Here is a 144,179-nt window from a genome sequence, read left to right on the forward strand (position 1 = left end):
GATTTAGCAATTAGGAGTGACAGATTGTTTGGTAAACGTATAGCATGTTCTAACCTACTCAGTTCTAACCTACTCAGTGGCCTAGTGGTTAGAGTGTCCGCCCTGAGATCGGTAGGTTGTGAGTTCAAACCCCGGCCGAGTCATACCAAAGACTATAAAAATGGGACCCATTACCTCCCTGCTTGGCACTCAGCATCAAGGGTTGGAATTGGGGGTTAAATCACCAAAAATGATTCCCGGGCGCGGCACCGCTGCCCACTGCTCCCCTCACCTCCCAGGGGGTGATCAAGGGGATGGGTCAAATGCAGAGGACACATTTCACCACACCTAGTGTGTGTGTGACAATCATTGGGACTTTAACTTAACTTTAACTATATGTTATAGTTATTTGAATGACTCTTACTGTAAGGAAGGGATAGTAGTTATTTTAGAGTTGGGACACGAGTTTGTGCACCATAGACAGGAATGGGAATCGTTGTCAATGGCTGTGTAATCGGGATAGTGGCAGCGGATTTCATTGGAGTTATTGATGGGAGCTGAAGCATGTCGGCAGAGGGCAGAGCTGACGTTGTTGACATTGCATCATCTTTAGACTCCAACAGGAAAAACTTGACAATACGGGCAATGTGTAAGTCTTTTTCCAGCTTCTTTAAACGTCTGCGCCGTTCCATTTCCCTTGCCATATTCTCCTTGGCAAGGTGAGCATCCTCTTGTAGTCTTTGTCCTTCTTTAGCTTGTGCATCCAATCTCTTCGCCTCCAAGTCAGCTTTCCTTTCCTCCTCTATTTCTTGCTGTAGGTCAGCAAGCTCCAAACCTTTAATTCGCTCCTCTAGGGCAGCTGTTTGAACATCCGGAATATTTTGGAGCAGTTGAAGCCCATGCGATCGCCGAGAGGATCGACGTAATGAAGCAGATGACTGGTACCCGGACGCACTCCTAGCTCTGGTTGGCCTTGCTTCACTGTGTTGTCCTACTGGTAGTGAGGAGATTTGGGCAGCAGGCAGTTGAGAGGGAAGGAGGGTGAGATCGTAAGGGGCCAAATGCTGTGGTAGTCCAATGTCTCTCTTTGGTCTGACAGAGGGCTGGTGATCAGCAGGTGATGACTCCATAGTGTCTGATGGTGGAACTCTATCCGGCTCGAAGGACCAATGTAAGGAAGGGATAGTAGTTCTTTTAGAGTTGGGACACGATGGACAGATTCCGGCCAGAGAATCCTTTAATCATCTTTATTGCTGAAAGGTAGATGTGAATGTGTGTGGTTTTGTGTGTGTGTGTGTGCGTGTGTCAGAAAGTGGAAGGCAGCCGCTACTTACCATAATATGTTACGTAAACATACCAGGCACGTTCTCAGTTGGTTATTTATGCCTCATATAACGTACACTTATTCAGCCTGTTGTTCACTATTCTTTATTTATTTTAAATTGCCTTTCAAATGCCTATTCTTGGTGTTGGGTTTTATCAAATAAATTTCCCCAAAAAATGCGACTTATACTCCAGTGCGACTTATATATGTTTTTTTCCTTCTTTATTATGCATTTTCGGCCGGTGCGACTTATACTCCGGAGCGACTTATACTCCGAAAATATGGTAGTCCCACGTGTGTTGTGTGCAGATTAGCAAATAAACAGACAGTTTGAATATACCAGTGCTGGCGGGCACCCCTGCTTATTTTCACTCTCCTATTTACATTTACCCAACCAGGTGCCGGTGCTGCAACCGATGGATCTGATGGTCGAAGCCACAGCCAGACGGGTGTTCAGCAACGCCCACACCTACCACATCAACTCCATCTCTGTGAACTCTGACCTCCAGACTTTCATCTCCACTGATGACCTCAGGGTGAACCTATGGAATCTGGAGATCACCGACCGCAGCTTCAGTATCCTCTTCGCTCGCTACGTTTACAATTAGGGCTTCCCCCTCAAAAGCTCCGACTCCGGTTTGTCCTTAATTGCCGCCTCTCAGACATCGTGGACATAAAACCATCCAACATGGAGGAGCTGACAGAAGTGATCACCTCGGCAGAGTTTCATCCGGAGCAGTGTCACACTTTTGCATACAGCAGCAGCAAGGGCTCAATCAGACTGTGTGACATGAGGCAGGCGGCTCTCTGCGACAAGCACTGCAAATGTGAGTACCAGCAGAGAGCATCATGGGTAAAATGTCTTCATTTCCATCGGTTAATCAATTAAAACCATATACATGGTCCAAGGTTAAAAAAATATGTAGTAATTGAAATACAGTTAGAACATTGGGTGTAATAATAGATGATAAAAAATATACAACATTAAGTACACTGCAAAAAGTCAGTGTACTTTAAACAAGAAAAAAAAAAAAAAAATTAGGGGTATTTTACTTGAACTAAGGAAAATAGAACAAGAAAATTTGGCTTGTCAAGACTTTCCAAAACAAGTAAAATTAGCTAACCTCAATGAACCCAAAAATACCTTAAAATAAGTATATTCTCGCTAATAACAAGTGCACTTTTCTTGAGAGAAAAAAAAATATGAGACCTTTTTGCTCAATATGTTGAAAAATATTCTTAAATCAAGTAAATGCTAGTGCTATGTATAGTACTATGCCACACACAATGATTAACGTTTTTAAATGAAATCACATTTTTTGTGTAATATTAATGGTTAAGTGTATTGTGTAATGGGATTTTTGCCAAAAAATAAGTGCAATTACTTTGGCAAAAAAAAACATGCAAGCAAAAAAACTACATCCTATGCACGTTAAGTCATTGAAAGGTTTTGTTTCCTTTGAACACAAAGTCACTAAACACGACATAACCACAGAATATCCAACAAAACAAAAGATCAAAGAGTGACTAATTCAGAATAATTTGAATTAATCGAACTGATTGGCTGAGATTCAGGAAGTGCAGGGAGAACAATGTTGCACATAAAACAAGCATCATTTGCAGCATCATAGAGAGAATAGTACAAATTATTTCTAAAAAATTTCGAAATATATGGAGTAAACATGAGATCAGGTTGTTATTGTTTTTTTAAATACAATTCTACACATTTAAAACACAATATACATGAAGATTGAGCGGGTTTCAGTGAGCGTCTCTTAAACAATGAACGCCATCTCCAAAGCCTAATATCACATGCAAACACCTTAGTTGAATGTATAATGAACACATTGACATTTTTAAACAGGCAAATCGATCACATTAGTCCTTCGTGGACACACCTGGTTGTCCAATACTGTCCGTCATTTCCTTCCGGTGTATTGACGTGTTCACTGGAGTGTGTGCTAACTAACACGGCTTGTCGGGATGCACGGTGCATTTGGGTTTAATGAGGAAACGTGGGAATTGTTTGGATTGGGGAGAGAATGCGAGGCGCACGCACACGCACACGCACACGCACACACACACACACACACACACACACACACACACACACACACACACACACACACACACACGCACACACACACATACACATGCACACTGCAGGTGGTTGTTCTTGTTAACCTCAAGACAGGCCCATTAAAGCTCCTGTATGTTACGAGGTCAAAATCAAAACATTTTAACCCTGTAAGACCCCTTGTTGTGAAAATACAACGTTACCTTTAACCATCCTAAAAAACAACCTGTTATATATATATATATATTTTTTTATTTTTTTTTTTATTTTTTTTTAACCACATTTACATAGTCATTGGGTCCTATTGTTCAGTCTCACAAGGCTATTGGATTGTACATTTGTTTATAAGTCACGCCTTCTGGCCATGAACTCACACAACCTCTCAAGGTTTCCTTCGAACAACATCTATTAGTTTCATTGAACTGGATTCATCAGATTCAAGTAAGTAAAATGTCTTTTGTATTTTTTTTGGTTGTTATTACAATGTCTAGAGCATGTACATATGTAGTTATTGTGGAACAGATGCATCAAATTTCATTTAGAGCTTGTTATATAATTGTTGCAATTGTACAACACTGGGTGAATGTGGTAGTCAAAATAGAAATGTCTGCATCAAATGCCTCCTACAACAACATCTGAAAGGGGGGTGTATCTTGTGTTTTTTACTTGTGTTTTTTATGATAATTTAATAAAAAACTTTTTTTAAATTTTTTTTTATTTCTTGTGCGGCCCGGTACCAATCGATTCACGGACCGGTACCGGGCAGCGGCCCGGTGGTTGGGGACCACTGCGTTATATGTCTCATAAATAACCAACTGAGAACGTGCCTGGTATGTTAACGTAACATATTATGGTAAGAGTCATTCAAATAACTATAACATATAGAACATGCTATACGTTTACCAAACAATCTGTCACTCCTAATCGCTAAATCCCATGAAATCTTATACGTCCAGTCTCTTACGTGAATGAGCTAAATAATATTATTTGATATTTTACGGTAATGTGTTAATAATTTCACACATAAGTCGCTCCTGAGTATAAGTCGCACCCTCGGCCAAGCTATGAAAAAAACTGCGACTTATAGACTGAAAAATACGGTACAAATGCGGCCCCCAAATCAAAAAGTTTGGGGACCCCTGAACTACATCATCATATGTATTTATTTCTGAATAAAGACACTAATACTGAAAGTTCCCGCTGCCTCTGCTGTCCCCTGCCCTACTATTTAGAAGCACTGCTATGATTAAATATGTAGCCTACAATAACTTTCTGAGTAGCGCACATAAATAAGACATATTAATCTCAGTGCTCCCCCCACCAAGCATACACACCTATAAATCAGTGAGCTGAAATTAATCGGCGTTACCAAAGAGATGAATGGCATGATGAGCAGAGGGAAAGGCGAGTGCCAAAGATACTGAGCCCCAGGACAGAAAGAAAAAGAACCGGCCAATTCCCCGGGTGGCCTATTATGTGCCCCTAGAGGGGTGCGGGGGCAGGAGGGAGGGCAAGGACGCACACACATGAATATAAACATGCATCACTGACACATGCGTAAATCCAGCTGGGCTCAAATGGGCCCAACACTTAGACATTGATTTGTTTTTTCTTATTTTTATCCCCGTCCTATAACCTCCCGTCACCCGCTCATTTCTCCATCTCCGACTCCGCATCCCTCATTAGACTCCCCCCTGGCGCATCTCAGTGGAGGGTGGTGGAAAGAGACAGTGAGGAATGGTGGGGAGGAACAATACGTTGACAGCTCACAACGGAATGTCTGGCTCTCATCGCCTGCGTGCAGATGAACAGCTGCCAGAATCAATAGGAATCATAACCAATATTTAGCCATCACCCTGACCCGTGGTTGTCTCCTTAGGGCGGGGGTCGGCGCCGCCATAGTGGCTCCCTGGAGCATTTTCAAAAATGTATGAAAATGGAAAAAGATGAGGAAAAAATATGTAGTTTTTGTTTTAATATGGTTTCTGTAGGAGGACAAACATGAAACAAACTTTCCTAATTGTTAGAAATCCCACTGTTTACATTAAAGGCCTACTGAAACCCACTACTACCGACCACGCAGTCTGATAGTTTATATATCAATGATGAAATCTTAACATTGCAACACATGCCAATATGGATTTGTTAGCTTACTAAAGTGCAATTTTAAATTTTGTGCGAAATATCCTGCTGAAAACGTCTCGGTATGATGACGTCAGCGCGTGACGTCACGGATTGTGGAGGACATTTTGGGACAGCATGGTGGCCAGCTATTAAGTCGTCTGTTTTCATGGCAAAATTCCACAGTATTCTGGACATCTGTGTTGGTGAATCTTTTGCAATTTGTTCAATGAACAATGGAGACAGCAAAGAAGAAAGCTGTAGGTGGGAAGCGGTGTATTGCGGCAGGTGTTGTGCTGGATAACGCACCCCCGCCGTAGAATGCACCCCTTGACTGGTGTGCCGGATAACACAGCCGGTGTTTCATTGTTTACATTCCCGGAAGATGACTGTCAAGCTTTACCATTGGCCTGTGGAGAACTGGGACAACAGAGACTCTTACCAGGAGGACTTTGAGTTGGATACGCAGACACGGTACCGTGAGTACGCATGCAGCTGCGGCTTCCAAACATTTGATCGCTTGCCCATACGTGCGTGCCGCTATGTGCATGTCACGTACGTAACTTTGGGGACTTTGGAGAAATATATGTGCTGTATGAACATTGGGGAGGTGAACGGTACTTTGGGCTGTGGGATTGAGTGTGTTGTGCAGGTGTTTGAGTTGTATTGGCGGGTTATATGGACGGGAGGGGGGAGGTGTTTGTTATGCAGGATTAATTTGTGGCATATTAAATATAAGCCTGGTTGTGTTGTGGCTAATAGAGTATATATATGTCTTGTGTTTATTTACTGTTTTAGTCATTCCCAGCTGAATATCAGGTCCCACCCGCCTCTCACAGCATCTTCCCTATCTGAATCGCTCCCACTGCCCTCTAGTCCTTCACTCTCACTTTCCTCATCCACAAATATTTCATCCTCGCTCAAATTAATGGGGAAATCGTCGCTTTCTAGGTCCGAATCGCTCTCGCTGCTGGTGGCCATGATTGTAAACAATGTGCAGATGTGAGGAGCTCCACAACCTGTGACGTCACGCTACTCGTCTGCTACTTCCGGTACAGGCAAGGCTTTTTTATCAGCGACCAAAAGTAGCGAACCTTATCGTCGATGTTCTCTACTAAATCCTTTCAGCAAAAATATGGCAATATCGCGAAATGATCAAGTATGACACATAGAATGGACCTGCTATACCCGTTTAAATAAGAAAATCGCATTTCAGTAGGCCTTTAACCTCTTAAGGCCCAAGCTGTTTGTTTACATGCTTTTTTTTATTTCTCTTTGCTATTTGGGCTTATTGGACCCTAATTAGAATAAAAGCCAAAAATCATCTTTTATATGATGTACTGAGTCCATAAGTACACAAACGTGTACTTCATGTGTAATGACATGCAAATGTTTATTTTTACACTTTTTTTTTTCCAAATGCCATTGTTTGTTATAGTCTTCTGACACCACCAGATAGCAGTATAAGTGTCCATATCTCGGCATAAGACCCCAATTCAGTAGTGTACACAATTTTGTAAATAAGAGCTAAAAGGTGCTGTCCACGCATGTGGCCACTAAGGCCTTTAGAGCAGTGGTTCTTAACCTTGTTGGAGGTACCGAACCCCACCAGTTTCATATGCACATTCACCGAACCCTTCTTTAGAGAAAAATAAAATGTTTTTTTTACTGGTGCACAAAATGAACCATGCATGAACATCACCTTGTTCAAAGAACAAAACCAACACAGTGCATGAACTCACAACAAATTACACAACTGCAAATCAGTGTGACTTCTGCTGTTGCCGTATCCATAATATGCCGATAGGGAGAAGTTTGTATTTACACGATGAGTCGGGTGTGTCTCGCCCTCCGCGGCGGAGGGTCCGCTGAACCCCTGAGGCCGACTCGCCGACTCACCGAACCCCTAGGGTTCGATCGAACCCAGGTTAAGAACCACTGCTTTAGAGGTTAAACATGCTTGAGTATTTGGCGGGCGCCATTTTGTCCTAATTTCGGAAGTCCTTGAACGCACCGCAACTTTCCCTGATGCTGCCACAGAATGACGTGTTTTATGCCACTCGTTCTTTGTCTCTGATTGTCCATCAAACGTTTTATGCTGTGCGCGAATCCACAAAAGTGAGCTTTGTTGATGTTATTGACTTGTGTGGAGTGTTGGCGCCGATCTACATTTCTGCCAGTGGGTGCTCGGTGTGTGTGTATTTAAAAAAAAATAGACATTCAGCGAATTTAATATCCCATTTGATTTATGGCTTTATTATTTTGTGAAACGGACCAAACTCGCCACAAAATTAACTACAACAAGACTGATTTTTCAAAAATTATTTTAAAGATTGAAAGTTGCCATCAATCCCTCGTGGGTGCTCAGGCCCCGAAGCACCCACGAGATAGGCGCCTATGGTGTGGAGTGCTAATCAGACATATTTGGTCACTGCATGACTGTAAGCTAATCGATGCTAACATGCTATTTATGCTATCTGTATGTACATAATGCATCATTATGCCTCATTTGTAGGTATATTTGAGGTCATTTTATTTGTAGTTTCCGTTTCCTTCAACTTGAACGCACACATCTTTACCTTTGGCCATTCTAAGCCAGTAATTTCCAGGAGTTATCACACCCTCTAAAAAGGTTTTCGTTTTAGTAATGTTTTCCAATGTTGTAACAAATGTGTAGAATAAATATTACATTTCAACATTTCTGTCAAGGAAGATTTGCATCAGCCTGCGACACATAGTCATTTTGATAGTAGGCTAATATAGCTAATACAAACACTTATCGTATTTTTCGGACTATAAGTCTCAGTTTTTTTCATAGTTTTGCCGGGCTCCAGTGTGATTTATATATGTTTTTTTTCTTCTTTATAATGCATTTTCGGTAGGTGCGACTTATACTCCGAAAAATACGGTACATCATGTGTTTCCTTCATTATAACACTTATATTAGGCTTTACATTTTTGGCGGCTCCAGACAGATGTATTTTTGTATTTTTGGTCCAATATGGCTCTTTCAACATTCTGGATTGCCTCGTATTTTAGGTATATTTGAAGTCATTTTATTTGTAGTTTCCGTTTCCTTCAACTTGAACACACACATCTTTACCTTTGGCCATTCTAAGCCAATAATTTCCAGGAGTTATCACACCCTCGCCCTGCGATGAGGTGGCGACTTGTCCAGGGTGTACACCGCCTTCCGCCCGATTGTAGCTGAGATAGGCTCCAGCGCCCCCCGCGACCCCAAAGGGAATAAGCGGTAGGAAATGGATGGATGGATGGATATCACACCCTCTAAAAAGGTTTTCGTTTTAGTAATGTTTTCCAATGTTGTAACAAATGTGTAGAATAAATATCACATTTCAACATTTCTGTCAACGAAGATTTGCATCAGCCTGCGACACGTAGTCATTTTGATAGTAGGCTAATATAGCTAATACAAACACTTATCGTATTTTTCGGACTTTAAGTCGCAGTTTTTTTCATAGTTTGGCCGGGCTCCAGTTTGACTTATATATGTTTTTTTCCTTCTTTATAATGCATTTTCGGCAGGTGGGACTTATACTCCGGTGCGACTTATACTCCGAAAAATACGGTACATCATGTGTTTCCTTCATTATAACACTTATATTAGGCTTTACATTTTTTGCGGCTCCAGACAGATGTATTTTTGTATTTTTGGTCCAATATGGCTCTTTCAACATTCTGGATTGCCTCGTATTTTTGAAGTCATTTTATTTGTAGTTTCCGTTTCCTTCAACTTGAACACACACATCTTTACTTTTGGCCATTCTAAGCCAGTAATTTCCAGGAGTTATCACACCCTCTAAAAAGGTTTCCGTTTCAGTAATGTAACCCCAATTCTTGAGAGTTTGCACTGACTCCCTGTTCATCTTAGAATTGATTTTAAAACCTTGCTGTTTGTTTTTCAAGCTTTACATGGACTGGCACCTCAGTATATCTCGTACCTCATCCAAATTTACACTCCTGGGCGCGCTCTGAGGTCCGAGAGCCAGCTCCAGCTCGTGGTGCCCAAGACCAGACTTAAATCCAGGGGAGACAGGGCCTTCTCTGTGGTCTGCCCTAAGCTCTGGAACACTCCGCCCCTCCATGTTCGAACTGCTCCCACAGTGGAGTGTTTTAAGTCTCGTCTTAAAACCCACTTTTATTCTTTGGCTTAAACACTACGTGAGTTGTGTGGTCCTCTGTTGTCCTCTGTGTTTTTTTTTCAAATTTTGATTTCTATTTATTTCAGTCCGCTCCCTGTATGATCAGTGCCAGAGCTTGGTCCGCATTGCCGGTAGTAAGTCGGACAGGGTTGGACTCCGCCAAGGCTACCCTTTGTCACCGATTCTGTTCATAACTTTTATGGACAGAATTTCTAGGCGCAGTCAAGGCGTTGAGGGGATCTGGTTTGGTGGCTGCAGGATTAGGTCTCTGCTTTTTGCAGATGATGTGGTCCTGATGTTTTCATCTGGCCAGGATCTTCAGCTCTCACTGGATCGGTTCGCAGCTGAGTGTGAAGCGACTGGGATGAGAATCAGCACCTCCAAGTCCGAGTCCATGGTTCTCGCCCGGAAAAGGGTGGAGTGCCATCTCCGGGTTGGGGAGGAGATCTTGCCCCAAGTGGAGGAGTTCAAGTACCTCGGTGTCTTGTTCACGAGTGAGGGAAGAGTGGATCGTGAGATCGACAGATGGATCGGTGCGGCGTCTTCAGTAATGCGGACGCTGTATCGATCCGTTGTGGTGAAGAAGGAGCTGAGCCGGAAGGCGAAGCTCTCAATTTACCGGTCGATCTACGTTCCCATCCTCACCTATGGTCATGAGCTTTGGGTTATGACCGAAAGGACAAGATCACGGGTACAAGCGGCCGAAATGAGTTTCCTCCGCCGGGTGGCGGGGCTCTCCCTTAGAGATAGGGTGAGAAGCTCTGCCATCCGGGAGGAACTCAAAGTAAAGCCGCTGCTCCTCCACATCGAGAGGAGCCAGATGAGGTGGTTCGGGCATCTGGTCAGGATGCCACCCGAACGCCTCCCTAGGGAGGTGTTTAGGGCACGTCCGACCGGTAGGAGGCCGCGGGGAAGACCCAGGACACGTTGGGAAGACTATGTCTCCCGGCTGGCCTGGGAACGCCTCGGGGTCCCACAGGAAGAGCTGGACGAAGTGGCTGGGGAGAGGGAAGTCTGGGCTTCCCTGCTTAGGCTGCTGCCCCCGCGACCCGACCTCGGATAAGCGGAAGAAGATGGATGGATGGATGGATGGATTTCTATTTACTGTTTTAATTGGTTTTACCCTTTAAAATCATTTTTATTTTATATTGGTTTTATATGTATTTATTTTTTGTTTTTATTCAGTCATTGGTGGAGCCAAGGATAATATTTGAATATTGTTTTTAATATTGTTGTGCAGCACTTTGGAAACATTTTTGTTGTTTAAATGTGCTATATAAATAAAGTGGATTTGATTGGATTGGATAATGTTTTCCAATGTTGTAAAAATGTGTAGAATAAATATTACATTTCAACATTTCTGTCAACGAAGATATGCGACACATAGTCATTTTGATAGTAGTCTAATATAGACACTTACATCATGTGTTGCCTTCATTATAACACTTATATAAGGCTTTACAGTTTTTGCGGTTCCGGACAGGTTTTTTGGGGGGATTTTTGGTCCAATATGGCTCTTTCAACATTTTGGGTTGCCGACCCCTGCCTTAGGGGCACGCATACACACGCACACACACACTCATCGTCCCGTGAAAGGATGCAGCTGCTGCATTGATGCATTCTGTGTCTCTTCCCAACATTATTAGATGTCACATATTTGCTTTGATTCTTGTCTTATAGACTTTGAGGAGCCGGAGGACCCCGCCACGCGCTCCTTTTTCTCCGAAATCATCTCATCCATCTCCGACGTGAAGTTCAGCCACAACGGCCGCTACTTGATGACAAGGGACTACCTCACTGTGAAGGTGTGGGACTTACAGATGGAGAACAAACCACTGGAGACTTACCAGGTACCGTGAATGAAAGCCGCCAGGTTTTAAACAATGTTCCGATGCAATCACAACATATTGATTTTGGACTAATCGCTCACCATAATCCTGTTCCACTGTCACGCCGCACCAAACGCCATCTTTAACAATCAGGCCGAGACTGCTTATTGAGCTCCCCCCGTCCTGTGAGAAGATAGATCGTGGTGCTACTGATTCGACCTGAAGGGCTGAACCTCCCACTGTGGGTCAGGGGGGGTCAGAGCCACACGGTCTGATCATTGGGAAGCTATAAGGGCAGGTCATGATTGATAAGGAGGGCGTCAGCAGGGCTCAAAGGATTTGTGCAATTCCCTCCCCACCTGCTGCCTGTTTCACGCTCATCACAGGACTGCAGGGATTAATCCGAGTAAAGTATGGACGCTCAGAGCACGGCTGTTACAAAGTCTGATCATAATTCAAAGCATTTTCATTCTGCTTTGACTGTGTTTTTTATAGATTTGCCAATTGCTTCTCACAAATTAACTCATAAACAATCGACATTACAGCTTCATAGCTGCTCGGGTGCTGGCGTTTGACCTAAAGTCTCAAGTAGGGTTGTGTGATATAGACCAGTGGTTCTCAAATGGGGGTACTTGAAGGTATGCCAAGGGGTATGTGAGATTTTTTTTTAAATATTCTAAAAATAGCAACAATTCAAAACTCCTTTATAAATATGTTTATTGAATAATACTTCAACAAAATATGAATGTAAGTTCATAAACTGAACATCAAATCAAGTAGGCTATTCCATTCATTACCATAAACCCAGAGTTTCCCCCATGCCATGATGGTTTGCCTCTCACTAAAATGTCTGTCAAAAAGAACTGTGAAAAGAAATGCAACAATGCAATATTCAGTGTTGACAGCTGGATTTTTTGTGGACATGTTCCATAAATATTGATGTTAAAGATGTATTTTTTTTGTGAAAAAATGTTCATGAATCCAGATGGATCTCTATTACAATCCCCAAAGAGGGCACTTTAAGTTGATGATTACTTCTATGTGTAGAAATATTTATTTATAATTGAATCACTTGTTTATTTTTCAACAAGTTTTTAGTTATTTTTATATCTTTTTTTCCAAATAGTTCAAGAAAGACCACTACAAATGAGCAATATTTTTGCACTGTTATACAATTTAATAAGTCAGAAACTGATGACATAGTGCTGTATTTTACTTCTTTATCTCTTTTTTTCAACCAAAAATGCTTTGCTCTGATTAGGGGGTACTTGAATTAAAAAAATGTTCACTGAAAAAAGGTTGAGAACCACTGATATAGACGATATAAATGATTTTAATTTAGCAGACTATGGAGCTTTTAAAGGGAAACTGCACTTTTTTTTTTTAATTTTGCCTATCGTTCACAATCTCTATGCAAGACATGACAAGGGATGTCTTTTTTTAAATGCCTTCTAAATATTAAATAAACGTAAATAAAGGTCTGCTTACAGCGGAGCCAATAGAATTCAAGTTAAAGTTAAAGTACACTAGGTGTGGTGAAATTATCCTCTGCATTTGACCCATCCCTTTGTTCCACCCCCTGGGAGTTGAGGGGAGCAGTGAGCAGCAGCGGTGGCCGCGCTCAGGAATCATTTTGGTGATTTAACCCCCAATTCCACCCCTTGATGCTGAGTGCCAAGCAGGCAGGCAATGGGTACCATTTTCATAGTCTTTGGTATGACTCGGCCGGGGTTTGAACTCACGACCTTCCGATCTCAGGGCGGACACTCTAACCAGAAGGCCACTGAGCAGGTTGTCCTCTATTCTGGCCATGAAACCCAATAAATAACCATCCAAAATTGCCAACAATACTCCATTTACATTTTGTGACTTGAATATTAGCCAAGTATTAGTGATATTGTTATTATAAGCACTAACGCAGATACACTATTGATAGCGGCGCTGTGATCACAAGCTTGTGTGCCTATGTTTACATCATCGACTGTTCAGCTGCTTCCTCGATTCCTTGCTCGCCAAACTTCATTCTAGATATAAATAATGCCTCTCACATGAATAGTAGAAGGACAAAGACGTATTCCGACAAGTTGGTACACTTTGACAGCCAATTTAGAAGACGCTTGGTTCTCCATTGTAAGTGAAGTTTTGACGGTATTTATGTACTATTTAGAATGCATTAAAACAGTACAAACCCCGTTTCCATATGAGTTGGGAAATTGTGTTAGATGTAAATATAAACGGAATACAATGATTTGCAAATCATTTTCAACCCATATTCAGTTGAATATGCTACAAAGACAACATATTTGATGTTCAAACTGATAAACTTTTTTTTTTTTTTGCAAATAATCATTAACTTTAGAATTTGATGCCAGCAACACGTGACAAAGAAGTTGGGAAAGGTGGCAATAAATACTGATAAAGTTGAGGAATGCTCATCAAACACTTATTTGGAACATCCCAAAGGTGAACAGGCAAATTGGGAACAGGTGGGTGCCATGATTGGGTATAAAAGTAGATTCCATGAAATGCTCAGTCATTCACAAACAAGGATGGGGCGAGGGTCACCACTTTGTCAACAAATGCGTGAGCAAATTGTTGAACAGTTTAAGAAAAACCTTTCTCAACCAGCTATTGCAAGGAATTTAGGGATTTCACCATCTACGGTCCGTAATATCATCAAAGGGTTCAGAGAATCTGGAGAAATCACTGCACGTAAGCAGCTAAGCCCGTGACCTTCGATCCCTCAGGCTGTACTGCATCAACAAGCGACATCAGTGTGTAAAGGATATCACCACATGGGCTCAGTAACACTTCAGAAACCCACTGTCAGTAACTACAGTTGGTCGCTACATCTGTAAGTGCAAGTTAAAACTCTCCTATGCAAGGCGAAAACCGTTTATCAACAACACCCAGAAACGCCGTCGGCTTCGCTGGGCCTGAGCTCATCTAAGATGGACTGATACAAAGTGGAAAAGTGTTCTGTGGTCTGACGAATCCACATTTCAAATTGTTTTTGGAAACGGTGGACGTTGTGTCCTCCGGACCAAAGAGGTAAAGAACCATCCGGATTGTTACAGGCGCAAAGTTGAAAAGCCAGCATCTGTGATGGTATGGGGGTGTATTAGTGCCCAAAACATGGGTAACTTACACATCTGTGAAGGCGCCATTAATGCTGAAAGGTACATACAGGTTTTGGAGCAACATATGTTGCCATCCAAGCAACGTTACCATGGACGCCCCTGCTTATTTCAGCAAGACAATGCCAAGACACGTGTTACATTAACGTGGCTTCATAGTAAAAGAGTGATGGTACTAGACTGGCCTGCCTGTAGTCTAGACCTGCCTCCCTTTGAAAATGTGTGGCGCATTATGAAGCCTAAAATACCACAACGGAGACCCCCGGACTGTTGAACAACTTAAGCTGTACATCAAGCAAGAATGGGAAAGAATTCCACCTGAGAAGCTTAAAAAATGTGTCTCCTCAGTTCCCAAACGTTGTTAAAAGGAAAGGCCATGTAACACAGTGGTGAACATCCCCTTTCCCAACTACTTTGGCACGTGTTGCAGCCATAAAATTCTAAGTTAATTATTATTTGCAAAAAAAAAAGTTTATGAGTTTGAACGTCAAATATCTTGTCTATTTAGTGCATTCAATTGAATATGGGTTGAAAAGGATTTGCAAATCATTGTATTCCGTTTACATCTAACACATTTTCAAAACTCATATGGAAACGGGGTTTGTACATCGGTCGTCATGTCTTTCATAATGATTGTGAATGATAGGCAAAATACCAAAAATGTGCAGTTCACCTTTAATATTATCATCATGTTGTGATAATGCATGTTGATGACACATTCTAGCTGTGTCCCACAAATTTGACAAAGCTACTTCTAAGTCAACAATCTTCGTCTCTTTGGCGGAAAATGAACTTTTTTTTTGCAATGTAATATTATCAGAATCAGAATCAGCTTTATTGTCATTACGCAAGGTAACGAGATTGAGGCCATTCCATACAGTGCGATGTGTGCATGCTAGAAAAACAATGTGCAAATATATAAAAAATTTAAAAATGTAGAAGTGCAATGAATATGGTGTGAAATGAATATATACATGAAAAAACAACATTGGAGGACAAGGAATAGCTAAACATGCTACACTACACACCGTAGGAGGATTTGCTAACTGCTATCCGCTAAGCTAGAGCTCTTGAATGTAAACAGAGGTGAGAGGATTGATGCAAATATTGACAATAACGATATGTAAGTATAGAATCAGTATGTGGTTGATACTACAGTGATTCGATTGATATTTTTTACTATAATGAAGTCTCATGTCATTTTTGTCATTGTTTTCAAACTGAGGAAAAAATACCCTGCACACACCAGGACTGAAAGTTTAAAATCCAAAGGATATAAACCAGAGCCACTAGTTGAAAAAAATTGAAATATCAATTGATATTCTTACACCGCCATCCTGTGTTTTTGTGATCAATAATACATTCATTCAGTGAACTTGGAATTTTTAAGTATCAGTATTGATAAGAACAATACTGATACCTCTTGGTATTGCATCAATACCTGAATTTGCAGTATCGCCCAAAACTAATAGAAAGTATCCAAAAATCGGGAAAAATAAGTGTTTATTACATTTTAACAGACGTGTAGATAGAAACATGTTACAACAGAAAGTAAGCATGTGTTAACAGTGAATCAGCATCATAAAAGTTGTGAGAAAATGATACAACTTGAAATGACGCAGTATGTTACAGCATACGCCAGCAGCTAAATTAGGAGCATTTTTAAGCCATTTTAAAATGATCATTTATATGCCAAATAATACATTGTAAAATATATCGTAATCATATATATATATATATATATAGTATATATGTATATATATATATATATATATATATATATATATATATATATATATATATATATATATATATATATATCTCAGGCCATATCACCCATCACCCAGTGCAAACCATACTTACAAGTTCCATTGACTAATAATCTAAAAAATAATAATAATAATAATAATAATACAAATTTTAATTTTTTTTTTATATATATATATATATATATATATATATATATATGTATGTATGTATGTGTGTATATATATATATACACATACATACATACATATATATATATATATATATATATATATATATATATATATATATATATATATATATATATATATATATATATATATATATATATATATATATATATATATATATATATATGGTGTATATATAGGTGTAACTTGTCAGTTGCTATGGTGAAACGCTAAGTAGTTGCTTGGTGTATGATGTATGATTCAGTAATACAAAACATGGTGACATAAACACACCCATTTCTTAAAATGCCCCTTTTGGATCTTAAATGTTGTGTAGAGATGTATGATGTCCTTATTGGCTGTCAACGTAAGTTTAAGTGAACGGGGACTTGTTGAGTTGGTCCGACATGCCAGGTTCCACTATTATTCACCATTATCTGCAGGCATAAACAACGTTTAGTTAATTTGAATGTTCAGGGATTCTCATACTATGGCATGTGTACTACTAGGGGTACGTGGGCTCCATCTAGTGGTATGCCAAAGAATCACTTGATTAAAGTACAGTGTTTTATTTTCCTATGTACAAACACAGTGTTGCTCTTCACACTGTATGTAGTGTTACAGTACCAAACAAGTTAAATACACTTGTTAAATAAAACTTCTACCTGTTTTTTAATGAATTCTTAGGCCTACTATGCTACTGTATTTTAATATTGGTCAATATGATAGTACTTGGACAGCCAAGTGTTTTCTGAGGTAGCACTTGGTGAAAAAAAGTTGGAGAACCACTGTTCTAGATTAAACTATAAGTTTCCAGGATGGTTCCGAATGTACTAAAACAAGTTTTGTATATATGTAAATTCAGTCATTTACTAATTATGTTGAACCTCGTTTTTCTTTGCTGTTATTGGCAGACGTGTAATTATTTTGTCAACATGTCAAATTGTCAACAAGACATTGTTGTGGTTCTAGGTTCACGACTACTTACGGGGAAAACTTTGCTCACTGTATGAGAACGACTGCATCTTTGACAAGTTTGAGTGTGTCTGGAATGGATCGGACAGGTAAGAGTCGAGCCTCCATCTTGACACCTCCATCATGTGTTACATCTCTTTTATCCGCCTTCCTCAGTGTCATCATGACCGGCTCCTACAACAACTTCTTCCGAATGTTTGACCGCAACACCAAACGAGACGTGACGTTAGAAGCATCGAGGGAGAACAGCAAGCCTCGAGCCATTCTGAAGCCTCGCAAGGTAGCAACAGATTGAACCGCTGTAAAAAATTACAGTGTGTGGTCTTTGTGTATCTAATGCACTGGTTCTTAACCTGGGTTCGATCGAACCCTAGGGGTTCGGTGAGTCGGCCTCAGGGGTTCGACCGAGCCTCCGCCGCGGAGGTCAAGACACACCCGACTCATCGTGTAAATAAAAACTTCTCTCAATCGGCGTATTAATGATACCCCCAAACAATGTTCCCTCTAATTTTCCATATGCTTGAGCAAACGCAAAAACTCCTTGAGCATTCAGTGGAGCACATGTCAGACGTGCACATGCACTGTGGCCACACCAGCAGCACACCAGTCCCAAACCTGACTAAATAACAAGTTACATGTTTTATTATTATAATCAAATGACAGGAGTCATTCCCATGAGATTATTTTCTAATATACGGAAAGTGTTTTGGCCCACTTACAATGACAATAACAAAAAATGTTGTTTTTCATGAGCTGTGTACTAGTGGTGTATGTCTGGGTGGGGGTCCTGCTTTGGAAATAATTTGTACCCCTTTCAGATATCGCATTTAGGTCCCACTAAAACATTCACATGTTGCACAATGAGATGTAAACATGGGATCATGTGTACATTCCTGTAACTTTCTGTTTGTAAAATATATCTTTATTAGTATTTCTTTGAAATAGTAACATCCTTAAATTAAGAAAAAACATTTTATTTTCACTAAAGAAGGTTTCGGTGAATGCCCATATAACTGGTGGGGGTCGGTACCTCCAACAAGGTTAAGAACCACTGATCTAATGTGTGCATGTAAAGCGGGCAACGCTGCAACCTTTGTTAAACTGCTGGGATATTAATGTATAATATCAAACTGCAGTATATATTAGTCACTAGAAGATCAGAAAGGTGGAATGAAGTGCAAGCAAGGAAACTCGAAAAAAAAAAGCCAAAAACAGCAAAAACTCTAAAAGGCTCGGTTTGAACAAAACAAGAAAAATACATTTAATACGGTGCAATAAACCGCTGTGCTAGACACAGAGGAAGCTGATTGAACAAAACCCAAAGAAGGCGTAACAAGATAAGAAAAGATTTTAGGCAGGGGTGTCCAATGTGTCGCACGGGGGCCATTTAAAGCCTGCAGCTCTTTTTTTTTTACTGGCCCACAACGCATTTTAAAATTAAAATTAAAGACAGCCCACATCATAACATTGCACAAACATAGGAAAAAAACATAGCATAGCACAGTGCTTCTAAATTATTTCCTGTTATGCCCCCCTAGGAAGAAAATATTTTGCACACCTCCTCTCCACCGGGACTTTAAATAGTATAATTTGTCTATAAAATTGTTATAAGCACGCTTCTGCATTACATTGTATCCTTATTAACATTAAAGAAAACATTGTTTTTTAGTCTGTAACAGGAAAGATTTAAAGTGCTTCAATTTTCCTGCAATGTAATAATAAAATGAGATTCTTATTTAACCGACTGGAACCATTTGATACTGAAAAAATAAAAATAAATAAAATCAATCAATAATAATACATTCAAATTGATTATGTTTTAACTCAGGAGCACAATTTAGGAAACACTTTAACCTACTAAACTATCCATCCATCCATTTTGTACCGATTGTCCCTCTCCGGGCCGCGGGGGTGCTGGAGCCTGTCCCAGCTGAAATGAATAAAACAATTGTGATATTTAGTTGTTTTTAAATCAAAATAAGGGAGTCAAGATTAATGGCTACAATGAGCAAGTTTTGTATTCCACAGCTTTTCGAAGCATGATTTGAAGCATGATACAGATAAAGTTCCCCTGGGGGCCCCACTATTTGAGAAGAACTGGCATAGCATAACATGCAATTATTAAATTATTAGGTTTAGTTTTAGTTTTGGCTTCAGCGTTTTACCTGAAATGTTTTTATTACTAAAATATATCTATTAATATTTTATATATATATATATATATATATATATATATATATATATATATATATATATATATATATATATATATTAGTTTTTTGTTTTATTGTTTATTGGGTTGTATTTTTGACTGTAAAAAATGTTTTTTTTGCAAGTGGTTATTAGAGAAGGCCGTATGTGTAGAGAAACAATAACTATTTAGTTGTTTTTTATTTACCAAATAAATAACAATAACGTTCGTATCTTTGGTAAGTATTTATCCCTTGTGCAACACTGTAGTCCAAAACGGTCATTTGAAGTGTTCCTTCCTTATCTGATAGATTGTTCAGTATAGATTTAGCCAGGGAGTTTTGAAAGTTTTTCTCTGATATAGCCCTGTGTTTTAAATATGAGATACATATATAGCATACTCACTTACTTTAAAGACCTCTTTTGGCCCCATTTACTTACAGTACAACTGCTATCTTTAACAGACTGTAATCCTGGTATATTACAATGCTTATTCCATGAAGAGCATCCATCCATTTTCGACTGCTTGTCCGCGTATTGATCTAATTATTGCCGATTGAAAAGCAGGAAAATAATTTTTGGGTGTAATTGAGCCCCTAAACCACCAGATGTTGCCAGAGATGATGCATAATTCTCATTGAGCTTTGATGAGCGTGAATAAGTTAACATGTCATTAAACTGTGGTAATTCAAAGAAAGGGATATTGGGCAGTTACGATATGTGTAAAAGACTTGTGGGAACGTGTCTCCCAGAGAATTTGTGTCCGTGAAATTGTGCATTTGACACAACTACACTGCACTAAATGATGCAATTCAAACATTTGTAAATTGCCAATTTACATGAAGCCTGCACGTTATTCAAGTTCAAACTCAAGTTTTGTTTCACCTATTGGTGTTGTTTTTATGTGTGCAGATATTACTAAATTGCATAAAAGAGAAATAAACATTAAAAATACTTAAAAAAATGTTATATCAAGAGTTAGGGCAGCATGGTGGAACAGGGGTTAGTGCATGTGCCTCACAATACAAAGGTCCTGAGTTCAATCTCGGGCTCAGGATCTGTCTGTGTGGAGTTCCCTCCGGGTACTCCGGCTTCCTCCCATTTCCAAAAACATGCACCTGGGGATAGGTTGATTGGCGACACTAAATTGGCCCGAGTGTGTGAATGTGAGTGTGAATGTTGTCTGTCTATCTGTGTTGGCCCCGCGATGAGGTGGCAACTTGTCCAGGGTGTACCCCGCCTTCCGCCCGAATGCAGCTGAGATAGGCTCCGGCACCCCCCGCGACCCTGAAAGGGACAAGCGGTAGAAAATGGATGGATGGATGGATATCAAGAGTTAGATCTGAAATTGTTAAAAGATTTCAAGCGTTGAAAGTAAAAAAAAATAAAAAATGGGGATAGTCGTTTTAAGCTTGCACAAATGACTTAGATCAGTGGTCCCCAACCACCGGTCTGTGGATCGATTGGTACCGGGCCGCACAATAATTAAAAAAATAAAAATAAAATATAAAATATATATATATATATATATATATATATATATATACATTTTCTTTTTTTTTTCTTTTTTCATTAAATCAACATAAAAAGCACAAGATACACTTACAATTAATGCACCAACCCAAAAAAACTCCCTCCCCCATTTACACTCATTCGCACAAAGGGGTTGTTTCTTTCTGTTATTAATATTTCTGGTTCCTACATTATATATCAATATAGATCAATACAGTCTGCAGGGATACAGTCTGTAAACACACATGATTGTATTTTTTTATGACAACCCCCCCGGTCCGTGGGACAGATTTTCAAGCGGTGTTACAAAAAGGTTGGGGACCACTGACTTAAATAACTGATATCAGTAGTGCACCATTTAGTTCCCAAATTGATATAAAAGCACTGGTATTGTTGGTATTACAAAACAAGCTGTTTGATAAGTAAATTATTTTAACGTGTAACAATATGGCGACTTGTCCAGGGTGTACCCCGCCTTCCGCCCGATTGTAGCTGAGATAGGCTCCAGCGCCCCCCGCGACCCCGAAGGGAATAAGCGGTAGGAAATGGATGGATGGAATATTTCAATATTTATTACTCTCCCTTTTCATGTTTAATTCTTATTTTCTAGGAATCGTTTTAGGATCATTTAGTCATTGAAAAGATTGCACCAAGGAATAAAATGACAAAAAAATAATAATAATACATATTTTGATAAATATTTGTATCCCTCTTGCATTTCCATGAATTGCTGCTATAAAATCTGTGGGGGAAAAAAAAATCCTTCTACTGATCGACCACGTTGTCTTCCAGGTGTGCGTGGGCGGGAAACGCCGAAAGGATGAGATCAGCGTGGACAGCTTAGACTTCAGCAAGAAGATCCTTCACACCACGTGGCATCCGCACGAGAACATCATCGCTGTCGCAGCCACCAACAACCTTTACATCTTCCAGGACAAAGTCAACTAAAGTACGCTGTCCCCGCTTCAACCCTGACCCCTACAAGTGCGGGGGCATCGGTGTGTGTGCGTGTGTGTGCGTGTGTGTGTGTGTGTGTGTGTGTGTGTGTGTGTGTGTGTGTGTGTGTGTGTGTGTGTGTGTGGACTGGGGGGTTATCAAGCAAAGAAACGACATCCTCCACCTCCTTCGGGCCTTGCTGCTGCTCACATGATTTGCACTGAGGATGTGCAGAGTTTCCTGCAAGTGGACGTCCAGTTTTAAAATCAATGGTGAACTGTTTAATTTATTAATCCATGCACACACACGGACAGAAGGGAATGACAGCTGCATGAGCAACAAGATGTAGCAGCTCTCTGGACCCTGGGGATGAAAAAAAAAAAAAAAAAAAAACGGAGGCCAGAAACTAAACTCTTCTTCAGTCTGCTGCAAGAAAAGGCATCCTTTTTTTGGACAGCGCCACCTGCTGTCCGTGTCTTTTTCTGCCTGCGGTCAGTCTGTCTTGTACCAATTGTCTCGTCCCATGAGGACGACTGTAGTCTGTTATGTGAATGAGGCTATTTTTATTTGTTTGTTTGTTTAGCTGCTGTGGTGCCTTCTTTTGGTATGTGGGGGTTCAATGTCAGAAAGGTCCGGGGTGGGCGGGATCGAGGCGGAAGTGTGAATGTTTTCTTGTTTACCTTTTTTGTCTATTATAAACAAAAACTGGTTTCCTGGTGAAACAATGCTTGAGACAACCCTGATGTGCAGTGCAGGCAATAAGAAGTCAGCACATACAGTATTACAGCCATGCCCTGCTATACTTTGTTCTAAAAAAAAAAACATTGAAAAAGTCCATTATAATTCTAACATGTTGCATGAAAAGGACGTCATCCTGAAGAAATGTTGATATTTTTCCTTCTACACACCAAATGAGGCACAAGTATGGTTGTGTTTTACCTCACATTGTCTGCATCTTGTTGCAGGAGTGTGGTAACATTTTCAAAAGCACCTGTTAAGAGGTAAGCACTAAAAAATAAAAAATAAATAAAAAATTCATGAAATCAGGGAATTAATACTGTACATGTCAAGCGTTGTCTTCTAAACAGCTTTCATTTGTGACTCTTCTAATTGAAACAAAAAAAAAACATTTTATAGCTCAGAATGTAATAAGAATGCAGTCTTTATGCTTACTGGATTTTTTGATTTGATTAAAAAAACTAATAAAAATGTGCAAGTTGGAAAAAAAAAAGCTCCTTTGTGATGCTGCTTGTGTGTCAGTCTGGCAGTATGTAGTGTGAGGGCGCCACCAAGTGGACACAAACCAGAATGGGTACAACTATACACTACTTCTGTATTGTAATTACAGAGATATTAATATTGGTCAATTGTACCTCATAGTTTTATGTCAATCTGCTGTTTGATACTTCAACACAAAACAAAATAATCCAGTATCATATTTTTACTAAATGTCCTGTTCAGCATATTTATTTACATATTTACTTCATTCAGTCAGATTTCAAAATATAATACTGGTTTATGACAGTGGTATAGTACTTTAGACTCAAATGCTGTAATAATACAAATAATTTGGATAAATCGGGTATTTTTAAGTAAGCAGCTCACACAAAAACAACAAATGGGATATTTTTTTTATATATATTTTTTTGGATTTAATTTGACTTGTTCATCTCTTAACATTGATTATCAAATTTTCGATTTTTAAGTAGGTTTTTGCTGCACGTCACTGGCTGAAACTTTTATTAGTAGGTTGCACAGTGAAGTACATATTCCGTACAATTGACCACTAAATGGTAACACCCGGTTAGTCGGGGTCCACGTTAATCAATCCATCATATTGCAGTCTACACGTATCTCTTATGTATGACTGCCATCTACTGTTCGCACTTATCATTTACACTTATCATTACACCATGTACTAAATGAAATTGCTTCGAGGTCAGTAAGCACAACCAGAATTATGCCGTACATTAGGCGCACCAAGTTATTAGGCGCACTGTCGATTTTTTAAAGGGGAACATTATCACCAGACCTATGTAAGCGTCAATATATACCTTGATGTTGCAGAAAAAAGACCATATTTTTTTTTAACCGATTTCCGAACTCTAAATGGGTGAATTTTGGCGAATTAAACGCCTTTCTATTATTCGCTCTCGGAGCGATGACGTCACAACGTGACGTCACATCGGGAAGCAATCCGCCATTTTCTCAAACACCGAGTCAAATCAGCTCTGTTATTTTCTGTTTTTTCGACTGTTTTCCGTACCTTGGAGACATCATGCCTCGTCGGTGTGTTGTCGGAGGGTGTAACAACACGAACAGGGACGGATTCAAGTTGCACCAGTGGCCCAAAGATGCGAAAGTGGCAAGAAATTGGACTTTGTTCCGCACACTTTACCGACGAAAGCTATGCTACGACAGAGATGGCAAGAATGTGTGGATATCCTGCGACACTCAAAGCAGATGCATTTCCAACGATAAAGTCAAAGAAATCTGCCGCCAGACCCCCATTGAATCTGCCGGAGTGTGTGAGCAATTCAGGGACAAAGGACCTCGGTAGCACGGCAAGCAATGGCGGCAGTTTGTTCCCGCAGACGAGCGAGCTAAACCCCCTGGATGTCTTGGCTCACACCGTCCCTTATGCCACCGAAGATGATCAAGAGAAGAATATCGACCCTAGCTTCCCTGGCCTGCTGACATCAACTCCAAAACTGGACAGATCAGCTTTCAGGAAAAGAGCGCGGATGAGGTTATGTCTACAGAATATATTAATTGATGAAAATTGGGCTGTCTGCACTCTCAAAGTGCATGTTGTTGCCAAATGTATTTCATATGCTGTAAACCTAGTTCATAGTTGTTAGTTTCCTTTAATGCCAAACAAACACATACCAATCGTTGGTTAGAAGGCGATCGCCGAATTCGTCCTCGCTTTCTCCCGTGTCGCTGGCTGTCGTGTCGTTTTCGTCGGTTTCGCTTGCATACGGTTCAAACCGATATGGCTCAATAGCTTCAGTTTCTTCTTCAATTTCGTTTTCGCTACCTGCCTCCACACTACAACCATCCGTTTCAATACATTCGTAATCTGTTGAATCGCTTAAGCCGCTGAAATCCGAGTCTGAATCCGAGCTAATGTCGCTATAGCTTGCTGTTCTTTCCGCCATGTTTGTTTGTGTTGGCTTCACTATGTGACGTCACAGGAAAATGGACGGGTGTATATAACGATGGTTAAAATCAGGCACTTTGAAGCTTTTTTTAGGGATATTGCGTGATGGGTAAAATTTTTAAAACAACTTCGAAAAATAAAATAAGCCACTGAGAACTGATTTTTAATGGTTTTAAACCCTTCTGAAATTGTGAAAATGTTCCCCTTTAAGAAAACGGAAGGATTTTGAGTGCGCCTTATAGTCCGAAAAAATACGATACTTCAAAAAAACACTCAAAATAGCAGAGGATAGTTTTGATTACACTCAAGATTACACTTTTGAAACAGAAAATATGACACCCCCCCCAACCAATGACTATAGCATATGTTACTAATATAGGTCTAAAAGGACTGATTTAATAAATAAATGTCTTTATTTCTCCACAATTAAAATTAAAAGTTTGTAAATGTTGCTTTGCTTGGCTTGGCTGTCCGTTTGCGCATGCGTCTACTTGTTTTTCACTTGGCACTTGTGATTAAAGGCTGTATAAATAATTTGTCATTGTCAAGTTATGTTTGCGCATGCGTGTTGCAAATGAGGCTCAGGAGCCACTCAGTGACAAGATCTTCGCGAACGAAAATATATTTAAAAAAACGGATGTAATGGCTGCTATTAACCAGGTGAGTGAGAGCATAAATGAGTCCGAAGAGCGTCCTTGCGCCGTGGCATTGTCCCTTTTCTCCATGAGTGTGTACCGTGAAGGTTTGAACCAGGAAGAGGGTGTGTCTCAATGATCAAACACCAGCCCTTTAAACATCTACTGTATTTTTCGGACTATAAGTCGCAGTTTTTTTCATAGTTTGGCCGGGGGTGCGACTTATACACTCAGGAGCGACTTATGTGTGAAATTATTAACACATTACCGTAAAATATCAAATAATATTATTTAGCTCATTCACGTAAGAGACTAGACGTATAAGATTTCATGGGATTTAGCGATTAGGAGTGACAGATTGTTTGGTAAACGTATAGCATGTTCTATATGTTATAGTTATTTGAATGACTCTTACCATAATATGTTACGTTAACATACCAGGCACGTTCTCAGTTGGTTATTTATGCCTCATATAACGTACACTTATTCAGCCTGTTGTTCACTATTCTTTATTTATTTCAAATTGCCTTTCAAATGTCTATTCTTGGTTTTGGGTTTTATCAAATAAATTTCCCCAAAAAATGCGACTTATATATGTTTTTTTTCTTCTTTATTATGCATTTTCGACCGGTGCGACTTATACTCCAAAGCGACTTATAGTCCGAAAAATATGGTAACTGTGACATACAGCAACTTTATAAACAAAATAATAATAATAATAAAATAATTAAAATAACGTAATTCGAATAACATATTTGATCTGTAGCCAAAAAGTTACTGCACTTCTGTCGGTCATTTTGTTGTTTTCAGGTTGTTTTTTTTGCACTTACCATAGCTGACCAATGAGTGGCACTATATATTAAGACACACTAAGGATCGACATATGGCCTCAAATGTATTTCGCAATTAATATAGCAGCCTCCATGAATTGATTAACGTGGAATAAACAAGTTGAAAAACTTATTCGGGTGTTACCATTTAGTGGTCAATTGTACGGAATATGTAGTGTACTGTGCAATCTACTAATAAAAGTTTCAATATACTAATAAAAGTTTCAATCAATCAATCAATCCTGCCATCCACACAATATATCCGTGGCGGGCCGTGCATTTCCCACCTAGGCCTTCAGTGATGTCCGACTTCAATGATTACCTCTCAAAATACCATCATTGATGCCACCACATGACCATTGCTGGAGAAATACTATACAAGAACACATTCACGCACTACTGCGCATTGAATCACCACCAACAGTGTACAAAACTGGTTATTTTCTGACGCATTTAAAAATCAATAAACCCGCATCAGCAATTAAAAAATATCTTATGTGAAACTGTCAAAATTAAAATTGAAAAAAAACATACTAAACGTGAAAAAATTAAGAAATAAAATATCTGAACTCACATTTTATCGCCGGGACAGCTGAGCTAGCTTCCGGGATTGGCCGACATCGTCTGATTTCTCTTTAAATATCCTTCTTGAAAATGGCCTTGCAAATATATGTGTTGTCTTGTCTAATCATAAAAGATGCAGACGAGACGTGTTGGCTGAGTTCTTAAAGTTTACTCCACAGTGTGCTCATCAAAAACATCCCGCTGGAACCTAAACGGGGCTACTGCTATGCTCTTCACTACTGTGGCATGCTGGGTAATGGAGTTCTTATGTTACCTAGCTCAGTGGTCCCCAACCACCAAGCCGCGGCCTGGTACCGGTCCGTGGATCGATTGGTAGAAATTAAAAAAATGAATAAAAATAAAAATATTTTTTAATTTTTTATTAAATCAACTTAAAAAACACAACATACACTTACAATTAGTGCACCAACCCAAACAAACTCCCTCCCCCATTTACACTCATTCACACAAAAGGGTTGTTTCTTTCTGTTATTAATATTTCTGGTTCCTACATTATATGTCAATATAGATCAATACAGTCTGCAGGGACACAGTCCGTAAGCACGCATGTTTGTATTTTTTTATGACAAAGAAAAAAAATCTAAAAATAAATAAAAAATACCTAATTTACTGGCTATGTCGTGCCCCTTAAAGGCCTCTCTTGTGTTTCTTAAATATTTCTGAGATTGAAGATCATTAGCACCGACAAACAGCAGCTAAAGGATTAATATGTGTTTATTTAATGAGGTAGTATAGTGGTAGTGATATTGTAGTGGTATGAAAAGAATGCTATGTTTAGCTACCCTCTCCTTAATTGGCCCCGTGAGACTGGAGTCCCCCCTCCTTTTGTCAGCTGGGAACACGGCTGTCAATCAAACAGCATCTTTATAAGAAGCCACCCAGGCTGCAGCCTCATGTCTCAGAATATATCCGCACGGAGACAGACGTGATCACAGACTGACGATCGATACTATTAACTATATCAACCGCGTAGTTTTACAAGTCTTTTACACCTTCTTTACATTAATATTGCTGCGGAAGAGATGGACAAACTCACCGGGAAAAATTTGACGGTGGTGAACAGCTCCTTAAACAAGTGGTCCTTCAATGACGGCGGCTCCTTCCAGCATCTGGACCCCGACGAGCTGAGGGTGCTTGTGCCGTCCATCTTGGGCGTCATTTGCGTGCTGGGCGTCACTTGTAACCTCACCGCCGTGGCCATCTTGTTCGCCAACGCTCACAAGGGCAAACTGTCCCTCATCAACTCGCTCATCTTCAACCTGATATTCGCAGACGGCCTGGTGCTGCTCTTCATCATCCCCTTCCGTGCCGCCTCCTTCTCCAAAGCCGGCTGGACTCTGGGCTGGGCGGTGTGCAAGACGTCCGACTGGTTCCTCCACTCCTGCATGGCAGCCAAGAGTTTTACGGTGGCTGTGATGGCCAGAGCCTGCCACCGCTATGTGTCCAACCCCACCAAGCAGGTCAGCACCCGCCTGGGCTCCATCCTGGTGGTGCTCTTCTTCATCTGGCTGTCGGCGTGCACCGTCACCGTCCCTCACTGGCTCTTCTCCACCTTCCGGCGAGGGCTTCACGGGATCATGTGTGTGCTTGTGGTTCCCCCTGAGGCGTTGGAGTTCATGTCCGTGTACACCAAGGCATACCCACTAGGGGTGTACTGTGCCCCTCTCAGCTTTGCCCTCGTGTACTTCTGGAAGGCGTACGGCCAGTGCCAAAGACGCTCCAGTAAGACTCAGAATCTGCGCACACAGATCAGGTCCAGGAAGCTCACCTTGATGCTCTTCAATCTCACCATCGCCACGGCTATCCTCTGGCTTCCGCAGTGGGTGGTGTGGATCTGGGAGCGCCACTCAGCAGCATCAGGAGGATCTCAGACTTTTGTCTCATCCCCTCCTCTTCTCATCTCCCTCTGCGCTCAGCTGCTCACCTTCTCCCTGTCGCTCATCAACCCTCTCATCGTGCTCTCCCTCTCCGAGGAGTTCAGAGAGGGCTACCGCGGGCTGTGGCGGCGCCTCACCCTGCGCAAACAACCTCCTGCAAAGCCCAAACTCGGACCTCACACACCCACATCCCTCCAGTCGCCATGCCCCAGACCGGAGACCTCCGGCCAGGCAAGGGCGGAGAGGAGCCCAGAACCAGAGCCGGGAACCAGCAGAGATGCTCAGCTGGAGCAGAGCGCCGCAGAGAGCAAAGAAGTCGACAAGGATGGGATGGTCTTACCGGATGTGGAGCAGTTCTGGCACGAGAGGGAGACGGGATCGCATTTGGAGGAGAACGACCCCGTGCCGTGGGAGCAACAGGACGACCGGGAGAGAAATAAATAATCATTCTCAGCATCAACACCAACTCTGATGGATGGACTGCACAGTAGTGTGTGTATGTACAAAAACGTGTGGAATCATCTTAAATGTTCTTTATTCTACTGTAGTGTCAATGAAGCAATGTGGATGTAAAAAGTCGACAGTTTTTAAATTATTCATAATCTGGGCTCTCATCCATAAAACTGTGCAAGGTACAATTCACGCTTAATGTCCGCATATGAAGCTTTATATATGATACTCCTGGTCAGATTTAAAGTGTATTTTAAGTGGAAATTACATAAGTAGGGATTCAATAACATTTGTATGTTTGAATATTTGCTATATTGGTGTACTGTATCTTAATACATATATTTGATAACTTTGGCTATTTTAGTTTTGTTTAAAAAGTGAAACTATTGTATTCTATATACCGGTAGTCATTACACAAAGGGAAATTCTCCAATATCATTTTGATGATTATATCCTAAAGAAAAAAAAATTAAATTCGGTGTCTTATAAAATTCGAACACTGGTCAAAACGTTTAATATAGTAAATTGTTTGTTCACACTCTCAAAAAAAAAAAATCTGAATATTAGTAGATGAACTATATAGAAAATATTGGCTAGTCCATGTATTTTGGACAAAAACGTTCACATCCAATTATACTATATATATATATATATATATATATATATATATATATATATATATATATATATATATATATATATATATATATATATATATATATATATATATATATATATATATATATATATATACCTATGTATTCATGTTTTTAATGAATACTTAGGCCAGGTGCCGGCAACCCAAAATGTTGAAAGAGCCATATTGGACCAAAAATACAAAAAACATATCTGGCTGGAGCCGCAAAAAATTAAAAGCCATATTACATACAGATAGTGTGTCATGAGATATAAATTGAATTAAGAGGACTTAAAGGAAACTAAATGAGCTCAAATATAGCTACAAAAGAGGCATAATGATGCAATATGTACATATAGCTAGCCTGAATAGCATGTTAGCATCGATTAGCTGGCAGTCATGCAGTGACCAAATATGTCTGATTAGCACTCCACACAAGTCAATAACATCAACAAAACTCACCTTTGTGCATTCACGCACAACGTTAAAAGTTTGGTGGATAAAATGAGACAGAAAAAGAAGTGGTATAAAACACGTCCTAGAAAGTCTGAGAAAGTTATATAAGTAAGCAAACTACGGTGAGTTCAAGGACCGCCAAAATTAGTAGGACAAAACGGCGCTCGCCAAATACTTGAATCAGTGAAGCATTATTGGATAATGGCTTTTTGCCGATATCCATATTCCGATATGGTCCAACTCTTTAATTACAATACCGATATCAACCGATACCAATATCAACCGATATATACAGTCGTGGAATTAACACATTATTATGCCTAATTTGGACAACCAGGTATGGTGAAGATAAGGTACTTTTAAAAAAATAAAATAAAATAAGATAAGATAAATAAATTAAAAACATTTTCTTGAATAAAAAAGAAAGTAAAACAATATAAAAACAGTTACATAGAAACTAGTAATGAATGAAAATTAGTCAAATTAAGTGTTAAAGGTTAGTACTATTAGTGGACCAGCAGCACGCACAATCATGTGTGCTTACGGACTGTATCCCTTGCAGACTGTGTTGATATATATTGATATATAATGTAGGAACCAGAATATTAATAATAGAAAGAAACAACCCTTTTGTGTGAATGAGTGTGAATGGGGAGGAATTTTTTTGGGGTTGGTGCACTAATTGTAAGTGTATCTTGTGTTTCTTATGTTGATTTTAAAAAACAAAAAAAACAAAGACGAAACAGATAATAATAAAACCGATACCGATAATTTTCGATACTACATTTTAGCGCATTTATCGGCCCATATTATCGTACATCTCTAATGTTTAATATAAACAGTGTGCTTTATAACAATTAGGGAGGTTTGTGTAATGTTTGTCCTCCTACAGAAACCATATTAAAACCAAAACATTTTTTTTTCCCCCTCACCTTTTTCCATTTTTCATACATTTTTGAAAAAGTTCCAGAGAGCCACTAGGGCGGCGCTAAAGAGCCGCATGCGGCTCTAGAGCCGCGGGTTGCCGACCCCCGACTTAGGCCAACCACTTTACTGTATTTTAATGTTGGTCATTATGGTGGTACTTGGATAGCAAATCGTTTTCTGAGGTGGGACTAAATGAAAACAGTTTGGGAACCATTGTATAATATTATTAATATAAATTATTATGTCATATCATATTATGATAATTAATATAATGTAATACTATGCATATGTGCATGTAATACAATGTTCTATAGAATACATTCAAATAGTTCCAAAGACTGATCCAAAAAATTATTATAAAATATAATTTTCCAAATCTAAAAACATGAAAAATGTCAAATATTTTCAAACACAACTTACCGACCGTTTTTTCTTCTTCTCTGTCCACACATTGGCTGAATACAATTGAAAATACTGTGGTCAAGTTTGGGTTTTAACTGTATATATTTTACCAAACAGTGACTACGCTCGCTATTTACAATTCAACATTTATTTGTGTTTGAGATGATGTAGGTATGGGAAAACAACATGTTCATGTATGTACTAATTACCAGTGTTTACAATAAAGTCATCTTTAACAACCGTGGCTTATAGGTCAGGTCTGTTACACATAAACACACACACACACAAACACAAATTAGATGTTACATCAGCGGATGATCCCTGCTGACATGAGGTCATTAAACATATTTTCATAAGGGCATCCATTAGCAAGCTCTAATTAGATTGAAAAGGCTTTCCTCTGAACTCAGATGGAGTCTATTGAATGGACTTCCTCATTGATCTGCAGCTGAGTGAGATGAAACCTGGGCTGATTTTAGTCTTGTCGCTGTAAAAAAGATCTTTGCTGACGATGACAACATTGATGAAAATGTATTTAAATAAAGGAGTCCACCCTGAGTCTCTCTACTCCTTGTGACATTTTCCTCTCATTAATAATTGATGTTGACCTTTCATTGCAAAGACTTGACTACACCTGCCCCGCATGGCCTTAAACACCAAGGAATGCACTCAATATTAAAGATATAACAATGCAGCATTATGGATGGAGAGACAATTTCAACATAACGTTCTATATGAGCTATGCTCTTATGTAATAATACCGGAGCGGGAATCAGTCCCTGACCCAGAGGAAATGTGTGGAAAAGGTTGAGCTCATCAATGGTGCAAGTTCAGGCCTCATTAGGCCTTTCTGCAGGTGGGGTCGTCTTTTACGTCCCCCGCTGGGGCGTCACCCTAGTGTTTCATCCCTCAGCCAATCATCATCCCTCATAAATGGATCGCCACAGGAAGCGACATGTTAGTCGGACACTAATTGTGCTCAGCAGGAGAGGCTGCTCACAATTAAAGCTGTCTGCCACCAAGTGCAGACATGTGACCCTCAAGTGTCACATGAGGGTCACATGCGCATGTGAGTCATATATAGGTACTAGAGATGCGCGGATAGGCAATTATTTCATCCGCAACCGCATCAGAAAGTCGTCAACCATCCGCAATCCACCCGATCTAACATTTGATCAGAACCGCATCCGCCCGCACCCACCCGTTGTTATATATCTAATATAGACGATGCAAGGCATTAGTGAGGTTATAAAGCTTTTGCCTGTTAAAGAAAGGAGACTGATCCAATGCAGCACAGACATTCGCGTGCCACGCTGTCACGACCCAGACGCACACCGGTGCGCAATCATATGGAAGCCGCGCTGAGCGCACCTCCAAGTGCGTCTTGCTGCCGGCGACGGCCGGGTATATGGGCCCGACGCTCCAGCGCCATCCATTTTCAGGGCTAGTTGATTCGGCAGGTGGGTTGTTACACACTCCTTAGCGGGTTCCAACTTCCATGGCCACCGTCCTAGCTGCTGTCTATATCAACCAGGGTGAGCCCCACCCCTTTCGTGAGCGCACTGCGCGCGGAGTGACCCCTGTTACGCGCCCCCGGCAACAGGGGTGGCGGGCAGTAAGCTGCGCGGGCGGAGCGCGCGGAGTGACCCCTGTTACGAGCCCCCGGCCACGGGGGTGGCGGGCAGGTAAGCTGCTTACCTGCTGCGCGTGACGCCGGCCGCGGCGAAGGCGGACGAGGCGGGGTGTCGGTGCGGTGGGCGCGGTGGTGACCCTGGACGTGCGTCGGGCCCTTCTCGCGGATCGCCTCAGCTACGGCTCCCGGTGGGGCCCTCTCGGGGGAAGGGGCTTCGGTCCCGGACCCCGGCGAGGCGTCCCTTCTCCGCTCCGTAAAAGTGTCCATCTCTTTTTTTTTTTTTCTTCTTTTGTGGCATATGCTGCAGGTGCCTGCTCGTTTTTCGTATGTGGGTAACAACATTTAACTATGTATATATATTTCCGAATTGGTTTAACTGCCACCCGCCTGAATCTATTTCAAATCTAATTTTTTTTTATTTCAATCACCCGACCCGACCCGACCCGCGGATAAAATCTAATTTTTTTTAATTTCATCCGCCCGATCCGTGGATAATCCGCGGACTCCGCGGTTGTGCCCGCAAACCGCGCATCTCTAATAGGTACATATAATACATTCTGAGTGAAGTGAATTATATTTATATAGCGCTTTTCTCTAGTGACTCAAAGCGCTTTTACATAGTGAAACCCAATATCTAAGTTACATTTAAATCAGTGTGGGTGGCACTGGGATCAGGTGGGTAAAGTGTCTTGCCCAAGGACACAACGGCAGTGAGGAGGATGCCGGAAGCGGGGATCAAACCTGGAACCCTGAAGTTGCTGGCACGGCCACTCTACCAACCGAGCTATACCGCCCCAAGTGTCACATGAGGGTCACATGCACATGTGAGTAATATATAGGTCAGTGGTTCTTAACCTTGTTGGAGGTACCGAACCCCACCAGTTTCAAATGCGCATTCACCGAACCCTTCTTTAGTGAAAAATATTATTATATATATTTTTGTTGAATTCAAGATAAAATTATATGGTTTTTTTTACTGGTGCACACAATCAATTGTGCATGAACATCACCTTGTTTCATGAACAAAACCAACACATTGCATGAGCTCACAACAAATTACTGTCAGGTTCAAACACCAAACTATCTATTACACAAGACAAGAAGAAGGAATCAAGCAGAGACAGAGTTGAATTTTACCCATGAGGAGAAACGTATTGGGCTGCACTCTCAGTTACAGTTTCACCCTACGCTCTAAGGCAGTGGTTCTCAACCTTTTTTCAGTGATGTACACCCTGTGAAATTTTTTTTTAATTCAAGTACCCCCTAATCAGAGCAAAGCATTTTTGGTTGAAAAAAAGAGATAAAGAAGTAAAATACAGCACTATGTCATCAGTTTCTGACTTATTAAATTGTATAACAGTGCAAAATATTGCTCATTTGTAGTGGTCATTCTTGAACTATTTGGAAAAAAAGATATAAAAATAACTAAAAACTTGTTGAAAAATAAACAAGTGATTCAATTATAAATAAAGATTTCTACACATAGAAGTAATCATCAACTTAAAGTGCCCTCTTTGGGGATTGTAATAGAGATCCATCTGGATCCATGAACTTAATTCTAAACATTTCTTCACAAAAATAGAAATCTTTAACATCAATATTTATGGAACATGTCCACAAAAAATCTAGCTGTCAACACTGAATATTGCATTGTTGCATTTCTTTTCACAGTTCTTTTTGACATACATTTTACCGAGAAACCTGAGCTTGTGCTTCACTGAGTTTATGAACTTACATTCATATTTTGTTGAAGTATTATTCAATAAATATATTTATAAAGGATTTTTGAATTGTTGCTATTTTTAGAATATTTAAAAAAAAAAATCACGTACCCCTTGGCATACCTTCAAGTACCCCCAGGGGTACGCGTACCCCCATTTGAGAACCACTGCTCTAAGGTACAGTCCCATGTTCTCCTCTATTTATTCGGGAGGTCCCTCGTTAACATCACTAAGGCTGCTTCTGAAGGGAGGAGTAATGCAAGCAGCCCCAGTAGACACAATACGTGATTATTCAGAATGGAAATGTGCTGACACTGGTGATTTCGCCATGTCTCTGTTTTGTCTGCGTTGAGGTACTCAATGTCCGTCCTTGGCTGTCAGCAGGCAGGGTCTGTAAACAAACTGCTGACACGAGGCAACTCGCAAAGCAAGATTACAAGTTGTGCCTTTGCACAGATAGAAAAGTACAACTTCAGCACAATTGATAATAACTATAGCAACGGCCTTTAAGCATAAGAGTTGTGTGATAACATATACATAATTATTCTATCATTTACACACCTGCAAATCAGATGGAAAATTAAAGGGAACATTGTTTGGGGGTATCCATAACACGGCGATAGGAAGAAGTTTTTATTTACACGATGAGTCGGGTGTGTCTTAACCTTCGCCGAACCCCTGAGACCGACTCACCGAACCCCTAGGGTTCGATCGAACCCAGGTTAAGAACCACTGATATATATATATATATATATATATATATATATATATATATATATATATATATATATATATATATATATATACATATATAATACATTAATTTGTGGCAGGACAGGAGAAAGTTATGTACAAGTTTAACTTTTGCATCTTATTGCACATAACTGTGGTGCGTTTAAGGAGCCTCGATTAAAGTTAGAAACAGAGGTGTCACTACTTCTTTAAAGATACGGGGGAGACCTAACCTGCAGAAAATGCACTACTAATAATACATTCATAGTAATAATATGGTATTATTATGATATATATTACCACTGATGATAATATATGGCTAATCTCTACTTTACACTCTGAAGTAAAGGGTAATTTGACAGATGTATAATCATATTAAAGAGAGTAATGGCTGGTTGTATTGTTGAATGGTTGTATCAATATTTAAATTAATATTCTGGCCACTTTGTATTAGAGTTGCTGGAATTTTTTCAAATCCAAATTATATAGTGGGATTTATATAGATATGTTCTAGATATGTTAATCCAATATTTTATATATATCTTGGGGTTTGTCACCGACAATACCTGACAATATTTGAAAAGTCAAAAACATAATTAAGTTGTAATATTTGTTTTAAAAAGCTAGTTTAAATCAAACCCATGCAATAATTTGTTTAGTAGTGCATGTAAACATACCAAGTGTGTGTGTAGGGGATGGCGACATTTGGTTTAGGGCATGGGGGGAGTCCTTTCAAGAGTTTTGTATATGGGGGCCCAGAATTTGGTGTTACGCCTTTGCTGACGTACCACAACATGTAACACACTCCATATGTGACCATAGGGCAGTGGTTCTTAACCTTGTTGGAGGTACCGAACCCCACCAGTTTCATATGTGCATTCACCGAACCCTTCTTTAGTGAAAAATTTAACGTTTAGTTTTTTTAAATTCAAGACAAAGTTATGTTTTTTTACTGGTGCACAAAATGAACCGTTCAAAGAACAAAACCAACACAGTGCATAAACTCACAACAAATGACACACCTGCAAATCAGATGGAAAATTAGAGGGAACATTGTTTGGGGGTATCCATAGTACGCCGATAGGGAGAAGTTCTTATTTACAAGATGAGTCGGGTGTGTCTTAACCTCCACGGTGGAGGCTCCACCGAACCCCTGAGGCCGACTCACCGAACCCAGGTTAAGAGCCACTGCCATAGGATAACCTTCCTTTTTTTTCAATTACACCTGGTGTCGAACTTTGAGATCGGCCCCAAGTCCACAAAAACATTTCAACATCTCACCCAATGGGCATACATGCACGCACACCCCCCTCCCCCAATCAACGCCTTCACCATTGCTTAATTCCTCTTCGGGGTTGTGGACGGCTGAGTAGCGCTTTATAGCTGCAGCCGGCCTCCAGGGCCCCAAACCCCCCCCCCCCCCCTCTGTTGCGATTACATGTATCATGTTTGTGTGTGCTATGCTATGTGAGGTTTTTTCCATGGACTCAGTCTGGACCCCTCCCGAGGGTCCAGCCTTAGACTGATACTTTTTTTTACTCTTCCCCCTTTCCCAATGTCACCTTTTTCCCACCTTTTTTAAGGAGCGCCGTAAGTGGCTGATCCGTTGGCGGTCCCGTCTTGTCCCCCTTGTAACGTATGTCTGCTCTTAGTGGGACTGTGCCGAAAATGTAATTTCAGTTCTTATGTGTCTTGTACATGTTAAAGAATGGACAATAATAAAGCATTTTGAATTGAATCTTGAAATATACTTCAGTACTCGGACTATCGTGGCCACAAACAGCCGGCCTTTACAGCAGGGGTGTCCAAAATGCGACCCAGGGGCCATCTGGGGCCCATGACTTGTTTGTCATTGGCTCTTGGCACAATGCAGATAGAAAAAATAAACAAAAGAAATACAGCAAGAGTACAAAAAAATCTAAAATGTTAATTATTATTAAATGAAAATAATACATGTAAATATGAATAGCACAAACCCTGGTCTTTAAATGGGTTGTTTTGCCTTTTAAAGAATAAACAATAAAAAAATAAATACATAATAACCTTTGATTTCTTGGGAAGAGACTTGGTAGAATAAAGTTGGAAGACCTCTGCACCAGAACGTCAAGGACTACAATTAGGGAAAATGTCCAAATAATATTGAGCTTGCTAGACTGTATTACACCAAAAAATCTGAACTAAAATATGCATTCGTTACTTTAAATAAGCACAATAATATTTTAACATACTTTAGTTTTGGTTGCAGGAAGTGCTGTTGAAAAATATCAAAGTACTTAAAAATGGGATGTTTTTGTGGAAACTCTTTAGTAGGAGCTTAAAGGCCTACTGAAATGCGATTTTCTTATTTAAACGGGGATAGCAGGTCCATTCTATGTGTCATACTTGATCATTTCGCGATATTGCCATATTTTTGCTGAAAGGATCTAGTAGAGAACATCGACGATAAAGTTCGCAGCTTTTGGTCGCTGATAAAAAAGCCTTGCCTGTACCGGAAGTAGCAGACGAGTAGCGTGACGTCACAGGTTGTGGAGCTCCTCACATCTGCACATTGTTTACAATCATGGCCACCAGCAGCGAGAGCGATTCGGACCGAGAAAGCGACGATTTCCCCATTAATTTGAGCGAGGATGAAACATTCGTGGATGAGGAAAGTGAGAGTGAAGGACTAGAGGGCAGTGGGAGCGATTCAGATAGGGAAGATGCTGTGAGAGGCGGGTGGGACCTGATATTCAGCTGGGAATGACTAAAACAGTAAATAAACATGAGACATATACATACTCTATTAGCCACAACACAACCAGGCTTATATTTAATATGCCACAAATTAATCCCGCATAACAAACACCTCCCCCCTCCCGTCCATATAACCCACCAATACAACTCAAACACCTGCACAACACACTCAATCCCACAGCCCAAAGTACCGTTCACCTCCCCAAAGTTCATACAGCACATATATTTCCCCAAAGTTACGTACGTGACATGCACATAGCGGCACGCACGTACGGGCAAGCGATCAAATGTTTGGAAGCCGCAGCTGCATGCGTACTCACGGTACCGTGTCTGCGCATCCAACTCAAAGTCCTCCTGGTAAGAGTCTCTGTTTTCCAAGTTCTCCACAGGCCAATGGTAAAGTTTGACTGTCATCTTCCGGGAATGTAAACAATGAAACACCGGCTGTGTTTGTGTTGCTGCAGTCGGCCGCACTACACCGCTTCCCACCTACAGCTTTCTTCTTTGCTGTCTCCATTGTTCATTGAACAAATTGCAAAATATTCACCAACACAGATGTCCAGAATACTGTGGACTTTTGCCATGAAAACAGACGACTTAATAGCTGGCCACCATGCTGTCCCAAAATGTCCTCCACAATCCGTGACGTCACGCTCTGACGTCATCATACCGAGACGTTTTCAGCAGGATATTTCGCGCAAAATTTAAAATTGCACTTTAGTAAGCTAACCCGGCCGTATTGGCATGTGTTGCAATGTTAAGATTTCATCATTGATATATAAACTATCAGACTGTGGTCGGTAGTAGTGGGTTTCAGTAGGCCTTTAAAGTAATTTGTGTGTGTAAACAAAGTCAGGTTGAAAAGCATAACATGATCGGTTTTATTGAATTTGAAGTGACAGAGCCTGAGTTTGCATAGAAGTTATTTGGAGAAAGATGACATTTGGCAGCATCAATATGTTCATATTACTTACGATACAACACCAATTACTTCCCAAAGTTGTAATAGTACCTAGAATTATGACAAAGCTTTCACGTTGCATTGCCTACAATCAATGCTATTGTACAAATAAAAAAAAAAAAAGCAACATGTATTTATTGAAATCATCCATTCAATAAGCGTTTACATATATGACAATGTAATAGGAATTGTATTTATTAGAAATATACTCATTGATTACTTTGAAATTAAAATGTAAAAAAGCCACTTAAAAAAAATAATAAAAAGATTTGCTACATTTCTGCCACCTGCCTTTTTATATCACCTAACTAACTACAGGTAGGTCCAGTTCTAATCCCACCAAATAAGAAGCATAATAAGCACTTCAGCATTCTTTTCTTAATATAAGATATTCATTTACAGCTGATGCTCTTTCTTCCAGAAGCACCATGTTTATTAGTTACTGTAAACATTCATTTTGTTTTGGGAATAAATACTCCAGATTTTCAAATAATTCACATTTTCCTCGCTGAGCTGCTGTGTAAATCAAATGCAGTCCACAGGTCAAGTGTCAAGTAAAGTATGTTGTTTTTTTTTAAGTGATGACTTGGTCCCCGACATCTTCCTGAGATTCAAGATCTAGGAGGAGTGATACAAATAAGAACGCAGTTATGTCATTTCAAATTCACTAATAATGCTGACTTTTGATGAAGGCAACTCTTGCTCACATTTTGTCTTAAATCACCTGTTTGCATTTGTATGTCCAGCAGAGGGCGCCAAAGCAGCTTTCCCCCTTAGCAATGCATTAAGGGTGACCGTTTGGCCGCTTGGTTGCTAAAGAAAAGACAATGTTTGTTAAAGACTTCAGAAACAATAACAAATGTCATAAATAAAACATCACGTTTACCACTGATGGTCTACTGACAGGACAAGGCGGTGGAGGTCTGTTAGGTGGTTCTGGTCGGGGTTCAGAAGGTGAAGAAGGTGCAGGTCCTGGAGGTGCGGGAGGGTTCCGCTTATGAAGCGGTACAGGTGGTGGTTTCACCGCAGGACGTGTGACAGCGTGTTTGGAGCGCAGTGGATAGGCCTGAATTAGATAAGGACAGGAAGAAGCAAATTGAAGTGATTGGTACTGATGTTACCTTACAGAGGATACATCATTTTCTGGAATGCCCTCCCAGTAACAGTTAGAGATGCTACCTCAGTAGAAGCATTTAAGTCCCATCTTAAAACTCATTTGTATACGCAAGCCTTTAAATCAGGGGTCTCAAACTCAATTTACCTGGGGGCCACTGGATGCAGAAACTGGGTAAGGCTGGGCCGCAAGAAAAGATTTCTTAAAAAAAATCTAACATGCACTTTTTAATGAATTCACCTTCTTTGAATGGCTTTCCCGCCCTAGCAACTCTTTTTCCAACCCTCCCGATTTTTCCGAGAAACTCCCAAATTTCAGTGCCCCTCCCGACAATCTCCCGGGGCAACCATTCCCCCGAATTCCTCCCGATTTTCACCCGGACAACAATATTAAGGGCGTGCCGTGATGGCACTGCCTTTGACATCCACTTTTTCACCATACAAACAGCGTGCCGGCCCAGTCACATGTTTTATGAGGCTTCTGCAGACACACATAAGTGACTGCGAGACATACTTGATCAACAACCATACAGGTCACACTGAGGGTAGCCGTATAAACAACTTTAACACTGTTACAAATATGCGCCACACTGTGAACCCACACCAAACAAGAATGACAAACACATTTCGGGCGAACATGGTGTCAACATTCTTACAAGAAGTCACATCTTGATGTTTCTACTATATCGTAATATTGCATCCTTCCAAAATCAACATAACGTTGACAAAAACAAGAACGAAAGGTGAACTTGACACATTTTCTGACAGGCGCCTTTTGTGACATTTCTGTACCTGCCGGCCTGAGTCTTGCTTCTTCAACAGGAATGTGGGGTTGGCGTGGCCGTTCATGTGGACGTCGGCGTGCAGAGGCTTGGCTTCCACTGGCACCGAACAACTGGAAGCAATAGACTACCTTGGTTACTTTTGCTTCAGTTAAAGGACGTCTTCATGAAGACGGAGTGCATCTGTAAAAGTATTCACAGCGCTTCACTTGTTCCACATTTTGTTATGTTAAAGCTTTATTCCAATAAATATACACAATAATTCAACTATTTATTGAATTACCGTGTATCGGTTAATATGTGTAATATTTATTCATGTATTTAATAATTGTTTACTTACTGTTGTTTATTTGTTGTGTTACAAATAGAGAACAAACAAATGGGTTGAAACTGCTATGATACGAAAAAGGGTAGGGTTGAATGAGCTCTGCTGGAAATATGTTATGTAATACATTGTAATTGTATTGTATTGTAAACTGAAACCAACCAAACATTTTATAAATTCAATTTGTCTTTAAAATTCTACAGACAATACTCCATAATGACAATGTGAAAAGTTTTTTTATTTTTTTTATTTTGCTACAGGGAAGCATGGTGGTGGCAGCATCATGCTGTGGGGATGTTTTTCAGCGGCAGACGAGCATGTTCGGCAGTGCACAATCACAGAGTACTTACAAGCAGACGCATTTTGGCTTAAAAACTAAAGATAAAGATGAAGTTATAACACTGAAACGCCCTCAGGAAGAGGTGCTTTATGACATGGCTAGCAAGCTGGCGGCTAGTGTTTGTCCGCAGTCAGCAGTGTTTTATCTACTTCAAAATCGCTGGTCCTTGTCTCCATGGCGACATATCAAGTACATTTGTTTCAAATATCATCCCTATAGGACGAGTGTTCGCTAAATATGCTACACTGCACACCAGAATCATGACAATGGATATATTAACAAACGCCATTAGTGGATCTACACTTAACATCCACTGTAATGATACCAAGTACAGGAACGTATCTAGTCGATACTACTATGATTACATCGATATTTTTTGGCATCACAACATCTTCTTTTGTTTTTTCAAATGTATATTATGTTTATAAACGCAGGAAATATGTCCTTGGACACATGAGGACTTTGAATATGACCAATGTATGATCCTGTAACTACTTGGTATCGGATTGATACCCAAATTTGTGGTATCATCCAAAACTAATGTAAAGTATCAAACAACAGAAGAATAAATGATTATTACATTTTAACAGAAGTGTAGATAGAACATGTTAAAAAAGAAAGTAAGCAGATATTAACAGTAAATGAACAAGTAGATTAATAATTCATTTTTTACCACTTGTCCTTAATTTTGACAAAATAATAGAATGATAAAGGACACAATATGTTACTGCATATGTCAGCAACTAAATTAGGAGCCTTTGTTTGTTTACTTACTACTAAAAGACAAATTGTCTTGTATGTTCACTAATTTATTTAAGGACAACATTGCAGTATGAAACATATGTTTAATGTACCCTAAGATTTTTTGTTAAAATAAAGCCAATAATGTGAAGTGAATTATATAGCGCTTTTCTCTAGTGACTTAAAGCGCTTTTACATAGTGAAACCCAACATCTAAGTTACATTTAAACCAGTGTGGGTGGCACTGGGAGCAGGTGGGTAAAGTGTCTTGCCCAAGGACACAACGGCAGTGACTAGGATGGCGGAAGCGGGGATCGAACCTGGAACCCTCAAGTTGCTGGCACGGCCACTCTACCAACCGAGCTATACCGCCCTGGTTGGCTGTGGTCCCCTTTATTTAGAAAAGTACGGAAAAGTACTAAAAAGTACCGAGATACATTTTGGTACCGGTACCAAAATATTGGTTTCGGGACAACACTAGTCAGGATAGAGGGAAAGATGAATGCAGCAATGTACAGAGACAACGCTTCCCATGCAATCTGATGGAGCTGCAAAGAGGAATGGGCAAAACTGCCCAAAAAAAGGTGTGCTAAGCTCGTGGCATCGCATTTAAGAATACTTGAGGTTGTAATTGCTGCCAAAGGTGCATCAACAAAGTATTGAGCAAAGGCTGTGAATACTTATGTAGCTGTGATATTGTTGTTTTTCATAAATTTGTAAAAATGTTTTAAAAAAACGTTGTCACATTGTCATTGTGGGGTATTTTCTGTCGAATTTTGAGCACAAAAATACATTTATTCCATTTTAGAATAAGGTCGTAACATAACAAAATGTGGAAAAAGTGAATGCGCTGTGAATACTTTCTGGATGCAGTGTACCTTGGTACAGGTGCTGGCGATGAGCTCTTAAGGGGATGCAGTTTATGTTTGTGGCAGCACCACAGTCCAACAGCCAGCAGAGGGAAAATAACCAAAGGAAGGACCAGCAGGATGAGAAGAAGATTGCCTGTTGGAATAAAGTGGTGTCTAAAAAGTGTTTCCAAATCCTGTTCATACATGAAAGTAATTTCCTTACTGTGACCGATGACAGGTCCACTGTCCACACTACCTCCCGCCCCTCTCTGGACACACAGAGGAGGAGCCCAGCCACTCTCACAGTGGCAGTTGTGGTTGTTGTTACACAGCTAGTGAGAGAGGAGGAAAGTGTCATGTGACAACTTGTCTTACTTCCTCATAGGGCCTGATTTGCTAAGACCGAAATACAGAGGTGGGTAGTAACGCGCTACATTTACTCCGTTACATCTACTTGAGTAACTTTTGGGATAAATTGTACTTCTAAGAGTAGTTTTAATGCAACATACTTTTACTTTTACTTAAGTATATTTATAGAGAAGGAACGCTACTTTTACTCCGCTACTTTTATCTACATTCAGCTCGCTACTCGCTACTAATTTGTATCGATCTGTTAATGCACGCTTTGTTTGTTTTGGTCTGTCAGACAGACCTTCAAAGTGCCTGCCTTACTGGTGACGTTTCACTCCGTTCCACCAATCAGATGCAGTCACTGGTGACGTTGGACCAATCAAACAGAGCCAGGTGGTCACATGACCTGACTTAAACAAGTTGAAAAACTTATTGGGGTGTTACCATTTAGTGGTCAATTGTACGGAATATGTACTGTACTGTGCAATCTAATAATAAAAGTTCCAATCAATCAATCAAAAGTGTGAAGGAAAAAATATACTTTTTTATTTCAACCGTACATCCCGTCAAAAGCCTAAAGACTGACCGCACATGAGGACGTTCCTGTCTTCACAATAAAAGTGCCGCTCCATTGCGCTTGCGCTTTCAAAACAAGAGTCTCCGAAAGCCAGCGCAAACAAGTAAAATGTATAAAAACGAATATGGAAGCTGGACAAATAAGATGCCAAAAACCCACCACTTTCATGTGGAATTAGACAGAAAGGAGGAACGTTTCTTCTCCTCCATTTGAAAACGTGGACGTTATCATCACAACTGTCTGATTACAATCAACACAAGTCATCAGAATCAGGTAATACACCAACTTATATTCTAGTCTTCATGAAAGAAAGGAATCTATATGTTAAACATGCATGTATATTCATTAAAACACCTTTAACATGTAAACAAAAACAGCAAAATAAATACATATAAATTATATACTGTATATATCAATGTATATGTATGTATGTATATATATATATATATATATATATACATACATATATATACATATATATATACACATATATATATATACATATATATATATATGTATATATATATATATATATATATATATATATATATATATATATATATATATATATATATATATATATATATATATATATATATATATATATATATATGATATGAGTGTGTATGTTACTCATCAGTTACTCAGTACTTGAGTAGTTTTTTCACAACATACTTTTTACTTTTACTCAAGTAAATATTTGGGTGACTACTCCTTACTTTTACTTGAGTAATAAATCTCTAAAGTAACAGTACACTTACTTGAGTACAATTTCTGGCTACTCTACCCACCTCTGCCGAAATACCACGGCGCTAAACAGCATGTGCAATCTATAAAATAGCGTGTACTATTAGGGAGCGTATTGCATGTGATCTACCAACACTGTGTGTGTGTGTTTGAAAAGTGGCGCAAACCATGTTATTTAAAGGGGAACATTATCACCAGACCTATGTAAGCGTCAATATATACCTTGATGTTGCAGAAAAAAGACCATATATTTTTTTAACCGATTTCCGAACTCTAAATGGGTGAATTTTGGCGAATTAAACGCCTTTCTAATATTCGCTGTCGGAGCGATGATGTCACGTTGTGACGTCACATCGGGAAATAATCCGCCATTTTCTCAAACACCGAGTCAAATCAGCTGTGTTATTTTCCGTTTTTTCGACTGTTTTCCGTACCTTGGAGACATCATGCCTCGTCGGTGTGTTGTCGGAGGGTGTAACAACACGAACAGGGACGGATTCAAGTTGCACCAGTGGCCCAAAGATGCGAAAGTGGCAAGAAATTGGACGTTTGTTCCGCACACTTTACCGACGAAAGCTATGCTACGACAGAGATGGCAAGAATGTGTGGATATCCTGCGACACTCAAAGCAGATGCATTTCCAACGATAAAGTCAAAGAAATCTGCCGCCAGACCCCCATTGAATCTGCCGGAGTGTGTGAGCAATTCAGGGACAAAGGACCTCGGTAGCAAGTTTGTTCCCGCAGACGAGCGAGCTAAACCCCCTGGATGTCTTGGCTCACACCGTCCCTTATGCCACCGAAGCTGATCAAGAGAAGAATATCGACCCTAGCTTCCCTGGCTTGCTGACATCAACTCCAAAACTGGACAGATCAGCTTTCAGGAAAAGAGCGCGGATGAGGGTATGTCTACAGAATATATTAATTGATGAAAATTGGGCTGTCTGCACTCTCAAAGTGCATGTTGTTGGCAAATTTATTTGATATGCTGTAAACCTAGTTCATAGTTGTTACTTTCCTTTAATGCCAAACAAACACATACCTATCGTTGGTTAGAAGGCGATCGCCGAATTCGTCCTCGCTTTCTCCCGTGTCGCTGGCTATCGTGTCGTTTTCGTCGGTTTCGCTTGCATACGGTTCAAACCGATATGGCTCAATAGCTTCAGTTTCTTCTTCAATTTCGTTTTCGCTACCTGCCTCCACACTACAACCATCCGTTTCAATACTGCGTAATCTGTTGAATCGCTTACATCGCTGAAATCCGAGTCTGAATCCGAGCTAATGTCGCTATAGCTTGCTGTTCTATGCGCCATGTTTGTTTGTGTTGGCTTCACTATGTGACGTCACAGGAAAATGGACGGGTGTATATAACGATGGTTAAAATCAGGCACTTTGAAGCTTTTTTTAGGGATATTGCGTGATGGGTAAAATTTTGAAAAAAACTTCGAAAACTAAAATAAGCCACTGGGAACTGATTTTTAATGGTTTTAATCCTTCTAAAATTGTGATAATGTTCCCCTTTAAAAACGTTTTTTTACGTGGACAGCACCATGGAGACACACTCATTTACAGCACGTTCACGTTGTCATGATCCTACCTGTGGCGTTTTGCTCTGTTTTTAAACAAGCAGCAGACATGCACCACTTTTTATGGGCATTTTAGAAGAAGTCCTGCGGTGCATCTACAAATCGAACACCATTAAAAAAAACACTAAAGGAAACCAAAACGCATCAATTTGAAGATTTTAAAATCTCCAAAAGCCTCTCAATTATAAACAAAGCAAAACTATACCTCAATGAAAATGCACTCCGTACTCTATACTGCACCTTGGTACTCTCATACCTTACATACTGTGTTGAAGTATGGCGGAATACTTACCACAACACAATTCATCCTCTGATCATATTACAGAAAAGAGCAGTGAGTATCATTCACAACGTTGGTTGTTTAGAACATACTCATAATCTGTTTATGCAATCAAAGTTGCTCAAATTTGATGACCTTGTTAAATATATATATATTTTATAAGACGAGTGCAGGCTCGTAACTTGAGAGGCTTTGAATATTTCTTATTGCCTAGAGCTCAAACCACTCGTAAACGTTTTTGTGTGTCTGTATGCGGAGTAAAACTATGGAACAAACTGGACTTACAACACAAGCAATGCCAAACTATTAATCGATTTAAACTATTATACAAACATGGGGTCTGGTTCAAATATAGAGATGAGGGTCTTTCATTTGACCTGCTGTTGTACTCTGTCTCAAAGTGTTAACATGTGCTTAATGTTTCCTTACCATTATTGCTATGTTGTCTATTACCATTATTGCTATGATGTCTATTATCATTGTTGGTATATTCACTATTCCTACATTGTTGATACAAATTATTGTTACAATCAGAGGTGGGTAGAGTAGCCAGAAATTGTACTCAAGTAAGAGTACTGTTACTTTAGAGATTTATTACTCAAGTAAAAGTAAGGAGTAGTCACCCAAATATTTACTTGAGTAAAAGTAAAAAGTATGTTGTGAAAAAACTACTCAAGTACTGAGTAACTGATGAGTAACATACACACACATATCATATATATATATATATATATATATATATATATATATATATATATATATATATATATATATATATATATATATATATACACATACACACACACACACATATATATATATATATATATATATATATATATATATATATATATATATATATATATATATATATATATATGTCTTAATAAGGTTATCCAAAAAATAGTGCTCGATACCGTAGTAGAGCGCAATATATGTATGTGTGGGAAAAAAAAAAAAAAAAAAAAAGAGATGAAATAGTCTTGTGATTTTTTTCCCACACATACATATATATATATATATATATATATATATATATATATATATATATATATATATATATATATACATACACACATATATATATATACACATATATATATATATATATATATACATACACACACATATATATATATACACATATACACACACATATATATATATATATATATATATATATATATACAAACATTTATATATATATACATATACATATATATATATATATATATATATATATATATATATATATATATATATATATACACACACATATATATATACAGTATATAATTTATATTTATTTATTTTGCCGTTTTTGTTTACATGTTAAAGGTGTTTTAATGAATATACATGCATGTTTAACACATATAGATTCCTTTCTTTCATGAAGACAAGAATATAAGTTGGTGTATTACCTGATTCTGATGACTTGCATTGATTGTAATCAGACAGTAGTGCTGATAGCGTCCATGTTTTCAAATGGAGGAGAAAAAAAGTTCCTCCTTTCTGTCTAATACCACATGAAAGTGGTTGTTTTTTGGCATCTTATTTGTCCAGCTTCCATATTCGTTTTTATACACTTTACAAGAAATACATTGGTGGCAATTCCGTAGCTTGCTAGCTTGTTTGCGCTGGCTTTCGGAGACTCTTGTTTTGAAAGCGCAGGCGCGATGGAGCGGCACTTTTATTGTGAAGACAGGAACTGTGCAGACAGTCTTTAGGCTTTTGACGGGATGTATGGTTGAAATAAAAAAGGGTCTTTCTTCCTTCACACTTTTGCTTAATTGATTTAAACTTTTATTAGTAGATTGCACAGTACAGTATATATTCCGTACAATTGACCACTAAATGGTAACACCCCAATAAGTTTTTCAACTTGTTTAAGTCAGGTCATGTGACCGCCTGGCTCTGTTTGATTGGTCCAATGTCACCAGTGACTGCATCTGATTGGTGGAACGGAGTATTTGTTGAAACGCAGGCACTATGACAGACCAAAACAAACAAAGCGTGCATTAACAGATCGATAAAAATTAGTAGCGAGTAGCGAGCTGAATGTAGATAAAAGTAGCGGAGTAAAAGTAGCGTTTCTTCTCTATAAATATACTCAAGTAAAAGTAAAAGTATGTTGCATTAAAACTACTCTTAGAAGTACAATTTATCCCAAAAGTTACTCAAGTAGATGTAACGGAGTAAATGTAGCGCGTTACTACCCACCTCTGGTTACAATGTAATAATTATTGTTACCTGTGGTAATGCCACTATGATACAACATCTGTATTCCTTGAACGAAGTAACAGTGAAACTCATGTGAATAATCACTGAATGGAGAACTGGGGGTGGGATTAAATAAATTATCTTCTTCCCACTCCGTTTCAGGCAAAACTGGACAATCATGCACTATATTAATTTATATTATTATGTGTTGTCAACTTTGTACTTTTTTTTGTCATTGCCTGAAATAAAAAAAATAATAAAAAAAAATTAAATGAACCAGCCCCTTATGTCATCTAACAGCTATAACATTATAAAAGGATGTTACTGAATAGACGATAAGTCTAATATTTGTATTTCTGACCATTCATATGTTGATACACACGTAGGATTATTGCAGCGCAAGCACCGATTCCTGTGTGTAATAGATTGCGCATCCTTTTCACATGTGCTGAATAAAACACAACCTAGAGCTCCTAAAACACAGTGATGAGTGTTGATAAATCACTATGCGTTTTGCTAATCAGCATATATTTTGCATATTAATGAAGACCGAAATGCAAAATGGATTGCACGCATTATTCTGCTCACTTAAGAAACGCAATCCACTGTGCACACGTTTAGTAGATCAGCTTTGCGTGTGCTATCAAGTTTGCACGTGTTTTAATACATGCAAACCTTTAGTAAATCAGGCCCATAGGATATAAACTCACCCCGTGTCCGTTGCATTTAGCATTGCAGTCGTCAGCCCTGAGGAAAGATGCGTTACGGCATTCTCCATTGAAGCAAATCTATTGAAAGCAGGAAATAAATGTTATGTGTTACATTAAATGAAGCCAATTGCAGTGTTTCTCATGCATTCATTTATTTGTGGAGATCTGGCATGAGTAAATATAGAGTAGATTTGTGTTTCTTGTGTGGAAGCGTACATGATTAGTTGTAGAGCAAAATAAAGAGCCTTTTTTTTTAACATGGAGCAAAAAAGGCCTAATGTAACAAGAAATGGCTAAAATGTTGATACTAGTAATTGGTGCTGTCAATGTTAATACTTTAACTCACAAGTGTCAAAATCAAGGCACAGGGGCCTAATATGGCCCGCCACATCGTTCTATGTGGCCCATGAAAGCCTGGAAATAAAGTATGCCAATTAAGTATTTTTTCCTTATTTCCAAATGTATTCATTTTTTCCATTTTGACAGAAAATCTGTACTGCATGCAATTGCTTATATTTTAAATGTTAGTATTATCTAATAATGCAACAAATATTATATATGTTTTTAATGTTAAAATAAAATAAAAATACTTAAATATCTGCTTGTCATATGATTTAAAAGCAAGTCATCTATCAAATTGTATTTGAAAAAAATAATCAAATTATTAGGCAAATGTGTAAAAATATGAGCCTATACATATATAAATAAATAAATAAATGGGTTGTACTTGTATAGCGCTTTTCTACATTCAAGGTACTCAAAGCGCTTTGACACTACTTCCACATATATATATATATATATATATATATATATTCATATATATTCACTGTTACAAGCATCCCTCTGGTGGCAGCCATAACTGTGATGTGGCCCCAAATGAAAACAAGTTTGACACCCCTGCTTAAATTTTTGAGATTAATCCCAAAACGGTATCGCATTAGTCATGTATAATAATGATAATAATATATTTTATTTGTAAAAAAATAAAAAAATAAAAATACTTTACATTGAGCAAACAACCTTAAAGTGCTACAGTGTATTAAAAAGATAATACAAATAAATAAAAATAAAAACTATAAATAGCGTGCCGGCCCAGTCACGTTATAACATCTACGGCTTTTGGAGAGTGCACAACTGCACACACACCAAGAAGGAGACGAAGAAGAGACAGTCACGGCGACAACGAGTGACAGAGAATACAAACCCCGTTTCCATATGAGTTGGGAAATTGTGTTAGATGTAAATATAAACGGAATACAATGATTTGCAAATCATTTTCAACCCATATTCAGTTGAATATGCTACAAAGACAACATATTTGATGTTCAAACTGATAAACTTTTTTTTTTTTTGCAAATAATCATTAACTTTAGAATTTGATGCCAGCAACACATGACAAAGACGTTGGGAAAGGTGGCAATAAATACTGATAAAGTTGAGGAATGCTCATCAAACAATTATTTGGAACATCCCACAGGTGTTGTTAAAAGAAAAGGTGATGTAACACAGTGGTGAACATGCCCTTTCCCAACTACCGGTACTATGGCACGTGTTGCAGCCATGAAATTCTAAGTTAATTATCATTTGCAAAAAAAAATAAAGTTTATGAGTTTGAACATCAAATATCTTGTCTTTGTAGTGCATTCAATTGAATATGGATTGAAAAGGATTTGCAAATCATTGTATTCCATTTATATTTACATCTAACACAATTTCCCAACTCATATGGAAACGGGGTTTGTAGAATGAGGATGGACAATTCAACCCTAAACTCACTCCTCTCCTGCAAGTTAAATTTCACAGATGCTGCCTGTAATAGAGTGATCTAAGTTGTTTGTTGCCATCTCCTGGTGAATGTTGGGTATAGTGTTCTGTGGTTACTTTTTGGTTGGCCAACGGTTTACGTTGTATTGCGCACCCTGACGGCAAGTGTGGGAGTCGGTTCTGAAGTATGAAGTAAAGAGACGTAACTTCGTAACTTGACTTAACTTGACTCCAACCCAGAATATTACACTGCCCATACCTACGCTCCTTCAAAGGCTATGCTACTGGCTGCAAAGCATTGCACTTTCAAATACAACAATGAGTAGAGGAGTGTGTGTGTATATATGTGTAAATAAATGAACACTGAAATTCAAGTATTTCTTTTATTTATATGTATATATATATAATAAAATACATATATATATATATATATATATATATATATATATATATATATATATATATATATATATATATATATATATATATATATATATATATATATATAAATAGCTAGAATTCACTGAAAGTCAAGTATTTATTTTATTCATATATATATATATATATATATATATATATATATATATATATATATATATATATATATATATATATATATATATACTGTATTTTTTGGACTATAAGTCGCAGTTTTTTTCATAGTCTGGCCGGGCTCCAGTGCGACTTATATATGTTTTTTCCCTTCTTTATTATGCATTTTTGGCAGGTGCGACTTATACTCCGGTGCGACTTATACTCCGGAAAATACGGTACTTGAATTTCAGTGAATTCTAGCTATAAATATACTCCTCCTCCCTTAACCCCTCCCCCCGGCCCCGCCCACCCCGACCATGCCCACCTCAACCCCCCCAAATCTCCGAATTCGGAGGTCTCAAGGTTGGCAAGTATGCTGTATGACATTCTGACAATAAAATTGTATTTGTGTCAAACTATTGGAGTCTTTTTTAAAGTTCATTATAATTATACATGGAAGTCATTTACTGTGATTAATCAAAACGCAAAAGTGTGATTAATCAGATTTAAAAAAAAAAAAAAAAGTTTAATAGCACTTCTTAAAATATATAAATAACGTTTTTATTAGCCTTTTAAAAATACGTCATGGCCAATAACGCAAATTAGATTGCAGCCGTGTGCAGATTTGCTAATTAACCATGTGATGAAGGAAGTATTAGTCTCACCGAGTCGTCGCCACATTTAGTTCCCGTCATGACGAGGCCTGGGTCCAAAGTGTCTCCCTGCGGCTCCTCGTCTCTCTGACCAAGCTTGTAGACGTGTGTCCCCATGCAATGCACCCTCTTGTTGCCCACACTCACGGTGGTCTCAATGCGCACCGCATTGCTCTCTATCGGCTTGGATGCTGAAGACAAACATTGGATCTTCCCACATTTGGCGTCTCTGACACAAAACAAGCAAGACGCCTCATTCAGTTTGTCACGTGATGCACGACCAACAGATAAATGAACTCTCTCCCTAGTCTACAGTCGCTTGGCGAAAGGTCTACAAAAGCCGTGTCTAAAAACATAAGTATGCCAGCTGTGGCTGTAGGCAACCTATGGATGCAGCTTTATCCACCTCTGTTAAAGGGGAACATTATCACCAGACCTATGTAAGCGTCAATATATACCTTGATGTTGCAGAAAAAAGACCATGTATTTTTTTAACCGATTTCCGAACTCTAAATGGGTGAATTTTGGCGAATTAAACGCCTTTCTAATATTCGCTCTCGGAGCGATGACGTCACGTTGTGACGTCACATCGGGAAGCAATCCGCCATTTTCTCAAACACCGAGTCAAATCAGCTCTGTTATTTTCCGTTTTTTCGACTGTTTTCCGTACCTTGGAGACATCATGCCTCGTCGGTGTGTTGTCGGAGGGTGTAACAACACGAACAGGGACGGATTCAAGTTGCACCAGTGGCCAAAAGATGCGAAAGTGGCAAGAAATTGGACGTTTGTTCCGCACACTTTACCGACGAAAGCTATGCTACGACAGAGATGGCAAGAATGTGTGGATATCCTGCGACACTCAAAGCAGATGCATTTCCAACGATAAAGTCAAAGAAATCTGCCGCCAGACCCCCATTGAATCTGCCGGAGTGTGTGAGCAATTCAGGGACAAAGGCCCTTGGTAGCACGGCAAGCAATGGCGGCAGTTTGTTCCCGCAGACGAGCGAGCGAAACCCCCTGGATGTCTTGGCTCACACCGTCCCTTATGCCACCGAAGATGATCAAGAGAGGAATATCGACCCTAGCTTCCCTGGCCTGCTGACATCAACTCCAAAACTAGACAGATCAGCTTTCAGGAAAAGAGCGCGGATGAGGGTATGTCTACAGAATATATTAATTGATGACAATTGGGCTGTCTGCACTCTCAAAGTGCATGTTGTTGCCAAATGTATTTCATATGCTGTAAACCTAGTTCATAGTTGTTAGTTTCCTTTAATGCCAAACAAACACATACCAACCGTTGGTTAGAAGGCGATCGCCGAATTCGTCCTCGCTTTCTCCCGTGTCGCTGGCTGTCGTGTCGTTTTCGTCAGTTTCGCTTGCATACGGTTCAAACCGATATGGCTCAATAGCTTCAGTTTCTTCTTCAATTTCGTTTTCGCTACCTGCCTCCACACTACAACCATCCGTTTCAATACATGCGTAATCTGTTGAATCGCTTAAGCCGCTGAAATCCGAGTCTGAATCCGAGCTAATGTCGCTATAGCTTGCTGTTCTATCCGCCATGTTTGTTTGAGTTGGCATCACTATGTGACGTCACAGGAAAATGGACGGGTGTATATAACGATGGTTAAAATCAGGCACTTTGAAGCTTTTTTTTAGGGATATTGCGTGATGGGTAAAATTTTGAAAAAAACTTCGAAAAATAAAATAAGCCACTGGGAACTGATTTTTAATGGTTTTAACCCTTCTGAAATTGTGATAATGTTCCCCTTTAATGTCCCATCCTCTTGGTGGTTTAGGTGAATAAACATCCAAATATGCGACATAAAGCAAACAAACAAAACTCACATGTCCTTACAGCTCCTGTACTTCCCGAAGAGATCTTTGCCACAGTTCCCAAACATGTCTCCTGCCTCGTTGACCTTCTTAAAACACACGTCAGGAGCTGGACGGCCATCTGCATACAACATAAAACACACACACACAGACGCACAAACGCACGCACACACATACATGGTGTTATTGGACCACCCGATGGAGAGCAGATGGCAACCTTTCACTGTTCTTTCACTGAAAAGCCTCCACGTGAACATGGACATCATCCAATAACAACAACAAGTCAATGCATTTTTTCCCATTTGAATATTTAAGCAACCATGGCAGATACACTGTGGCTCACATAAGAATGAATATTAGATGACTCCTATTTTTGTAAGCTTTGACTCACAATGTATAAAACTCAGACCCTGAATATGAGACATGCTGTTTTATATTTGGGTTGATAAGGTACCGTATTTTTCGGAGTATAAGTCGCACCGGCCGAAAATGCATAATAAAAAAGGAAAAAAAAACATATATAAGTCGCACTGGAGTATAAGTCGCATTTTGGGGGAAATTTATTTGATAAAACCAAACACCAAGAATAGACATTTGAAAGGCAATTTAAAATAAATTAAGAATAGTGAACAACAGGCTGAATAAGTGTATGTTATAAGACGCATAAATAACCAACTGAGAACGTGCCTGGTATGTTAACGTAACATATTATGGTAAGAGTCATTCAAATAACTATAACATATCAATCAATCAATCAATCAATGTTTATTTATATAGCCCTAAATCACAAGTGTCTCAAAGGGCTGCACAAGCCACAATGACATCCTCGGTACAGAGCCCACATAAGGGCAAGGGAAAACTCACCCCAATGGGACGTCGATGTGAATGACTATGAGAAACCTTGGAGAGGACCGCATATGTGGGTAACCCCCCCCCCCCCCCCCCCCCCTTCTAGGGGAGACCGAATGCAATGGATGTCGAGTGGGTCTGACATAATATTGTGAGAGTACAGTCCATAGTGGATCCAACATAATAGTAAGAGTCCAGTCCATAGTATAGAACATGCTATATGTTTACCAAACAATCTGTCACTCCGAATCGCTAAATCCCATGAAATCGTATACGTCTAGTCTCTTACGTGAATGAGCTAAATAATATTATTTGATATTTTACGGTAATGTGTTAATAATTTCACACATAAGTCGCTCCTGAGTATAAGTGGCACCCCCGGCCAAACTATGAAAAAAACTGCGACTTATAGTCCGAAAAATACGGTACTTCTTTTAATAATTGGACCTATTCAAATGTTTAAAAAAAAAAACCACAATAATACAATGATAAATATTGATATCATTCTCTTTCACATGAGTTTTTTATTCAAAAATATTTATTTAAAGGGTGGTTGACAATAACTGTTTTAAGGACAATGTGTACTGAGTTTAAATACCTTTGTATTTACCGTATTTTTCGGACTATAAGTCGCAGTTTTCATATGATCATATGAGTACAATTTTTAACTTCTTTACTTAATCCATTCCATAATTTAATTCCACATACTGATATGCTAAAAGTTCTAAACTAATGACATTTTAATTGTATTACTGTATGACATGAGCCTCAAACTTCAGATCACCTAATGACACCAAGGCCCATGCTTAAAACAAAGAGGGGTCGTGCAGATTTGTGCTTCGTCCTTCCTTTAATTTGGTATTTTGAACTTTATCATGCTGGAATTGTATACTGCAAACCTTTTGTAAGTTGCAGTATAAATTAGGGCCGTCAACGTTAACGCATGTGATTAATAAAAAAATACATATCGCGTTACCATCATTGAATGAAAATGAATCACAGTGTTTGTTTTGAGCGCCGGAAGGCATTTCACAGGCAATGATGACATCACCCGCCAGTGTGATGATAGTTAGAGCGATGTGCTCTGCGACCTTCAAATCAAACTCCGATGGAACTTTAGATAAAACTGAGGTAATCAGTTAGTATTGCAGCGACAAACGTTCTTATCGCCTCACATCAAGTTTAAAATAGTGTCTTAAAGCAGTAGTCTCCAACCTTTTTGTAGCTGCGGACCGTTCAACGCCACCAGCAGGGGGGTATGTTTTTTATATATATATATTTTTTGTTGTTGTTGTTATCATAAATAAATACTATCATGTGTGCTTACGGACTGTATCCCTGCAGACTGTATTGATCTACATTGATATATAATGTAGGAACCAGAAATATTAATAACAGAAAGAAACAACCCTTTTGTGTGAATGAGTGTGAATGAGTGTAAATGGGGGAGGGAGGTTTTTTGGGTTGGTGCACTAATTGTAAGTGTATCTTGTGTTTTTTATGTTGATTTAATCATTTATATATTTTTTTATTAATTTTTTTCTTGTGCGGCCCGGTACCAATCGATCCACGGACCGGTAGTTGGGGACCACTATCTTAAAGTGAACATGAAAGTGAGGATGGTGTCGCTAGCCTGAATGCCAAATGGACAGCAACAGAGGACAACAATTAATGCTTGTTGAGTTTATCTCAGTTCACCACAGATACCTTTAACAATGTCTTTTGGAAAAAAGCACTTTATAAATAAAATGTACTTAATTACCTAAACTAAGGAAGAGTAAATGCAGATGTCAATTGTGCACTTGTGTAAATTGTGCAATTGTACGGAGCCCCTAAAGGGACATGGGGGAAAAAATGTTTTTTATATATATATATATATATATTTTTAGACATGTATCTCGTGCGCACGAGAAACTATCTCGTGCGCACGAGAAACTTTTTATAAAGTTTAAAAAAAATAAAAATAAAAATGTATAATTTATTTATTTATTTTTTTAGACATGTATCTCGTGCGCACGAGAAATTTTTTATAAAGTTATAAAAAAAAAGAAAAAAAAAAAAGTATAATTTATTTATTTTTTATTTTTTTTAGACATGTTTCTCGTGCGCACGAGAAACATGTCTAAAAAAATAAATTAAAATAAATTAAAATTGTAAAAATATTAATTTCCCCCATGTCCCTTTAGGAGCAAAAAATTCCCCCATGTCCCTTTAGGGGCTCCGTACAATTGTAAACTTGTTTGTTAGTTAATATACTGTATATATATTTGCTATATTATTGCAGCGACCTTCAAAAAGTGCACCTAATTCTTACTATACTTACTGTCACCAAGTTTTGAGCAAATCAATGACTTGCAGTTCAGTAAAACATTTAAAACATGTTCATTCTGACTACTAAGTTGCATTTGTACCCAAATATTGGGGTATTTTCTTTAGCAAATTTTATTTATGCAAGCAAATAAAAACCTCACAAGAGTGAGATTAATCTGATTTAAAAAAATATCCAATTGACAGCCTTAGTATAAATATATAATCTACATATCCATGCATACATTTATGGAAGGTCAAATGATACAAATTCAAATAAATACATCCATCTAATTACTTGTGTCATTAATTATATATTTGGAATCAAACACATACATGTTTTAATAAATGTGACATGATTTAATGAAAACATGCATTTAATTATATTTAATAATTCAATATTTAATTATTGGTGTCATTTAAAAAAATAATTTAATCATTTAATTAACTAGTTCATGATTGAATTAATTATTTAATGAACCTGTGTGTGTGTCCACCAGTGGGCGGTACCTAACATCTGATTGGTTACCCAGCACGTCCACTTGTCTGTGGAACTTGGACCAGAGCAGCAGAGGAGTACTGGTCAATATATTGGTGTAAAAATGTTGAAATAACAGTGATAACTTAAAAAAAAAAATCCTTTACTGAAACTGCTACATGCCCTGGTTCAACAGGTCTTGTTTCCACATACTCCACAAGGTCTAAAATATCCACCAGCCACTCCCGATAAAGTCCAAATATATCCTCTTACTCACCATGTTTTGAAAGACTGCCATGCTTCAGACCAAAGTGGTCATTTGACTAGATTTGTGTTAGCCCCGCCCACTGACTTTGATGGGCGAGTTTGACAGATCAAATAAATGTCAAGCGGTGTCAAATGGTGCGTCGCGAAAGACGCAGGAGGTTGTAGTGATTTCGAGGATGCAGACAAACGAGGTAGCAGCGTGCGGTAAAAGGGGCCCTAATTAATTAAACTGACAAAACAAAAGGCGAGAGCAGAAGGGAAGTGCTCTGAACAGACAGACTATGAAGAAAAAAACAAAACAAAACTGCTGAAATCCAGTAAAACACTCACAGGAAATGTGGAGCAGACGGCGTCCACAAAGTGCATGCGCACTGGAGCTTGGCATCAGAAAAGGATAATAATAATAATAATAATAATAATAATGGATTAGATTTATATTGCGCTTTTCTATTAGAAGTTGATCATCACCCGAGAAAACAGAAAAAAATGTCCCGAAAAACCCATTGTGTTGCAAGTTCCACTTACGTAAATAGTGCTAATCACAAACAGAAAACAGGTGAGGGAAAAAGTGCTCGAAGGCAGGCATACAGCTGTTACGAAAAAACACCAACACACCAACCCAGAAAATCACCAGGAAACTCAAAATAAGGCACGGCGTGGTGTGACAAGCTGTGACAATATTGCCTACAATAGTGAAATAATTAATTAAATCGCAAAATCCAAAAGTAAATACATTATTTTAGAAATAATCAAATATTGAAACCATTTCAATGATTGAATAATTCAATGTAATTTTACATTTAATTAATGACACATTTAAGTAATTATTTAAAGATTTATTTAATTTTGTCTCATTTGACCCCACATACCGTATTTTCCGGACCATAGGTCGCACCAAACTATAAGGTGCACTGCCGACGAATGGTCTATTTCCGATCTTTTTTCATATATAAGGCGCACCGGATTATAGGGCGCAATTAAAGGAGTTGTATTATTATATATTTTTTTCAAAATTGAAAACACTTCCTTGTGATCTACATAACATGTAATGGTGGTTCTTTGGTTAAAATGTTGCATAGATTATGTTTGACAGATCATCTTCAAGTCGCTTTCTGACAGTCGCTTCCGGCGGTCTTATTTACGTGGCACACCTTCGACAGCGTCTTCTCCCTGTCATCTTTGTTGTAGCGATGTAGTGTGCAAGGACGGGAGTGGAAGAAGTGTCAAAAGATGGACCTAACTGTTTTAATGACATTTAGACTTTACTTAAATCAATAACTCTTCTCATCCGGAAATGACAACAGGGCCGGAAATGTGTACCGTGAAAAACCGTCCGACCGGAACTCTCTAATAACTAAAGTTCCTTCCTTGGGTGGATAATGTAGACTTACTACACCGGTATGTTTTAGCGCTTTCATGGCGAGTTTACTGACAGATATAAGTAAGAACTTTACACTACTTTATATTAGAAATGGCAACAGCGGAGGATGAATGTCCCATAACAAAAATATAGACAAAAATAAGAAGCTTATCGACTACGGTGTCGCCACGGACTACAAAGGCGGATACGTGTAATTTTTCAGGATTTATGCAGATCCCAAATACAGATCAGCAGGTACCAGAAGGTAAGAAAAGTTGCTTTTGCATAATATTGCGAAACAAAACGCCAGATATGTCTTACCTTATACACACATCATAATAATACTTGTATGTTTAATTTGGCGACAATCCATCAAGTGGTACGGATTCATAGCTTGCCAAAGTCGTACTAAAACATGTTGATGGATTTTTGAGCGCCGTGTGTAATGTTCTATATTTTCAATGGAACACATAAAATGTTGGTGTTGTTTACTTGAGTGATATTCCCATCATAGTGCAGTCTACACGTATCTCTTATGTTTGACTGCCATCTACTGGTCACACTTATCATTACACCATGTACCAAATAAAATAGCTTTGAAGTCGGCAAGCAAAACCAGAATTATTCCGTACATTAGGCGCACCGGGTTATAAGGCGCACTGTCGAGTTTTGAGGAAAAAAATGATTTTAAGTGCGGAAAATACGTATATGCAATTATTGTAAACAACATGTAACCAAAATGTGCTTTTCCAGGTAAAAAGGACATATAGTGAGTATGAATGCAGGGTACTCACCTCGTCCCCACAGCGAGCGGCACTGTTGCTCCAGTGTGAGACACATGCCAGTGTAGCAGTAAGCCTTCCCGTCTGCACACGACGTCCCATCCACCAAATAAAAGTTAGCAGGACAAGACTCCGCCTTTCCGTCACAGTACTCTGGCAGGTCACACTGACCAGATGGGGCGCGACACAGCACCCCGGGACTCTTCAGCTTGAACAGCACACCGTATTAACGTTAGAGTTGATGTGGAATCTGTCACATGACTGTCAGTCAGTCGCTACCTTGCAGTCATGGCAGCAGACGCCATGAGCGCACTCGGCTCCGGCTTTTAAAGTGCAGTTGTTTGCGTTACAGCAGGGACTGGTACACTCCTGTGCAAAAGTCACCTTATATGAGTCCGGAGCATCATAGAGACAAACACGAGAAGAAGACACAAACCGACCTCCTCCTCGCCACAGTCACATTCCTCGCCATCCTCCAGGTAGCCGTTGCCACAGCGCTGCCCTCCGTACATGGATCTGGTGTTAGGTACGTTGAACAGACACTTGCCTCCTCCTGAACTCAGGTAGCTCTTCAGCTCCCGCATGTTACAAGCGTTAAACACGCGTGGGAAAGGGTGTCTGAAAGAGAGAGAGTGAACCCATAAAGGCGATCGATCAAGACAATGCTCAGTTTTGCAACGTGAAGTGTTAATTTAGACCAGTGGTTCTTAAAGGGGAACATTATCACTAGACCTATGTAAGCGTCAATATATACCTTGATGTTGCAGAAAAAAGACCATATATTTTTTTAACCGATTTCCGAACTCTAAATGGGTGAATTTTGGCGAATTAAACGCCTTTCTAGTATTCGCTCTCGGAGCGATGACGTCACAACGTGACGTCACATCGGGAAGCAATCCGCCATTTTCTCAAACACCGAGTCAAATCAGCTCTGTTATTTTCCGTTTTTTTCGACTGTTTTCCGTACCTTGGAGACATCATGCCTCGTCGGTGTGTTGTCGGAGGGTGTAACAACACGAACAGGGACGGATTTAAGTTGCACCAGTGGCCCAAAGATGCGAAAGTGGCAAGAAATTGGACGAAATTTGTTCAAAATACGAGGCTGTGGGGAAAGCCGACGAAATGGTCAGTCGTTTGTTCCGCACACTTTACCGACGAAAGCTATGCTACGACAGAGATGGCAAGAATGTGTGGATATCCTGCGACACTCAAAGCAGATGCTGACATCAACTCCAAAACTGGACAGATCAGCTTTCAGGAAAAGAGAGCGGATGAGGGTATGTCTACAGAATATATTAATTGATGAAAACTTTATTCTTTACTCGCGGTTTTACGTAAATTATTATACATAAACTGTGTTTACCAGTAATTTAGCTTAAAAACATTAGTTTTTTTCAATCATTCGAGTACATTCGAGTAGTCTTGTGTAATGCAGTATTTTGTGTCTATTTACCGGTAGGTAACCTGAGTGCTGAAATCGTGGAAAAATATATGTTCTTAGCGCGCCTGAAATGGGCTGTCTGCACTCTCAAAGTGCATGTTGTTGCCAAATGTATTTCATATGCTGTAAACCTAGTTCATAGTTGTTAGTTTCCTTTAATGCCAAACAAACACATACCAATCGTTGGTTAGAAGGCGATCGCCGAATTTGTCCTCGCTTTCTCCCGTGTCGCTGGCTGTCGTGTCGTTTTCGTCGGTTTCGCTTGCATACGGTTCAAACCGATATGGCTCAATAGCTTCAGTTTCTTCTTCAATTTCATTTTGGCTACCTGCCTCCACACTACAACCATCCGTTTCAATACATGCGTAATCTGTTGAATCGCTTAAGCCGCTGAAATCCGAGTCTGAATCCGCTATACCTTGCTGTTCTATCCGCCATGTTTGTTTGTATTGGCATCACTGTGTGACGTCACAGGAAAATGGACGGGTGTATATAATGATGGTTAAAATCAGGCACTTTGAAGCTTTTTTTAGGGTAAAATTTTGAAAAAAACTTCGAAAAATAAAATAAGCCACTGGGAACTGATTTTTAATGGTTTTAACCCTTCTGAAATTGTGTTAATGTTCCCCTTTAAAAAGTCATACATTTTACTTTTTGAAACCGATAATTTCCGATATTACATTTTAAAGCATTTATCGGCCGATAATATCGGCAGTCCGATATTATCGGACATCTCTATATACAATATATAACACATCCCAATTACCATGTACAATATTACAGTATATGTAACAGATGTAGCAAAAAAAAAAGGGCAGCATAAAAAAGAGAGTAGATCCAGCAGAAAATATACATTATAAACAAAGAGAGGTAGCTAACATAGAAGCGGTCAGGTAATAAACAAACACCATCTATTGCTGTATGGTGAGTGATTATACAGCTGGATGGAGTGCGGAATGAAGGAGTTGTTGAATCGCACAGTGTTTAACAATTTAACAAGTTTTAACAATTTAACAACCTGTTTACTGTTTGTGGTTGTAGAAGAACCATATTTCCTGAAATAGTGGCCTCCATGAATTAGTGGGTGCACTGTTCACTTGAGTAATTTGAAACGATTCTTTTGCTTCCCTAACCTCATTAAAAAATGACATGCCAATGTACAGAATCAGCTTTATTGGCCAACTATGTGTAACACAATATGAATTTGATTTGGTAGATGTGGCAGTAATTAACATTACGCACATACATGGCACCTGTAAAGCTTTGATTGATTGAAACTTTTATTAGTAGATTGCACAGTACAGTACATATTCCGTACAATTGACCATTAAATGGTAACACCCGAATAAGTTTTTCAACTTGTTTAAGTCGGGGTCCACTTAAATTGATTCATGATACAGATATATACTATCATATATAATATCATCATAATACAGTCATCACACAAGTTAATCATCAGAGTATATACATTGAATTATTTACATTATTTACAATCCGGGTTGTGGGATTGGAGGGGGGGGGGGTTAGGTTTGGTTGATATCAACACTTCAGTCATCAACAATTGCATCATCAGAGAAATGGACATTGGAATAGTGTAGGACTGACTTGGTAGAATATGTACAGAAAGTAGCGGACATAGAGAGAGAGATCAGAAAGCATAAGAATAAGTATCTACATTTGATTATTTACATTTGATTATTTACAATCCGGGGAGGTGGGATGTGGTGGGGGGAGGGTGTTAGTTTAGGGTTGTAGTTGCCTGCAGGTGTTCTTTTAGTGCGGTTTTGAAGGAGGATAGAGATGCCCTTTCTTTTACACCTGTTGGGAGTGCATTCCATATTGATGTGGCATAGAAGGAGAATGAGTTAAGACCTTTGTTAGATCGGAATCTGGGTTTAACGTGGTTAGTGGAGCTCCCCCTGGTGTTGTGGTTATGGCGGTCATTTACGTTAAGGAAGTAGTTTGACATGTACTTCGGTATCAGGGAGGTGTAGCGGATTTTATAGACTAGGCTCAGTGCAAGTTGTTTTACTCTGTCCTCCACCCTGAGCCAGCCCACTTTGGAGAAGTAGGGAGGAGTGAGGTGTGATCTGGGTTGGAGGTCTAGAAGTAATCTGACTAGCTTGTTCTGGGATGTTTGGAGTCTAGATTTGAGGGTTTTGGAGGTGCTAGGGCACCAGGAGGTGCATGCGTAATCGAAAAAGGGTTGAATGAGAGTTCCCACTAGAATCTTCATGGTGCTTTTGTTGACCAGAGAGGAGATTCTATAGAGAAATCTTGTTCGTTGGTTGACCTTTTTGATTACCTTGGTTGCCATTTTATCACAGGAAAGATTAGCTTCATTTTAGGGTGAGTTTAAACCAAGCACAAAAAAAAAAAAATCTTATTTTGTCCAGCCTAGAGTGGCGGCTAGCTTAATCTGATTTTGTGCCAGAGTCAGACTACATTAATCACAGTGCAGCAATATAATCTGCTCATAATATTGTACAAATTCATATAAAGGCCTCTTTCAATTAACCAGTCCCTCCAGGTTTGTTTTATTTTTTATTTTTTGAACTATGCAGGGGAATGACAATTGTGCTGTTTGAGCAATAAAGACTTGACATACTGTTACACGTGGTTGTTCCTGCTTCGTCTACACAAGAAACAATGTTTGATTAGATCAATCAATCAATCAATCAATCAATGTTTATGTCTCAAAGCGCTGCACGAGCCACAACGACATCCGCGGTACAGAGCCCACATAAGGGCAAGGAAAAACTCACAACCCAGTGGGACGTCAATTTGGCCAAATTGTGCGGGGAAGTTGCCGGCATTGGTCAAAATTGCAAAGCTGCGCATAATTCGCGAGGATCGGTTGAATTTGCATGAATTGGCGCGATCGCGACATCGCAAATTCCTGGAGGAAGTGATTAATGCCTTTCCTCAAATAGCAGTTGTGTAAAAAAAACAGCCCTAGTTGATACAATAATACGCAATATTTTAATTAAATTACTTAGCAATATGAGGAAAGGAAAATATTAGAAATAGCCAAACTTGGCTTAACAAGAAACATATTGTTATACCCATACCTGAGCAAGCAGTGTTTCCCAACCTTTATTGAACGAAGGCTCATATTTTACATAATAAAAATATTGTATATGTAGCTGGCGTAGATAAATAAACAAATATGCATTTTTTTAGAGTAAATAAATCACAATTTTAAGACCAATTAAGCCACATTTGATAATTTCCCAAGGCACACCCATTGATTAAATTACTGTACAACAGAACAGTTGCACCAAACCTCAACTAATGATCCATACTACCTATGACTAGGCATGCTAAAAGACTAACAACCAATTTCAGTAAAAAAATAAATAAAAAAATAGATCTATCCAACAAAGAAGAACACATTATATGTTGGTGAAGATCTGGATAAAAGTGCAAATACAGGAATTAATTTGGAATGTTTGAGTTATCCATCCCTTAAAATCATAATGGTACTGTTCGCCTGGTCGTCAACTGCCTGATAACATTTGACATTATATCATATCATAATAGCACATATTTCTTGTGTATTTTCCAAAATACTCCACTTTGACTTATGACCCGTGTAGGAAGGAAAGAGAAAAAAAAAAGAGTTGAGCGTAATTACCCAGTAGCAGCTGCCATGATGCAACCCCCGTCCTCATCTTTGGCCTGGCAGCATCCAACGCTGTCATGACTCATTCCAAAGTTATGGCCTATTTCATGCGCCATGGTGGCAGCGACACCAACAGCTGACTCCGAGTGGTCCTTTTGCACAAACACAGGCGCAAACGCACTTTTTAAAATAATAATAGATGGGCCATTCCACCGAAGCGGTGCCAGGAAATAAAATGCACAGTGACAATACATGAAAAAATACACATTGTTATCAAGCAAAGTGTCCTGCACATTGATCTGATTTTATATTTAATAAATATAGTTTAAATGATGAATTTAGACTGGAAAAGTAGCATTTTTTGCCTGTCCCTGCTAGAACTTACAATAAAATATAATAATTGAAATCCTTCAAAAATGTTATGTTCATACATATTTGTCCTACTCCTTATCCCAACTAAAATGTAGGTTGATTTTCATGAAAACGAACACAGATAATTGAATTAAAAGTCCCACTTTAGTCATGTCCCTGGGTTTTAATTAGTTGTGTTACACATGAACCCTCTATAACAGGGGTGTCGAACTCAAATACAGAGTGGGCCAAAATTTAAAAGTGAACAAAGCCGCAGGCCAAGGTTGAACAAGTTAACCTTTTAATAGGGACCCGAACAAGTTTTGCATTGAATATTGAACAAGCAAGGCTTATATAACTTTATAGTGCAAAATCGAGTTTCAAATAATAATAATAATAATTAAAAAATATCAATGGCATATCAAATACAATTTAAATAAACATCGAATGCCTCTTTTCTATTTACAGCCTTCTGAGGTAAATATCAACATTAACTTTTTCCGCAGGCTAATACATTTGAAAATAAAAAACAATGAATAAACCAACCATTCAGGACTTTAAACTGCTCAGTTTGCAACACACTGATCTAATCTGATGTGCCCAAGCCAGATACCTGGCATATTTTCTTGGATGCTAGTTCATTAATGTCAGGGCTCAGGGTTTGAGCTGAGGCAACCTTCATTATCGAACGAAGGTGTTCATCAGTCATTATATCTCACAGTCTTGGGGGCGTGCCTTAAAAGCACTGCCTTTAACGTCCTCTACGAGTTGTCGTCACGTCCGCTTTTCATCCATTCTAACAACGTGCTGGCCCAGTCACAAGATATGTGCGGATTCTGTACGCACACACACGTGAATGCAACGCATACTTGATCAACAGCGATACAGGCTACATTGAGGGTGGCCCTATAAACAACTTTAACACTGCTAGAAATATACGCCACACCACACCAAACAAGAATGACAAACAAATTTCGGGAAAACATCCGCATCGTAACACAACATAAACACAACAGAACAAATACCCAGAACCCTTTGCAGCACTAACTCTTCCGGGACGCTACAAAATACACCACCCGCTACCACCAAACCCAGCCCCCAGCCCCCACACACACACCTTGTAGCGTCCCGGAAGAGTTAGTGCTGCAAAGGGTTCTGGGTATTTGTTCTGTTGTGTTTATGTTGTGTTACGGTGCGGATGTTCTCCCGAAATGTGTTTGTCATTCTTGTTTGGTGTGGATTCACAGTGTGGCGTATATTTCTAACAGTCTTAAAGTTGTTTATACGGGCACCCTCAGTGTAAATGACATTCAATTGAATAGACTGCAAAGACAAGATACTTAACGTTCGAACTGGAAAACGTTATTTTTTCCAAATATTAGCTGATTTGGAATTTGCCTGCAACATGTCTCAAAAAAGCTGGCACAAAGTGGCAAAAAAGACTGACAAAGTTGAGGAATGCTCATCAAACACTTATTTGGAACATCCCACAGGTGAACAAGCTAATTGGGAACAGGTGGGTGCCATGATTGGGTATAAAAGCAGCTTCCATGAAATGCTCAGTCATTCACAAACAAGGATGGGGCGAGAGTCACCACTTTGTGAACAAATGCGTGAGCAAATTGTCGAACAGTTTAAGAACAACATTTCTCAACCAGCTATTGCAAGGAATTTAGGGATTTTACCATCTACGGTCCGTAATATCATCAAATGGTTCCGAGAATCTGGAGAAATCAATGCACGTAAGCAATGATATTACGGACCTTCGATCCCTCAGGCGGTACAGCAGGGTTTTGTATATGTTTTGAGAGGGCGCAACAAGGAAATGGCACTGATGTGTTGGAATGGCCCATATACAGTACTTTGAAACACATTAAAGTCAGGAGTAGCGTAGACTCAAATCTGATGCTCACTGTGTTTACTCCACCAGATTGGTATTCTGAGCACATGGCTCTGAGGGGTGCCAGTCCGATGGTGGTACCCTGGAAGGAGCTTCCCCTGCAGACGTGAAGTGCTTATTAATCGACAGAACAAGCTGAACGGAAGTCATCATCTCAGACAAACAAGGTGAAAAACTGACGTGATGAGCTGAGCGTTGTCGTTGGGGAGCGCGTTGAGCTGCTTGCGTCTCCATGACAGGAACGCCGCCAGTGTGCTGTGAGGATTGTCGGACACGGCGATCATGTCCTGGCTGGTCCACACCTCCAGACCAATCAGGGCCACACGGATACGCAAAGCCTTGTAGTACTGTGCGTGAACATATTTGTAGAGAGCAAACGTTAACAGAAGATGGGCACTAAAAATGTAAGCTTGTAGATGACCATGTTGCACCCCACCCGACACCCTTCAGTTGCCACCCCTCCTTATATTCAAATCACGTGCTGCGCCTTACGCCCCACCAGGCCCAGTTTTGCGTGAATAAACACATGTAAAATGTCAGATAATGAGTGACGGGGCACTTTTATATGATTTTTTACCGCAAACATGTTCCTAGATCTTCCTGCTTTGCCATTGATTTCCTGGAATTTCTCATCGTCTCTCTTGTGCAGTGTTAGTGCTGGGCTGATAAACAGGTGTGCTGAGAGCAAAACTTTGTTTGAATTACGTATTTTTTTAAATTTTGCACAAAAATACATTTATCAACATTTTTTTTCCAATTAATTTATTTTAGTATTTTAAAAAAACATTTTTTTTATTACATTTTAAAAGAAAACGTAATCATGGGTGTGCCGCAAAATTAAATTCTGCTTAAGGCTCCAATTAAGCCTGTTTAAACACAACTAATTTGCCCTCTTTGACACATATACTAAGAAGCCGTACTTTAAGCTTGGCTTGCTTACAGCAAATATTATATACATGTATTTATATATTTAATATATGATATTTAACAAAAACAAAAGTTAACACCGGCTTATGACTAGGCCAGGTGTCTGCAACCCGCAGCTTCAGCGCTGCCCTTGCGGCTCCCTGGAGCTTTTTCAAAATCATATTAAAATGGAAAAAGATGGGTGGAAAAATATATTTTTTGTTTTATTATGGTGTCTGTAGGAGGACAAACATGACACAAACCTTCCTAATTGCTAGAAATCCCACTGTTATTATTAAACCTGCTACACTGATGAGAGTATTTGAGGAGCGCCGTTTTGTCCTACTATTTTTGGCGGACCTTGAACTCACCATAGTTTGTTTACATGTATAATTTTCTCCGACGCTGCCAAAGAAAGATGTGTTTAATGCCACTCCTTTGTCTCATTTTTTTCCACCAAACTTTTTATGCTGTGAGTGAATGCACAAAGGTGAGCTTTGTTGATGTTATTGACTTGTGTGGAGTGCTAATCAATCATTTGGTCACTGCATGACTGCAAGCTAATCGATGCTAACATGGCTAGCTGTATGTACATATTGCATCATTATGCCTCGTTTGTAGGTATCCATCCATCTATTTTCTACCGCTTGTCCTTTATGGGGTCGCGGGGGTGCTGGAGCCTATCCCAGCTGCACATGGGCGGAAGGCAGCGTACTATTTGAGCTCATTTAATTTCCACTACTTAAGTCCTCTGTGTATTTGATTTATATTTGCATGTTTCATGACATATTACCTGTATGTAATATTGGCTGCATTTCTGTTAGTTGTGTGCCATGTTGTTCCAGACCACAGCAAACGTTACCCAGCTTGCAAAGATTGTAATAAATTCATTAGAAAAAGACAGCCTGCAGTTTTCTATAACTTGGACACAAATATATACACCTTTGGCCATTCTAAGCCAGTAATTTTCAGGAGTTAATGTCACCCTCTGAGAAACCTCCATTTTACTAATGTTTTCCAATGTTGTAAAAAATGTGTAGAATAAATATTAAAATGTCAACATTTCTGGCAACGAAGATTTGTGTCAGCCTACAACACACAGTCATTTTGATAGTAAGTTAATATAGCTACTATAGACACATCACGTGTTGCCTTCATTATAACACTTTTATTAGGCTTTCATTTCTTTGTGGCTCCAGACAGATTTTTTTTTGTATTTTTAGTGCAATATGGCTCTTTTAACATTTTTGGGTTGCTGACCTCTGGACTAGGCCAAAATCATTCATGCAATTTCCCATTAAATTATACTGGCACATGTGGCGCACAGTATGTGCACTGCAAAAAGTCAGTGTTCAAAAACAAGAAAAAAATTACAAAAATGAGGGGTATTTTACTTGAACTAAGCAAAATTATCTGCCAATAGAACAAGAAAATTTGGCTTGTCAAGACTTTCCAAAACAAGTAAAATTAGCTAACCTCAATGAACCCAAAAATATCGTAGAATAAGTATATTCTCACTAATAACAAGTGCACTTTTCTTGGTAGAAAAAAAAGAGACCTTTTTGCTCAATATGTTGAAAAATATTCTTAAATGATGTAAATGCTAGTGCCATTATCTTGACATAAGGATATGCGCTCGGCATCATGATTTTTTTGTTCATGCTTGAAGTAAGAAATGATTACTTTAAAAAAGCAGCTTTATACTTGTGAGTGTTGATGACACAGCTTTGCAACAGTTGATATTCTAGTTTCAAGCATGTTTTACTCAATATAGGTCATCAAATCTCAGCAACAATCTGTAATATCTTACTGAGATCATTTAGGACCAAAACACTTAAAACAAGTAAAACACTCTAACATAAAAGCTGCTTAGTGAGAAGAATGATCTTATCAGACAGAAAATAAGCAAATATCACCCTTATTTGAGATATTTAATCTTACTTAGATTTCACTTTTTGCAGCGTGTGTTTGTTTTGTAAGGCAGGGGTATTGTGTTCAAATCTCAATGTATGTTTCATGATGTTAAAAAATAGTACAAAAAAATTGGAACAAACACATGTGCAGCTGGGATAGGCTTCAGCACCCCCCCGCGACCCCATAAGTCAGTGTTTTTCAACCTTTTCTGAGCCGAGGCACAGTTTTTCATTGAAAAAATCTAGAGGCACACCACCAGCAGAAAACATTAAAAATGAAACTCAGCAGCCGATATTGACAGTAAAAAGTCGTTCTCCCAATTGTTGGATATGAATTCAAACCATAACCAAGCATGCATCACTGTAGCTCGTCTCAAAGTAGGTGTACTGTCACCACCTGTCACATCACGCTGTGACTTATTTTGTGTTTTTTTATGTTTTCCCGTGTGTAGTGTTTTAGTTATTGTCTGGCGCTCCTATTTTGGTGTTGATTGTCATGTAATGTACGGATGTACTTTGTGGACGCCGTCTGCTGCCCCACACGCTGTAAGTCTTTGCTGTCGTCCAGCATTCTGTTTTTTTTACTTTCCAGCCAGTTCAGTTTTAGTTTCGTTTTGCATAGCCATCCCTAAGCTTCAATGCCTTTTTGTTTATTTTTGGTTTAAGCATTAGATACCTTTTTACCTGCACGCTGCCTCCCGCTGTCGTCTGCATATTGTGATCCAGCAAATCATGTTCGACGTCTACAAAGCAATTAGCTACCTGCTGCCACCTACTGATATGGAAGAGTATTACACGGTTACTCTGCCGAGCTCTTGACAGCACAGACAATAATTACTGGTTTGCAAAGAATATTTTTAACCCAATTAGGTGAAATTACATAATTTCCCACGGCACACCAAACAATATCTCACGGTACACTAGTGTGCCGCGGCACAGTGGCTGAAAAACACTGTCATAAGGGACAAGCGGTAGACAATGAATGGATGGAATTTATTTCCCATTAAGAAGTTTTAGTACAAAAAAAAAAAATTTAATTCACGTTAGATTAAAAAAAAAAAGCATAAAAAGTGTGAAGGGGACGTGGGGGGCCTCAAAATAAAATCCTGCTTTGTGCCCCGACTAAGCCTGGTGCAGCCCTGGTTCAATATAAAAAGAGTTACACAAATGTTCCTTTAGGTTTAAAGCAACACAACATTTGCTGTTGGAGGTCAGACTATGAGTATGTAGCGTTGCTCAGGTTTCCCCCAGTGGGATACGATAATCAATGGTACTTCTGGTGTTTACTCTTTAGTGAATATAAAATATTACCTTGTCCACTAAATTGGCAGCTTCCAGTAATTTCAGTTTGGTCTTCTCGAGACTACTCCCATGCTTGTCAAACTGCAACCCACAATAACCACATACGGTTAACAGCATCAGACACACCCACACACACTTCTTAATTCTCTGTACCTTGGGGGGAAAAAAACGGCAGTCAAATAACAGACAGGATGTGAACCGGCGCTTTTCCTCCATACACTAATCAGTGGCCACTTTGTTAGGTACAGCTGCACTTACAGGGTCCAATACAAAAGCTGTTTCAAAAATGATGTCTTAACAAAGATATAAATGCTAAGTTTGATTAATACTGGTAATACGTGTTTTATAAACTCAAACGAGAGCCTTAGTTAAGAGTGTGCATGTTTCAAGAGTGTCAAGAGCTACAGTAAGTCTAACCTGGCTTTGGGTGAGAGGCGGAGCATTAAAGGTGGCTGTCCTTTGTAGTTTTTAAAAAAGGCATGTCACCAAGATGGCAGAAATGTAATTTGCTCGTTTTAAGAGAAATACCGTATTTTTCGGACTATAAGTCGCAGTTTTTTTCATAGTTTGGCCGGGGGTGCAACTTATACTCAGAAGCGACTTATGTGTGAAATTATTAAAGGGGAACATTATCACCAGACCTATGTAAGCGTCAATATATACCTTGATGTTGCAGAAAAAAAGACCATATATTTTTTTAACCGATTTCCGAACTCTAAATGGGTGAATTTTGGCGAATTAAACGCCTTTCTATTATTCGCTCTCGGAGCGATTACGTCACAACGTGACGTCACATCGGGAAGCAATCCGCCATTTTCTCAAACACATTACAAACACCGAGTCAAATCAGCTCTGTTATTTTCCGTTTTTTCGACTGTTTTCCGTACCTTGGAGACATCATGCCTCGTCGGTGTGTTGTCGGAGGGTGTAACAACACGAACAGGGACGGATTCAAGTTGCACCAGTGGCCCAAAGATGCGAAAGTGGCAAGAAATTGGACGTTTGTTCCGCACACTTTACCGACGAAAGCTATGCTACGACAGAGATGGCAAGAATGTGTGGATATCCTGCGACACTCAAAGCAGATGCTGACATCAACTCCAAAACTGGACAGATCAGCTTTCATGAAAAGAGAGCGGATGAGGGTATGTCTACAGAATATATTAATTGATGAAAACTGGGCTGTCTGCACTCTCAAAGTGCATGTTGTTGCCAAATGTAATTCATATGCTGTAAACCTAGTTCATAGTTGTTAGTTTCCTTTAATGCCAAACAAACACATACCAATCGTTAGTTAGAAGGGGATCGCCGAATTTGTCCTCGCTTTCTACCGTGTCGCTGGCTGTCGTGTCGTTTTCGCTTGCATACGGTTCAAACCGATATGGCTCAATAGCTTCAGTTTCTTCTTCAATTTCATTTTCGCTACCTGCCTCCACACTACAACCATCCGTTTCAATACATGTGTAATCTGTTGAATCGCTTAAGCCGCTGAAATCCGAGTCTGAATCTGAGCTAATGTCGCTATAAACTTGCTGTTCTATGCGCCATGTTTGTTTGTGTTGGCATCACTGTGTGACGTCACAGGAAAATGGACGGGTGTATATAACGATGGTTAAAATCAGGCACTTTGAAGCTTTTTTTAGGAATATTGTGTGATGGGTAAAATTTTGAAAAAAACTTCGAAAAATAAAATAAGCCACTGGGAACTGATTTTTAATGGTTTTAACCCTTCTGAAATTGTGATAATGTTCCCCTTTAACACATTACCGTAACATATCAAATAATATTATTTAGCTCATTCACATAAGAGACTAGACGTACAATATTTCATGGGATTTAGTGATTAGGAGTGACAGATTGTTTGGTAAACGTATAGCATGTTCTATATGTTATAGTTATTTGAATGACTCTTACCATAATATGTTACGTTAACATACCAGGCACGTTCTCAGTTGGTTATTTATGCGTCATATAACGTACACTTATTCAGCCTGTTGTTCACTATTCTTTATTTATTTTAAATTGCCTTTCAAATGTCTATTCTTGGTGTTGGGTTTTATCAAATAAATTTCCCCAAAAAATGCGACTTATATATGTTTTTTCCCTTCTTTATTATGCATTTTCGGCCGGTGCGACTTATACCCCGGAGCGACTTATACTCCGAAAAATACGGTAGTTTGTTTACCTTCTGCCAAATAGTACTTTTAGACCTACATAATAAAGATGGGTTTGTGAACGTCCCTAACTGACAAGCGGGAAAATTAAGAATCAATAGTTTTTTTTCTTAAATTATATCTTCATAAAAGAAGAATAACTCATTGAATGTTCTGAAATCCTGTTTCCAAGACAGTGTCGGATTGAGCAAAATAATTTGCGTTGTGCCACAGCGTGCATCTAGCGCAACATCACATAGCATATCTAGTGTAAGTAGTACACTTCATTTTGCCTTAGTTAATCAAATAATTAATTATGCTCAATGTTGAGTTCATAGGTACTATTTTGTTCAAATAACTGCAAAATGCTCCAACATGCATACACATACAGTATAATATAATATGCAAGCATTCTCACCGCAGCTTTGTCTGCTACCAGCAACAGCTCCACATATTTCATATTCCGACTCAGGTCTCTTCTTTCCTTTAAAATGACAGTCATGTACAGGATCTCTGGTGTCACATAGTTATCATTTATGTGCAAGTTTAGTTCACACTCACCCTGAACCTCTGTTGTGATGTCATTCCATGGAGGAAGTTTTCAAGCTGGTCCTTGATGTTGCGATGCTGCAGGCAGTTACTTGGAGGTAGAGTGAGGCTCTCTGCTCGGAAAACAGCGTGCTGAGGCGTATCCGTGGAGACGGGCTCAATGAGGTAGCTGACGCTTGTGTTTAGAGAAATGATTCCCCTGAAGGAAAAAAGTAAAGCACTGCTCATGGTTTTCTTTTAAGGAGAACAATTGGCTAAATTGCATAATTGCGTGTCTGCAAAAACATCGTAAGCAGGGCCGCCCCAAGGCTTTTTGTGGCCCTAAACACATTTTATTTATGGCCTCATTGCGGTCTTTAATATTACTCGTGTAACACGCTCAGGGGAATAAGGCTGACTGTAGCCCAGCGAGTATTGTAATACAGTCGTCCTTCGCCACATTGCGCTTTTGAGTTTGCAACTTGTAAAGGTGACTATGTGGGTGTTATTTATTTGAATGGCGACCAGAAGTAGATTTGGCTATGGGGGTGAGCGCATAAAAGACATAACCAACAAAAATACAGTTCAAATATGTTTATAATTAGATTTTAAGAAATAATATGCCCGAATGCAGCTGAGATAGGCTTCAGCACCACCTGCGACCCCAAAAGGGACAAGCGGTAGAAAATGGATGGATGGATATTATTAATATTTTAAAAGTTATGTAAAGATTTGTATGTACTGTTAATAATGACATTTTAAAAATAAACAACAAAACCTCCATTGACAACTACAATTCTATTATAATCTGATATGTTAATTCGCTATGTGCATAATGTCATGTCTGTGTAATCATGTTTTGTTTTAGTCATGTTTTGTTTAGTTATTGGACTCTTCAGTTTCTGGCTTTTCACTCCCTTGTCTTGTTTCCATGATTACCCATTAGTTTCACCTGTTCCACGTTTGGACTCATTGTGCACTCTTGTTTGTCACCATAGCAACCCATTAGTTTTCACCTGTCACATCACGCACCTGTTTCACGTTTTGAGTCACGCACCTGTTTTCGTTAATCATGTCTGTAGTATTTAAGTTCATTGTTTTCAGTTTGTCTTGCTGGTGACATCCCGCATTTATACTCTCCACACACCCTTATGACCCTTGCTGCGCTTTTTCATGCCTTTTTTTTTTTATCAAAGTAAGTTTTCTTTATTCATGCCATAGTTTGCAAGTTTTGTTTAATTGTTCATAGTTTCTGCCAATGTGCAAGTTCTGTGTTTATAGTCTAGTTTTGTACCTCCGCCCCTGTGCGCGCCTTTTGTTTGATCCTTTTCTTTGTAGTTATAGTGTTTAAATAAATCATGTATTTACCTTCATGCCACATCTGGTCCAATTCACTTGCACCTCGGGAGAACAAACCAAGCCATAGTCCAAGTTCTGACACATAATGTCTAAGGTTTATATTAAAAGGTAAAAAAATAGGTTGATTGGTTTCAGGGGAAAGAAATGTGTTGGATATCTCCTACTGCAAAACTGTTTTGCTGCTTTGGCATGAATCAAAAAGTAAATAAAACACAATAACTGGGCAAAAATTGGAAAAACATTTGTTCAACAACTTGCACTGAGCCTAGTCTATAAAATCCGCTACACCTCCCTGATACATGTCAAACTACTTCCATAACGTAAATGACCACCATAACCACAACACCAGGGGGAGCTCCATAAACTACGTTAAACCCAGATTCCGATCTAACAAAGGTCTTAATTCATTCTCCTTCTATAACACATCAATATGGAATGCACTCCCAACAGGTGTAAAAGAAAGTGCATCTCTATCCTCCTTCAAAACCCCACTAAAATAACACCTCTAGGCAACCTCAACCCTAAACTAACACCCTCCCCCCACCACATCCCACCTCCCCGGATTGTAAATAATCAAATGTAAATAATCAAATGTATATACCGTATTTTTCGGACTATAAGTCGCAGTTTTTTTCATAGTTTGGCCGGGCTCCAGCGCGACTTATATAGTTTTTTTTCCTTCTTTATTATGCATTTTCGGCAGTTGCGACTTATACCCCGGTGCGACTTATACTCCGAAAAATACGGTACTTGTTCTTATGCTTTCTGAACTCACTATGTTCACTGCTCGCTGTACATATCCTACCAAGTCAGACCTACACTGTTTCAATGTCCATTTCTCTGATGATGCAATTGTTGATGACTGAAGTGCTGATATCAACCAAACCTAACCCCACCTCTCACCCCTCCACTTCCCACCCCCTGGATTGTAAATAATGTAAATAATTCAATGTATATACTCTGATGATTAACTTGTGTGATGACTGTATTATGCTGATAGTATATGTTTGTACCATGAATTGATTAACGTGGACCCCGACTTAAACAAGTTGAAAAACGTATTCGGGTGTTACCATTTAGTGGTCAATTGTACGGAATATGTACTGTACTGTACAATCTACTAATAAAAGTTTCAATCAATCAATCAGTCAATTCTTTAGACGTTATATCTTTATGGAAAAGGTTCGGCTGCAATATCAACTTAAAAAGTAAGTTCATTTTCGAAATATGGCTGTAAATTTGTCACGATGGCGTTCTAAGCAATGCTAAATGAGCAATTATTGCTATGAAATTTTGAATGGGCGATGCTGCGATTCTCCTCAACTAAAATAAAACTATTACCAAGGACATGTTGACACAGTGCTGTATAATAGTCTTTGGCAAAGACAAAGTATAATTTTAAATACAAGGCAATTTAGTTCATTAAAGTAGAACAAGCCAATGCGTGCAGAGCAGGACAACATGATCAGCTTCTGAAGAGACTCGTCGTCATAATAATGTGGCTTTTCGGCCATCAAGGTACACCGTTTTGTTTTTTGGCCAGCGTGTTTTTAGGCTTTTTATCTAATTGATTGATTGAGAATGTTAGTTGAACATACGTTGTGTTCGCTATCATTGGAACAATGAACATCTAAAATACACAAACATAAAACATTTCGTATAAATATACATATATACATATATATATATATATACATATATATATATATATATATATATATATATATATATATATATATATATATATATATATATATATATATATATATATATATATATATATATATATAATATTTATACATTTATATATATATAAACACATTTTTATATTCTTATACATATACACATATATAAATAGATACATATAAATATTTATAAACTTATAGAAAAAAGAATATACATAAAATATAAATATAAATTACATAAATTATCAATTATATGTATACATATATACATAAAAAATATATATATATATTTATATATATGCATGTATAATAATATAAATATATATGTATAATAGTATAAATATATATATATATATATATGTATAATTATATATATGTATGTGTGTATATATATATATACATACATATATTTATATATATATATATATATATATATATATATATATAGATATATATATATAGATATATATATACTGTAACTGTGTATATATATATATATATATATATATATATACATATATACACAGTTACAGTATATATATATCTATATATATATATATATATATCTATATATATATATATATACATATATATATAGATATATATATATATAAAAATATTTATACATTTATATATATATATAAACACATTTTTATATTCTTATACATATACACATATATAAATAGATACATATAAATATTTATAAACTTATAGAAAAAAAATATACATAAAATATAAATATAAATTACATAAATTATCAATTATATGTATACATATATACATAAAAAAAAAATATATATATTTATATATATGCATGTATAATAATATAAATATATATGTATAATAGTATAAATATATATATATATATATATGTATAATTATATATATGTATGTGTGTATATATATATATATACATACATATATATATATATATATATATATATATATATATATATATATATATATATATATATATACTGTAACTGTGTATATATATATATATATATATATATATATATATATATATATATATATATATATATATATATACACACAGTTACAGTATATATATATCTATATATATATATATATAAACACACAGTTACAGTATATATTTATATATATATATCTATATAAATATATATATATGTATATAGATATATATATAGCTTATTCACTGAAAATTCGGCCTCTGGAACAGTGCTGCTGAAACCGGATGTTGTGATGACAAAGGCAATATCTACATGGGATTGTGTGACAGCAATCTACAAAAAGTGCAAATATTAACAGGACAGGGGCAGCTTTTAAGGAGAGAAAGTGCAACTGGAGCACCAGCGTGAAGCAAGTGCGACGTCATGCTCACTGCAGCTGCAGAAAAAGTCACTTAAGGTCTGAAGGCACTTGAACAAATCTCAACAAAGTACATTGTACTGTACAATAAGCAGTGACTATTGCAAATAGAGCAAAACCTTGTTAATACTTTGTTTTCACATGTATGTATATATATATTTTTTTAGCTTTAAAAAAAAAAAAAATCACAGTAAATTATACAAAGACATGTATCTTGGCAATCTAAGGGAAACCTTTAATATGTAACTTAAGGTTCATAGATGAACCAAAAACTTTTTTAAATAGCATCAATTTGATTGCTATAATTTGCAAGCTTCTGTTGGCTGACTTTCTAACACAAACATTTAGCTTCAGTACAAAAATGCCAAAACACATCCTGTATATGCATCAGCGCTCAAGCAGCTGCACAAAACATCTGGACATCCACACCTCAAAAGATTCATGAAAATACATCTGCTCAGTAGAACCAGAGACAGAAGAAAAACACAGCAGGTCTAATTGCTCTGACCTACTAACCGACTGCAAGATATTAACTATTATGCCCTTAGAAAGAAAACCATTCATTCATTGTGACAGGTATTTTACACTTTAAAGAAATTCCTCAATTGCATTCACGTCTTTATATATTTGAAGTTCAAGTCATATTAAAAATCAAAACTTTAGTTTCATATGCTGCTTGGTTTTATTTGGATAATATGGGCAAATATCACAAATTATTGACGGAGGTTTACGTTCAATACATACTACGACTGCATTTTTGAGTTCCTCTGTTTCATAGCCTTCTTAGAAAGCAGGGGTTTCTTACCTGAGACCTGAGCAAGTACTGACCGCGACACTGGAACCTTCCACACCCAAAACCTCTCCATGGTACAAGCAGTGATTCTGCAACAACAACAACACAATCTTAGAGCAACATGCAGATCATTCATGTACAGTACAATCATCTGGATTCTTAGTAAAATAAGATTGTCGTAGCAGAATTTAAAGTTTGTCCTCCAAAAGTTGGGACACATAGCTCGGTTGGTAGGGCGGCATAGCTCGGTTGGTAGAGTGGCCGTGCCAGCAATTTGAGGGTTGCAGGTTCGATTCCCGCTTCCGCCATCCTAGTCACTGCTGTTGTGTCCTTGGGCAAGACACTTTACCCACCTGCTCCCAGTGCCACCCACACTGGTTTAAATGTAACTATTGGGTTTTACTATGTAAAGCGCTTTGAGTCACTAGAGAAAAGCGCTACATAAATATAATTAACTAACTAACTAACATGCCCAAGCAAGATTGATATTCCCTCTATTGTGGTGCAAAACAGTCTTAAATTAATAGAAAATCTTTGTTAAAATCCTGCACCATTCTCTCAGACAACAACGGGTCTGTTTAAATCTGTGAGCATGAACTGTTTTATTTTAAAATGGCAGATGGTTAAGAACGTTTTGCACCAGAATAGAGCGAAAACCATGGGCATGTCCCCACTTTTATAAGATAAATACTTTAATCTCTGCACCATCCTCTCAGACTACAGCTGTCCTGTTTAGGTCTGTGAGCATGAACTGTCTCGTGTCCAAACAAGGTTGGTATTCCTTGAAAAATGACAGACGGTTAAGAACGTTTTGCACCAGAATAAACACTTTAAATTCTGCACCATCCTCTCAGACTACATCTTTGCTATCTTCGTCTCTATTTTTGATTTTTGGTGCAAAACAACAAATAGTTGGGATTGGTTTGCGCCGAAATAGAAGAAAAAAAACATCCTTGTCTGGGTATAGCCCCAGTTTTAAGGGTTAAATCCTTTAAACACTGCACTATTTTCTCAGACTGGAGCTATCCCGTCGAGATCTGTGAGCACGGACTGATGAAGCCTGCTTGGATGAGATGCAAAACATCTACTCAGATAATCTAAACACTCTAATTGCAAGCGATTTGATGCTCTGAAAAGACAATGGCCTAAAGCAGTGGTTCTCAACCTTTTTTCAGTGATGTACCCCCTGTGAACATGTTTTTAATTCAAGTACCCCCTAATCAGAGCAAAGCATTTTTGGTTGAAAAAAGGAGATAAAGAAGTAAAATACAGCACTATGTCATCAGTTTCTGATTTATTAAATTGTATAGCAGTGCAAAATATTGCTCGTTTGTTGTGGTCTTTCTTTCTTTCTTGAACTACCGTATTTTTCGGACTATAAGTCGCAGTTTTTTTCATAGTTTAGCTGGGCTCCAATGCGACTTATATATGTTTTTTTTCCTTTTTTATTATGCAATTTCGGCAGGTGCGACTTATACTCCGGTGCGACTTATACTTGGAAAAATACGGTATTTGGAAAAAAAGATATAAAAATAACTAAAAACTTGTTGAAAAATAAACAAGTGATTCAATTATAAATAAAGATTTCTACACATAGAAGTAATCATCAACTTAAAGTGCCCTCTTTGGGGATTGTAATAGAGATCCATCGGGATTAATGAACTTAATTCTAAACATTTCTTCACACAAAATGACATCTTTAACATCAATATTTATGGAACATGTCCACAAAAATCTAGCTGTCAACACTGAATATTGCATTTCTTTTCACACTTCTTTTTGACAGATATTTTAAAAAAATCTCACGTACCCCTTGGCATACCTTCAAGTACACCCAGGGGTACGCGTACCCCCATTTGAGAACCACTGGCCTAAAGGATGAAAATAACATCTAAATTCTCATTCATTTCTGATTTGAAACTACATCATTGGAACACGACCTGTTCCCTTCTAAGCATGTTGATCAATTGTGTGTGGGTTTATCCTTGGATTCCATCCTGCAGTTAAGAATCAATAAAATATTGAGTCTCACACACTTACCATGTTGACAGGGGAGGAGGACCTGCGTCTTCCATCTGGAGTGTACCACACTTCCTGATATTCAGGGCTCAACAGCTGCCTGGACATAAAGATAATGATTTTATGATTTTGCACTAAATCTCTCTTTGCCTTTATATGTACTGTACTAACAAGAGTCATGTTAATATTGTTACTATACCTGTAATTAACCAAACAAAGCTAATGAATGTACTGTCAGACATTCTACATTAACGGCACAATATAGTGTGTGACCTTGTAAACATATCGTATAAATGCAGCAGTTTGCATATAAAATGTTTATGATAAGGCATGTGCTACTAAAACAGACAATCTCAAAGATTTACAATCAAATGGACATAGAGATTACTCCGGTCAACCTGTAAGGGCCCGATACGTACATTTTGTCCAGATGTTTGTTTTCCGGTCTTCCTCCCTGCATTACTCTTCACCCTTCCTGTTTTCATTCATAAACATTCTCTACTCAACAGCTGTTTTCCCCCGAAAAGCCCAATTATTATTCCTTTTGCCATAGCTAATCTCCATCAAACCATCTGTAATCGTGATGTAATGAGAACCGACATCATGGAGTGATGCTGGAGTGAGGACTCAAGCACATGCAGAGCACACCCTCTCTTCTGCTGTCTAGAATTGTTCTTCATGCCATGACAAGAAACTGGGCGGTTACAATATATTTCATACTTCCCTGCTTCGCTGGATGAAAAGAGTGAATGTGTAGGTTGAGGGAAATGAGTGCCTGGGGCATTGCAGCTCTTATACAATAGGTGACTTTCACATCTGCTACTTAATGTCTAGCTCGTTCTTAGGCTTTGCAGACACTCCTCAAGACCAAAAAAGCCAATACAGTGGGAGCACTGAAGTCAAACACCTTTGAAAGGATAAACAAAAAAAACAAAAAAAACATAACCACAGATATAAATTACAGGTGGTTACCAACAAGTTCCATTCCTACAACTATGATGTACAAATCCCGTTTCCATAAGAGTTGGGAAATTGTGTTAGATGTAAATAGAAACGAAATACAATGATTTGCACATCCTTTTCAACCCATATTCAATTGAATGCACTACAAAGACAATATATTTGATGTTCAAACTCATAAACTTTTTTTTTTTTTTTTTGCAAATAATAATTCACTTTGAATTTTCCAAAGTAGTTGGGAAAGGGCATGTTCACCACTGTGTTACATGGCCTTTCCTTTTAACAACACTCAGTAAACGTTTGGGAACTGAGGAAACACATTTTTTAAGCTTCTCAGGTGGAATTCTTTCCCATTCTTGCTTGATGTACAGCTTAAGTTGTACAGTCCGGGGGTCTCCGTTGTGGTATTTTAGGCTTCATAATGTGCCACACATTTTCAATGGGAGACAGGTCTGGACTACAGGCAGGCCAGTCTAGTACCCGCACTCTTTTACTATGAAGCCACGTTGATGTAACACGTAGCTTGGCATTGTCTTGCTGAAATAAGCAGGGGCGTCCAAGGTAACGTTGCTTGGATGGCAACATATGTTGCTCCAAAACCTGTATGTACCTTTCAGCATTAATGGCGCCTTCACAGATGTGTAAGTTACCCATGTCTTGGGCACTAATACACCCCGAAACACAGATGCTGGCTTTTCAACTTTGCGCCTATGACAATCCGGATGGTTCTTTTCCTCTTTGGTCCGGAGGACAAGACGTCCACAGTTTCCAAAAACAATTGGAAATGTGGACTCGTCAGACCACAGAACACTTTTCCACTTTGTATCAGTCCATCTTAGATGAGCTCAATCCCAGTGAAGCCGACGGCGTTTCTGGGTGTTGTTGATAAACGGTTTCCGCCTTGCATAGGAGAGTTTTAACTTGCACTTACAGATGTAGCGACCAACTGTAGTTACTGACAGTGGGTTTCTGAAGTGTTCCTGAGCCCATGTGGTGATATCCTTTACACACTGATGCCGCTTGTTGATGCAGTACAGCCTGAGGGATCGAAGGTCACGGGCTTAGCTGCTTATATGCAGTGATTTCTCCAGATTCTCTGAACCCTTTGATGATATTACGGACTGTAGATGGTGAAATCCCTAAATTCCTTGCAATAGCTGGTTGAGAAAGGTTTTTCTTAAACTGTTCAACAATTTGCTCACGCATTTGTTGACAAAGTGGTGACCCTTGCCCCATCCTTGTTTGTGAATGACTGAGCATTTCATAGAATCTACTTTTACACCCAATCATAGCACCCACCTGTTCCCAATTTGCCTGTTCACCTGTGGGATGTTCCAAATAAGTGTTTGATGAGCATTCCTCAACTTTATCAGTATTTATTGCCACCTTTCCCAACTTCTTTGTCACGTGTTGCTGGCATCAAATTCTAAAGTTACCGGTTATGATTATTTGCACAAAAAAAATGTTTATCAGTTTGAACATCAAATATGTTGTCTTTGTAGCATATTCAACTGAATATGGGTTGAAAATGATTTGCAAATCATTGTAGTCCGTTTATATTTACATCTAACACAAAACACTAATACATCCATCCATCCATCCATTTTGTACCGCTTATTCCCTTCGGGGTCGCGGAACACTAATACAAAACCTCACAATAATGTCTGACTGAATGCTAACAACGTTATGACAGACCACCTTAGGAAGCGGAATGGAATTTTACATGTTCTACTGAATGAGACACCCAGAATGTACATGAATATAAAGAATGTGGGATTTACAATATTAACTATGAACGATAAAACACTGAATATTGACAACATATGAAAGTCACACCCCCTCTCCATCCACATTATTTACAATCAAGCGAAACACAACAAAAATGCAACAAACACGGTGAAATATGAACGCTAAGAGTAAAAAAAAAAAAAAAACACCTACAATCTGATATAATATCACTTTTCTTGTAGAACTTTGTTGTAAAAATCTCTTTCCGCGTCTGTCCCTGACACCTGCATTTCAGGCCGCTCTGGGAACACTCTGTGGAAACGCTCCCCACCCACACTGCTTGGTGCCTCGTCTGAACTGCTGTGACTTAGATTACCATCGTAACTAATTAGATTACCATAGTAACTAATTAGATGACCTTAGTAACTATTATATCTTTCAAAAGCGCAGATTCCAATCATTGAAATACGTTGTATAGTTCAAGACTTAAGGTCATTAGAAAACATCACTGCACATCATAATGGCAGCTACACTTTCCATCTTAAAGATCTAAAATTATTTGGGAATGTCGGGCGGGCCAGATTGAAAAGCTTAACGGGCCACATGTGGCCCCCGGGCCTTAATTTGCCCAGATCTGTACTACGGGAAACTGGGAAAACACTGCATTGAATGCATCAGTAGGTACAAGACAGGCCAGGGGTCGGCAACCCAAAATGTTGAAAGAGCCATATTGGACCAAAAATACAAAAAAACAAATCTGTCTGGAGCCGCAAAAAATTAAAAGCCGTATTTAAAAGTCTTATAATGTAGGCAACACATGATTTAAAGGTGCCGTTTTTAACTTCCTCAAAAAATATGACTATAACACCACCAGCTAGTTTATGTTACCATTTGTGGTTTAACAGAATTTGTTTGACAATTGTCTATATTTTTCACAATTACTCATTTTATGGAATAACATTTTTTACCGGCCCGAATAAAATGATTGGGGTTTACTGCGGTCACTCACTCGGTCTCATAAACTCGTACGCGCACTGAGCGCGTGCACACATACAAAAGCAGTCCAAGAGAAGCAACGAACAACTTGCCGTCATGCTGCCTATCCAATTTGCTATTATCGTATTTTTCGGACTATAAGTTGCAGTTTTTTTCATATTTTGGCCGGGGGTGCGACTTATACTGAGGAGCGACTTATGTGTGAAATTATTAACACATTACCGTAAAATATCAAATAATATTATTTAGCTCATTCACGTAAGAGACTAGACGTATACGATTTCATCGAATTTAGCGATTATGAGTGAGAGATTGTTTGGTAAACGTATAGCATGTTCTATATGTTACAGTTATATGAATGACTCGTACGATAATATGTTACGTTAACATACCAGGCACGTTCTCAGTTGGTTATTTATGCCTCATATAACGTACACTTATTCATCCTGTTGTTCACTATTCTTTATTTATTTTAAATTGCCTTTCAAATGTCTATTCTTGGTGTTGGATTTTATTAAATAAATTTCCCCACAAAATGTGACTTATACTCCAGTGCGACTTATATATGTTTTTTTCCTTCTTTATTATGCATTTTCGGACGGTGCAACTTATACTCCGCAGCGACTTATACTCATGTCTGATAGAAAACACCCAAACGTACAGTAAAGCTACACATTTCACAATGCGCTAGCTCATTGCAAATTTACATTGGATTTGCCATGAAGATGCTACTGATTAGCATTAGCAATTTTACATGGCGATATCAACAACAAATTTGGCAATGAATTCTATTCAATTCAAATGATTGGGAACATGTCATAAATTCACAAGCACATATTTTGCTCAAGTGATCAACAGTCCAAAAGGCGCCAGGAACCCCTGTTCCGTAAAACTACAACTAAGATGCACATTACCATCAAACAGCTGGTGTGTAATAAGTACAATACTTAGAGCAGTGGTTCTCAACCTTTTTTCAGTGATGCACCCACTGTGAACATTTTTTTAATTCAAGTACCCCCTAATCAGAGCAAAGCATCTTTGGTTGAAAAAAAGAGATAACGAAGTAAAATACAGCACTATGTCATCAGTTTCTGATTTATTAAATTATAGAACAGTGCAAAATATTGCTCATTTGTAGTGGTCTTTCTTGAACTATTTGGAAAAAAATATATAAAAATAAATAAAGACTTGTTGAAAAATAAACAAGTGATTAAATTATAAATAAATATTTCTACACATAGAAGTAATCATCAAATTAAAGTGCCGTCTTTGGGGATTGTAATAGAGATCCATCTGGATTCATGAACTTAATTCTAAACATTTCTTCACAAAAAAATTAATCTTTAACATCAATATTTATGGAACATGTCCACAAAAATCTAGCTGTCAACACTGAATATTGCATTGTTGCATTTCTTTTCACAGTTCTTTTTGACAGACATTTTAAAAAAATCTCACGTACCCCTTGGCATACCTTCAAGTACCCCCAGGGGTACGCGTACCCCCATTTGAGAACCACTGACTTAGAGTATAGCCACTTTGTAGGGCGCAACAAATGTCTAGGTTAAGGTTCATGGCTGAGACTACTACCTGACTCGGCAACACATCGTTGCCCATGCACTACTGCCATCTATTGTCTTGGAATTGCAACAGCGTGCAAAGACTTGCATATGAGACTCGGAAGTGTAAGAAAACAAGATATAATAACTGGGTAGCACAGTTGTCATTATCAGCTCACTGTTAAATGTTACACTGTAGTGTTGTCCCGATACCAATATTTTGGTACCGGTACCAAAATTATTTCGATACTTTTCGGTACTTTTCTAAATAAAGGGGACCACAAAAAATTGCACTATTGGCTTTATTTTAACAAAAAATCTTGCGGTACATTAAACATATGTTTCTTATTGCAAGTTTGTCCTTAAATAAAATAGTGAACATACAAGACAACTTGTCTTTTATTAGTGAGTAAGCAAACAAAGGCTTCTAATTAGTCTGCTGACGCATGCAGTAACATATTGTGTCATTTTCCATTCCATTATTTTGTCAACATTTTTAAGGACAAGTGGTAGAAAATGAATTATTAATCTACTTGTTCTTTTACTGTTAATATCTGCTTACTTTCTCTTTTAACATGTTCTGTGTACACTTCTGTTAAAATGTAATAATCACTTATTCTTCTGCTGTTTGATACTTTACATTAGTTTTGGATGATACCACAAATGTAGGTATCAATCCGATACCATGTCGTTACAGGATCATACATTGGTCATATTCAAAGTCCTCATGTGTCCAGGGACATATTTCCTGAGTTTATAAACATAATATAATTTTTTTTTTAAATGAAAGAAGATGTTGTGAGGCCAAAAAATATTGACGTAATCATAGTAGTATTGACTAGATACGCTACTGTACTTGGTATCATTACAGTGGATGTTAGGTGTAGATTCACCAATGGCGTTTGTTTACATTTTGACGCCGGTGGGCTACGGTGTGTAGTGAAGCATGTTTAGCTATTCCTCGTCCTGCAGGGATGATACTTGTAAAAAACGTACTTTATTTTTATCGATTCCAAGGCCCCGGTAATTGGTATCGTATTGATCCAAATGTGAATTCCTATAAGCGTGTGTGTTGCTTTCTCTCACTCATTTCCATTTCAATGTTCAATATAGTTTTGCAAAAGAAATCACAAAACACAGTTAATCCTCTGGAACGCTCATTAAGATGAAATATGCTGATATGCCGTGTGGCATCGCGTATGACGACAGAAGGACAATGCTAGCTGTTGTGTGTGACTTTAAAGGAGAAGATTCTCTCTGAAAATTGGCTTGAACATTGCTTCAAGACACAAGAAGGAAAAAAGGGGATTTTTAAAAATGTTCTGGTTAGGGGAGACGGGGCATGAGAGGAGACAAGCAATTGATACAACGTCTGCCTGCTGATGTAATCTTGAAATAGACAGAAAGCAGCCGTTTCATACGTTAAACTGCTCTTACACACACACACACACACACACACACACATCCTGCAAGAGGACATAGAAGTTTTAGTATAGTAGTAAAGCTGCAAAGCTGATGTCAATGTGTTGCTGTTTGACATTTCAACCTATTTAACGCTTCTTTTAGTTCCCCTGCTTCCTAGCCATCCGTGAACAATTCCCCGCATGCTCTCTGCTCACATATAACCTTGTCCATCACTCAAAGAGGCAGAATTACAGGCAAAATGTCCAATGACTGACTGGGTTTTAGCCCGGCGCTGTTCTCATAATCACAAAGGATGGACGATCACACAAGATCTATTCCTCTCCTCGACTCCGCTGCTACATTTATGATCATGCTGCTCCTGGGGGACTGCAGAGCGTGCACCAGACTGCAGGCTGTTAAACCTGACAACGGATGACGTATAGACACACGGTGCCTTTAATAAAATGACATAATCACTACTCGAATGAACATTTTGATTAAAACAGTGACAGTTGTGTATTTTCCACAATTAAACATAACTGTCTGTTCAAATGAGGCTTTTGGGGGCTGCAATTAAAGTTATTTACCGCTGTATTTATTGTACGCCTGTAAATATACAGTCCATGATGTCATCTGTTTCTACTGAAGAAAGCAAAAGTGCACAGTAAAATGATAGCATTATCATTCAAGTAAATGTGTTGTCCCAATAAATCAGCAATTAAACAAACACAATTTATTTTTATTTTTTTTGGCTAATTTTTAGGTCAGTTTAAGCTATTTCTTTAGAATATCCACAATGTTTACCTCTAAATCAGTGATTCTCAAACTGTTGTATGCGTATCATGAGTGGTATGTGGTAGGGATGTCCCGATCCGATATTTGGATCGGATCTGCCGCCGATATTTGCCAAAAAATGCATATCGGCAAGGCATGGGAAAATGCCGATCCAGATCCAGTTTAAAAATAAACTCCGGTCCGTGTTTTCCAACGCACCAATTTAAATAATACATTCCACTTTTCTGCTGCTCCCTAATTTCCGTTCCGCATTTTCCAGCACACCTTCAACACATCCACAGGTCTGTGGATTCTCACGCAGTTGCTTTTAGCTGCTGGCATTACACGACAGGCTCTTCTCACTCTTTTCTGTGTCTCCCTCGCACAGACAGCAAGTGCACCTTCTTACACACGTCACATACTGTCACGTCATACGTCACATACGTATACGTCCTCTCCCAGCAGAGAGGTAGCAGCATGGCTAATGTTAGCTGTGATGCTAGCGCAGCCGTGTGACCAACTTTCCCTCTAAGGTGCGCGCCTGTGCAATTGCGCACTGCTCAAGCGTCCTCTGAGCATAGCAATTATATGCCACGCACAAAATCAAATAAAAAATAAGCGCATAACAATTTTCGACACACGGACACGACAGAGAAAACAGTTTTCGTCATCATTGTTCAAATATTGTAACGTCTGTCGAGACGCTTATCGCCATTCGGTGCCACACGCCCACACCATCAAAATGCCGAGGCAAACATTTCCAGATCAACACCGTATGAAAAAAATAGTGATTTTTTTAGTTGTGATTTCCTTCTCTGCATGAAAGTTTAAAAGTAGCATATATTAATGCAGTATGAAGAAGAATGTTTTAATGTAGACATGCAAGCCTTGAAAGAAAATTGTGAAAATCAAGACTACATTTCCTGCAAATGGGTGCATTTCTACCCTATATTTTAACTTTAGATTTATTCTCATATCAAACTCTTTTGGCTGTCTTTTTGACACTTACATCCGGCGCCCCCCTCCACACCCTGGATTATAAATAATGTAAATAATTCAATGTGATTATCTTGTGTGATGACTGTATTATGATGATAGTATATATCTGATAGTATATATCTGTATCATGAATCAATTTAAGTGGACCCCGACTTAAACAAGTTGAAAAACTTATTCGGGTGTTACCATTTAGTGGTCAATTGTACGGAATATGTACTTCACTGTGCAACCTACTAATAAAAGTCTCAATCAATCAATCAAAACACATAGAATCATCATACTGCTGTGATTATATGCATCAAGTGTTCATTCAAGGCTAAGGCAAAATATCGAGATATATATCGTGTATCGCAATATGGCCTTAAAATATTGCAATATTGAAAAAAAGGCCATATCGCCCAGCCCTAGTTTCAATGATGCCATTTCTGTTTGTCATGTATAATTTTGTCTATTTTGTGTTTATCCTTGAATAAACAGGTCAGTTTCTTGTTACCAACCATTGTGTATTATTCAAACTCACCTAATTCAGCTGGCTAGTTGTTATCAAGAGTACTAAAACCCTTTTCAACATGATTCTGACAACTAAGTAGGCTAAATAACTTTAAACTTTAATACATGCTCGGATAGGCCAGTATCGGTCAGTATCGGTATCGGATCGGAAGTGCAAAAACAATATCGGTATCGGATCGGAAGTGCAAAAACCTGGATCGGGACATCCCTAGTATGTGGGCTCTATCTCGTGGTACGCCAAATAATGACTTGATTTATTTTCCTTTATTGAAACACAGGACTACTGTTCAAACGGTGTGTATGTGTTGGCCAAAAATATTAAATATACCGTGCATTCCGGAAACATAGGGCGCACCAGATTATAAGGCGCACTGCCGATGAGCGGGTCGAGTCAGGTCTATTTTCATACAAAAGGCGCACCGGGATATAGGGCGCAATAAAGGGGTAATTTTTTTCATTTTGTTTCTAAATTAAAAACAGTTCCTTGTGGTCTACATAACAAGAAGTGTCAAAAGTTGGAGCTAACTGTTTTAATTATATTCAGACTTTAATTAAATGAATAACGGAGCAGCATCTCCTCATCCAAAGCTCACTAGTGCAATAACAATGCCGGAAATGTGTACCGTGAAAAACCGTCCAACCGGAACTCTCTGATAACTAAAGTTCCTTGGGTGAATAATGCAAAATCACTACACCGGTATGTTTTAGCGCTTTCATGGGGAGTTTACTGACAGATATAAGTAAGAACTTTACATTACTTTATATTAGAAATGGCAACAGTGGAGGATGAATGTCCCATAACAAGAAGATAGAGAAAAAGAAGAACCTTATCAACTACGGTGTTGGCACGGACTACAAAGACAGAAGCGCGCACAATTTTCTGGATTTATGCAGATCCCAAATACAGATCAGCAGGTACCAGAAGGTAAGAAAAGTTGCTTTTGCATAATATTGCGAAACAAAACGCCAGATAATATGTCTTACCTTATACACACCATAATAATACTCGTATGTTGAAGCACAGTACAATTCATCAAGCGGTGCAGCTTCATAGATTACCAAAGTCGTACTAAAACATTTTGATAGATTTTTGAGCGCCGTATGTAATGTTCTATATTTTCAATGGAACATATACAATTTTGGTGTTGTTTACTTAAGTCATATTGCAGTCTACTTGTACCTCTTATGTGTGACTGCCATCATATTGCAGTCTACACATATCGCTTATGTGTGACTGCCATCTACTGGTCACACTTATCATTTCACCATGTACCAAATAAAACAGCTTCGAGGTCGATAAGCACAACCAAATTTATTCCGTACATTAGGCGCACCGGGTTATAAGGCGCACTGTCGAGTTTTGAGAAAATTAAAGGATTTTAAGTGCGCCTTATAGTCCGAAAAATACTGTAATTCTTAAATAAAATTGCTGCCTTGTTTTTAATGAATACTTGGGACTACTACGCTACTGTATTTTAATGCCGGTCATTATGGTGGTACTTGGGGTGTTTTCAGAGGTGGTACTTGGTGAAAAAGGTTTAAGAACCACTGCGCCAAGTGTTTGATCACTGCTAATGCAAAAAATCAGTTAAGAACAAAAATAATGACACCCTGGCTAAATTTTACTTTGAGGTCATTTGTATTGTTGAATGGATAGCTGGGAAAGTGGAAATTATATAATTTTATAAATAGATGTATTTTTTTCACTAAATGTTTTGACAAAATATCCAGAAAGACTCACACTCATACACTCCTGGCATGTAAATGAATCAATCAACACTTGATTTGTGTTATTTATAAAAACACGTTTCATACACAGAAACACCAACTTAAAAGCAGAAAAAAACACAAATGCCCACGCGCACACACACAACATTGACAATAACAAAACATAGTATGGCACTGAGGATTGAAGAAAACAGCCACCACCTTCGAGGTATCCACACTGGAGAATAACTAAAAGTTACTATCATTTAAAAAGCAATATTAAAAAAAAAAAGTTTAAAAACTATGTAAGAATGAAATATAAATAATAATTTATGAATAAATAAAAACATATGATAGTAAGATTCAAGTATTAGTAATTGCAAGAGTGGAAAATGGAAAATAAAAATATCCTTAATGCACTGGTTCTTAACCTGGGTTCGATCGAACCCTCGGGGTTCGGCGAGTCGGCCTCAGGGGTTCGGTGGAGCCTCCACCACGGAGGTCTGGACACACCCGACTCATCGTGTAAATAAAAACTTCTCCCTATCGGCGTTTTATGGATACCCCCAAACAATGTTCCCTCTAATTTTCCATATACGTGAGCAAACGCAAAAACTCCTTGAGGATTCAGTGGAGCACATGTGACGTGCACACTGTGGCCACACCTGTCCCAAACCTGACTAAATAACAAGTTAAATGTTTTATTATTATAATCAAATGACAGCAGTCATTTCCATATTTTCTAATGTAAGTGTTTTGGTCCACTTACAATGACAATAACAAAAAATATTGTTTTTCAAAAGCTGTGTACTATTATTGTATGTCTGGTTGGGGGTCCTGCTTTGGAAATAATTTGTACCTCTTTCAGATATTGCATTTGGTTCCCACTAAAACATTCACATGTAGCACAATGAGATGTAAACATGGGATCATGTGTACATTCCTGTAACTTTATGTTTGTAAATAAATATATAGATTAGTATTTATTCAATATAATAACATTATTTCATGATTCATATTTATAAATTAAGATTAAATTAAGAAAAAAAAAAAGTGTTTTTCTCTAAAGAAGGGTTTGGTGAATGTGCATATGAAACTGGTGGGGTTCGGTACCTCCAACAAGGTTAAGAACCACTGCCTTAATGTCCTTTAGAATGGTGCAAAATATTGTTTTCCTTATGTGTCCAATAAGATCATAAGAAAACAATATATATATTGTCATTAACATCGCCAACACAACTTTTTCTTTTGTGATTTATAGCTAAAATATATAAATTCAACAAATACAAATCCACACAATTTGCAGTGTGTATGACTATGAATAGTTCTGGACTTAACAGTACAATTTGGACTCAGTGTCTCAACAGGAGACTCGTACAGAAACCAAACTGAAATGACGGATAAAGGGGAAGTAAGTGCCAAAATATTACTAAACATTCATTTCTACATTTCACTATAGCTGACAAAACCACTTGAAACAGGCCTTAGCTGTTGCTGCAACATGCTGCATTGCATACATTGAGCCGATTTCCACCCAGAGTCATAAACCATATAATTTAATTATATTCTGGTGCAAATACCGAAAGCACTTTCCAATGCAGACTACGTAAAAAACGAATAAATAAATGTGCTGGCTTGAGGAGACTGTGTGCAGAGTTGGGACGTGGTCCAGGCGGAGGACAGATGCCGTGATTGAGGAGAGAATCAGCGAGACAAAGACTTATTTCAGCTTCTGTTGGGAGGGGAGCTCACTAATGCTAATGTACTTTGAGGTGGGGGGGAAGAGACGGGGGGGTGTGGGGTAATGCATTAGGTCAGTGGGTCGCATTCCCTCATCCTATCGGATGACATCACCACACATGGGGTGACGGCAATGGATGATTTACAGGCTTTTATTGCACAGGGAAACTGTGTTTATGCGAGTGTGTGTGTGTGTGTGTTTGTGCATGTGTGTGTGTTGCATGTGCATGAAGACATCTGAGCAGACTAAACATAGTCAGACATCTCCTGCTCTCCCTGACATCCATCAGCTCCAAGCTGTAAGGCTTGTTTGTGTGTTTTGTGGGCATTAGCTTTGTGTGTCTGCGTGTGGCCGCCACCCCTGACAGCAGTCTATACACGCGGGAGACGTATATTTGTCCTGGGAGCTCTGGGGAATGTCGGGCAAGAAGACAAGAACTGAGAGGAGAGGACAGGGTGCTCGTTTTTTTTTCCTTGTTTTTTTTTTTTTTTTTAGTGCTGACAGCTGAGGACGTATGAGGTGAGGACGGGAGGACAGGAGAGGATGTGACAGGAAGGACAATAATGTGTTTCTTGAAGAGGGGTGTGGGGGTGGGTATTTCAAAACAACAGGGAGGACAAAAGGAGCTACTTTTTTTGAGTAAAACAATTACCTTTATAACAACATATTAATATTTGATGTGTCGAATTGCCAATGACAAACTGTTGTATGCGTATCACGAGGGCTCTATCTCATGGTACGCCAAAGAATAACTTGATTGTTTTATTTTCCTTTATTGAAACACAGTATTACTGTTCAAACAGTGTGTATGTGTTACATTGGCCAAAAATATTAAATATACCGTATTTTCCGGACCATAGGGCGCACCGGATTATAAGGCGCACTGCCGATGAGCGGGTCTAGTCAGGTCTATTTTCATACAAAGAGCGCACCGGTTTATAGGGCGCATTAAAGGCCTACTGAAATGTGATTTTCTTATCTAAACGGGGATAGCAGGTCCATTCTATGTGTCATACTTGATCATTTTGCGATATTGCCATATTTTTGCTGAAAGGATTTAGTAGAGAACATCGACGATAAAGTTCGCAACTTTTGGTCGCTGATAAAAAAAGCCTTGCCTGTACCGGAAGTAGCAGACGATATGCGCGTGACGTCACAGGTTGTGGAGCTCCTCACATCTGCACATTGTTTACAATCATGGCCACCAGCAGCGAGAGCGATTCGGACCGAGAAAGCGACGATTTCCCCATTAATTTGAGCGAGGATGAAAGATTCGTAGATGAGGAAAGTGAGAGTGAAGGACTAGAGGGCAGTGGGAGCGATTAAGATAGGGAAGATGCTGTGAGAGGCGGGTGGACCCTGATATTCAGCTGGGAATGACTAAAACAGTAAATAAACACAAGACATATATATACTCTATTAGCCACAACACAACCAGGCTTATATTTAATAAGCCACAAATTAATCCCACATAACAAACACCTCCCCCCTACCGTTCATATAACCCGCCAATACAACTCAAACACCTGCACAACACACTCAATCCCACAGCCCAAAGTACCGTTCACCTCCCCAAAGTTCATACAGCACATATATTTCCCGGAAGTCCCCAAAGTTACGTACGTGACATGCACATAGCGGCACGCACGTACGGGCAAGCGATCAAACGTTTGGAAGCCGCAGCTGCATGCGTACTCACGGTACTGCGTCTGCGCATCCAACTCAAAGTCCTCCTGGTAAGAGTCTCTGTTGTCCCAGTTCTCCACAGGCCAATGGTAAAGCTTGACTGTCATCTTCCGGGAATGTAAACAATGAAACACCGGCTGTGTTATCCGGCACAACACCGTCAAGGGGTGCATTCTACGACGGGGGTGCGTTATCCAGCACAACACCTGCCGCAATACACCGCTTCCCACCTACAGCTTTCTTCTTTGCTGTCTCCATTGTTCATTGAACAAATTGCAAAAGATTCACCAACACAGATGTCCAGAATACTGTGGAATTTTGCGATGAAAACAGACGACTTAATAGCTGGCCACCATGTTGTTCCAAAATGTCCTCTACAAACCGTGACGTCACGCGCAGGCGTCATCATACCGAGACGTTTTCAGCAGGATATGTCGCGCGGAATTTAAAATTGCACTTTAGTAAGCATACCCGGCCGTATTGGCATGTTAAGATTTCATCATTGATATATAAACTATCAGACTGCGTGGTCGGTAGTAGTGGGTTTCAGTAGGCCTTTAAAGGGGTCTTTTTTTTTTTCTAAATTTAAAACACTTCCTTGTGGTCTACATAACATGTAATGGTGGTGCTTTGGTCAAAATGTTGCATGGATTAAGTTTTACAGATCATCTTCAAGTCGCTTTCTGACAGTCGCTTCAGGATGCGCCGTTTTGTGGGCGGTCTTATTTACGTGGCTCACCTTCGGCAGCGTCTTTTCTCCGTCATCTTTGCTCTAGCGGTTTAGCGTGCAAGGACGGGTGTGGATAAAGCGTCAAAAGATGGAGCTACCGTATTTTTCCGACTATAAGTCGCTCCAGAGTATAAGTCGCGCCGGCCGAAAATGCATAATAAAGAAGGAAAAAAGATATATAAGTCGCACTGGAGTATAAGTCGCATTCTTTGGGGAAATTTATTTGATAAAACCCAACACCAAGAATAGACATTTGAAAGGCAATTTAAAATAAATAAAGAATAGTGAACAACAGGCTGAATAAGTGTACGTTATATGACGCATAAATAACCAACTGAGAACGTGCCTGGTATGTTAACGTAACATATTATGGTAAGAGTCATTCAAATAACTATAACATATAGAACATGCTATACGTTTACCAAACAATCTGTCACTCCTAATCGCTAAATCCCATGAAATCTTATAAGTCTAGTCTCTTACGTGAATGAGCTAAATAATATTATTTGATATTTTACGGTAATGTGTCAATAATTTCACACATAAGTCGCTCCTGAGTATAAGTCGCACCCCCGGCCAAACTATGAAAAAAAACGCGACTTATAGTCCGAAAACTACGGTAACTGTTTTAATGACATTCAGACTTTACTTAAATCAATAACGGAGCAGCATCTTCTCATCCGTGGCTCACTAGTGCAAACACAACGCCGGAAATGTGTCCCGTGAAAAAACGTCCGACCGGAACTCTCTAATAACTAAAGTTCCTTGGGTGAATAATATAAACTCACTACACCGGTATGTTTTAGCGCTTTCATGGCGAGTTTACTGACAGATATAAGTAAGAACTTTACACAACTTTATAATACAAATGGCAACAGCGGAGGATGAATGTCACTTAACAAGAAGATAGAGAAAAAGAAGAAGTTTTTCGACTACGGTGTCGCCACGGACTACAAAGGCGGAAGGGCGCACATTTTCAGGACTTATACAGATCCCAAATACAGATCAGCAGGTACCAGAAGGTAAGAAAAGTTGCTTTTGCATAATATTGGGAGACAAAACGCCGGATAATATGTGTTACGATTTTGCATAATATTGCAAAATATTCCTTCCTGTCACATCCTCTCCTGTCCTCCTGTCCTCAACTCATACGTCCTCACCTGTCAGCCCTACCAACAAAAAAACAAGGAAAAAAACAAGCACATTCATTACTGTACGACGTTCTGTGTTAGGACAATTCATAGTTATGAACTCGCTCCAATAATAAGTTAATACAAAAAACTTTCGGCTTACTCCCTCCGAGGTCTTAATCAGGGCTCAGGACATTTATTTTGGCCACGCCTTCTTCACGTTACCAACGATGCCAAATATAATGCCTTCAGAACTAATAAAATAAGCAAACAGAACTTACAATTAGTCTGACATCCAATAAAAGAAAACACATTGATTTCATATATATATATATATATATATATATATATATATATATATATATATATATATATATATATCAGAAAGAATCATACCTCACTGGCCTCATAAACTCCAAGGGAATAAAGTTTATTTTCAATCCGAGACTCCATTAACGTCTTCTCCATCAAACACTTGTTGTCTCATGCTGCTTCCTTAATTCCGTCACATATCAATTGTCCCCTCAACAATATGACCAATCCGGAACAAAAAATATATTACCCTCTCAATTTACACGGGTTTGTAACAAAAATAAAGTTAACATAAACTTGCATGAATTAACCCAAGGAAATACCCTTTTAATCACAATGAACTTATATTTATGCATTGTATTTATTTATTCTCACCAACTATGAAATGATATAACAAATATACGTGTTGCTTCTGTCAGCAGCTACACTGAGGAAATATTACACTTATAAGTCAACTTCTTGTACTTCATTGTGTCTCCCAAGCATGATGGAGGCTCTTCTGGTGGCAGTGCTGTAAATTAATTGAAAGTGAAATGTTTATGGCCACTTGTAAGAGGGGGAGGGTTTTTTTTAAGCAACTTCCAGCAATGACCGTTTCGGCGCCTCTTCTCTCAAAAGCAGAGCAAACATGAGGCAATGACAGATTTTCTATTGTATGGTGCTCATAAACAGTCTCTATGGACACATATAACTGTTATAACTAGAGATGTCCGATAATATCGGGCTGCCGATATTATCGGCCGATAAATGCTTTAAAATGTAATATTGGAAATTATCGGTATCGGTTTCAAAAAGAAAAATGTATGACTTTTTAAAACGCCGCTGTGTACACGGACATAGGGATAAGTACAGAGCGCCAATAAACCTTAAAGGCACTGCCTTTGCGTGCTGGCCCAGTCACATAAAATCTATGGCTTTTGACACACACAAGCGAATGCAATTCATACTTGGTCAACAGCCATGCAGGTCACACTGAGGGTGGCCGTATAAACATCTTTAACACTGTTACAAATATGCGCCACACTGTGAACCCACACCAAACAAGAATGACAAACTGACAAACACATTTCGGGAGAACATCCGCACCGTAACACAACATAAACACAACAGAACAAATACCCAGAACCCCTTGCAGCACTAACTCTTCCGGGACGCTACAATAAACACCCCCCGTTACCCCCTCCACTTTCAAAGCTTCAACAATTAGTTTCCTCAGTTCCCAATCGTTTATTGAGTGTTGTTAAAAGAAAAGGTGATGTAACACAGTGGTGAACATGCCCTTTCCCAACTACTTTGGCACGTGTTGCAGCCATGAAAATCTAAGTTAATTATTATTTGCAAAAAAAAATAAAGTTTATGAGTTTGAACATCAAATATCTTGTCTTTGTAGTGCATTCAATTGAATGTGGATTGAAATAGATTTGCAAATCATTGTATTCCGTTTTTATTTACATATAACACAATTTCCCAACTCATATGGAAACAGGGTTTGTATAAATAAAATAATGTAGGTCCTGGAATTGACCCCTGGGTACACCACAAGATATATCTGAGGATGTTGCCGAACCCTGCGGTTGTATAACCATCCAAAGTGATCTTTCGTCTTTGCACACCACTCCACCCAATTCATTCCCTCTTTCAACCATCCCTACCTCACCCTTCTTTGTTTGTTATCCCTGCAATCTTGAGTCAGCACACCAGTCCATACCTGGCCGTTAACCAAATCAGTGGACGCACAGCAGCCTTTCATTAAGATAAAAGCTCAGGCAGATACAGGGGTGAATGCACAAACCAAAAAAAGAGGACATAATTGGATTGATTCTGAACCGAAGCCATGATTACTGCATCAAAAGTTGAGTTCCCACCATGCAACCGATCAAGTCAGTGAAAGTGATCATCATCATCATCTTTATAAAGACACAATATTGGCCAACTGCAGCATTCCTATTCTATACTATTAGATGGTGCAAGTGTAAAAAACAGACACTTGTATTATTTCTGTACCTATGCCGCCGTTAAAAGGGACACTTACAAAGTGACACGTGTTCGGAAAAAAGAGGTGACCCTGAAAGTGTGAAGTTGAGTGTTTTTAGTCTTATTTCGTTGGTGTTAATAAAAAGAGGCAGTGATCACAAAAAAAAAAACTATTTGAACTGTAGTATTAGGCATTATATCACTATGCATATCATAAACGTTCTTAGGTCAAATAATTCAAGATTAACTGCATCACATCTACAAAATATTAGACTCTTTTTTTGGTCCTGTCCAGCCACTCAGGCGTTCTATACTGGTGATGTAGATGCCCATATCTGCTGTACAGGTGTGCTTAAAAAAGAGAAGTGTGGGATACTTCTCTTGTTGCCCCTTATTGTTTTTTTACTTTAATAAATGGATATATTTATGAGAGGATAGAAATAAGGGAAAAAAAGAAGACAGGGGTAAATTGGAGGGGGAACAAGACAGAAAGAGACAACAACAACAGAACATCGGCAAACATGTTATATACATGATACCAAAACGTATAAAGAAGAACCAGATATTGAAGTAGATGGTTATAACAATTAACATTATTGACAAATGGAACAATACAACTACCAATAGAAATAACACTATTGATATTTAGTATTAATAATTATCTTTATTATCAACATTAGAATCGCTTCAAATTCAACAATACATATATGTAATGAAAACTTGAATTTCAAAAGAAAGCAGATAAGGGTTGGGGGGAAAGAGAAGCAAACTTTATTAACCTTTTACATTGTTATGGTAAACATAGGTTAACCTTTAGCAGTGTGCTGTGTTTCAACCCGGTTTCCCCGGAGATGGGGGTCAACATTAACATATGTTTGATAAAGTGTGACTGTATGCAAGAGTGTATGTATATTAGGGGAGTGGGGAAAAATCGATTTGAATTCAAATCGCCATTCTCACGTTGTACAATTCAGTATCGATTCTCATTTTTCAAAAATTGATTTATTTATTTTTTTATTTTATTTCTTTTTTTTAATTAATCAATCCAACAAATAAGTACACAGCAATATCATAACAATGCAATCCAAATCCAAAACCAAACCCGACCCAGCAACACTCAGAACAGCAATAAACAGAGCAATCGAGAGGAGACACAAACACGACACAGAACAAACCAAAAGTAGTGAAACAAAAATGAATATTATCAACAACAGTATCAATATTAGTAACAATTTCAACATAGCAGTGATTAAAAATCTCTCATTGACATTATCATTAGACATTTATAATAAAAAATAAAAAAATAAAATAAAAATTAACATAGTGTCACAGTGGCTTACACTTGCATCGCATCTCATAAGTTTGACAACACACTTTGTCCAATATTTTCACAAAAACAAAATAAGTCATATTTTTGGTTAATTTAATAGTTAAAACAAATGTACCTTATTGCAATCAGTTGATAAAACATTGTCCTTCACAATTATAAAAGCTTTTTACAAAAATCTACTACTCTGCTTGCATGTCAGCAGACTGGGGTAGATCCTGCTGAAATCCTATGTATTGAATGAATAGAGAATTGTTTTGAATCGGAAAAACATCGTTTTTGAATCGAGAATCGCGTTGAATGGAAAACATCGATTTATAATCGAATCGTGACCCCAAGAATCGATCTTGAATGGAATTGTGGGACACCCAAAGATTCGCAGCCCTAATGTATATAAATAACTTGTATATATGTGTGTGTGTATGTATGTATGTATGTATGTATGTATGTATGTATGTATGTATGTACAGTGAATGTGCGTGTGGCTATATGTACTTTATGTGCGTGTGTATTTATATATATGTATATGTGTATGTATGTAAATATTAGACTCTTAGTTAGGTTGGCGGGTGTGTGCCCTTCCACTTTGATTGACATGACTAAACGGCCCCGCCTCTCACTGCTTTCTCCACAAAACCAATGCCTTCCACTTGATAAGTACCACATTACCCGTACTAAACACGCATTTCCAAATGAGAGTCTAACTGTTAGCAATGCGGCACAAAGTCTCAATGAAATGCGTGACTGTCCCGCACAAAGCGGAACAACTGGTCACTACTCTCAGTATGAGACAGTGCTGTTGTACACCAAAAGTCAAAGTAATAGGCAAAAGTAGAATAGGTGATATAATAAATACCTTTCTCAAAAGTGAGCATTATTATCTCTCTGAACATCTGCTTTATACATCCTCTTTATAAGTTCATGTTAAGAATTGCTTTTTACGAGATAACGAAACAAATATTTCTACTCTTTTGCTGCAATTAGTGATGACTTTTGCAGATTCGGGGTGCAAAAATAATTTGTCGACTTTGTCGACAAAAATCGACAATACATTTGTTAGTGGAGCAGTACAAGTACCCGGGAGTCCATTTGAACAGCAGACTGGACTGGAAGGACAACTGCAAAGCTGTTTACAAGAAGGTCATGAACAGACATTCTATTTCCTGATGAAGCTTAGGTCATGTAATGTGTGCAGCAAGCTGTTGGAGATATTTTATCAGTCTGTTGTGGCCAGTGCCCTGTACTTTGCAGTGGTTTGTTGGGGGAGCAGCACCAGCAAAAGAGACTCAAACCGGATTGATAAACCGATCCGGAAAGCCGGCCAAACTATTGGCACGCAGTTGGAGGCGTTTGTGTCAGCGAGGGACAGGAGGACACTGGACAAACTGCTGGCCATCATGGACAATCCTGCCCACCCACTCCACATGACAATTTAGGGATAGCGGATTTATACTCCAACAGACTCCTTCAGCCTCCTTCCCGCACTGTGCGATTCAAGAACTCCTTCATTCCACACTCTATCCAGCTGTATAATCACTCACCATATAGCAATAGATTATATCTGCCTATTACCTGACACCTGACATGTTAGCTACTTCTCTTTGTTTATAATGTTTATAATGTCTATTTTCTGCTGGATCTACTCTCTATTTTATGCTTCTCCTGTCACATGTACTGTGTATACTGTAATATTGTACATGGTATTGGTATATATTGTATATATGTTATAGACATAATATAATATATCTGTATATATAATATACCGTACACATATTATGTATATATTCGTATATATGTTAGATTTTTTATCGCTATATTAGTCTATATATACCTGCATTGTCCTTTCCATCCTTACACTTTCCATCATTGTAACTGAGCTACTGTGTTGAATAATTTCCCTTGTGGATCATTGAAGTTTGTCTAAGTCTAAGTCTAAGTCTAAGTTGCCAACAAATTCATAGTCGGTCATGTTATCGCTTGTGTTTTTACGTAAGTTAGTACCATACTTGCCAACCTTGAGACCTCCGATTTCGGGAGGTGGGGGGGAGGAGGGTGGGGGTGGGCGTGGTCGGGTGGGACGGGGGCGTGGCCAAAAGGGGAGGAGTATATTTACTGCTAGAATTCACCAAGTCAAGTATTTCATATATATATATATATATATATATATATATATATATATATATATATATATATATATATATATATATGTATATAAGAAATACTTGACGTTCAGTGAATTTTAGCTATATATATATATATATATATATATATATATATATATATATATATATATAAATAAAATAAATACTTGAATTTCAGTGTTCATTTACTTACACATGTACACACACATAACACTCATCTACTCATTGTTGAGTTAAGGGTTGAATTGTCCATCCTTGTTCTATTCTCTGTCACTATTTTTCGAACCATGCTGAACACCCTCTCTGATGAGGCATTGCTGTGTGGCACGCACAAAAGTGCTTTCATCAAATGCACTAGATGGCAGTATTGTCCTGTTTAAGAGTGTCACAACATTGCTGTTTACGGCAGACGAACTGCTTTACTGTATACAAAAACGTGACTGCTGTTGTTGTGTGTTGTTGCCACGCTGGGAGGACGTTAATGAAACTGCCTAACAATAAACCCACATAAGAAACCAAGAACTCGCCCTCCATCATTCTATAGTTATAACATGATTGGGCAGGTATGCTTTTTTATATTGTGGAGGACCTGAGTCCGCCTGAATTTCGGGAGAAAATTTGTCCCGGGAGGTTTTCGGGAGAGGCGCTGAATTTCGGGAGTCTCCCGGAAAATCCGGGAGGGTTGGCAAGTATGGTTAGTACGACCAATGACCAGCAGCAATAGGAAGACAAAAATGGCTGACGCCGCTGGCAAAAACATGGAAATTATGGAAACAGTTCCACCTAAACACATCAAAGTACTGTAGACCTTGCTTTTTAATGGCAGTATGTCTGTGATGAGGAAGCATTTAAAGCAGGGGCATGTCAAATACCTGGAGGATGTGGTCTGCGACTCGCCTCAGTACGATAATTAGCTTGATAGCTAGCTAGCTAACAACAGAGAGGCGAAGTTGTGTGAAAATTTGATTTAACTGTCATTTTAGCCAAAGTCCACCAGCTAAGCTTTGTCTATATTCCCATGTAAATCTTTGTGAACACATCATTATCAGAAAATACTATTATATTTTTCAAGAAGCAAGACATATTTAATGTTGTTTGTTGTAATTGCTGCTATTTTGACTCTTCTTTCTTTACATACAAATTGATACTTTGTTTTTACTGGCACTTTGTCTGTCCATGCTTCAAAAAAGAGTTATTATTTTTGTAACATCCTAATGAGCAGCACAGTTACAGTATTAATAAATATTTCTGAATGAAGTGGTCATCATTCTTGTTAGTTAGCACATGCCTAAACATATCTGAATTTAAAAGCCGGTGGCAAAATTAGAGCCTCTGAATAGGTGTACATTCATAATCTGATTAGTCAACTAGTGTGCCGTGAGATATAGTCTGGTGTGCCGTGGGAGATTATCTAATTTCACCTATTTGGGTTGAAAATATTTTTGACAAACCAGTAATTATAGTCTGCAAATTATGTGTTGTTGTTGAGTGTCGGTGCTGTCTAGAGCTCGGCAGAGTAACCGTGTAATACTCTTCCATATCAGTAGGTGGCAGCCGGTAGCTAATTGCTTTGTGGATGTCGGAAACAGCGGCAGGCAGTGTGCAGGTAAAAAGGTGTCTAATGCTTAAACCAAAAATAAACAAAAGGTGAGTGCCCCTAAGAAAAGGCATTGAAGCTTAGGGAAGGCTATGCAGAACAAAGCTAAAACTGAACTGGCTACAAAGTAAACAAAAACAGAATGCTGGACGACAGCAAAGACTTACTGTGGAGCAAAGACGGCGTCCACAATGTACATCCGAACATTACATGACAATCAACAATGTCCCCACAAAGAAGGATAAAAACAACTGAAATATTATTGATTGCTAAAACAAAGTATATGCCGGAAATATCGCTCAAAGGAAGACATGAAACTGCTACAGGAAAATACCAAAAAAAAAGAAAAAGCCACCAAAATAGGAACGCAAGACAAGAACTAAAACACTACACACAGGAAAACAGCAAAAAACTCAAAATAAGTCAGTGTGATGTGACAGGTCATGACAGTACACCTACTTTGAGACAAGAGCTATATTGATGCATGCTTGGTTATGGTTTAAAGTCATAAACGACTTTTTACTGTCAATTGACTTTCGTTTTTTAGTGATTTCTGCTGGTGGTGTGCCTCCGGATTTTTTCAACGCAAAAAATGTGCCTTGGCTCAAAAAAGGTTGAAAAACACTGAAATAGTGGATGGCTAGTCAATTATCAAAATAGTCATTAGTTGCAGATATTGTAACCATGTAAGATACATAAAAACCTAGAAACGCATGGACGTTTAGAGTCATACAGTCGAACGTATCCACAAAAGATTGACCTGTACAATGGAACCTCAACTAAAGAGGACCCAAACTTAAGAGTGTTTTTGAGATGAGAGCTGTCTCTCGGCTAATTTGCATGCAAAAATTTGACTTACAGGCATCCTCACCATTAAATGGCGTAGCAAATGTCACAGAGAACCCCGTAAGATCCGCCCAAACATCTGGTCTTACTTGCTAGCATCAGTTCATAGCTAGGTATATCGACATAACTTGGTGTTTCCAACCATGGGAAGGAAGAAAGTGAGTGTGAAGGACAGGGCTGAGAAGAAGTGGATGATCTTCATTCAATTAAAAAATAATTCATCAAAAACATGATCGCGTGTGTCATCAATTTGGCGAAGCAATTGGTGCTTGTCTGCATCATACTGGAACAGATTAAGTGTAATATCTGAACGGTGGACATTTATTCATAAAATAATGGAGAAGCTGCTGATGGTGTGTTTGACATAGAAGCGGCTGGAAGGACTGTACATTATTATTACATTACACCATACATCTACTGTAGTTGTTTGTTAGTACTAAATATATAGTATGGTTTTTCATACAATATTTCTCTTCTAAAAGTTTTTTTAAATTTTTTTAAAGGTATGTTACAAGATAAAATTGTGCTGTTTTGGGGGGCCAAGCATCAATTAATTGGTTTCAATTAATTTAAATGGTAGACGTCGATTTGAGATAGAAGTGTTTTGATTTAAGAGCTCCGTCACAGAACCCATTAAGCTTGTAAGTTGAGGTATCAGAATCAGAAATACTTTATTAATCCCCGAGGGGAAATTACAATTTTCAGCACAATCCCATTCAAGATCAGACAAACATTACAGGGAGACAGAACAGGATCGCTGATGGGTCTGCCAACTTTCGGCGCCCCTTACAAAAAAGGTGAGGATATTGGTAAACAATAGGTGGGGCTAGTGTTGATTGGGGGGTCGGGGGTTGAGGAAAAAAAATCGGTCTAAGCCTACTAAGTACTACTGTAAATTAGTCAAAAAAGTTGACATTTATACCATTTTTGACAAATGTAAAAAGCAAAATGTCGAAACTCGTGCTGTACCAGGAAATAGTTGCTCAAAACCCATTTCAAAAGAACCTTTTCCTGAGTGTGATGGAATAATGAACCAAAGCAAGACTGCATTGAGTCATGGTTTTGATGTCTTTGTTTGCAGTACACAAGCGAGGGGCTGATGAAGTATCTCCACCCCTGCAGCAGGAAATAAAAGAGCGTGACTACCTGCTGGGGAGGGAGGGCACGGGGGTAAATCCCTCAGGGGATGATCAGTTAGACATGCTGGAGTCATGGCATGGAGGTAATGAGTGTGAAAGTGTGTGTGTGTGCGTGTGTGTGCGTGGGTCTGAGGGTGAATGAGGACATGCAGTAAAATGTGCTTATTTCTGTGTTCATAAAAGCCTCCTATTGCACTTGTCACCACATACTGTGCAACTTAAAGAGTGCTGACTGACATTCCACCAAAGTTATCAGAGACATTCCTATCAATCTATCATAGTTACTGGATGGGAAACACTCACAACCATCAGATTGATGCTGACTTCCTGTCAGCCACAAGGCGCACAGATCGGGTGTCAACAACCGCCTGTCGTCCAAACACATTATCAAGTAATCCCCATCGCAGCCCCCGTGGGGGCACTGACCTCGTCCGTGGGTCAACCAATATATGGGCAAACAAACAAGCCAGTCCAGGCGTGTAGTCCGTGTTAGTGGATGCCTCACAAGCATTGTCTAATTTAAGCATCTCCCTCGTATTCATACATGCTAGTCTCATGACTCACTCGTTTCTCTCCAGGTGCAGCTTGAGATCCTGGCCCTCGGCTGAAACGACGACTTGGGCCTCCGCAGGATGCTGGAAGGACACGGCAGCAAACCAGAGTGAGAAAACTGCGGCACTGTGTATTTAAACATCTGAGAAGGACTCACCTCTCTGCTGTGTCCGTGAGCATGCAACCATATTGGATGGGTGAGCTCATAACTGTGCAGTGAACTGTTTTCTCCTGCAGAAAGATGGAGAAGCTGTTGATTGCTGCTGGTGTACTAATTATATCATCACATTTAATTGTGGGCCATTAGCCCAATATACATGCAGGCTGGGAGTCAACTGTGTTATTATTTCACTGTAGCTTAATTCTTGTAATGCATTTCATTAAATGCATAATGTGGTTGTGTATATAGAGTAGTGTGGGATCGTTTTAGGCACTATTTTTGTATTGTATATAAAAATATTAGGGCTGTCAGAAATCAGTCAATTCATATGATTACCGTATTTTTCGGACTATAAGTCACTCCGGAGTATAAGTCGCACCGGCCGAAAATGCATAATAAAGAAAGCCTGGATCTCAGGAAACAGAGTGGACTGACACCAGCAGAGTTTGGTTTGCATTTCCTTTGTAAATCGAGGTCCCAGAGTCTGGAGGAAGACAGGAGAGGCACAGGATCCACGTTGCCTGAAGTCTAGTGTAAAGTTTCCACCATCAGTGATGGTTTGGGGTGCCATGTCATCTGCTGGTGTCGGTCCACTCTGTTTCCTGAGATCCAGGGTCAACGCAGCCGTCTACCAGCAAGTTTTAGAGCACTTCATGCTTCCTGCTGCTGACCTGCTCTATGGAGATGGAGATTTCAAGTTCCAACAGGACTTGGCGCCTGCACACAGCGCAAAATCTACCCGTGCCTGGTTTACGGACCATGGTATTTCTGTTCTAAATTGGCCCGCCAACTCCCCTGACCTTAGCCCCATAGAAAATCTGTGGGGTATTGTGAAAAGGAAGATGCAGAATGCCAGACCCAAAAACGCAGAAGAGTTGAAGGCCACTATCTGAGCAACCTGGGCTCTCATAACACCTGAGCAGTGCCAGAAACTCATCGACTCCATGCCACGCCGCATTGACGCAGTAATTGAGGCAAAAGGAGCTCCAACCAAGTATTGAGTATTGTACATGCTCATATTTTTCATTTTCATACTTTTCAGTTGGCCAACATTTCTAAAAAATCCCTTTTTTGTATTAGCCTTAAGTAATATTCTAATTTTGTGACACACGGAATTTTGGATTTTCATTTGTTGCCACTTCAAATCATCAAAATTAAATGAAATAAAAATTTGAATGCATCAGTCTGTGTGCAATGAATAAATATAATGTACAAGTTACACCTTTTGAATGCAATTACTGAAATAAATCAAGTTTTTCAAAATATTCTAATTTACTGGCTTTTACCTGTATGTCCGCTTAGCTTGACTCCAAGTTTCACAATTATACACGCAAGCCACACCGACTTCACTCTCTCAGCTTCCGTCTGCTCCAGTGTTTCACCCTCTGTCGTGCTCGCTTCTATAAGCAGCAGTTCATCCTCTGTATTTTCAGCTTCAAAAAGATAAGGTTGTGAATCCTCATCACGGAAATAAATGCGGCTATGAAAGAAATTCCGTTAATGCATAAAATGACTGATATACTGTAAATATTGTACATATTACATATTGTTATGAATGTGTCTGTTACTACATGATATATACAGTCGTGCTCATAAGTTTACATACCCTTTATGATTTCTTGGCCATTCTTCAGAGAATATGAATGATAACACAAAAACCTTTCTTCCACTCATGCTTAATGGTTGTGTGAAGCTATTTATTGACAAACAACTGTGTTTACTCTTTTTAAATCAAAATGACAAAAGAAAGTACCCAAATGACCCTGGTCAAAAGCTTACATACCCCAGTGACTTTGATCTGATAACATGCACAAAAGTTGACACAAACAGGTTTGAATGGCTAATCAAGGTTCCAATCCTCACTTGTGACCTGTTTGTTTGTAATTAATGTGTGTGTATAAAAGGTCAGTGAGTTTCTGGGCTTCTGACAGACCATTGCATCTTTCTTGCAGTGCTGCACAGACGTTTCTGGATTCTGAGTCATGGGGAAGGCAAAATAATTGTCAAAGGATCTGCGAGACAAGGTAATTCAACTGCATAAAACAGAAAAGGGGTATCAAAAGATATCCAAAGAATTGAAAATGCCAATCAGCAGTGTTCAAACGCTGATTAAGAAGTGGAAAATGAGGGATTCTGTTGAAACCAAACCACGGTCAGGTAGACCAGTGGTTCTCAAATGGGGGTACGCGTACCCCTGGGGGTACTTGAAGGTATACCAGGGTATGCGAGAGATTTTTTTAAATATTCTAAAAATAGCAACAATTCAAAAATCCTTTATAAATATATTTATTGAATAATACTTCAACAAAATAAGTTCATAAACTGACCATCAAATCAAGTAGGCTATTCCATTCATTACAATGTAACAATGCAACAATGCAATATTCAGTGTTGACAGCTAGATTTTTTGTGGACATGTCCCATAAATATTGATGTTAAAGATTTCTTTTTTTGTGAAGAAATGTTTAGAATTAAGTTCATGAATCCAGATGGATCTCTATTACAATCCCCAAAGAGGGCACCTTAAGTTGATGATTACTTCTATGTGTAGAAATCTTTATTTATAATCGAATCACTTGTTTATTTTTCAACAAGTTTTTAGTTATTTTTATTATATCTTTTTTCCAAATAGTTCAAGAAAGACCACTACAAATGAGCAATATTTTGCACTGTTATACAATTTAATAAATCAAAAACTGATGACGTAGTGCTGTGTTTTACTTCTTATTCTCTTTTTTTCAACCAAAAATGCTTAGCTCTAATTAGGGGGTACTTAAATAAATAAATGATAAATGGGTTATACTTGTATAGCGCTTTTCTACCTTCAAGGTACTCAAAGCGCCTTGACAGTATTTCCACATTCACCCATTCACACACGCATTCACACACTGATGGTGGGAGCTGCCATGCAAGGCGCTAACCAGCAGCCATCAGGAGCAAGGGTGAAGTGTCTTGCCCAAGGACACAACGGACATGACTTGGATGGTAGAAGGTGGGGATTGAACCCCAGTAACCAGCAACCCTCCGATTGCTGGCACGGCCACTCTACCAACTTCGCCTTGAATTAAAACAATTTTCACAGGGGGTACATCATTGAAAAAAGGTTGAGAACCACTGAGGTAGACCAGCAAAGATTTCAGCCACAACTGCCAGGAAAATTGTTCAAAATGCAAATAAAAATCCACAAATAACTTCAGCTGAAATACAGGACTCTCTGAAAATTTGTGGTGTGGCTGTTTCAAGATGCAAAATAAGGAGGCACTTGAAGAAAAATGGGCTGCATGGTCGAGTCGCCAGAAGAAAGCCATCACTCCAAATTACTTTGTTACAGAAGTTTTGAGGCTTGTCTCTGTGCTGTTTGGCGTAATGTAAGCGGGATACTTTGTGGCATTTGTGCAGAAATGTCTTTCTTCTGGCGACTCCACCATGCAGCCCAACACTAGACACAGGAAAACAGCAAAAATGTCAAAAAAAAAGTCACGGCGTGATGTGACAGGTCATGACAGTACACCTACTTTGAGACAAGAGCGATATTGATCATACTTGCCAACCCTCCCGGATTTTCCGGGAGACTCCCGAAATTCAGCGCCTCTCCCAAAAACCTCCCGGGACAAATTTTCTCCCGAAAATCTCCCGAAATTCAGACGGACTTAGATCCATGCGGACCTGAGTCCACTAACCCACAATATAAACAGCGTGCCTGCCCAATCACGTTGTAACTGTAGAATGATCGAGGGCGAGTTCTTGGTTTCTTATGTGGGTTTATTGTTAGGCAGTTTCATTAACGTCCTCCCAGCGCGGTAACAACACACAACAACAGCAGTCACGTTTTTGTCTACCGTAAAGCAGTTTGTTTGCCGTAAACAGCAATGTTGTGACACTCTTAAACAGGAAACTACTGCCATCTAGTGCATTTGATGAAAGCACTTTTGTGCGTGCCACACAGCAATGCATCATCAGAGAGGATGTTCAGCATGGTTCGAAAAATAGTGACAGAGAATAGAACAAGGATGGACAATTCAACCCTTAACTCAACAATGAGTAGATGAGTGTTATGTGTGTGTATATGTGTAAATAAATGAACACTGAAATTCAAGTATTTATTTTATATATATATATATATATATATATATATATATATATATATATATATATATATATATACATATATATGTATATATACATATATATATATATATATATATATATATATATATATATATATATACATATATATATATATATATATACATATATATATATATATATATATATATATATATATATATATATATATATATATATATATATATATATGTATATATAATAAAATAAATATACATTTATAGCTAGAATTCACTGAAAGTCAAGTATTTCTTATATATATATATATATATACGATTGTAGCTGAGATAGGCTCCAGCGCCCCCCGCGACCCCAAAGGGAATAAGCGGTAGAAAATGGATGGATGGATGGATATATATGAAATACTTGACTTGGTGAATTCTAGCTGTAAATATACTCCTCCCCTCTTAACCACGCCCCCAACCACGCCCCCCACCTCCCGAAATCGCAGGTCTCAAGGTTGGCAAGTATGATATTGATGCATGCTTGGTTATGGTTTAAAGTCTTATATACAACAATTGCGACAAATACTTTTTATTGTCCACTGAGTTTCATCTTTTAATGATTTCTGCTGGTGGTGTGCCTCCGGATTTTTTCAATGAAAAAAAAGGTTGAAAAACACTGCCTTATTCTATGCACTACAGTGCAGGACTAAGTGCATAGTTAATATTTAGGCACACTTATATGTTATAATATGAATATAGACTTTTATAGGAGCTGCTATTTTCCATCCTGCAACTTTTCTTATAATAGCCTTCCTTTTTAATGCACACACGGGTCTATTAAGGTATACGTTGCCGCTTCCGGTTATTGGTGTCTCCGTTCAACGCAATGAATGGTGGCCGGCCCGCCTCGAAGGATGCACCGGGAAACAAGTGGTACTCACCGCGGTGCACGGCAGCAGGCTGAGCCCAGCGGAGGAGCGCTAGGACGGACAGGCAGACCGAGGAGGACACCGCGCCGCGGAGGAGAGGAGGACGCATCCTAAACACGAGAAGCTCGCAGTGGGTTTGAGCGGGAGAGACATGAAAAGTGCACACTCCCGTGGATCCTTCACATCGCTTCCAGGAACCGCCTGCGTCCGTCTGACATGGCAGAGAGGCGCCGCTCCTCTGAGAGGATGAATGACGAAACCCTCCCCTTCGCGTACACGCGCGCACGCACACGCGGAGAGGACACGAGACAAGAGCTGTGATTGGAAGAATTGAACACATTTATATACCTGCACTATTGGCAGACAATCAACACATAGTAAAAGAGATCGTATTCTTAACTGTTCAAATAGGTCGGGGGTCGGCAACCCGCGGCTCGAGAGCAGCATGCGGCTCTTTAGCGCCGCCCTCGTGGCTCTCTGGAGCTTTTTCAAAAATGTATGAAAAATGGAAAAAGATGAGGGGAAAAAAATATATTTTTTGTTTTAATATGGTTTCTGTAGGAGGACAAACATGACACAAACCTCCCTAACTGTTATAAATCACACTGTTTGTATTAAACATGCTTCACTGATTCGAGTATTTGGCGAGCGCCGTTTTGTCCTACTAATTTTGGCGGTCCTTGAACTCACCGTATTTTGTTTACATGTATAACTTTCTCCGACTTTCTAGGACGTGTTTTATGCCACTTCTTTTTCTGTCTCATTTTGTCCACCAAACTTTTAATGTTGTGCGTGAATGCACAAAGGTGAGTTTTGTCGATGTTATTGACTTGTGTGGAGTGCTAATCGGGCATATTTGGTAACTGCATGACTGCAAGCTAATCGATGCTAACATGCTATTTAGGCTAGCTATATGTACATATTGCGTCATTATGCCTCATTTGTAGGTATATTTGAGGTCATTTAGTTTCCTTTAGGTCCTCTTAATTCAATTTATATCTCATGACACACTATCTGTATGTAATATGGCTTTTAATTTTTTGTGGCTCCAGACAGATTTGTTTTTGTATTTTTGATCCAATATGGCTCTTTCAACATTTTGGGTTGCCGACCCCTGAAATAGGTGTACTGTTTTTGGCTCTTAAAGGGATAGTACGCGGGGATGGCGTGGCGCGGTTGGGAGAGTGGCCGTGCAAGCAACCTGAGGGTTCCCGGTTCGATCCCCACCAAACTTGCCAACCCTCCCGATTTTCCCGGGAGACTCCCGAATTTCAGTGCCCCTCCCGAAAATCTCCCGGGGCAACCATTCTCCCGAATTTCTCCCGATTTCCACCCGGACAACAATATTGGGGGCGTGCCTTAAAGGAACTACCTATAGCATCTTCTACAACCTGTCTTCACGTCCGCTTTACCTCCATACGAACAGCGTACTGGCCCAGTCACATAATATATGCGGCTTTTACACACACATAAGTGAATGCAAATCATACTTGATCAACAGCCATACAGGTCACTAGGGGTGTGGGAAAAAATCGATTCAAATACAAATCGCGATTCTCACGTTGTACGATTCAGTATCGATTCTCATTTTTCAAAAATCGATTTTTTTTTATTTTATTTTTTTATTAATCAATCCAACAAAATAATACAAAGCAATACCATAACAATGCAATCCAATTCCAAAACCAAACCCGACCCAGCAACACTCAGAACAGCAATAAACAGAGCAATTGAGAGGAGACACAAACACGACACAGAACAATCCAAAAGTAGTGAAACAAAAATGAATATTATCAACAACAGTATCAATATTAGTAACAATTTCAACATAGCAGTGATTAAAAATCCCTCATTGACATTATCATTAGACATTTATAAAAATAAAAAAGAACAATAGTGTCACAGTGGCTTACACTTGCATCGCATCTCATAAGCTTGACAACACACTGTGTCCAATATTTTCACAAAGATAAAATAAGTCATATTTTTGGTTCATTTAATAGTTCAAACAAATTTACATTATTGCAATCAGTTGATAAAACATTGTCCTTTACAATTATAAAAGCTTTTTACAAAAATCTATTACTCTGCTTGCATGTCAGCAGACTGGGGTAGATCCTGCTGAAATCCTATGTATTGAATGAATAGAGAGTCGTTTTGAATCGGGAAAATATCGTTTTTGAATCGAGAATCGCGTTGAATTGGAAAAAATCAATTTATAATCGAATCATGACCCAAAGAATCGATATTGAATCGAATCGTGGGACACCCAAAGATTCGCAGCCCTACAGGTCACAGGGTGGCCGTAAAAACAACTTTAACACTGTTAAAAATATGCGCCACACTGTGAACCCACAACAAACAAGAATGACAAACACATTTCGGGAGAACATCCGCACCGTAACACAACATAAACACAACAGAACAAATACCCAAAACCCCTTGCAGCACTAACTCTTCCGGGACGCTACAATACACCCCCCCCCCACACACACACACACACCTCAACACCCCCATCTCCCGAATTCGGAGGTCTCAAGGTTGGCAAGTATGCCGTTGTGTCCTTGAGCAATACACTTCACCCTTGCTCCTGATGGGTCGTGGTTAGGGCCTTGCATGGCAACTCCCGCCATCAGTGTGTGAATGTGTGTGTGAATGGGTGAATGTGGAAATGGTGTCAAAGCGCTTTGAGTACCTTGAAAGTAAAAAAGCGCTATACAAGTATAACCCATTTATTTACACCAATTTGAGGGCCACCATCACGTTTGCAGTACCATCACCCAGAGCAGGGGTGTCAAACTCCTTTTAAATCTACTCCCAAGTGGGCCGGACTGGGAAAATCACGGCACGATAACTTAAAAATAAAGACAACTTCAGAATGTTTTCTTTGTTTAAAAATAGAACAAGCACATTCTGAAAATGTAGAAATCATAATGTTGTTGTTTTTCGTTTTTTTATACTTACATGTTGCGGTTAATAGTATTCTATCTTTATTTGTCATTATTTATATTTTCTAAATAAATTATATGATAATGTTCTCACTGGTGTTCATTTTCAATCTATCAAGATAAAACATTTTTAATCCAAATCAAATTACAGTATGTTATTTATGTAGTTTGCTCATTTTCCTTGACTGATGTAGTGAATTGTGAATTATATTTATATAGCGCTTTTCTCTAGTGACTCAAAGCGCTTTACATTGTGAAACCCACTATCTAAGTTGCATTTTTAAACCAGTGTGGGTGGCACTGGGAGCGGGTGGGTAAAGTGTCTTGCCCAAGGACACAACGGCAGTGACTAGGATGGCAGAACCGGGGATCGAACCTGGAATCCTTAAGTTGCTGGCACGGCCACTCTACCAACCGAGCTACACCACCTACTAACATCGTGGTTTTTTTTTGTACATCCATTCATCCATTTTCTACCGCTTGTCCCTTTTAGGGGTCGCGGGGGGTGCCGCAGCCTATCTCAGCTGCATTCGGGCGGTAGGCGGGGTACACCCTGGACAAGTCACCACCTCATCGCAGGGCCAACACAGGTAGACAAACATTCACACTCACATACACACACTAGGGCCACTTTAGTGTTGCCAATCAATATGTAGCATAATCTACAAAAATACAAAAAATTGCTATTGCGACATCCAGTGGTCACATTTATAACAGCTGTTTCTTTCATTCGAAAATTTCAGGTTATTTTTTATACTTCGCAAACTCATCCCGCGGGCTGAATAAAACCTGTTCACGGGCCTGATCTGGCCCTCGGGCCGTACGTTTGACACCCCTGAACCAGAGACTTTACAACAGGCCTGGGCAATTATTTTGCCTCGGGGGGCCAAATTTAGAGAAAAAAATGTGTCTAGGGGCCGGTATATCTATTTTTAGGAACACTAATACAAAACCTCACAATAATGTCTGAATGCTAAAAACGTTATGACAGGCCGCCTTAAAAAACGGAATTGAATTTAAAACATTTTTTACGGACTGAGACACCCGGAATGTACATGAAAATAAAGAATGTGGGATTTACAATATTAACTATGAACGATAAAACACTGAATATTGACAATATATGAACGTCACGCCCCCTCTCGATCGACATATTTTACAATAAAGCGAAACGCAACAAAAATGCAGCAAACACAGCGAAATATGAACGCGAAGGGTAAAAATGAAAAAAATGAAACTGAATAAATCTGATATATCACTAAGCTTTAAAACTTTGTTGTAAAAATCTTTCGCATCTCTCCCTGACACCCGCATTTCAGGCTGACACTCTGTGGAAACGCACCCCACTCACACTGCTTGGTACCTCGTCTGAGCTGTTGTGACTTACATTACCATAGTAACTAATTAGATGACCATAGTAACCAGTATATCATGCAAAAACTCAGATTCCAACCATTGAAATACTTTGTATAGTTCAAGACTTACGGTAATTTGAAAACATCGCTGCACATCATAATGGCAGCTATAGTTTCGATCTTAAAAAAATATTTGTGAATGTCCGGCGGGCCAGATTGAAAAGCTTAACGGCCCGCATGCAGCCCCCGGGCCTTAATTTGCCCAGGTCTGCTTTACAAGGACCAAATAACCTTGCAAAAACTTAACAGCTCCCCAAACAGCAATTTTAACAACCAAACTGAGAATACTGCATATCCTAAAATAGTGCGCCAGACTTTAAATACCCATCGTAAAGGTGTAGTCCAGTTCATTAAATGTGTGCTGCACACAAATAGACGCATAACAACTTTGAAAAATGAGAGACAACTTTAACACCGCTTGTAGAGAATACCGTATTTCCTTAAATAATGACCTCCACACCAATAAACGCCAGACTTAAATCGTCAGATACAATTAACTTTGTCATTGTGTCAGTGTGAGAAGCGTATTCTATTTCAGGAAATACAGTATGTGCCGCACACATATTAAATACAAAAAGATGTGATAGTACAGTACTTACCGCATGAATACCAAATTCCCTCAAACAGTAACCTCCACTCCAATGAACGCCAGACTTCAATCGTCAGATGTGTACTTCTGTTCATCCATCCATCCATTCATTTTCTACCGCTCTGTTCAGTAAATACAAAATGTGCCGCACACAAATAGACAGAGAGTAAACTTAAAACAAATATTCGACTACTTTAGCATCACTTGTAGAGAATACTGTATTGTATTTCCTCAAATAGTGACCTCAACTCTAATAGACGCCACACCTTAATCGTCACATGCGTACTGCAGTTCAGTAAATAAAGACTGATAGTAATTTAAACAAATAATAGTCAACTTTAGCACTGCTTGTTGAGCATATTGTATTCTTTCAGTGGTCTCTTCTCTAATTAACGCCATACTCCAACTAACTATCAAATGCGTACTCCAATTTAGTAAATATGTGTCACACACAAATAGACGGTTGGTAAATTGAGAACAATTTGAGACTGCTATTGCACTTCTTGCATGACATGTGCTGCACACAAAAAGACAAACAATGACTTTAATAAAAAGACATTTTCAGCACCGCTTGTAAAGAAAACATTATTTCCTTAAATAATGACCCCCATGCTATAATACAACTTAAGTCTCTCCAAAAATAGCTTTATTTGCAAAAAAAAAAAAAGGTTTTCTTTCCAACATTCCATCCAAGGTTAACAAAAACAACTTTAACTACATACAAAGCTAATAAACAAAACTAAGGCTCAAGTGTTGCGTAAGAAGTGGTCAAAAAATGTTTTCACCGCCAGTCTCTCAACCCGACATTTGTCCAATCAGTTTCACCTGTGCGCCCCTATATGCTTTCGTCACAGGTGCTGTAAATGACACAGGATGTAAATGACTTTCTGATTCAAAAAATAAATAATTTAACTTACCGTATTTTTCGGACTATAAGTCGCAGTTTTTTTTCATAGTGTGGCCGGGGGTGCGACTTATACTCAGGAGCGACTTATATGTGAAATTATTAATATCAAATAATATTATTTAGTTCATTCACGTAAGAGAGTAGACATACAAGATTTCATCGGATTTAGCGATTATGAGTGACAGATTGTTTGGTAAACGTATAGCATGTTCTATATGTTATAGTTATTTGAATGACTCTTACCATAATATGTTATGTTAACATACCAGGCACGTTCTCAGTTGGTTATTTATGCGTCATATAACGTACACTTATTCAGCCTGTTGTTCACTATTCTTTATTTATTTTAAATTGCCTTTCAAATGTCTATTCTTGGTGTTGGGTTTTATCAAATAAATTTCCCCCAAAAATGCGACTTATACTCCAGTGCGACTTACATATGTTTTTTTCCTTCTTTATTATGCATTTTCGGCCGGTGCGACTTATAGTCCGAAAAATACGGTAGTATATGCAGTACCAGAGAAATATAAATAGCATAAAAATGGCTACCAACACCATAATGACCAACACCAAAGTGCAGTAGCACAGTAGGCCCAAGTATTCATTAAACACCACCACAATGACCAACACCGTAGCACAGTAGGCCCTAGTATTCATCAAGCAACAAATAATTCATTTAACTTAATATATACAGGACTACCGAAATATGAATAACACAAAAATGGCTACCACAATACATTTAGTAAGAAAAGATGATTATTTCAAAGCATTTTGCGGTAGACAACAAATGATGTGGTGGACCATATCTGACCCCCAGGCCTTGAATTTGACATCTCTGCCCTAACAGATGCCTAGTACTCTCTGCATTTGACCAAATGAACTCCCCCAGCCATTATATGAGGAAACACAATACCTTAACAAGTTTCAACTAGCATACTTGAATGTAAACACATGCTGTCTTTAAATAACTGAACCACTTGCCTCCACATGTTCTGCTAAATAAAATGTGTTCAGGGAGGCCACGATGCGGTCTATGACTGTGTGGACTTTGGCTGTGGCCCAAGTGAATTGTCCTGAATACACAGCTGCTTGGCACCTACTTCAATCAGACGTGTTTCTCATGCACACCTGTGTCACGGACTCATTCATTGGAAATCGCATGTACAACTCGTGCTGGTCTAGATAAAAGGTACAAGTCTTGATGACACTGAAGCATGTACAGTAGCTTTGAAATAGGTCACCAGACCCCGAAATACAGCACTTGTAGTAAGCGAGCTTACGATGGTAATGAAATACAGTCGCTTCGCCATTCATTCGGACGTGCAATGAGAAATATGCCACGGAGCACATGTCGGAGGGGATAGAGTGTACTCGGGGTGTGTGAGGTATTCTTAGCACTGGTGGAAGTGTAGGCCTACCAATCCATTCACTTCTGTAAATGGCATCCTGGCAGCGAGACAAGGCCATGCACGCTCCTGCCAAACGCTTTAGTATCTACGGTACTTCAGTGAGGTGTGTGAATACAACGCATAATCTTATCCGCCCTGACCGAAAAAAGAAAACAGAGGGTATGATGCATCCTGGACTGTTTAAAATGTATGTGAGAGCATGATCACAGGCAGTGGCGGGTCGTCAGGGCCAGCAAGGCCTTCTCTGCTGGCCTAACATAAATCATGATCATAAATTGACATTTACTTTCCCTAAATATATACCGAATTTTTCGGACTATAAGTCGCAGTTTTTTTTCATAGTTTGGCCGGGGGTGCGACTTATACTCAGGAGCGACTTATGTGTGAAATGATTAACACATTAGCGTAAAATATCAAATAATATTATTTAGCTCATTCACGTAAGAGACTAGACGTATACGATTTCATGGGATTTAGCGATTAGGAGTGACAGATTGTTTGGTAAACGTATAGCATGTTCTATATGTTATAGTTATTTGAATGACTCTTACCATAATATGTTACGTTAACATACCAGGCACGTTCTCAGTTGGTTATTTATGCGTCATATAACGTACACTTATTCAGCCTGTTGTTCACTATTCTTTATTTATTTTAAATTGCCTTTCAAATGTCTATTCTTGGTGTTGGGTTTTATTAAATACATTTCCCCAAAAAATGCGACTTATACTCCAGTGCGACTTATACATGTTTTTTCCCCTTCTTTATTATGTATTTTCGGCCGGTGCGACTTATACTCCGGCGCGACTTACAGTCCGAAAAATACGGTACAAGTATTCATCATATTCTCTTAATGTCATATTAGGCTCGAGTGTTGTTGTTTTTACGTTACAGCTGTTATCCAATCAGAATTCAGCTCGCTACTTCCTGGCAGTAAGTATGAAATCTGCCCGTGGCCTTCTGAATCAACAATGGGGCGGTCTATGCAATGTTGGTTAACAGGGCACATGCAGTTGATAGACAATTGTAATAGCCAATCAGATCACGAATTGTTGACAGTAGGCCTCCTGGGTTGCCACACGTTAAACCATTGACCGTGACATATGCCGTATTTTTCGGACTATAAGTCGCAGTTTTTTTCAGAGTTTGGCCAGGGGTGCGGCTTATACTCAGGAGCGACTTATGTGTGAAATTATTAACACATTACCGTAAAATAGCAAATAATATTATTTAGCTCATTCACGTAAGAGACTAGACGTATAAGATTTCATGGGATTTAGCGATTAGGGGTGACAGATTGTTTGGTAAACGTATAGCATGTTCTATATGTTATAGTTATTTGAATGACTCTTACCATAATATGTTACGTTAACATACCAGGCACGTTCTCAGTTGGTTATTTCTGCCTCATATAACGTACTCTTATTCAGCCTGTTGTTCACTATTCTTTATTTATTTTAAATTGCCTTTCAAATGTCTATTCTTGGTGTTGGGTTTTATCAAATAAATTTCCCCCAAAAATGCAACTTATATTCCAGTGCGACTTATATATGTCTTTTTCCTTCTTTATTATGCATTTTCGGCCGGTGCGACTTATACTCCGGAGCGACTTATAGTCCGAAAAATACGGTACGCCTCCAGTGATTGGATACTCACTTTTGACTCACAAGTGAGTATCCAATCGCAAGTTGTAAGTTGTAAGAGCAGGCAGTGCTCGGCAGGTAAATCGAGCCGCACAGGAGCCACACCTGGCGAGCACAGAAATCTGATATCTTTTTTTTTTTTTTGCCCTGTCCAGCTACTCAGGCAAATCATATAGTTGATGTAGATGCCCATATCGGCTGTACACATTTACTTTAAAAAAGAGAAGTGTGGGATACTTCTCTTGTTGCCTTATTAGGGACCGAGTCCCTTTGGGACGAGAACCCGATTGTATTTCTAGCGTTTTATTATTATACCGCCACCTCTTTGAGCTGTAATTTGACCCCCTTAACATGCTTCAAAACTCACCAAATTGGACACACACATCAGGACTGACGAAAATTAGGGGCCGAGTCCCTTTGGGACAGAGGACCCAATTGTATTTCTAGCGTTTTATTATTATACCGCCGCCTCTTTGAACTGTAATTGGACACACACATCAGGACTGGCAAAAATTGCGATCTAATCAAAAAACCAAACCCCAAAACTCAAAATTGCGCTCTAGCGCCCCCATGGAAGAAAACACATACAAAACTGCCCGTAGGAATGTCGTAGAGACATGAAACAAAAACCTCTATGTAGGTCTCACTTAGCCCTATATTTTATACACTGACAACCCCCAGCAAAGATCAACAGGAAGTTTGCAATTCCCCCTTCAAAACAAAAGTTGTGTAAAAACAGTCACCTTTTTTCAAACATTATCTCCTCTGAGCGCGTTTGTCGTGTCGGCTTCAAATTCAGGAGAGAGATTGAACCCTTCTGATTAAAAGTTGATGAAAGAGTTTTAAATTACTGCTCCGGTTTGGATTTTATGAGACCTCCAAGTCGGTCCCGTCCATCGCTGCTTACAGCTTTAATTTGTATTTGACTTTATTAAATGGATTTATATTATTATTTGGTGCAGCCAGAGAAAAAGAAAAAGAAAAAAAAGAAATCCAATATCTACTTGTTTTTTTAACCCACGATGGTCAAAAGGCGAGCAAAACATTGATTAGGTTGCAGATAAATACCGGCAAGGCTTTTTTCAGGAAAGACATTTCAAGAGAAGCTAGATGTTGTGAGACGAGGTCAGCTGACCCCCGAGCGAGCTGACCTGTCCCAGCCGGTGAAATGGTCAGTCTGCTACTTCCAATAAAATCAACCAAGTACCCCGGCTTCCGGCTTCCGACGGGTGCTGCAATATAATTTTTTTTTCACGTTTAATCTGTTTTTACAGCTTCTGATGGTTGCTGCGATATTTTTTAAATGTTTTCACATTTAATATGTTTTTACGGCTTCTGATGGTGCTGCAATATATATATATATATATATATATATATATATATATATATATATATATATATATATATATATATATTTTTTTTTTTTTTTTCACATTTAATGTTTTTACAGCTTTCAATAGGTTCTGCAATATTTTTCTTTTTTTTTTGCGTTTAATATGTTTTTACAATTACTTTAATGTTGACAGTACCACGGAAAGATATGTTTTAATTGCTGATGCGGGTTTATTGATTTTTAAATGTGCCAGAAAATAGCCCGTTTTGTACACAATTGAGATGATTTAATGCATAAGTGTGTTTCTGTATAGTATTTCTCCAGCCGTGGTCATGTGGTGGCATAAATGATGGTATTATGAGAGGTATTTACTAAAGTCTAAGTAGGACATCACTGAAGGCCTAGGCGTGAAGTGCATGGTCTGCCACTGATAAGAGGCAAAAGTGGAGGCGTAAGTGGGGATGTTGTACAGGGGCCCCAAACACAGATTGTTTTTTTTCCTGTCTAATGTTAATAATAAATACATATTACAGTCAAAGTTGAATAATAAGGTTGTTTGAATCAGTGACCTACTACACCCCCTACCAAAAAATGCAAAATGATCCATTCCACTCGGATAGCAGCAAACCTAGCTTCAAGATTTCACGCAACGCGTACGTCATAACATCATCAAAGCTGACCTTTAAGCATTCAGACACAGCACCAGCTTTTTGGAATGAAGATGAAAGGTAACAATACAATGCTGCTTATTTGTGACAGCATGGGAGAAAGTATTGTACAAGTTTAATTTTTGCATCTCATGGCGCATAACTGTGATGCGTGGTTGGGGGCATGGTTAAGAGGGGAGGAGTATATTGACAGCTGGAATTCACCAAGTCTAGTATTTCATACATATACATATATATATATATATATATATATATATATATATATCCATCCATCCATCCATTTTCTACCGCTTATTCCCTTTGGGGTCGCGGGGGGCGCTGGAGCCTATCTCAGCTACAATCGGGCGGAAGGCGGGGTACACCCTGGACAAGTCGCCACCTCATCGCAGGGCCTATATATATATATATATATATATATATATATATATATCTACATCCTTAAAATATGCAAAAAAAACTGTGTTTAGATAATCGATACTTCAAACTTGCATAAATAAATATTAAGGAATATAACATAACTTGGCTTCTGAGAGCTTCAAAATGTAATGAATAAAATGCTAAAATTGTTGATAAACAAGCAATTATTTTAATAATTAAATATGGTCGTTTTAAAATAATTATTATGATAATTTAAAATTAATTATTTCAAATATGTTTATTTTAATGTATAATTACCGGTATATGGCTGGATGTAATAAGGAGTCAGAAAAAATACAATTAATTTTGATGTTTTTAGCAAAAGTTAGTAAAAATGTATTTAGTTTAAAAAAAAAAAAAAAAAAAAATATATTTATTTTTAGGCAAGATAAACATAATAATACAATTTATCTCTAGTCTGGATGATTTAGTTCTTGTCACCCTGTTGTCCTACCATCGTGAAAAAAGGCTGTCCTCACTCAGGTCCGCAGCTGGAGGCCACGCCCCCTCCAGCTACGGCTGAAAATCGGGAGATTTTCGGGAGAATATTTGTCCCGGGAGGGTTTCGGGAGAGGCGCTGAATTTCGTGAGTCTCCCGAAAAATTCGGGAGGGTTGGCAAGTATGAGATATGCACTTGCATGCGGTATTATTTTGAATATATATTTTTCTGTCAAAATGGAAAGAACGTATACATTTAGTAGGAAAAGATAAAGTACTTCTTCTTCTTCCATGTGTCATCATCAGATGTCCAGCTCAGTAGTGTATAGCCAAGCCTTTCCCTTAGGCCACAAATCGAAGAGCCCGACCTCCGAAGGTGGTTTCTACAGGGGGAAGGCGGTGATTATGTGGTGAGCGGTCTGCTCCGGCCGCCCACACTCACATGATACTTAGTTTGCCAGGCCACCACTACCTCAAAGATGATGTAAAGCAGCTAACCCCAGTTTGCATGCGATTCAGCAGAGTCCATTGCCGGCGTGGCACTTCCTCTCCTTTAATGCCGTTTAGCGGGTGCTGGGTGTAACAGTGGAGACGTGTGGGCCAGGCGAACTCCCACTCCTGCTTCCAGTCATGCTTTGTAGACAGGTCTTCGGGGATGGACCTGTGCAGCTCTTGTTGTATGTATGGCGGGACTTCAGTCTTTCTAGAGGCAGCACTTTCATGGTAGTGTTGTGCAGGATATGCCAGTCATGTCTCTGGGCTTTCCTTGTGAGGGTGAGGGTACCAGCCTCTCGTCAGAGAACAATTCCCACTAGTACTGGCAGGTGGAACACGAGGGTGGGTTTCAGGCAGCCAAGTCAACCTTCCTGCCATGCGGGCTTCCGTACCAGGCTGATGCACAGTATTCAGCTGCCAGAGAAGACCAGGGCTTGCGTGGAGATTTGGGAGCAGTGCCGGCCCTCGATGAGACTTTGGCCGTCACTTCTTCTAGGTGTTGTCTGAAGGAGAGTGACCTATCCAGGCTTGTTGGAGCTCCAGGCGTTTGTTGTCAACATCCAGTTCCATTTTTGCTTGGCTATTGTTGTGGTAGGCTGCTGACACGGTCATGCCAATGCAGAGCTGTAGGCGCAGGTAGGCTGCCAGGATACCCATGTCCTGGTTTAGGCTATCTTCCATCGCCTCCCGTGTTGGTCGACGCATTATGATGGCCAGGTCATCAGCGTAGCCATATTTTCGGGATGCTGTCTCCGGTGGATCATATAAATGCAGAGGTGGGTAGAGTAGCCGGAAATTGTACTCAAGTAAGAGTACTGTTACTTTAGAGATGTATTACTCAAGTAAAAGTAAGGAGTACAAATATTTACTTGAGTAAAAGTAAAAAGTATGTTGTGAAAAAACTACTCAAGTACTGAGTAACTGATGAGTAACCTCTTCGTTTAATGATGACGGCAACAAATAATGCACAAAATCATACAAATAGCAATGAGCAAATTCAGAGCCAGGAATATCTCTTAAGCAACTAAAAAAATAATATATATTAAATAATAATACATTAATTAAAAAAAAAATATGGCAAATTGAGCCACAATAACTTAACAGCACCATAGGCTCAGTAGGCAGAGATTACAAAGGAAAATAACAAGTTAGCCTTTACGCAAACCATAAACTGATAGGTGTGGGCTGTACCTGGGAACACACTGTGCACTTCTGATTGGTGTTTGTATGCATGCGTGAGTGTGTGTGCGACTGTGCGTGTGTGTGTCTCTAGTCTTCTGTCTATGAGGCTGCAGTGCGTTAATAAATGTCCCCACACGATGTACATTTGACATTGATTCATAGCAGGGAAGCTAACATCAGCCTACGATGACAGCCAAAATATCTACTAACGTTACTTACCCCGATGTGCTTCCTCAAATTTGACGTTGAGTTCATGTAAGCTTAAGCTTGTTAATCATGTGACCGCCTGGCTCTGTTTGATTGGTGAAACAGAGTCAAACGTCACCAGTGACTGCATTTGATTGGTGAAACGGAGTCAAACGTCACCAGTGACTGCATTTGATTGGTGAAACGCAGGCATGCGATAGATCCTACTTTGAAGGTCTGTCTGACAAACCAAAACAAACAAAGCGTGCATTAACAGATCGATAAAAATCAGTAGCAAGTAGCGAGCTGAATGTAGATAAATGGAGCGGAGTAAAAGTAGCGTTTCTTCTCTATAAATATACTCAAGAAAAAGTAAAAGTATGTTGCATTAAAATTACTCTTAGAAGTACAATTTATCCCAAAAGTTACTCAAGTAGATGTAACGGAGTAAATGTAGCGCGTTACTACCCACCTTTGTATATGTGTGTATATGTTGAAAAACATAGGCGCAAGGACAGACTCCTGCGGAAGGCTCTTCAACCTCCTGAGCCTGCTGCGTTGTCCATCACTGGTTTGTTGGGTAAAGCTGCGGTTCGTCAGCATTTCCATGTAGAACTTCAGCATATGCCGGTCTGGGATGGTCTTTAGTAGCTTTAGGTGGAGTTAACAGTGGCATAGGCAGCTGTAAAATCCAGCAACACTATTCCAGCCTTCTCTTTTTCCTGGAAGGTGTCCTCAACATCTTGAGAAAACAGTGTCATCTGGTCGACTATTGACCGTTCACGACGTAAACCGGACTGTTCTTGTGGGAGTTGTGGATCCACTACTGGCTCGATGCGGCCAATCATTCTCTCCACGATCTTAAATTGAACACAGAAGTGAGATGGGTGTGTAAGACTTAGGGTCTTCAGCAGGTTTGATTGCACTTTATTGAAACATATTATTTCTAGGCTTTTGGAGCGGGCCAGATCTGGTCTCTGGGCCTTGGGGTTGACACCTGTGGTTGACACCTGTGCTATATATGCTTGCATACCATAATAAAAAATGCGTTGCCTTAATCTGACAAATTAAGAAGTCATTTATTTAGGTTTATTATTGGTAATGTGTGTTTATTGGCTGATATGGGTCCATTATTGTAGTTATCAGTTCATTAGAAGTTTGCGCTAGCAGTCATCATCCTCCAGAACATCAGGGTGTTGTTCCCAAAACTGTTCTCCTATGATGTCACAGACGTAGGACTGCACACTCTTCCTGCTCCGAGTCACAAGCACTTCCTTCTTCTCATCATTTGCTAAACTCTTTTGTTTGGTCACGGTTTCGTCTCGCTGGAAAAGAACAAATATGAAGTTGAAAAATAGTTAAAGATGCTATGAAGGAACTTAGAAGGACAACAATGTGTAAGCTATCGGGTGTAGTTATGTATCCCAAATAAAAAAACAACAACTGCTTGGTGGTAATGAAAGACAGAAGTATGGTGAGGATAAGCAGGCCCATTGCCTGAGGGCCCAGCTACTGAATAACAATACAAATACTAAATGACATCATGTTGAGATTATTCACAGACTGCCCTATTAACGAGAATACTGTTAATCTTGATATTTAACGCTCTTTTGACCAAGTTAATAGTGATACTGCTAAGAATTCTTAACAGTAAACAACATTGTCATATCATGAGTGTGCACAAGTCATGTACAAAGGAACCTCTATAAAGTCAAATATTCTACTATTTGGAATGTGACCAACATTTTTGGTAAAACCGGGTCTCTAAAGTTGGACAAAACTTTAATCATCATGCATATTATTATATACCTATTGTTTCCTAACTGGGTGTTTTGTTGTTTCCATGTTAATGAAGGTTAAATTGCTTTTACACATGTTCTAAGAAAGACATTACTGAAAAAATTCCAGGGCATTTAATTCAAGACTTGTGATGGTGAGCAAGTGAGTATTTTCACCTCACCTTTTCCCAGATGAGTGTGGTGCCTTTCCTATGGACGGCAGGTTCATTGTTGTAGTTGATGTCAAACTCTGAGAACAAGATCTCGTTTTTGTCGCCAGCTAACGTTCCCTGTAGGTGAAAAGAAATATGACTATATTTATGTAAAGACAACATGTGATTTATTCATATCTATTTGACATATAAGTTTAATTTTTGTAGAATTAGCTCAATAGTTATGTGAAGTCGAAGCACTACCAGTAATCAGATGATCCAAGGAGTTGAAAGATCAGTATAACAGCAAGCACCATCATGATAGAAAATACAACTAGCCCCACCATGTGGCAAGCGTGTGTACTGCATATAACAGTTAAAACGAGGACATTGTGCAAAGTGGCCCATTTTTTATAACTGCTGTAGTTTATTTTTTGAAGTACAACAAAAATTGTTATTGATTCAATCAAGTAGTAGAACCTAATAGAAGTCGTTCTCAGGCCTTTGGGAAACGTGTGGCATGTTATTAAAGGTATTTCTATAATGTACATACCAATTTTAATGATTAATACACAACTTGACATGAACTTTTGGCATATAACCATGCTATGAAATAACACACCATGTTGAATACTCACTTTGAGGCGATCCTCCGCCTGGATTGTGGTCAGCCCACTTTTCTGCACTAAAGTCCAAAACACTGTGTTGTACAAATTATTTATGTGACCTAAAGGGGGAAAAAATTGTCATTCATCGTTCTGGATTAATTAACCAACTTTGAGTAATTACAGATTTTGCATACTTACAGTCTGCTTGCCTCCAGCTGAGGTAGTCTTTAAGGTTGCGGTTGCTGGGATACAGCACCACGCGGCCATCAAATCCTGGTGGGTAGAGGAGGGGCTGCTCCCCAAAAAAATCTTTCCAGTAAAATACATAAGAGGATGAGAACTGCGAGGCCACGTGGGTCATAAGCTTGCTGCCAAGTGAGCAGAGAGAAGATAAGTCAGGCAACAACAACAGCAACACAAGTATTATTAATGTTGCCAAAGGGTTACCTGGATCTCCTCTTGAACCAGGTAGAGGTTCTCTTGAAAACAAAACTGAACTCATCACTTTGTCCATATGCAATAATAATATCATCTAGTTCCTCCATGACCGAACGAGCACTGCGGGCCATCAGTCCCAGACCCCTGTTGTCATTCGGCTTGGTGAACTTGTGCTGCTCTGCAAACCTGAACAACAGCACAATTAAATAATCCTCTACAGCAGGGGTCCTCAAGTACAAATCTTGAAGGTCCACAAATGTTTTTTTGAAACAGGCTGGGTCCGTTTATTATCGGTCAAGCTTATATAATAGCAGGAGGTAGGTAGTTTAACATTTTCTTAAAATTAACAAAAATAAAATAAATATCCAATAAAATACATGAAATATTTTCTTTGAAACAAAAATAAATAAGAACTTTGAAAAAATGTGTCCTCTGCATTTGACCCATCCCTTGATCACCCCCTGGGAGGTGAGGGGAGCAGTGGGCAGCAGCGGCGCTGCGCCCGGGAATAATTTTTGGTGATTTAACCCCCAATTCCAACCCTAATGCTGAGTGCCAAGCAGGGAAGAATGCTTGTATGAACTTTTAAACATAACCCGTTAACTGCTGCCAATCAAATGGTGAATAAGATACTCTTTAGGGTTCATATGTTTGTAAATCTGACTGTGTTGAAGTCAGTGCCTCACCAGCCATCAACCTCACCGCACGTTACTGCTCTGTTGCTATTTGTTGTTGTGTCATAGATTTAACAAAAATCTTGCTTGATGTTTCATATGGCTTTTTCAGCCTCGTGATTTTTTTTTCTTAGCTCTGAATCATGAGGAAATGTCTCTTCAAATTCGCAGTGCTCTTTCAGATAGTGACGTTTCAGATTTTCACTTTTCACCAGAGCAACAGTAGTGTTGCATAGTAGACACATTGGTCTGGTACTTGCAGTAGGTAGGATGAAAACATATTGCTCTGTCCATTCTTCCTTGAAACGTCGGTTTTCCCTGTCCACCTTTCTTTTACCAGCCTGAGCCAACTTGGAGCATGCCATTGTGATTTGATTCACATTCAGTGACTGACAAGTGAACAGTTAGCGAAGTAGCGATACGAGACAACTGTGTGCCTGCAGCGAAAGGTTCCATGCACTGTGCACATGACCCAGGTGGTAACAGCCTATCAGCGCGTCGTTGTGAAAGAGATGACAACCCATACCCCGGAATTAGCCAATCAGAGTGGCGTTCTCTCGCTCTCACTCTTTCTCTCTCTGAGAGAGAGAGAGAGAGAGAGAGAGAGAGAGAGAGAGAGAGAGAGAGAGAGAGAGAGAGAGAGAGAGAGAGAGAGAGAGAGAGAGAGAGAGAGAGACGGAGTGAGTGAGACACGAGAAGTGTAAACGAAACGTGGAGATATTTGACTAAAAACAACAAAGAACGTTGACTTGCGCTAGCGATAACTCACAGATAAATACAATTATTATATATTTTTATAATAATTATACCGTAATTATAATAATAAAAAAACATTTTTTTATTTTTATTTTTTTTTTACTATAATTCGTGCTGGGTCCGGACGGACACGTCGCTGGGTCCGGACATGGACCGCGGTCCGCCTGTTGAGGATCACTGCTCTACAGCATCACCTCGCATCTTTTTGCAAGGCCTTCAAGAAAGTAGACTCACTTGTGGAAGTTGCGCCCATCCAGACGCACAACTATGTAGCAGTTTCTCAGACAGGTGTCATCGACTTCAAAGGTCCTCACATATTCAAACTTGCTCTTGGCCATGGTATGAGTGCAGGTAAACAGACAAGCCAGAGGTTTAATAACACAGGTCTTTATGCCCTGGTGATATCTGTTGATGTGGAAAGGAAGCATCGGGGTGCCCCTGCAAGGAAAAAGCCAACATAAGTTTTCTTTTTCTTTTTTTCTTAATTAAACTTTGGTTTAAAACAGAGAGGACTCACTAGGATTGTGAATGCATATTTACAAGAGAGTCCTTACAATGCATTCAGACATTTTAAAATTGTATTACTGCACAAATACAATATACAAAAGTCGTCAAACCATGTAGTTATCCATCCATCCATCTATTTTCAACCGCTTGTCCCTTTCGGGGTCGCGGGGGGTGCTGGAGCCAATCTTACTTGGAGGGGAGGAAACAGGTGGTAGAGGTGAACGGCACCGTGCCCCCCCCCCCTCTCAGTAAGCTGTGGCGTCCCCCAAGGCAGTATATTAGGGCCTTTACTGTTCCTAATATACATAAACGACATGTCATCAGCATGCGACTGTGAACTGTTTTTGTTTGCGGATGACTCGGCCCTGCTGGTATCCGGCAAGGACAAGTCACAGTTGGAGAAAATCCTCAGTGCTGAACTCTGTAGAATTTGCACCTGGCTCGCTGACAACAAGCTATCCATACACTTGGGTAAAACGGAATCCATCCTATTTGGGTCCCACATCAACCTTAAGAAAGTCAATGACTTCACTATAAAAGTGGGTGACATTGTTATCACCAGGAAAGATGAGGTCACCTACCTAGGTTCCATTCTAGAGGCTAATCTTTCCTGGCAACCAAGGTAATCAAAAAGGTCAACCAACGAACGAGATTTCTCTATAGAATCTCCTCTCTGGTCAACAAAAGCACCATGAAGATTCTAGCGGGAACTCTCATTCAACCCTTTTTCGATTACGCATGCACCTCCTGGTACCCTAGCACCTCCAAAACCCTCAAATCTAGACTCCAAACATCCCAGGACAAGCTACTCAGATTACTTCTAGACCTCCACCCCAGATCACACCTCACTCCTACCCACTTCTCCAAAGTGGGCTGGCTCAGGGTGGAGGACAGAGTAAAACAACTTGCACTGAGCCTAGTCTATAAAATCCACTACACCTCCCTGATACCGAAGTACATGTCAAACTACTTCCTTAATGTAAATGACCGCCATAACCACAACACCAGAGGGAGCTCCACTAACCACATTAAACCCAGATTCCGATCTAACAAAGGTCTTAACTCATTCTCTTTCTATGCCACATCAATATGGAATGCACTCCCAACAGGTGTAAAAGAATGGGCATGTCTAGCCTCCTTCAAAACCGCACTAATAGAACACCTCCAGGCAACTTCAACCCTAAACTAACACCCTCCCTTCCACATCATACCTCTTCGGATTGTAAATAATCAAATGTAGACACTTTTTCTTATACTTTCTGATCTCTCTCTCTGTGTCCACTACTTGCTGTACATATCCTACCAAGTCAGTCCTACACTGTTCCAATTTCTCTGGTGATGCAATTGTTGATGACTGAAGTGAACCTAACCCCCCACCCCCTCCATATCCCATACCCCGGATTGTAAATAATGTAAATAGTTCAATGTATATACTTTGATGATTATCTTGTGTGATGACTGTATTATGAAAATAGTATATATCTGTATCATGAATTAATTTGTGCGTCTGCCTCACAATACGAAGGTCCTGAGTAGTCTTGGGTTCAATCCCAGACTCAGGATTTTTCTGTGTGGAGTTTGCATGTTCTCCCCGTGACTGCGTGGGTTCCCTCCGGGTACTCCGGCTTCCTCCCACCTCCAAAGACATGCACCTGGGGATAGGTTGATTGGCAAAACTAAATTGGCCCTAGTGTGTGAATGTGAGTGTGAATGTTTTCTGTCTATCTGTGTTGGCCCTGCGATGAGATGGCGACTTGTCCAGGGTGTACCCCGCCTTCCGCCCGATTGTAGCTGAGATGGGCTCAGGCGCCCCCCGCGACCCCGAAGGGAATAAGCGGTAGAAAATGGATGGATGAATTAATTTAAGTGGACCCCGACTTAAACGAGTTAAAAAACGTATTCGGGTGTTACCATTTAGTGGTCAATTGTACGGAATATGTACTTCACTGTGCAATCTACTAATAAAAGTTTCAATCAATCAATCTCAACTGCATAAAGATATAGTTAGCAGACAAGCCGATTCGCTTCGAAACGCCGTCAGTGAAATAAAGCTGATGATAGAGTGGCTTTTACTCAAACAAAATAAAGTAAAACTATAAAAGGAGACGAATAAGAAAGGCTGAGTGTGTTCCAAATACTCATCAGTCAGACTTACCAATTGATGCGAATCTCTCGCAAGATTACGTCAACGGGTTACTCCAAAACGGTCTTCTGAATGCTGTATTATTTTTTTACCAAACCCGTTTTCTTCTTAAATAAATTAGAACACAAACAATTATCAACATTAATTTAAAAACATTGCATCACTCATGCGAGTTGTGTAGCATCGGTCCATCACTACATATGGTCCGAGTAACAACTGGGGCGTATTACAGGTAGTTCCGGATCCCCTGTAATTCAGGAAAAAAATAACCTTTCGTTTAATTTATGAAATAAATTACATCCTGACACGCTGAAATATAACTATAATTTAGAAATCGTTAGAAATATTGGTGGGTTGTATAAACACTGTGTATAAATGATAACCCGGTCGTGAGCAAAGATCGTATATTTCATTAGATAATATTGAAAAGTCGCTTTTGTAGTGCTGATGCAAATTAGACATTTACTTAATAACAAAACAATACTATAATGTACATATAAATGTATATACCAAAACAATTACAAAAGGTTTTATATCGCTAAAAGCACGAGCATAGCAATGTTTAATGTTTGGCGAGTGAACGCTCGAGCTTTAAATAGCGCACGCATTTCCCATGGTGCTTTGCGAGAGCGTGTGTTAAACTGCGGCGCTTTCAAACAAACATGGAGGAGAAAGAGAGGCAGAGCGGGGCAGAAAAGCCAGATAGTGAAGAAACAGCCTCGACGTCCCAACACAGCGACCCGTCTTCGTCACAGGACGACGACGCGTCCAAAACAGACGTCTGCTCCGGAAGTTTCGACCCGCTGCTGGCCTTGTATTCTCCCACTGTGTCGCTGCCCTTTCCCAACATCAAATGTTTCGACAACGTCTCCCAGTACGAGAGCTTCCTCAAGGGCGGCCGAGGCAGAGCCAAGCCGGAGAACGTGGAGAAAAAGCGGCAAAGGGCAATGAAAGGGGTGGCCGACCCGGAGCGTATCGAGAGGCTGAAGCAGCTCATGGTGAAGAAGAAGGCGGAGGGTGAGGACGAGGGAGAAGGCAGCAGCACGCCGCGACCACGCCGACGACAGAAGCCGCAGAAAAATGTCCTGACTAGGATGACCCGTAAGTTTAATACTCAAACTTAGGGCTGGGCGATATGGCCTTTTTTAAATATCTCGATATTTTAAGGCCATATCGCGATACACGATATATATCTTGATATTTTGCCTTAGCCTTGAATGAACACTTGATGCATATAATCACAGCAGTATGATGATTCCATGTGTCTACATTAAAACATTCTTCGTCATACTGAATTAGTATATCTGCATTTGGCCCATCACCCTTGATCATCCCCTGGGAGGTGAGGGGAGCAGTGAGCAGCAGCGGTGGCTGCGCCCGGGAATCATTTTTGGTGATTTAACCCCCAATTCCAACCCTTGATGCCGAGTGCCAAGCATATGATCATTCATGTAATAGAGTTTTACATTACATTTTGAATGATAATGATGTTTGTAAATGATCTGCTAAAGAACGTAAAAATGCTGTGGTACATTACATGGGACATGACATGTAAGTGTCAAAAAGACAGCTAAAAGAGGTTGGTTGATAAAAATAAAGCCAAAGTAAAAAATATTGTGTTAAAATGCACCCAATTACAGGAAATGTAGTTTTAATTCAAACAAATGTTTCTGAGTTGTGCTGATAGAAATATTCCTTTTGTTTCACTTTTTTCTCAAAGGATGTTCACATCCTTGTAACTTATTTGGTCATAAAACATGCAGGTTGGTATGGCAGTCATTTTGGGAAAACCAGTCTTTTATTTCATTGGACAAACTCCACACACACACACACATGCTCACACAGTGTTTTGCAATTGGGAAGCACTTCTACTACAAAGGGGCAATAGTGACACTTGTGTAGGCCTTATGAAGTTTTTGTTATTAAATTACAAAAAAAGTGTGCTACTTCCAGCTGATTAAACCAATTATAGATAACGTGTTGTTGACATGCTTATTTACTTAAGCTTTTAAAACTGATCTGAGACCTGTTTGTGTGCAGTTTGCAAAGGCAGTCCTTTGGGCGAGCTCTACCGATGTGTGGAGGAGAGGATAAGGGTCAAAGTGCACATCAGGACCTTCAAAGGATTGAGGGGCGTGTGCTCTGGCTTCATTGTGGCGTTTGACAAGTTCTGGAACATGGTGAGCTAAGCAGGCCAATGTGTAGGCTTTTAGTTTGGATCTAAGATGGCTGCCAAATAATGTTACTTTTCATTTGTCTGTGGCAGGCGATGGTGGATGTCGACGAAACATACAGAGAGCCTCTTCTCGGGGAGGCCTTGTACCATGAGAAAGCCCTCACCATCACTCGGGTACTTTGCTACTGTCTGCCATCGGATATAATACCATTTATTCATACCGCGACGGGGATAATTCTGTGGTTGTACTGCAAAACTTGCGTTCAGTAAAAAAGTAAAAGGTAATACCGTATTTTCCGCACCATAAGCCGCCCTGGGTTATAAGCCGCGCCTTCAATGAACGGCATATTTCAAAACTTTGTCCACCTATAAGCCGCCCCGTGTTATAAGCCGCATCTAACTGCGCTAAAGGAATGTCAAAAAAACAGTCAGATAGGTCAGTCAAACTTTAATAATATATTAAAAACCAGCGTGATGTGGGCGCGCATGGAGTCGTATATCAACATGGACGGAGCTGCGTGAAAAAAGCCACCCGGCCTCTTCGCGTAAACTTACCTTAACCACTCGCTCATCTTTTCTTCATCCATCCATCCCTTCGAGTTAGCTTTTATGATGACGCCGGCTGGAAAGGTCTCTTTTGGCAAGGTCTTCCTTTTGAATATCACCATGGGTGGAAGTTTCTGGCCATTAGCATGGCAAGCTAGAACCACAGTGAAGGATGACTTCTCATTCCCTGTGGTGCGAATATTCACCGTACGTGCTCCCGTTGTATCCACAGTGCGGTTCACAGGAATATCAAAAGTCAGTGGAACCTCGTCCATGTTGATAATGTTCTCTGGCCGGATCTGTTTTTCAGCTATCTTGTTTTTACAATATGCACGGAAAGTAGCCAGCTTTTCTTGAAAGTCTTTAGGCAGTTGCTGTGAAATAGTAGTCCGTGTGCGGATGGAGAGATTGCGTCTTTTCATGAACCGGAAACCTGTCGCTTAGTAGGAGCCATTTTGTGGTCTTTACAGATGTAAACACACAAAGGAAATGAAACGTAATATCCGCGCGCTTCTTCTTCTTCTTCTACGCGGGCGGGTGGTTGCTTACAGTAGAAGAAGAAGCGCTTCCTGTTCTATGGGGGCGGGTGCTTACCTTGGCGGTTGCTTGCGTAGAAGAAGAAGCACTTCCTCTTCTACGGGGAAAAAAGATGGCGGCTGTTTACCGTAGTTGCGAGACCGAAACTTTATGAAAATGAATCTTAATATTAATCCATATATAAAGCGCACCGGGTTATAAGCCGCACTGTCAGTTTTTGAGTACATTTTTGGTTTTTAGGTGCGGCTAATAGTGCGGAAAATACGGTAAACTAAAATGAGTAATAATAACAACAACAACACTAGTTATGTTCATACATAAATATATATTCATATTGCACCTTAAATGATTGCACTTTGTACAAATAATAATACACAATATTTTTAAAAGAGTGTTTCTAATTTGGTCCTCTTGTTAGCCAAATAATGTAACCAAATATTACAGTAGAAAAAAGCACAGTTTTATATCTCTGCTAATTATTTTTGCTAAGGCAGAATGTTTTATACCTAAGTGAGCTGAAGCCACTAATTGATATGCACACTGCATAATTTCCTGAAATTATTTAGCTGTTTGATATTGAGGAGAAGTGGGATTTACTAGGCATGGGCCAATAATACATTTTGCTGGATGATATATTGGCCCACAAATTATAACTTTTTTTTTGTCCTGTCCAGCCACTCAGGCAAATTATATTATTGATGTAGATGCCCATATCTGCTGTAAAGATTTACTTCACAAAAGAGAAGTGTGGGATACTTCTCTTGTTGCCTTATTTGTAATTCACTTTATTAAATTGATTTAAAAAAAAAATTTTGGCACAGGAAGGGGTAGAAAAAAGAAAAAAGTTAGACAGGTGGGGAAATCGCGTGGACACGAGGGGGATACGACAGAGAGACAACAACAACAGAACATCAGCAAATACGATATGTACAAATATGAATCAAAACATGATAGCATACAAGCAGTTAGTGAAGTAAATGTTAATAACAGAAATGACAATGAAAAATATTGCACTACAAATGGACCAATAAAAATAACACTATTAATAATGAATAATAATAATACTTACCTCCATTATCAACAATACGATAGTTTCAAATGCAACAATACATATATGTACTGAAAACATGAATTACAAAAGAAAGTAGATAAATGGAGGGGAAGAAAGAGAAGCAAACTATATTAACCTTGTAGATTGTTATAGTAAAAACAGGTGAAGTTTTATCAGTGTGCCATGTCTTACCTAGTTTTCTGTGGGGGGAACAATGTTAATATATGTTTGAGACATGATCATATGCATGAGTGTGTGTGTGCATATGTGCTTGTGTATGTTCAGTATATATGTACAGTACAGGCCAAAAGTTTGGACAAACCTTCTGCTCATTCAATGCGTTTTCATTACTATTTATATTGTAGATTGTCACTGAAGGCATCAAAACTATGAATTAACACATGTGGAGTTATGTACTTAACACAAAAAGAGGAAATAACTGAAAACATGTTTTATATTCTAGTTTCTTCAAAATAGCCACCCTTTGCTCTGATTACTTTTTCGCACACTCTTGGCATTCTCTCGATGAGCTTGAAGAGGTAGTCACCTGAAATGTTTTTCTCTTCACCGGTGTGCTTGAAGCTCATCGAGAGAATGCCAAAAGTGTTCAAAGCAGTAACCAGAGCAAAAGGTGGCTAATTTGAAGAAACGAGAATATAAAACATGTTTTCAGTTATTTCACCTTTTTTTGTTAAGTACATAATTCCACATGTGTTCATTCATAGTTGTGATGCCTTCAGTGACAATCTACAATGTAAATAGTCTTGAAAATAAAGAAAACGCATTGAATGAGGAGAAGGTTTGTCCAAACTTTTGGCCTGTACTGTATGTATGTTTGTACAGTGAACGTGCATGTGGATGTATGTGCCGTGTGTGTGTACGTGTGTACAGTATTTGTGTATGAATGTGGGAGCGTATGTACAGTACCTAATGTATGTGCGCAAGTACTTATGCGTTATTACTGATAAACAATATTCTTGTCAGCAATATTTTGAGATTAAATTAGGCACTAATGTAATCATAATATATAACAATAATGTAAGTATTGCTTTCAAATGCAATAAATGTTGATTTCTCATTAGTATTTATTTGTTACTACTGTAATTGGAAGATCAGTAACTTTTAAATTATACTAAATAAGTTAAAAAAACAAAAATAAAATGTACTCTCAATTTCTGTTAGCAAAAATTGCACTTCACTAAACATTAAACATTGTGAAGTGCAGTTTTCCCCGGTTTGATCAACATGACCGGTTTTGTTGTTGTTGTTGCCATCATTTTCCTACAAATTGGACATACTGAATTGTTTGTCTGTGTTGTCGGGCTCATCTTGTTCCCTCTTTTAAAGCTGAAATACTCCCACACCAGACATTTGGCTTTGTAATCCTGTTTTTTCTCTCCTCATTTTTGTTGCTTTATGGTGCTTCTCACGAGCAAGGATTGGCCCATACATCCTGTGTGTGTAAGCTAGTGTCCCGCCTCCACCCACCGAGACAAAGACAATGGATGACGGACAAGAGGGTTCACTCTGTTCATTTAATCCTGCTGTTAAATAAACATGCTACGGTGCTGAGAGCGATGCACAGAGTGAACCCTCTAACACAGTTTAAAAGCAGATGACAAGGATAAACACCGAAAAGTTAGTGCCGTATTTTTCGGAGTATAAGTCGCACCGGCTGAAAATGCATAATAAAGAAGGAAAAAAACATATTTAAGTCGCACTGGAGTATAAGTCGCATTTTTTGGGGAAATTTATTTGATAAAACCCAACACCAAGAATAGACATTCGAAAGGCAATTTAAAATAAATAAAGAATAGTGAACAACAGGCTGAATAAGTGTATGTTATATGAGGCATAAATAACCAACTGAGAACGTGCCTGGTATGTTAACATAACATATTATAGTAAGAGTCATTCAAATAACTATAACATATAGAACATGCTATACGTTTACCAAACAATCTGTCACTCCTAATCGCTAAATCCCATGAAATCGTATACGTCTACACTGCAAAAACTGAAATCTAAGTAAGATTAAATATCTCAAATAAGGGTGATATTTGCTTATTTTCTGTCTGATAAGATCATTCTTCTCACTAAGCAGATTTTATGTTAGAGTGTTTTACTTGTTTTAAATGTTTTGGTCCTAAATGATCTCAGTAAGATATTACAGCTTGTTGCTGAGATTTGATGACCTATATTGAGTAAAACATGCTTGAAACTAGAATATCAACTGTTGCAAAGCTGTGTCATCAACACTCACAAGTATAAAACTACTTTTTTAAAGTAATAATTTTTTATTTCAAGCAAGAAAAAAAAAAAGATTTTGACACAATTGTGTCTCATAATTAAAACGGATGACAGACAAATGGACTTTGCTGTTTTATTTTCAATGAAACAATAGAAAAGATGTACTCCTATATTAGTACAGCCGGCACAATACAGTAAACTGACCGTTAATATTTAAACATTTAACATGTGACATTTCAAACAATTTTGAACAGAAATAGTTCATGCACATTCAGATAAATTCTTCAAAATTACAATAACATTTGTCCGGGGGCTGGGCTGTATATTATATGCGCACTAATTGACTGAAAGAGCACGCACTTGGCGCGATGATGTCATGTTATCGATGGAAAAATGCATCTTTAGACAATATGATTTGCCTGAGCGGCTAGGAGACCCCGAGAGTAACAAGCGGTTGCCTTGTTGCCTTTCCATTAAGAACAATAAATTAGTTTTTAGTTTAAGTTTGCTGGTTTCAAGAAATTTAATGCCGAGTGCATATCATTATGTCAACATAATGGCACTAGCATTTACTTAAACACAAAGGTCTCTTTTTTTTTTCCTACCAAGAAAAGTGCACTTGTTATTAGTGAGAATATACTTATTTTGAGTCTTGACAAGCCAAATTTTCTTGTTCTATTGGCAGATAATTTTGCTTAGTTCAAGTAAAATACCCCTCATTTTTGTGTTTTTTTTCCCTTGTTTTTGAACACTGGCTTTTTGCAGTGTAGAACATGCTATACGTTTACCAAGCAATCTGTCACTCCTAATTGCTAAATCCCATGAAATCTTATACGTCTAGTCTCTTACGTGAATGAGCTAAATAATATTTGATATTTTACGGTAATGTGTTAATAATTTCACACACAAGTCGCTCCTGAGTATAAGTCGCATCCCCGGCCAAACTATAAAAAAAACTGCGACTTATAGTCCGAAAAATACTGTGATTTAATTTTCATTTACCGTTTAATTGATGTATTAATAGTCATCCCAGGCCTAGGACTAACTATGTGTGAAGTAGATGGTTGTCACTCTCGCCAACGTGCTTGAAATCTTTGCACAGCTCTTTGAGAAGTTAAAGCTCCAGGAGAGCTCAGCAACAGAGCACAGAGTCCAGGGAGAAACCAGCACGTGTCCGCCTTCCAATCGCAAAGTGACTTCAAAACACTCGAGTGAGCGCGCCGCCGGAGAGCGGGGCCATGGCGAGACATCAGAGCCCCTGAAGACACAGGAGCCAAAGGCAGGTAAGGAGAAAGACTGCAGGACTTACGGCAAGGTTCAAACTCGCCACGTCAACCAGCTTTTTATCCGGGGTGAGAACATTCTACTGGTCAACCCACAAGCACTCTGACTGTGCTGTGGTTCTTTTTGTAGACTAGTTCATACATCATATTGATATGGAACATTCTTCCGCACAAATATACAAATAAAACTTGTCTTGTTTTCTGTCTCCCTCAAATCCCTTGTCAGTGCATCGCCGTTTTCAGCCAGCAGGTGGCAGCATAGACATAGCGCCGTGTTGCCATTATCTCCAAATTGTCTCTTGATGTTGCTTTTCCACTTAGTTTGAACAGGACTGACAGCGCAGTCTCAGCGGGCTTCATAAATGCATTATGAATAATTGAGTTTGTGAGGCTTGGGATTGCAGATGGCACTCAAAAGCTGTCATTTGTCCTGACGTCTCGGATTGCCTTTACTCTTTAATGGGCACATTACCCATAAAAGCACAATTTACTGCATCTCATGGAAGTCGTCGAATGCTTTAGGTTTCAATGGCGGACGTCACTTTTGGTTTTATCAGCGGCAACTATGCATTTTAACTCGCTTATTTACTATCGTTCTGCATTTACAATCATGTACCATTTGTAATTATATTACTGCAATGTTTTTCAACCAGTGTGCCGTGGGAGTATATGTCATTTCACCTATTTGGGTTAAATATATTTTTTGCAAACCAGTAGTAATAATCTGCAAATGTGCCGTTGTTGAGTGTCGGTGCTGTCTAGAGCTCGGCAGAGTAACCGTGTAATACTCTTCCATGTCAGCAGGTGGCAGCATCTACAAATGCTTTGTAGATGTCTGAAACATGGTTTGTCGTGATCACAATATGCGGACGACAGTGTGCAGGTAAAAAAAAGTGTCTAATGCTTAAACCAAAAATTAACAAAAAGCGAGTGCCGCTAAGAAAAGGCATTGAAGCTTAGGGAAGGCTATGCAGAACGAAACTAAAACTGAACTGGCTACAAAGTACACAAAAACAGAATGCTGGACGACAGCAAAAACTTACTGTGGAGCAAAGGCGGCGTCCACAATGTACATCCGAACATGACATGACAATCAACAATGTCCCCACAAAGAAGGATAAAAACAACTGAAATTATTCTTGAATGCTAAAACAAAGTAGATGCGGGAAATATCGCCCAAAGGAAGACATGAAACTGCTACAGGAAAATACCAAAAAAAAGAGAAAAAGCCACCAAAATAGGAGCGCAAGACAAGAACTAAAACACTACACAGGAAAACAGCAAAAAACTCCAAATAAGTCACGGAGTGATGTGACAGTACATCTACTTTGAGACGAGAGCTATATCGATGCATACTTGGTTATGGTTTAAAGTCATATCCAACAATTGCGACGACGACTTTTTACTGTCAACTGAGTTTCGTTTTCTAATGATTTCTGCTGGTGGTGTGCCTCCGCATTTTTTCAACGCAAAAAATGTGCCTTCGCTCAAAAAAAGGTTGAAAAACACTATTACTGGATCAGTTTTAGTTCATTATGATGACAGTGCAGAGTCGCGCCCACTTTACGTATGAGGGTTAAGTTCTACCGTCGGGAATTAAACTTCCTTTCTTCTGCAGACGTAAAGAATATATTAAATATTAAATTGCATTTCCGCCTCGTCACGGGTTCGGTTTCTCCTGGTCAGTATTTCCGGGCACGGCACCCATCGAACACCACCAGCAAAAAGGAACTGATGACATCAAACGACAGCTTCTGTCGCAAAGTTTGTAAAAAGTCAATAGATCCATTGCTGCCATTTGTGTCACCTGGGAAAAAAATGTATATATTCCAAAATACTTTTTTTTTTAATCAAGCAAAATGTCCTGCGAGTTGATTTGATTGCATGTTTTATGAATAAATACAAAAATAAAACCTGTCCCCCCCGCTCCCTAAAGTTGTTTATGAACATTATCAGGACATTTTTAACTCTTACTG

At 38.9% G+C, this 144,179-nt stretch overlaps 5 protein-coding genes across 10 annotated transcripts in view; 3 read left to right on the forward strand and 2 right to left on the reverse strand.

Annotated features, from left to right (window-relative positions):
* The window catches only part of LOC133575405 (serine/threonine-protein phosphatase 2A 55 kDa regulatory subunit B beta isoform), a 177,048-nt gene extending 152,797 nt beyond the window's left edge, over positions 1-24,251 (forward strand). For both annotated transcript variants that reach the window (XM_061928123.2, XM_061928124.2), the window contains exons 5-10: positions 1,702-1,879; positions 1,966-2,130; positions 11,345-11,514; positions 17,540-17,631; positions 17,699-17,822; positions 22,037-24,251. In XM_061928123.2, coding sequence (XP_061784107.1) covers positions 1,702-1,879; positions 1,966-2,130; positions 11,345-11,514; positions 17,540-17,631; positions 17,699-17,822; positions 22,037-22,192 — 885 coding nt within the window. In that variant the 3' untranslated portion in view covers positions 22,193-24,251. The remainder of the gene's footprint in view (positions 1-1,701; positions 1,880-1,965; positions 2,131-11,344; positions 11,515-17,539; positions 17,632-17,698; positions 17,823-22,036) is intronic.
* A 4,055-nt stretch (positions 24,252-28,306) lies between these two features.
* gpr151 (G protein-coupled receptor 151) lies at positions 28,307-30,296 on the forward strand. Its single transcript, XM_061927850.2, has one exon. The coding sequence runs from the start codon at positions 28,416-28,418 to the stop codon at positions 29,712-29,714; it is 1,299 nt and encodes a 432-aa protein (XP_061783834.2). The 5' UTR covers positions 28,307-28,415; the 3' UTR covers positions 29,715-30,296.
* A 9,805-nt stretch (positions 30,297-40,101) lies between these two features.
* On the reverse strand, positions 40,102-113,898 carry adam19b (ADAM metallopeptidase domain 19b). Of its 4 annotated transcripts, none has more exons than XM_061927789.2 (23): positions 113,686-113,898; positions 108,672-108,745; positions 108,527-108,597; positions 82,724-82,802; positions 80,696-80,772; positions 75,530-75,716; positions 75,387-75,452; positions 72,825-72,896; positions 68,875-69,041; positions 68,708-68,792; positions 66,456-66,595; positions 61,818-61,995; positions 61,657-61,746; positions 61,390-61,585; positions 55,347-55,455; positions 53,508-53,724; positions 50,545-50,622; positions 44,298-44,406; positions 44,102-44,228; positions 41,828-41,930; positions 40,827-40,988; positions 40,647-40,735; positions 40,102-40,540 (listed from the first exon to the last, which is right to left on the reverse strand). In XM_061927789.2, the coding sequence occupies exons 1-23, from the start codon at positions 113,780-113,782 to the stop codon at positions 40,534-40,536; spliced, it is 2,580 nt and encodes an 859-aa protein (XP_061783773.2). In that variant the 5' UTR covers positions 113,783-113,898; the 3' UTR covers positions 40,102-40,533. The 4 variants fall into 4 exon arrangements, with proteins under 4 accessions (XP_061783773.2, XP_061783774.2, XP_061783771.2 ...); XM_061927790.2 differs by having other exon boundaries at positions 40,630-40,735; XM_061927787.2 differs by having other exon boundaries at positions 40,809-40,988.
* A 14,478-nt stretch (positions 113,899-128,376) lies between these two features.
* Positions 128,377-134,777, reverse strand: thg1l (tRNA-histidine guanylyltransferase 1-like). Of its 2 annotated transcripts, XM_061927756.2 has the most exons (7): positions 134,373-134,777; positions 131,945-132,148; positions 130,290-130,466; positions 130,041-130,210; positions 129,873-129,961; positions 129,265-129,372; positions 128,377-128,629 (listed from the first exon to the last, which is right to left on the reverse strand). In XM_061927756.2, the coding sequence occupies exons 2-7, from the start codon at positions 132,136-132,138 to the stop codon at positions 128,468-128,470; spliced, it is 900 nt and encodes a 299-aa protein (XP_061783740.2). In that variant the 5' UTR covers positions 132,139-132,148; positions 134,373-134,777; the 3' UTR covers positions 128,377-128,467. The 2 variants fall into 2 exon arrangements, with proteins under 2 accessions (XP_061783740.2, XP_072768451.1); XM_072912350.1 differs by lacking the exons at positions 131,945-132,148; positions 134,373-134,777 and having other exon boundaries at positions 130,041-130,115; positions 130,290-130,356.
* Positions 134,778-134,968: 191 nt separating this feature from the next.
* lsm11 (LSM11, U7 small nuclear RNA associated) lies at positions 134,969-142,409 on the forward strand. The gene is made up of 4 exons (XM_061927755.2): positions 134,969-135,461; positions 136,401-136,540; positions 136,627-136,710; positions 142,023-142,409. Exons 1-4 carry the CDS (start codon positions 135,023-135,025, stop codon positions 142,308-142,310), a joined length of 951 nt encoding a protein of 316 aa, XP_061783739.2. The 5' UTR covers positions 134,969-135,022; the 3' UTR covers positions 142,311-142,409.
* Positions 142,410-144,179: the final 1,770 nt, after the last annotated feature.

Source organism: Nerophis lumbriciformis, linkage group LG35 (assembly GCF_033978685.3).
Source record: "Nerophis lumbriciformis linkage group LG35, RoL_Nlum_v2.1, whole genome shotgun sequence".
NCBI classification, from domain to species: Eukaryota; Metazoa; Chordata; class Actinopteri; order Syngnathiformes; family Syngnathidae; genus Nerophis; species Nerophis lumbriciformis.

Bases quoted from the DNA above. Each gene is read 5' to 3' on its own strand.
- gpr151 (XM_061927850.2), top strand. From the start codon at position 28,416: ATGGACAAACTCACCGGGAAAAATTTGACGGTGGTGAACAGCTCCTTA.
- adam19b (XM_061927787.2), bottom strand. From the start codon at position 113,782: ATGCGTCCTCCTCTCCTCCGCGGCGCGGTGTCCTCCTCGGTCTGCCTG. The intron at 55,456-61,389 runs GTGAGTACCCTG...TGTTGTATGCAG, and splicing joins CCGCTCGCTGTGGGGACGAG to ATGGCCGTCCAGCTCCTGAC. The intron at 44,407-50,544 runs GTGAGTTTATAT...CTCTCTCACTAG, and splicing joins CTAAATGCAACGGACACGGG to CTGTGTAACAACAACCACAA.
- thg1l (XM_061927756.2), bottom strand. From the start codon at position 132,138: ATGCTTCCTTTCCACATCAACAGATATCACCAGGGCATAAAGACCTGT. The intron at 130,211-130,289 runs GTAACCCTTTGG...CTCACTTGGCAG, and splicing joins TGGTTCAAGAGGAGATCCAG to CAAGCTTATGACCCACGTGG. The intron at 128,630-129,264 runs GTGAGGTGAAAA...GTTCTTTTCCAG, and splicing joins CCACACTCATCTGGGAAAAG to CGAGACGAAACCGTGACCAA.
- lsm11 (XM_061927755.2), top strand. From the start codon at position 135,023: ATGGAGGAGAAAGAGAGGCAGAGCGGGGCAGAAAAGCCAGATAGTGAA. The intron at 135,462-136,400 runs GTAAGTTTAATA...GTTTGTGTGCAG, and splicing joins TGTCCTGACTAGGATGACCC to TTTGCAAAGGCAGTCCTTTG. The intron at 136,541-136,626 runs GTGAGCTAAGCA...TGTCTGTGGCAG, and splicing joins TTGACAAGTTCTGGAACATG to GCGATGGTGGATGTCGACGA.